General features: G+C 43.6%; 1 protein-coding gene across 2 annotated transcripts; it reads right to left on the bottom strand.

The window, feature by feature from the left end:
- Positions 1 to 3,486: 3,486 nt before the first annotated feature.
- erbin (erbb2 interacting protein) lies at positions 3,487 to 104,255 on the bottom strand. 2 transcript variants are annotated; one of them, XM_056290532.1, is made up of 26 exons: positions 103,613 to 104,255; positions 78,202 to 78,278; positions 48,482 to 48,676; positions 47,860 to 47,977; positions 43,092 to 43,170; positions 42,881 to 42,970; positions 34,818 to 34,874; positions 30,394 to 30,457; positions 29,821 to 29,895; positions 28,860 to 29,004; positions 27,348 to 27,420; positions 25,697 to 25,826; positions 25,469 to 25,584; positions 24,731 to 24,800; positions 23,218 to 23,317; positions 21,130 to 21,251; positions 19,900 to 20,073; positions 19,478 to 19,660; positions 19,253 to 19,370; positions 18,941 to 19,124; positions 14,622 to 16,158; positions 7,383 to 7,439; positions 5,807 to 5,971; positions 5,468 to 5,560; positions 4,659 to 4,733; positions 3,487 to 4,546 (listed from the first exon to the last, which is right to left on the bottom strand). In XM_056290532.1, exons 3-26 carry the CDS (start codon positions 48,665 to 48,667, stop codon positions 4,439 to 4,441), a joined length of 4,119 nt encoding a protein of 1,372 aa, XP_056146507.1. In that variant the 5' UTR covers positions 48,668 to 48,676; positions 78,202 to 78,278; positions 103,613 to 104,255; the 3' UTR covers positions 3,487 to 4,438. The 2 variants fall into 2 exon arrangements, with proteins under 2 accessions (XP_056146507.1, XP_056146506.1); XM_056290531.1 differs by lacking the exon at positions 78,202 to 78,278.
- Positions 104,256 to 106,535: the final 2,280 nt, after the last annotated feature.

Raw genomic sequence — 106,535 nt, 5'->3', positions numbered from 1 at the left:
CCACTGAAACGCTAGTTAATGATTTGCACATGAAACTGACCCTTGTTGTCGGTCGTTATGCCACTGTGTTGTTTGTAAGGGTGGGGACACCTGCCATGTGTTGTTTGTAAGGGTGGGGACACCTGCACCTGAAGAGTGACGAAACGTATCTGTCAATAAACGTTTTGTCCGGATTTGTTGATTCAACTTTGTGATTTTCTCACCTGGGTTATTGAGCACGCGCAAAGACGACTCGACGCCACTTCCGGTATGTTGGTATTTCTGAGCGACTGTTGGGACTCTTATTTCATTTATCAGTGACGGCAATGAGAGCGTGAAACTGCCGTCAATCGGCTCCACCACAAAGCCTGTCTGCCCTCTGTTTCCAATATCCCTGCACGTCGTCAGAGAGTATGGCGAGGGGCTCCCCGAAATGGTGAATAGATTTGATCTATTATTGCACACATTCGGACTGCAGCACCAGGGCGACTGGCTGGATACACCCTCACAAGGCATATTTTTGAACAAGAGCATCCTGAGACACAGGCGTGCAAATGCTTGGCTGGAACAAAAACCTTCCACCACACTGGCACTTTCTGGATAGGATTTGCCCACCGCTACTCAGTAAAAAACAAAACAACACAACAATTGGCCAGTAGATGGCGCCGTTATAAACCACTAAACATCTCTGTTTGTATTTGAAAGCCAGTTTATTTTGTCATTGTATTCTTCCAACGAATTCGGTTCTCTGCAGTTGGCCCATCCTGTTGTATAGGAGCAGTGGGCGGCTGAAGCGCCAAGAACTGTTTGGTCTAGTGCAGCGTTTCCCAACCCAGTCCTCAAGGACCCCCTATCCTGCAGATTTTCTTTGCAACCCTGAATAGGTATCAGTTTGTAGTTAGTCAACCAATCAGCAATGAATTGTCAGCTGTTGCACACCTTGCATAATTAAGTGCTGTGAGATGATTGGTTGAGTAAGTACAAGCAGGGCGAGCAATGCAGGGTTACAATGACAATCTGCAGGACAGGTGCTCCTTGAGGACTGGGTTAGGAAACGCTGGTCTAGAGTCAGATGCATCACACTGGTAATTATTGGGGTTGTTATCAGCAATCGGGAATCAGCAACACTTTATCGTTTCATTTCATGTAATACTTGCGTACATGAACTGAAACGAAATATCCCCCCCCCCCGGGCAACTCGAAGACAAAAACACATCTAAAAACTACAAGAACACATATATCAAACTACAAAAAAAAAATTCACTGTCCAAGAGAACGCCAGCCAGGATGACCGTCAGAACTGCCGGTCTGCCTGGGCTAGCAGTTAGCTTAGCCTGCCCCGCCTCCGCATCCTGTCAGACCGCCCCCGGTGTTTCCTCCTCGGGCGCAGCTGCAGGCAAGGCCGTGGTCCCCGTGGCCCAGCGGACGCGAAGGCGTGGACAAAGACTGCACGGACACCGCATGCAAACATGTCCTCCTATCACTGAATCTCAACTAAGACACACCCTGTTTGTTATCACTATTACTGCATATAGTAAATGAAATGTATTTTGATTCCGAGCAATTTACCTTTTAGTACTCATGACGTTTCCACCCCCCCCAGTAGAAGAGATGAAAAAAATGAATGATTCTTAAACAGCATTAGTTTATTCATTTGTCCACAGGTTACTTCAGAAACAAGGATAGTTATATACAAAATCTGGAATGTTGGATATATGCATATCGATCATCATCATCATCATCATCATTTCACTGTAGCCGTTTCCAGAGAAACCTTAGAAATACTAGCTATACATTAAAAGGGTTGACTCTGCATCGTAATTTATTGCTGGTTTGACAAACTCCGGTCACTAATGCCAATGATTAGTTCTCACCTTTTTTTTAAATTTTTTTAAGTATGTACATTTTGATTAGTAATGTCTAAAGTTCACAGGAAACTGCTAAATAAATAAGAATATGGGACTACAAAAAACCAAAAAACAAAAACAAAAACAAAACCCAGACAACTCCAATGAAGAAATGTGAAAACAGGTTTACACCCTGGATTGTCTACATTGTTATACTGTTTTTTTGTTTTTTTTTGTTTTCTTTATTTTTTTGCACAAATATGAAGAAGCTCACCATTGCCCAAGGAAAAATACCCCTAAAATCTAATAGTGAGACCAAACTTAGCTAATTACCACAGTCTTACCAATGGAAGAAGCTGGCTGTATTCACTAAAATGAACTACACATAGTGGGTGTGATAGAATGCATGAAGGATAAAATGTGTGAAGGGTGACACTTACTGAACGACGGCGGGGCACAAAAAAATACACACAATCGTATAGTGTACACCTAATCCAGTGATCACAAACAGACTGTTGGGATTTGTGTGTGCAAATAACGTAATGTGAATGTCATCATTTCCGTTTCTTCTGGAAACACGTCTCATGGAATATTTTGTTTTAGCACTGGATGACTATTATAGGGGTGATTTTCATGCAAACAACAGGTACATGTGAATTTGATCACACAACAGGACATAACTGCCTTCAAACAAAGATTCTCGATACACAATTAATTAACAGACTTATGAGTGACACGCTTTGCTGTTGCAGCTTTGACTGGATTAGTTTGATTATTCGTCTTCTTAAAGGAAAATCACACGTCGTGGTATTTATGATCCGCCACTACGGTCTCGAGAACAGAAACTCACGAGCTAGTGAACAACCTCGGGCAAAAGTGGTAAGAACGATCACTATTATACATCGCAAACAAAAACAGAACAGGACTATATACTTTCTACGCCGTTTCAGTACAAAAAGATCTTTTTTTTTTAATCAAAATATAAAAAACATGTAAAATCATCCGGGATTACTAAAAGTTTCTGTGTTTCTAAAAATGCCGTCTTGATGTTCTTCTGAATGAAAATAAAGGCTTCTGCTATTGCTCTCAAGCCGTCTTGCTGCGAACGTACTCCACAAGAAGTATCGTGTTGTGTCTGACTGGATATTGCTTGGGTCTCGAGATAAAGCCCCCCCCCCCCATTCAAACAGTTCAAGGTCTATGGCACTTGACTACTCCTTCCCCTTTGCTCTGTGTTCCCTCACACGTGCTCTATGTTGCAAATTAAACTGAGAACAAAACAAGACACTGCTCAGACATACTAGGTAAAAGCCTGTATAACGTCCATGTTTTTATATATATACAGAAAGGCAAGTTGGTCCTTCCCAGATCAAAATAAAATGTCAGATATTGAAACCCCTTATCAAGAGTTCTCTCCTGTCACCAGTGCCTTTAAGACTGAGCCCTTAAATATTAAATATGAACAGAAGAGGATAAAACTTGATTCAAACCTAATGCTTACGTCTTCTTCCGCATCTCCTGAAATCTATCCCAAAAATTTTCCAAACCTGCTTTGGTTAGCTAGCGTGATCTACTCTCGTCCTCGTCTGACAGAAGGTCTTGCAATGCTCAAGTCCGATTAAGGCCAAGCAGAAGCTCGTTGATCCCTAGAGGGTCCCTAGAGGGTCATCTCCCGCTCCGGATTCCGGTCTATGTGAAACGAGCACGTTCGGAGAGCATCCTTCCAGCATCCAGGACACCGTGACGCAGCCGTATTGTGAAGGCTTTCGTCAGCGGGTAAAACGGCGACGGGTGGTGGCGAGACGCAGAACAGGGGCAGATCGTTTGCCCGAGAGGGATGGATGGGGTTAGTGAGTGCAGTATTTTCTGCTCGCAGTAGGATGTTGGAACGTGTATAGAGTTATGGAGATGGATGATTCGCCCTCCCTCCAACCCCGCCTTACTCGGGCTCTTCGATCTTCAGGAAAACAGAAACTCTTTCAAAAAAAAAAACAAAAAAAACAAAAAACTCCACCTTGCTCTACATTCATCTTCACAAAAAAAGCACATAACGCTGTCCCCCGTATCACATCACACAACACACCAGCGAGTGGTTTCAACATCTTGTTAAATTAAGTCACAATTAAAAGAGATAGGCAAGTTTGATGACGAAAGAGTGGGAGCCCTGCCCCCTAGTGGTAAGCTACAGTTCGTTCTCCCCCCCCCCCCAAAAAAAAATGGAATGGGTGATGGGAAGCTTCAAACTGACTTTTATAAAACAAAACAAACAACAAACAAAACAAAAAAAGCTGTACAGAGAGCACAGTTGTTACTTGTTTCAGAGCAGGTCATGTCTTCAGGATCCTTTATATAAAATTACTCCATACCACAGTGACGGCCTCTTGACGACAACATACTTCCAGATTTTTGCCCATTTCTCTTCTAAATCCACTGCGCGCAGTGGTTTCCCCCCTTTACACGAAGGCTCTGAAGATCTCATAAATATTTCCCCATAGGTTTCTATAGACCAGTTTCTTCTTTGTATAAAAATATGAGTGAACATGGGTTTCCGTGTTTCCCTACTCATCTCTTCTGATGTCCAAGCGGAATTCGCACACACACAAAAAAAAAGACTATGCCAACATTTCTCTTACAATTATCAAATCCACAGTGCTGGGAAATGTCTTCAGGAGGGAAACCGCGTTCCCATGATCGATATTCACAAAGCTGTATCCGTTCGCCTGTAAAAAGCCACAATCTGTATTAGGATGCTGATTTGAAGAGCCTCGACAGAAACTAATCAACATTTGACTTCAAGTGTTACTATGGTATCCTTTAAAAGTAAGAGCATACCTGGATGATTTTATCTCCAGGCTGAAGAACCTTGAATGCAGGCCCCTCAGGTTGGACTCTGGTCACAAATATACCCTGAAATGACATGGGACGTTTTAAAAACATGAATCATACGCAGTTTTAAATCAATGGACAGCCATCCAGCCGTTCTGTCCATACATTATCCAAGCAGCTTATCCTAATTAGGGTCAGGGGATGCTGGAGCCTGTCCCAGCAGTCACTGGGCAGAAGGAGGCTCAATCAGTATCAATATCAATATCAATGTCCATCAAAACAATAAGAGTACAGCAGTTGATTCAATTTCTGTTTAACTCATAATAGCTAAATAACAAGATAACAACAAAAGATAACAAATAACAAAAGACCCCCCCCCCTCTTTTTCTCCCCAATTGTACCTGGCCAATCACCCCACTCTCTTAGCCATCCCGGTCGCTGCTCCACCCCTACTGCTGATCCGGGGAGGGCTGCAGACTACCACATGCCTCCTCCGATACATGTGGAGTCGCCAGCTGCTTCTTTTCACCTGACAGTGAGGAGTTTCACCAGGGGGACATAGTGTGTGGGAGGATCACGCTATTCCCCCCAGTCCCCCTCCCCCGAACAGGCGCCCTGAGCGACCAGGAGACATACCCACATCCGGCTTCCCACCCGCAGACACGACCAATTGTGTCTGTAGGGATGCCCAACCATGCGATCCCCCATGTTGGCAGGCAACAGAATAGACCGCCGTGCTACCCAGACGCCCAACAAAAGACATTTAGGGCTTAGTTTTAACTATAAGTGAACAGAGATCATTAACACTGATTTACATTGTCGTCTGGATGGAACGGATTTCCTCGGCCCCCCACTCCTCCTGATATACTGAAACCCAGCTCCGGATTCTTCTCCACCTTCACACGGATCTGAGACACAAACACACGTTTTGTTAGCCAAGTTTTCAGAGTCCGGCACTTACAAGAGACCAGCAGCCTCGGTATTTCACAAGGACAAGCTGCTTTGGATTACGTAGTTAAAGAAGGTTTCAGTTCAAGACCAACAAGATTGAGCACTTCATTATCTAGATGTCACTGTTTTGAAAAAAAATTAAAATAAAACTTAAGACAAAATAAAACAGACAGCTGCACACACATGCATAGAAAACCCTTCACCTCTTGCTGCATTGTATCATGTGGCATGCGTGGGGGCCCCTGGGACTGCTGGGAGACTTTCAACATAAGGTAATCTATGAGCTGCTCTCTGGAGGGGTGGCGGGCCATTGACTGGCTCATCTGAGGACGAACGTGAGGGCCCAACTGACCATTAATCGAAGGCACCTGGGTAAAAGAGACACAAACCCATTAATAGGTGAGGTTGTCCATGGTTGTTTGGTCTGGGTCATCAAGGCTCCCCTGTTCCCCAGCCCCTGATTAGTATTTGCATACCTGTGCCCCATTTACCCAAGTAACACTGATTACTCCATTTACCTGATTGCCCCTGCTGTACTCACTTGATCCCCAGTCCCTTATTTGGCTTGCGAGTCCTGTTCCTGCCCCGCCCTGCTCACCTGTTCCCCATCCCCTGATTAGTATTTGCACACCTGCGCCCCATTTACCTGAGTAACACTGATTGCCCCATTTACCTGATTGCCCCTGCTGTACTTACTTGATCCCCAGTCCCTTATTTGGCTTGCGATTCCTGTTCCTGCCCCGCCCTGCTCACCTTTCCCCATTCCCTAATTGGCAAGCCTGTTCCTGCCCTGCTCACCTGTTCCCCATTTCCCTGACTGGCTCTCCAGCATATTCCCCCGGGTTGCCCAGGCGCTTTGTCAGATCGTCACACACAGACACACAGACTGACTCTTGGTAGCCGGATGTGCCACGTCCTGTCTCGAGCCGTCCTTGCTGTCTGTAGCGTCTGTTCATGCTGTCTGTAAGTTCGTTTGTATTAATAAAATATTGTTCTGGCCCGGTCTGTCTCCACTGTCTGCATTTGAGTCCTCGACTCCTGCTCCCGGCGTGACACAAGGTAGGATAGCCAAGAAATGGTATAGGACCCTGAACTCCAACAAGCGGCCCGTGGGCCAGCCCGCAAGAGTCAAATGTCTGGCCCGTGCCGACAAATTGGCACTAACGCACCTGTCATAACATGTGAAATAAAGTGCATGCTGCTCTACTTTATCTATTTACTCCCCACCCTTTTTCTCCCCAATTGGAACTGACAAATCACCCTGCTCTCTGAGCCGTCCTGGTTGCTGCTCCACCCCCTCTGCCGATCCGGTGAGGGCCGCAGACTACCACATGCCTCCTCCGATACATGTGGAGTTGCCAGCCGCTTCTTTTCACCTGACAGTGAGGAGTTTCACCAGGGGGACGTAGCGTGTGGGAGGATCACGCTATCCCCCCCCCCCCCAGTTCTCCCTCCCTCTGAACAGGTGCCCCGACTGACCAGAGGAGGCGCTAGTGCAGTGACCAGGACACATGCCCACATCCAGCTTCCCACTCGCAGACAAAGCCAATTGTCTGTAGGGATGCCTGACCAAGCCGGAGGTAACACGGGGATTCGAACCGGCGAGCCCCGTTTTGGTAGGCAATGGAATAGACTGCCATGCCACTCGGATGCCCCACATTTTGCTTTTTAAATTCCTATGACTTAAACTTGAATATCCATGGCAGTTTAATAGAGTTTCCATAGCATTTTTTCATGATATAAATGTAGGATTTGGACTTTTACAGATGTTGTGCCTACTTTTCTGTGGGGGTCCATGGTGTAGCTCTGCTGCCCCTGGAGACCAAACACCTCATCCTGAAAAGTGAGAGAGTGACTGAGGATTAATAACGACAAACCTTAACCACATTACGCATATACAGTTAGGTCCATAAATATTTGGACAGTGACACAATTTTCATAATTTTGACCCTGTAATCTACCACACTGGATTTGACAAAAAATAATCAAGATGCAATTAAAGTGCAGACTTTCAGCTTTAATCTGAGGGTATTTACATCAAAATTGGAGGAAGGGTTTAGGAACTGCAACAACTTCCATACTTAGTCCCCTCATTTCAAGGGACCAAAAGTAATTGGACAATTGGCTCAAAAGCTGTTTCACGAGCAAGTGTGGGCAATTCCCTCGTTATTTCATCATTACTTAAGCAGGTTAAGGGTCAGGAATTGATTTCAGGTGTGGCATTTTCATTTGGAAGCTGTTCCTGCGAATCCACAACATGCGGTCAAAGGAGCACTCAATGCAAGTGAAACAGGCCATCCTTAGGCTCCGAAAACAGAAAAAATCCACCAGAGAGATAGCAGAAACATTAGGAGTGGCCAAATCAACAGTTTGGTACATTCTGAGAAAAAAAGGAATGCACTGGTGAGCTCTGCAACACAAAAAGGCCAGGACGTCCACGGAAGACAACAGCGGTTGATGATCGCAGGATCCTTTCCATGGTAAAGAAGAACCCTTTCACAACATCTAGTGAAGTGCGGAAGACTCTCCAAGAAGTAGGCGTATCATTATCCAAGTCTACCATAAAGAGAAGACTTCACGAGAGGAAATAGAGAGGGTTCGCTACAAGGTGCAAACCATTCATAAATCTCGAGAATAGAAAGGCCAGATTAGAGTTTGCCAAAACACATCTAAAAAAGCCAGCCCAGTTCTGGAAAGCCATTCTTTGGACAGATGAAACCAAGATCAACTTGTACCAGAATGATGGGAAGAGAAAAGTATGGAGAAGACGTGGAACGGCTCGTCATCCAAAGCACACCACATCATCTGTAAAACATGGTGGAGGCAGTGTGATGGCATGGGCATGCATGGCTTCCAATGGCACTGGGTCACTGGTGTTTATTGATGATATAACAGAAGATGGAAGCAGCCGCATGAATTCTGAGGTCTATAGGAACATTATGTCTGCCCACATTCAGCCAAATTCAGCAAAGTTGATTGGACGGTGCTTCACAGTACAGATGGACAATGACCCAAAACATACTGCCAAAGCAACCCAGGAGTTTTTCAAGACAAAGAAGTGGAATATTCTACAATGGCCGAGTCAATCACGTGATCTCAATCCGATCGAGCATGCATTTCACTTGCTTAAGACAAAACTTAAGGCAGAAAGACCTGCAAACAAACAACAACTCAAGACAGCTGCAGTCAAGGCCTGGCAGAGCATCACAAAGGAGGAAACCCAGCGTTTGGTTATGTCCATGGGCTCTAGACTTCAGGCAGTCATCGCCTGCAAAGGATTCTCAACTAAATATTAAGAATGAACTTTTTATTTATGATTATATTCATTTGTCCAATTACTTTTGGTCCCTTGAAATGAAGGGACTATGTATGAAAGTTGTTGCAGTTTCTAAACCCTTCCTCCAATTTTGATGTAAATACCCTCAAATAAAGCGTAAAGTCTGCACTTTAATTGCATCTTGATTATTTCATTTCAAATTCACTGTGGTAGATTACAGGGCCAAAATTATGATAATTGTGTCACTGTCCAAATATTTACGGACCTAACTGTAAGCATGTGTTTCACTGGAACTCAAGAGGTGACACCCTAAAACTCGCAATAAAGTGATCATTTCTAATGTTTTGGTTGTTTGCATTAGTCAGGTGGCAGTGGCGGCTGGTGCTCAAAATGTTGGGGGGGGGCGCAATTTACCTTAGGGCAGCACACCTGACAGCTGCTTTAATGTCCACACAGTCACAGAGTTATTAAGAAGGACAATGAAGCCTATAGATTCTATCAGTTTTCGTAGACGGTGGATGATTGATAGTCGAGACGAGGCGTGGTGGCAGGTGTGAACATGACTGACAGCCACGAGACTTGTCCAGTCACATTAGATCAAAAGCATTAAAACAATACCAATTCGCTGCAAATAAAAGTGGGAGTGTCTGGGGCGGCACAGAACTGCGTTCCCTGGAAAATTGAAGAAACCAATCAGACAGCAGCCTCAGGTCACCTGCTCGCCACAAGTTTGAGGGCTTACATAAGGTGTGGTTTGGCCGGCACCCCTCACCCAGGAAGTATATTTATTCAGACAGAAATCAACCAAATACCATTTGAACCAATATTTAACGGCTGCTGACAGGTGCCCACAGGCTGAAAACACTTTTATTTCACAATTATTTGCATTACACAACTAAATTATATTCAAAATGTTTAAGTAGATTTTCATCTCTTGATATTTGAAGAGGGCGGCGCCCCAGCGCCCTGTACTGGCCAGCCGCCACTGTCAGGTGCTGATTTAGAAGAGGAAACGTGATGATGAAGACAAACGACAGTGCGAACCTCAGATTAAAAGGTCCCGGGTTTCTTTCATCAGACTACCATTCAGACACCAAGCCCCACTTCCCTCTGAATGAAGAGCGCCCTGCTGGTGTGTTTCACATGGAAGTCAGGAGCGCGAGACAAGTTCTCATTTCCCAGCGTTCTCAGTCTCTCAAGACACACACCACTTACCTCTGACAAAACAGTTTGCACCTCCACACACACAGTGTAAGTCTATGAAGTGATTCTGAAGTGACCAGAAGTAGCAGTGAAGATGATGAATGAGCAAACTAACTATTCACAGCATCATTACAGGGGCACAAAATCACTACTGCCGAGATGTAATGAAATAACAGCCTAACTTAGACACCTACATCATCTTCTGATTAAACTGGTGTAGGGCCAAGGGACAGAGCACAGGGGTATAAATGAGTAAGATCTGCAGTATTTAAAAGGGGGCCATTTTGTACCATGTAACATCATGCCATGAAGCCATCTCTGATTCAAACATGGATGCGGATTAAGCAAAACAGTCTCCAGCCTTGAAAATTGATATTTCCTCACAAAAGTCTGGGACGTCCTAGCGTAACACTTTGTGAGCTGGATTTTGTTCATGAAATTTTATTATATGATAAAGTCTAGACTGGAAATCACTAGTCTTATGCTCCAGATCAGACTACACAATATTTTTTGTCTTCCGCCATGGCGCCATGTCAGATTACTGCTATAGATTCGTGTCCTGTCTTGGCCGCCAGACTGGCCACACTACAAGTATGATCCCAAGCCGTCGTCGTACGGTGCCGTCATCACGTCATCCGCTGTCATCACAACCGCACGTGAGTTCACAGGTAGTCAGGGAGGTGGGTCAAGAAGTGTCAATCATAGAAGAAATGCTATGCGCCAGACAGTGTTCTGTTATCCTATTGGTCAGCGTCAGGAACACGTCTTGGAGCGTCGGTCAGGGGTGTCAAACTAGATGGAAAATGCAAAAAGATTCTGACATGCTTGACTTGTCGAGTCGGGGTTGTGGGGCGTCCGACACTGGTCTCGGATTATGTCACACTACAAGAGCATTTGTCATATTCGGGCCCGACACTGAAAGCTGGTCGGCAGTGACGTAATCAGGTCAAAATCGGCCTGAATCTGTGTAGTTTGAGCCAGGCATTAGAAAGGAAGCCTTATAAATGACAACAGTAGTAGTAGGTTTACCCTGATATTTTAGTATTTTTTATTTATTTATTTTGGGAATTTTCCCCGTTTCTCACCAATTGTACTTGGCCAATTACCCCACTCTCCCGAGCTGTCCTGGTCGCTGCTCCGCCCCCCCGCCGATCCGGGGAGGGCTGCAGGCTACCACATGCCTCCCCCGATACATGTGGAGTCGCCAGCTGCTTCTTTTCACCTGACAGTGAGGAGTTTCGCCAGCGGGAGGTAGCGCGTGGGAGGATCACGCTATCCCCCCCCCAAACAGGTGCCCCGACCTACCAGAGGAGGCGCTAGTGCAGCGACCAGGACACATACCCACATCTGGCTTCCCCACCTGCAGACACGGCCAATTGTGTCTGTAGGGACGCCTGACCAAGCCAGAGGTAACACGGGGATTCGAACCACAGATCCTCGTGTGGGTAGGCAACGGAATTGACTGCTATGCCACCCTGACGCCTAATTTTGATTTTATCGATTCCATGCTGTTTGACGTGATCATGGACACACAAAAGTGACTAAATAAATATTACTTTGGTACAAAGACTCGGGGTGCCCCTTTTAAATTGGGTTTTTGGTGTGCTAAAAGCAGCTACAGGATTTTCCTCTCTGAGAAGATATCACATGCATCAGAAAGGTTTGGGGGTGTCAATGACTCAGATGCGGGCAGAGACACTACGCTTTCACTTGTCCAACAAGAACAAGCGAAAGACCTCTTCTGCACATCAGTGATCACTTCTCAGTTTCTAGGGATAGAAGGAAAAGTGGCATTTTCTTCTCTTAAAGGATGTGGCACTATAGCAGGAACCAGAAGCCCTGGCTTAGCAGGAAGTGCAGTAGCGAGCTACAAGTTACAGTACTCACACAGAAGCCCAGGGCTCCGTAGGGCCGTCCACCTCTGTTACTAAAGACCAGAGACCCTTGGCTGGCATGTATATCCCTAGAGCTGCTGTAGTAAGACCAGCTCAACGGTGCATAATTGGAATTATAGGACCGAGACAGCACACTCTGAACAGAGGAACAACATGGAATAGCCAACACCAACCGACACTTCAGTGGTTGCCCATCCAATACCAGATAAGTGATGACAAAACATATTTCACAACAAAGTTTACAGCATAAAGCACACATATGAAGTTAACAAATATCTAACGTATATTAAAGTGAGAAGGCTTTAGTAAATTTACTTGGCACTTCCACCACACAAAGGGAAAAAAGTATGGGCTATTATGTGTTGATGCTTCACAACCTTCAGTTTGGCATTTGATTTTTTTTTTATTTTGATATACTCAAGGCTCAGCGTTTTCAGTTTTTAATTTTTCAAACCCATCCAGACTGCCGAATTTCGCCACAAGAGGACACCGTTACATAACCTCACACGAACAGGAACAACTTTTGGATCTGTGGAAACATAAAATCCGGGTGAAGATCGGTTTAAACCGATCTGCTCCTTTTAAAAAAATCTGGGTATTTTTTGGTGAAAATCGGTAAAAACCGAAAACACTGAGCCTTGGATATACTTTATTGATCCCCGTAGGAAAATTACGCTCTGCATTTAACCCATCCTAGCTGTGTAGCTGGGAGCAGTGGGCAGCCGCAGTGCAGCGCCCGAGGCCCAACTGCAGTTCGTCTTTCCATTGCCTTGGTCAGGGGCACAGACAGAAGTATTAACCCTTACATGCATGTCTTTCTGATGGTGGGGGAAACCGGAGCACCCGGAGAAAACCCACTGCAGACACGGGGAGAACATGCAAACTCCACACAGACAACGACCTGGGATGAACCCCGAGGTTGGACAACCCCGGGGTTGGGACCCAGGACCTTCTTGCTGTGAGGTGACAGCGCTAACCACTGAGCCACTGTGCTACCCAAATGTGGAATATGTGGCATTCTTACTGGGTTAGTATTTCAGCAACCACCCTAGACTTGATCTCTTCTTAAGAATTTTTATTTGGTGAAACCCAATAAAATGTATTTGTCTATTGAGGGCTATGACTTGACTCAACTGTACCTAATCACATGTGGCATGCTCGTTGATGTCACTTTGTTCAACATGCTTCTTTCTTGATAAGTTATGGTACAGCGTCTCTTTCCATTACACAGTCGATGATGGCTAGTTGTACCCCTCAGTGAGGCTCAGTAAATCAATTAAGTTTAAAATCAAATTTGGATAAAACGGATGTCTTCGTTATACACCCTTCAAACCCTCCTCATGGATCACTAACACAACATATTGTCAATGGTTGTCCGTCTGTTTTGTTTATCTTATTTCACCTTCAGATTGTGTTTACTTATAAGGCTTTGCATGGCCTGGCCCCTAGTTGTCACCTTCAACTTTTGATACCTTCAGCAAGCGCACAGCCTGAAATCCTGAGCAACCCTAGGCTTTGGGATGATTTGCATGAGTAAGTACTGTATTGGGTTGTCCTTTAAATTCATTCATTATCCAAGCCGCTTATCCCAATTTGGGTTGCAGGATGCTGGAGCCTATCCCAGCAGTCATTGGGCGGCAGGCGGGGAGACACCCTGGACAGGCCGCCAGGGCATCACAGGGCCGACACATTCACAACTAGGGACAATTTAGTACGACTGATTCACCTGACCTACATGTCTTTGGACTGTGGGAGGAAACCAGAGCACCCAGAGGAAATCCACGCAGACACGGGGAGAACATGCAAACTCCACACAGAGGACGACCTGGGACAACCCCCAAGGTTGGACAACCCCTGGGGTTCGAACCCCGGACCTTCTTGCTGTGAGGCGACTGCACTAACCACTGCGCCACCGTGCTGGGCGTGGTGGTGTGTGCTTGTAATCCAAGTCACCAGGAGGCTGAGGCTGGCGGATAGTTTGAGCTCAGGGGCTCTGGGCTGCAGCGGACTGTGCCGATTGTGTGTCTGTACTAAGTTCGGTATCGATATGGTGCTCCGGGGGGAGTGCGGGACCTCCAGGTCATCTACGGAGGGGTGAAGCGGCCCAGGCCGGCAACGGAGCAGGTCCTTTAAATTACCTCTGTAAATTAAGTTTTATTACAAGGCCTTTTATAATCTTATTTATTTATTTTATTCTTGATGTCTTGATCTCAGGTCTCATTCAACATGTCTGTATCTATGGCTAGGATTTATTATTTGAATATTATTATTCAAATAGTAAGTCTTTATGGCTAGGACTTATTATTTGAATGAATGGATGAGTTTCATAGTTTTTTTTTATTTTTTTGGTTGAAAATTTTAAACACCTTTATTAAAGTGAAAATTAATCAAGTTTCTAATAATAAAGTAAGAAGGTAAGGTTGAAGTAGAAGGCCCATGTTAAAAGCAGATCTTTAGCACAAGTTTTTAACTCAATCAAAACAAAAACTGTGACTCTTGTGAACCTGTAGACAGAAAATTAGCAGTGAATAATTGGCAAGATTTGATAAGCCAATGATACACAGAGAGGATACCTTGGACATAATTTGAATATTAACCTGGCAATTGATATGTGAATATTTTACTTCAGTATTATTTATTTACCTTTTCCATTTTCTTAGCTTCAATGTGACGCATCACCTGGTCTCTCCAGTCAGCTGGCACCTTTCCTGCTCCAATTCCCCCTGGTCCTGCTCCAGGCCCTTCAAGGAGGGAGTGCTCAGACTTGACCCTATTACTGGGCCGCTTGCTGGGGCTGTTGTGCTGGTAGCTGAAGTCACTGACAGACATGGTCCTCTCTGGCAGTTCATGGGGCTGTGCCCTAGCACCGAGAGGCCGAGAAGATCCAGGTACATCTATACTGTATGTGCGAGCAGAGAGGGGCCGCTGCATGGCCTGGCTCATTGCCAGCGGTCCCCTGCCAAGAGTATGGATGTCCCTGTATGTCATGTACTCTCCTTCAAGCACCTGCATCCGCCTTGGGTCTCCCATAGAGGCTGTGGAGGAGCTACTGCTCTGCCTCTGCAGAGTGCTACTCCTTGGCTGGCTACCAGATGACTGTAGTCTTTCCTTAGTCCACATGTCACCAGGGGGCTTGGGGCCCATTGAAGTACCTCTTTGCTGGGGCTGCAAGGGGTAGGGTGGTGCTTGGTTACGATTGGAGTAGTTGGTGTTGGCTTGTGAGTGTTGAGGTGGAGGGAGGTAGCCTTGGTGGTCTGGGGGAATAGGTGTCCTCTGGGTCCAGAGGCCCTCTGTGGGCATGGAACTGCTTGTGTATTGAATATTGTATTGAGGAGGAGGGATACCCATGGCCATGCTGGAGGAAACTGGATACCTGCTGGAGCTGGTCAAAAGTTTAGAAGTGCTGGAGAGCAAATCTGAGGAGGAGGCAGAAGAGCTAGCATAGACCTGGAGAGTCTGGTCATTGAGCAGGGAGGCTGACTTGCTCCTGGCTATGCTCTGGCCCTGAGCTCCTGGTGCTGGAGCAGCCACAGCTATCCTGTTTACCGTTCCTGCATCACATGCATCACCCTCCCCATCAATGTAGTATAACTTCATGCCCCCAGTCTCAATGTTGGTGATGCTCTGGGACTTCACCACTTGAGGACGAGGGCACCTTTTTTCTGGGGATAGATCCTCTGTGCTACGAGAAAGAGACATATCACTGCTGACTGTCCCGCCTGACGAGGCCATATGCACTGCAGATGTCTCTACTCTTATTGGTGACACTGCTTGGCTTCTGTTCCCCAGGCTATTAAAGCAGTCACTGATCTGTTGGTTGCCATTTTCTAAATGGTCTATGTTGTCAACGCTGAAGCCTTTTTTGTTATTCAAGTCCTCCTTGACAGTGGAACCATTCTTATGTTTGTCCAAGTCGTCCAGTTGAACCATATTATCAGGTGGCAGCTTGGACACGTTCATATTGATCTGGTCCCAGTTGGTAAAGGCATCTCCCATGCCGTTATTAATACCTTTCTCAATGAATGCTAGCCTTGCCTCCATTGAGAGGTCATAGTCACCCATTTTCTCGGGCTGGGTTTGCTGGGTTTTTGGCAGAGCCTGCAAGGATATGTCCAAACCATTACCATTATGAAGCAGAGGAGTGGTCTCTTTGTGTTGGTTCATATTCTCATCTTCTTGCCTAAACCAGAAAAAAAATAGGGACATTAATTCATTTATTTGACAAAATTATAAATTTGTCACAAATGCAGTGAAACTAACACAGTTTGAAATGCGAACAAGGGGGAAGACCAAGGATTATACAAACCCCAATTCCAATGAAGTTGGGACGTTGTGTAAAATGTGAATAAAAACAGAATAAAATGATTTGCAAATCCTTTTCGACCTGTATTCAATTGAATACACTACAAAGACAAGATATTTAATGTTCAAACTGATAAACTTTATTGTTTTTTGCAAATATTCACTCATTTTGAATTTGATGCCTGCAACACATTCCAAAAAAGCTGGGACAGGGGCAACAAAAGACTGGGAAAGTTGAGGAATGCTCAAAAAACACCTGTTAGGAACATTCCACAGGTGAACAGGTTAATTGGAAACAGGTGAATGTCATGATTGGGTATAAAAGGAGCATCCCCGAAAGGCTCAGTCGTTCACAGGCAAGGATGGGGCGAGGTTCACCACTTTGTGAACAACTGCGTGAGCAAATAGTCCAGCAGTTTAAGAACAACGTTTCTCAACGTACAATTGCAAGGAATTTAGGGATTTCATCATCTCCAGTCCATAATATCATCAAAAGATTCAGAGAATCCGGAGAAATCTCTGCACGCAAGCGGCAAGGCCGAAAACCAACATTGAATGCCCTTGACCTTCGACCCCTCAGGCGGCACTGCATTAAAAACCGACATCATTCTGTTAAGGATATTACCACTTGGCTCAGCAACACTTGGGAAAACCATTGTCAGTTAACACAGTTCATCGCTACATCTACAAGTGCAAGTTAAAACTCTACCGTGCAAAGCGAAAGCCATATATCAACACCACCCAGAAACGCCGCCAGCTTCTCTGGGCCTGAGCTCATCTGAGATGGACTGACGCAAAGTGGAGAAGTGTGCTGTGGTTTGACGAGTCCACATTCAAATTGTTTTTGGAAATCATGGACGTCGTGTCCTCTGGGCTAAAGAGGGAGAGGACCATCCAGATTGTTATCAGCGCAAAGTTCAAAAGCCAGCATCTGTGATGGTATGGGGGTGTGTTAGTGCCCATGGCATCATGGGTAACTTGCACATCTGTGAAGGCACCATTAATGCTGAAAGGTACATACAGGTTTTGGAGCAACATGTGCTGCCATCCAAGCGACGTCTTTTTCAGGGACGTCCCTGCTTATTTCAGCAAGACGATGCCAAGCCCCATTCTGCACGTGTTACACCAGCGGGGCTTCGTAGTAAAAGAGTGCGGGTACTAGACTGGCCGGCCTGCAGTCCAGACCTGTCTCTCATTGAAAATATGTGGTGCATTATGAAGCACAAAATACGACAATGGAGACCCCGGACTGTTGAGCAACTGAAGTCGTACATCAAGCAAGAATGGGAAAGAATTCCACCTACAAAGCTTCAACAATTAGTTTCCTCAGTTCCCAAATGCTTATTGAGTGTTGTTAAAAGGAAAGGTGATGTAACACAGTGGTGAACATGCCCCTGTCCCAGCTGCTTTGGAACGTGTTGCAGTCATCAAATTCAAAATGAGTGACTATTTGTAAAAAAAAACAATAGTTGATCAGTTTAACAATAAGTATCTTGTCTTTGCAGTGTACTCAATTGAATATAGGTCAAAAAGGATTTGCAGATCATTGTATTCGGTTTTTATTAACATTTTACACACTGTCCCAACTTCATTGGAATTGGGGTTTGTATGTATGGTGACATATATGGTGCTTTTCCACAGCAAGGCTGAACAGCTCTGCATACAGAAGGAACCATTCCAACAGTATCATCATAAGCACAGGGTTTGGCATGGAATGGTTACAAACTGTGTTCATGTCTGTATTTTTGGCACCATTTGAAAACCGTGCTTAATATGGCCATATCGTGCCGGTGGGAGGGGTTAAGGATGTCTGTATTCAATGATTGGTTTTACATTCATATCGGAGTGACACCACATCTGATACAGTCAAAGATGTTTCCCTGAGAAAAAGAAACACCACTCTCTTATCGTTTGAAACAAGAAAAAGACACAGAGTGGTGTGTCTTTCTCTAGGGAATCGTCTTTGATAGAGCACCATTTTTACACCCTGCACTGATCCTACGCGTAAACTGCAACAAACAAGTGTTTGACTTTTTTGATCAAACACAAAATAAAGCTGTAAGAGTGCACTCAGTACTGTGGAGATCCCCGCCAGGCCTATCTCCCCTTCTCTGACGCTCAAACTCGGCGACAAACCAACCCTTTTTTCGCCTGCCGAGAGAAGGGAAACTATGGAGACACTGCCTGCATGCCTCCCGTTCTCCAGTGCTCGGACTTAGGTGAAAATCCAGCTGAAGAGTTAGCACTCAAATTTTTTTTTTTTGATTCTGATATACTTTAATGATCCCCATAAGCAAATTGTGCTCTGCATTTAACCCATCCTAGCTGTGTGGATAGGAGCAGTGGCCAGCCGCCGTGCAGCGCCCAGGGACCAGCTCCAGTTCGTCTTGCCATGCCTCGGTCAAGGGCACAGGCAGGAGTATTAACCCTAATATGTATGTCTTTCTGATGGTGGGGGAACCGGAGCACCCGGAGAAAACCCACCGCAAACACGGGGAGAATATGCAAATTCCACACAGAGGACGTGGGATGACCTAAAGGTTGGACAGCCCCGGGGTTCGAACCCAGGACCTTCTTGCAGTGAGGCGACTGCGCTAACCACTGCGCCGCCTTGCCTCAGCACATTAGTGGAGAAATGGTAATCGAGAATGGTACTCTACCTCCTCCTGGGAAGAAAGGGCATCTTTGACTCTCTCTCTGGGGTGCAAAGGGAGTTGTCCTGACTGCTATCTGTGGTCAGAGACACAGAGTCAGACATCCGTGATGGCGATGAGCAATTGCTGTTGTTCTGGTTGCTGTTGGCCACAGTGTCATCAAGCAATGAGTCAGCGTCTTTCCCATCATCTGTCAATCCAAAAATAAATGACTGTTAGTGGTCAGCCACTGTATTTAGACAGAAATGTGGGCCAGTTTGATGCTTCTTTTCTTGATGTCACGCATATAACAATACAAAAAGAAAAATTACACAGTACCTTTTTTGTCCTTACTAAGGGTCACTACTTTAGGTTGGTTGATAGAGATCTCAATAAGAGGTGGTCTCATTTCTGCTATTTTCATCTCTTCCTCCTCATCTGACAGCTCTTCGGAGTCCTGGACACACAGACGACAGTTTCAGTTGTCCATCGGTATTACATCTTTAAACCGCTGTTTCAGTTTAAGGACCAAAACCTTCAGTTATTTAGATATGCCCACGGTACCTCAAGTGTGTCTTCATGGTTGACCACAGAGGTCTCTGAGGATTTGAGTGGGACCTTCTGGGAGCTGTAAGACTCAGAGGTGTCTTTTAGATCATTTGTGGGGGAGTTCTGGACACATGTGTTGGTAGATAATTTGGGCTCCATCTCGGTTGCTTTGCCATTGGCACAGGAGGTCTCTATTACCTGTGCATTACAAAGGTCAGATCCCAAGATACATAACAGAGAAGCTCTTTTTCATTATATAACAACGCTTGGGTCATTATTTTAGGTAATTAGGTAATTCTAGATAATTAGGTTAGACGTAGGTAATTATCTGAAAGGAAACTGAAATGAGGTCGACACAAGCAGAAACGCAAGCGATGCATCTCAAGTCATCTGAAACGACCCCCCGACTGTTAAGACACAACAGAATCAGCGCCAACCTTGACTCCAACATCCTGCACGCCGATGTGATTCTGCTCAACAGGTCTCGCGTCTTTGCACGACTCGTCACTTGATTCATCCTCCTTTAGACGATGAGCCACTGACTGAGCTGTCTTCACCATGTTCTTCAACTCATCTGGATACGGTGTAGGGTAGCGCTTCAGGTTGCCCTCCTAGAGGGGCAAATACGTTTTAGTGATTGGCAGTGGGATAAGTAAGACATTTAAGTGGACAGCTTCAGTGGCAACATGCCCGTTGAGGATTTCCTCGGTGTTCTTTCCTGCCAGACCGGCACAGTGTACCAGGGGGGACATACAAAATTAACTGCAGTTGGAGAAGAAATGATTCATAGTCTGTTTATAATGACATACTGACTGCTTGCATTTCAATTACTACCACTGGCTTCTAGTCTGCTGTCTAGAATCATACACGCAGAGTAAGTTCAGAGACTGACCAGCAAAATAAAGCAAACCATCTCATGCCTCCTAGAGACACATGAACTTGCTACAGGTAATAGGACCAAGAGACTAAGACATTTTTTTTTTTAGACTTTTCCTCCTTTTTTCTCCCCAATTGTCAATTGTACCCCCTCCAATTACCCCACTCATTCGATCCATCCTGATTGCTGCTGCACCCCCTCTGCCGATCCAGGAGAGGGCTGCAAACTACCACCTGCCTCCTCCAACACGAGGAGTTGCCAGCCGCTTCTTTTCACCTGACAATGAGGAGATTCATCAGGGGGATGTAGCACGTGGGAGGATCACGCTATGCCCCCCACTCCCCCCCGAACAGGCGCCCTGACCGACCGGAGGAGGCTCTAGTGCAGCAACCAGGATACATAACCACATCTGGCTTCCCACCCGCAGACATGGCCAATTGTGTCTGTAGGGACGCCCGACCAAGCCGGAGGTAACACGGGGATTCGAACCGGCGATCGTCGACTAAGAGACATCGAACAACATCCATTTAAAGATCTCTTGTTTCATGTGTTTAAGATATCAAAAAAGGGAGAAAAGCATACATGGCGACATACAAGGAGGCGAATGTGTTCTGACAACAATCACAGATGGATAGCACTGACATTTCCAAATCTGGAGCCACTTTAATTGAACATAATTCGCATTACCGGGTTTTTAATTGTTATCTATAATGTTCAGAGGAGAAAAACCTTGCTTCAATTTTCCTTTGCAAATGAACTTTCTGCTCATTTGCCAGCGTACGACACTAACCCGTGGTGGCGTCTCTCTCTCGTCCTTGTCCTCGTCGCACTCGAACGCCACCTGGGCTCGCTGCTTGCGCTGCTCCTCCCAGAGAGAGGGGTTGAAGCTCTCAGAGTCCGAGTTGGGAATGTCTGAAGAGAGACAGAAATAATGATGTGTGGAAAATAGTTAATATTTCAACATATTAAACACACTGATATTGCAATTTACGAAAAGAAGAAACAAATTCTCATGACCGCCTGCAGAAAATTTGGTGCTGTTATTCTAAGCTGCTCTGGACCCTGTTCATAACCTCAGATACTCTTAATACTCTTGGGCAATGGGACAAAAAAATACAATTTAGGCCATGTTCAAAATACTTCCAAGATCAGCTGTTGGAACTTCTGGTATCAGGTACAACTCTTAACACTCTTAGACCTTCCCAAAACTAACCAGAAATTTCCCGATACTGACTCTGACATCACTTTGGGGGGTAAAGTAAGAACAACAACAAACACTTCTACTGATACTTTTTTTTCTTCTCTTTTTTGGACCCCCCCCCCCCCTTATACTTGGCCAATTACTCCGCTCTTCCGAGCCGTCCCGGTTGCTGCTCCACCCCCTCTGCCGATCCGGGGAGGGCTGCAGACTACCACATGCCTCCTCCTCCCATACACTTGTAGTCACCGGCCGCTTCTTTTCACCTGATGGTGAGGAGTTTCACCAGGGGGACGTAGCGCGTGGGAGGATCACGCTATTCTCCCCCAGTTCTCCCTCCCCCCCGAACCAGGACACATATACCCGGCTTTCCACCCGCAGACACGGCCAATTGTGTCTGTAGGGACACGCGACCAAGCCGGAGGTAACACGGGGATTCGAACCGGCGATCCCTGTGTTGGCAACATAGTAGAACGCCACGCCACCCGGGCGCCCTAGGGTTGCTTTTCAGATTTTCCTGAAACCTTTTGAGGCAGTGCATTACCAGGCTTTCAGCTACATTTCAGATGTTTTAACAACCTACGAACCTGAGCACGACCTCACATAGTCGGGCGTGAGACCTCTGCTTGCTCCAGAGTCGGGGCCACAAACAAAAGGACATTCTTCCATGAGGAAAGGTCATTTGGACCTGCGTGGCAAACTGATGTTGTGGGAAACCAAAACAAACTAACGGGTGAATACAAAGAAACAAAGAGCAGTGTTTCTTCTGTAGATTGCTTCTCAGATAACACGGTCCTTGATACAGTGTACTTTCAGTGTGTGCCCCAGATTACCTTGCAGCAAACACATTTTCAACTTGAGATAAACTCTCGGGCCCAGACAACTAGCCTTTGTGGAAGTGGCTGTGTGCTGTGTTGCTGTTCAAGAGTTTTGAACCGAACCTATATATCTATCCCTCCGTTATCCGAACCGCTTATCCTGCTCTCAGGGTCGCGAGGGATACTGGAGCCTATCCCAGCAGTCATTGGGTGGCAGGTGGGGAGACACCCTGGACAGGCTGCCAGGCCATCACTGGGCCGACACACACACACACACACACACACCCACACACATTCACACCTAGGGACAATTTAGTATGGCCGAGTCACCTGACCTACATGTCTTTGGGCTGTGAGAGGAAACCAGAGCACACGGAGGAAACCCACACAGACACAGGGAGAACATACAAACTCCACACAGAGGACGACCCGGGATGAACCCCCATAGTTGGACTACCCCGGGGCTCGAACCAGGATCTTCTTGCTATGAGGCGATCACGCTAACCACTGCGCAACCGTGCCCACCCACTTATGTATCATGACCATGACAATTTGTGTGTGGGTTCACAGGTAGTAATCTTATAGTATTAAAGGCTTCTGTACATCTTCAGTACAGGACTGGATGATTACATACTTGCATGGTGTGGTTTTTCTGGATCTGGCATGCCGCCAATAGTTTCACCTGTATTATGTACACGAGTAGAGGTGAAACAACAATGCAAGCAAGCTTGATGCGCTACAGTGCTTGACAGTTTTGATTTAATCAAAAAGCACCAAAATGTGTTATCTGGCCCTGTGACCATGGATAATCAAGTACAGAGTCAGAAAGAGTCAATATGTCATATTAATGGTAAATACTTACACTCCTCTGTCCTGGTTTGCTGGGGGAACATGTAGTTGGTGAGCACAGTTTTGCCTGTGTCTGGATCTTCCTCTTTCTGGAGGGGGATAAGGGGCTTTGACTGTGGAAGACGAAAAAGATTTGAGTATGCCGTCAACAGCCACTACTCCTCTGGCAAGATACGAACCACGGAAGAGCTGTCATTGTGTCCTCCGTAATGTGCGCCGGCAAGGCAACAGTCCCGTTATTCACTGTCATAGTGCGCTTCAAATCATGTGTTTCAGTGACTCTAAATATGCCAACTGGATGAACTGCATATCATAAATGAAAACTAAAACTCCTGACTTGCTGGAAAGACATCCTGAGAGCTATTCCAATTCTACTGGTGTAGAAAATAATATTAAACTTTATTTATATCACACCTTTCTAAACAGCGCTACAAGGTGCCGCACACAACAGGATAAAATAATGCACATAGTCAAGATAAACAACAAAATACAATACAAATATAGGACGTAATGCCAGATCCGCTCCACAGAACAAGGTTCAACACGGTCAGGATAAAGTCACAAGAGCATCATTAAAACCAAGAGAACCACAACACAATAAAACAAGGATTATCATACAACAAAATAAGGTGATGAAAGAAAAATATAAAATATAAAGAATAAAAAATGTAAAATTATGCAAGTATATATATAAATTATATATATATACACATAATATAAATAAATAAAAATACATAAATAAATAAATTATATAAATTATGTGAATCACATGAATTCCTGTATTGTTAAAGCAGCACTAAACAACTTTTTTTGCTTTAATTTATCCTTACAAAGTAAATGTTGATTGCACAGTGTAATGGCTATAGAATAATGACAACATTGGCTCTGGAGCGCAGACCTTTACTGCTTTGATCTTACTTTTATTTTTGCCTTGTCTGGTTTTATTTCTTTGTAAAGCACTTGTAACATTGTTTTAGAAAAGTGCTATATAAATAACAACAACAATAATAATAATAATAATAATAATTAATACTAGTATTTAATAATAATAGTATTTAATAGTATAATAATAATAGTTTTTTTGTTATTACATGCTCATGGTCACTGATTAGAAAAAAAATTGTATGCAAATGCCTTTGTGTCAGCACTAGGTTAAAAACGTATGTTGGACTGTTTTGTTGTTAATGTTTCTAATTATATTTGGCTATTCATTATCATGTTCTGACTTCTGCACTGTATTTCCTTATACCTCTTTCAATGCTGTTCAAATAATTCTGCGTGGCCATATATTTTATTACTTATGTTTTTAGAAAGTTGGTATTCTCACTTATGCATGATTTTTTTTTTTCATAATTTATTATCATTGGGGGAAAACGGATTCCAAGTAGGTTTGAAACCGGGCCATAGCGACATACTCTCAAGGCAGTGGCAATAACCGCTCGTCTAGCTCTGATCGCAAATGAGATTGTACCAATTCTGGACTCAAGTCAAAATCAAATGACAGGCGGTTACGTTTGATCCCTCACCTGATTCTCAGACAGCCACATTGCAGTCATCTGGTTCAGTTTAGTAAAACTGTAGGGTAGATTCCTCAATCTGTAGTGGGACACAAACAAATTAGGTCATAAACTAGTTTTTCTAAATGAGGGCAACAAGGACGCAGTACTATCTTACTTCGAGGAAACCTCTTCTACCAAAATGCCTGCCTCAATCGCTGTACATCAAACTTAAATCAGTACTACATGTTGGCTCGTACTAAGAAAACTAATTCTAGTGACAGTGAGGAGTTTCACCAGGGGGATGTAGTGCGTGGGAGGATCACGCCATTCCCCCCAGTTTCCCCTCCCTCCCTGAACAGTTGCCCTGACCGACCACAGGAGGCGCTAGTGCAGCGACCAGGACACATACCCACATCTGGCTTCCCGCCCGCAGACACGGACAATTGAGTCTGCAGTCAGAGGTAACACGGGGATTCGAACCGGCGATCCCTGTGTTGGGAGGTAACGAAACAGACCGCTACGCTACCCGGACAACCCCATAAAAAAGTAATTTAATCCCATAATGGCTAGCACAACAAATGCACACAAGTCAGCCTACTTTGTGTGCTCTAAGGATCCCAGCATCTCGCCGTACTCCAGATTCATTTGCTTATGTGATGCAAACGAACCCTTAGTACAACCTGTGAGTTTATGCGATATGGCGTGAGCCATGATGAGTGTGTGAAATGAATCTTCCAAAGAGTTAAGTTCGAGGCTGAGACTCACTTGTTGTCACTGAGGTTGATAACCTTGAGTCTCTGCATGTCGCCCATCTCCTCCGGCAAAGACTCCAGCTTGTTGGAGTGCAGAAACAGCACAGTAGCACTCTTCCAGTTGCCCATCTGGGAAAGGAAGAAACCAGACGCCGAAGGCCACAGGCCAATCGGGATAGTCACAATACAGCTGGACTAAGTAAGAGGTACATCACAACATAACACACATACAAATATTCACCTCTGGGGGGAGCTGTGAAAGGAAATTGTGGTCCGCAGCAAAGGTACGCATGCTGGCACACTGGCCAATGGAAGAAGGTAGGGCCTCAATCTCATTGAAACTGCAGTCCAGTTCATCCAACGAAGTCAGTCTAACAGGAAGAGGTGGAAGAGGAGCAGCAGGGAGGAGTATGGTCAAGACAGAAATGTATTATCTACACTTGAAATATCTAAAGATTTTCTTTTATTACGAAGTCTGGTTGATTTTTAATAACATGAAGTACCCGATTGTTATTTGGCAGGAAGGCTATCATCTCACTGAGGCCTAAACTCTGTCTGACCAACGGTGATCTTTGTTACCATAAAATGTAAGCAGTTACAACAACCTGGGGAGCATCTTAAAATCTTTATGGGACAGACTTCACAGACAAGTGATGGCATGCTTTAAATCAAACACATGCCGAGACAGAGGTGCCGTGCAGCCGGGGTTTTCTGCTGAATGAACAACGCACATAAACTGCAGGGATTTACACGAACGCGAAGACCGTTTGACCTGGCGGACCGCTCTAGCGTTATTATATAATCCAGTTCCTTATTCTGAGTAGCCCAAGAATTAACAGAGGATGTGATTCCCCCGGAAATAACCAGGAAAAAAAAGGACACAACTGGCCAAAAAACAGAAAGACAGGACACAAAAAAAACCAAAAAATACAAATAAAAAGGATTATTCATGTAATCAGTATGCATAAGGTACATTCAGTTCATGGGATTATGCTAAACCATAGGGTTTCCACATAATCTGTGCCAAAGTACAGTCGGGCACACATCCTGACATAGGGGATAACTGACGGTGTTTGGAAACAGTGGACAATGAACAGTTACTTATAAACCTACAGCACTGACTATCAATTAAACACTGTTTTAAACTGGTCTGGGGAGCAGTGACAAGAACTTGAGCACATAAAAACCAAACTGAATATATGTGTGTGTGTGTTTGTGTGTGTGTATATATAGTGTATATCTATCTATCTATCTATCTATCAATCTATCTATCTATCTGTATATATATATATACACACACACACACACACACACACATATATATACACACACGTGTGTGTGTGTGTGTGTGTGTGTATATAAGGGATAAGAATAGATCAAGGGTCAGCATGGTGTCCTTTCTCTCTGGTAACAGCCTCAACAGATGTTTATGTACTGGGTTCACCCGTCTGAAAGACTTTATGCTATCTTAAGAACATGGCGAATTTAACTTGTCAATACTGTATTAAGAAGTCGTATCAATCAGAATTACTACTGACCCACAGACAATAAAGTACAATTGTTTGACCATGTCAACATGGTTTCCAGATAAATCACCTCACAACATCTCTGCATTTACTCTTATTGGCATAAAACTCCCATTCAATTTGTTGGTTTTTTTTGTTTTGCAAAATGGGACAACATAAGAAGGCAATTTAAAACAATGGACAGAACATTTTTTTCAGTATTTTAGTGGTATTTTCATTGGAACTTTTGATCTATTCTGAATGACTGGAAAGAACAAAAAAAGCTTTAAAACCATCTGAGAATGATGCCAAATCAAAAACAGCCCATTAATCCACCGAGCTGCGAGCTCATTCTGCTGATTTTAAAGCCCCTGCTGCAACACTCACCCTCCAATGGAGTCTGGCAAGTACATCAGCTGGTTCTCATCCACCTTCAGGGCAGTCAGCTTCTTAAGAGAACCTGTGACAGAGACAAGGACAGGTGGAGGAGGAGGGAGGGAGGGAAGGCAAAACAAAGAGAGAGAGAATTACAGAAAAGCACAATACAGCTCAATGTAGTTATTCACTCTGACTTGTTGTAGAAGAGGTATATCGATTACAGTAGCTCATCGGATGCAGTCATACCACTATCAATATCATACCTCATGCACAAACCATCAGCACACACTTAATCCTGCTCTCCTCTGCATCTGGACTCGTCTGATGTCAAATCCTACTTTTATTTTATCTACGCAGCTTCAGAACGCAAAATTAAGGTAATATCCAAATAGGATTATGGTAAATCAGTGGTTGCATCACGTAATCTGCGTCAACGTACACAGGATATGTATGCTAAAACACATCCTGACATAAAAAATAGTTTTTTTATTGAAAAATTCATATCAACTGATTGCAAGTCACCTGACTCCACGATGACAAAAAAAGAAAGAGAAAAACGGATATCAGAATGACAATAGCCCTATTAGGTGGTTTTCAGACCATGTTTAAGATAAGTGGCTAAAAAAGGAGTTGTTCAAGTTATTCAACAGCAGTTACCCGCTTTCACAGCATAAAATAAAAAAGAGACAGTGATGAATTAATTTGACTGTAATAGTAGTTGATCTTTTATAACACCCTGTAATTTCATTTAAATGGGGTTTACCCTCTAACCCCCCCCCATCAGTGCTGGTCAATCGCCGACAGATGACGGCTGTCAACATGTAACTGAAATGGCACTTGAATGGACTGTGTTGTTAATTGTTGGTGCTTTTTTTTGTTTTGTGCACTCTGTTTTTAGTGGTATTGTTTTTAGGGAATTTTTGGATGTGCATTTTTATCTTCTCTGTTGCACTGCTGTGGGCTGGGAGAAACGGCATTTCATTTTCATTTATGTGCACAGGTACATAACGAAATGACAATAAACTAAATATTGAATCCTGAATCCAACTTTTTCTTTGCACTTTCTTTGAAATTTGTGAGATTCTAATCTGTGCAAAGATGAAGAGGCAGAAGTACACACATTATCTTCCCCCCAACAGGCTCCCAGTACGGACCATGAGCCCACTGACAAAATGAAAATGATAAGTCCCAAATAGCTTAGAAGAAAAAAAAGAAAGATGATTGAGTCAATCCTAAAGAGGACCCTATGGTCAGGTTTGTAGTTTGTACCTTGCAACCCACTCAAAGTAAAACACTGTCCACACCATGTGCACACCATGGGATGTTGATGCTTGGTCATAAACTGAGTGAGCCAATTATCATACAATGAGTTTCTGTTACTTCTAATGGACCGTGAAGCTTCAGAACAAACAGAAACAATATCTTAGGTGTTTATTTGGTGGACATGTTCAGGGATGTAAAGACAGCACTACCAGGCTGTTTGGGGTCTGCATGTGTGTGTGTATGTGTTTCAGTCTTTACCAATTGAGCCAGGTAGTTGTGTGAGTGCATTGTTGGAGAGCAGAAGATCCTGTAGACTCTCACACCCGGAGATCTGCTCATCGATCATCTCCAGGTTGTTCTTGGACATGTCTAAATATGTCAGCTGTTTCAGCATCCCCAGCATCTGCACAGACGGACAGACACACAGCTTTCAGTCAAACAAGGTTTTCAACGACATGTTGGTGGTAGAAATGTCTCATGGTTGGTGAATCCGTACCTATGAAAGTACCCTTGAGCAAGACACTTAAAAGGGGGGTGTTATGGAAAACAATCTTAGGCTAGTTTTGGGGTGGATTTCGCTGTAAGTGAGGAGCGTCTTTTCTGTTTCACCATCTTATTAGGTTACCATTGAGCACCATGTGAACAACCCATTGACCCTCTGAACAATGTCACACCAGGAACAACCCATCCACATCCTGGATGAAAACAAATGCCTCAGATGTGTATCAAAGATCTACAATAATCATACTTCTTCTTCTTTCAGCTTGGTCCCTGTTTTTCAGGGGTCGCCAAAGCAGATTGTACAGTTTTCATCGGTACCCACTAACTCTATGGACAGAGGCACAGGTGAAGCCCCTGTCCCGTAGGGTTAGTGGTTGTGTCAGGTAGGGCATCCGGCGTGAAATTTTTCCAAATCATTATGCAGGTTGACAAGACCATACCGGGTACAATAGTCGTACAAATGTGTCAAAAAGTAGAAACCTGCTCAAGAGGTGGCACACAATCAATTCTCAAGGGATCCTTCTCAGACCAGTATCTCGTAGCAGAACTGAGATGAGTTCGCGAGATTTAGGCTAGTCTCGCCAAGCATGATTTGGATTAGGATTTACTGAAAGTTGTAGGCAAAAGAAGTTTCGACGTGGTGTTGAGGAATCAACGTCAGTGATATTTTAGCCTCTTTTTTTTTAACAAAAATATTGGTAGTGAGTGGAAATCATACCCCGGGTAAAAATGTCAGTCTGTTGCCGTCCATCCACAGCTCCTTGATTCCAGTCAGCTGCTCCAGCACCTCAGGCTAGACAGGTAGACAGAAAGATAAAGCAAAGGATGTTATTTTTCATTTGGATTTTCCCCTTTTCTTCCCAATTGTACTTGGCCAATTACCCAACTCTTCTGACCTATCCCGGTCGCTGCTCCACCCCACTGCCGATCCGGGGGGAGGGGGGCCTGCAGACTACCACATGCCTCCTCTGATACACGTGGAGTCGCCAGCCGCTTCTTTTGACAGTAAGGAGTTTCACCAGGGGGCCGTAGCGTGTGGGAGGATCACGCTATTCCCCCCAATTCCCTCTCCCCCCCAAACAGGCACCCTGACCGACCAGAGGAGGCGCTAGTGCAGCGACCAGGACACATACCCAGGACACATTTATATACATGTATATAAATATACAGATACACAGAATTATTAGATAGGAAAGGGGACATTACAAGTCTGGATGAGGTCAAATCCACAGGTAGAGGGACAAATATAGACTCAGATAGACACAACAAGGACGGACTGATGGACACTCACCACCTCAGTGAACTCATTACTCCCCAGGTCCAATCTCTCCAGCTGTGTGAGTTTGTGCATGCTTCTGAAGGTGAGACGGACAAAGAGCAACACATTATGGTCAAGAAGTGGAAAAAAACAACACAAACATGACTTGAGATCACGAGGGACAAGAAGACAAACAAGCATTATGGGCTGTCTACCACATGCCTGATTACAATGAGAGGAAAGTAAAAACCATTATTACTCTTACAGGACAGATACATATTTTGACATCATCAGTATGAAGCACCTATGTAATCATCAGTATGAAGCAACTATGACGTCATCAGTATGAAGCACCTACATCATCAGTATGAAGGACCTTATCAATACCCATGGTCCACGAATTTCATTTACATTTAGGTAATTTCCAATACATTACTTATTTGGGACAGGTAAAAGCAGGACATTTTTGATTGGAAATGATCAAATTAAGAAAAAGAAGAGAAACCCTGTGATGGTCTTCCAACCTCTTTAAATAAAGCATTGAACCATTAAGTGTTTTAATGAAAAGTTCATTTTGGCTTGACTGGGAAGCTCCAATGTATGATTCAGTGTAATGCATGAGAAATTAAATTACCACAAATAAGTACGTATGCTTTGTGTACTCTAAGTATTGTGAGTATGTATTCTGTTTGTGGTATTCATGGTCAGGATCTCAAGCCATGGTGAGGAGTGTGTCCATTTTGGGAACCTCAGAATTGCATCTCTGCTCTTCGCAGATGATGTGGTCTTGTTTGCTTCATCAGAACGCGACCTCCTGTGCGCACTGGGGTGGTTTGCAGCTGAGTGTGAAATGGCCAGGATGAGAGTCAGCACCTTCAAATCTGAGGCCATGGTTCTCTATCGGAAAATGTTGGCTTGGTCCCTCTGCGTTGGGGATGAGTTGTTGCCTCAAGTGGAGGAGTTCAAGTATCTCAGGGTCTTGTTCACAAGTGAGGGTAGGATGGAGCGGGAGATTGACAGACGGATTGGTGCAGCATCAGCAGTAATGTGGATATTTTACCGGACCGTTGTGGTGAAGAGGGAGCTGAGCCAGAAGGCAAAGATCTCAATTTACCAGTCAATCTTCGTTCCAACCCTCACCTATGGTCATGAGCTTTGGGTAGTGACCGAAAGGGTGAGATCGCGGATACAAGCGGCTGAAATGAGTTTCCTCCATAGGGTGTCTGGGCTCAACCTTAGAGATAGGGTGAGGAGCTCGGAGTACAGCCGCTGCTCCTTTGCGTTGAAAGGAGCCAGTTGAAGGTGGTTCAGGCATCTGATTAGGATGCCTCCTGGGCACCTTCCTTCATAGGTTTTCCGGGCACGTCCAACTGGGAGGAGACCCCGGGATGCCATTCACACCTGCTATCCTCAGGTACGTTAGTAACCACATGCAAGAACAGTACATGCAACATGCAGTTTGCAAATGCACACAGCGAACACTGCATCCTGAATCAGATTACATGTGTGAAACTACGTCAGGAGATGTCAGCCAAAATCTCTCACTTGTAAATGAAATCTGATTGAGGTGCATTTGTGGGAAAGTAGTTGCGCCATCACTGCACACTCTATCTTACTGAAAACTGACCGGCTGTTGGATGGGCTGGCAACAAGGTGCAACATTTACTTGTTTCTGAGTGGTGAGGAGAGTGAAAGGGCAATAAACAGTAACCAGAACAGCAAAAGGGCTCTAGACAGCACCTGTATGCCCATGCAGTCAAACATCCATCCATCCATCCATTATCCAATCTGCTTATCCCTGCCGGGGTCACGGGATGCTGGAGCCTATGCCAGCAGTCACTGGGCGGTAGGCGGGGAGACACCCTGGACAGGCCGCCAGCCCATCACAGCCCCCCCCCCCCCCCACACACACACACACAGGGACAATTTAGTACGGCCAATTCACCTGACCGACATGTGTTTGGACTGTGGGAGGAAACCAGAGCCCCCGGAGGAAACCCACACAAACACGGGGAGAACATGCAAACACCTAAGAGAGGACGACCTCAAGGTTGGACTACCCCGGGGGTTCAAACCCAGGACCTTCTTGCTGTGCGGCGACCGTGCTAACCACTGCGCCACTGCAGTCAAACATGCTGCAACTCACTGTTAAATTTGACATCTAGTCTAATTCACCAGAGGACTCACCCAGTGAGCAGGTCTCTGGTCTGACACTCACAGTGCAAACACAATCGCAGCAAAGATAAACCTCATAAATCCCCTTCCCCCAGATAGTAAGACAAGGCCGCAGAGTAACATTACCTCTAATCGATTAACACCTGCCAAATGTGTGTTTGCTGACAACAGAGCACCGCCCTACTTACTTGCTTGCTCTGCCTATGGCACACATACAATGACATCAAATCAGACCACCGACACAATGCAGACAGCAAGGATGGATATAGGGGCACAGTATAAATGCAAATTGGTCAATATCTGGATAGCCTATTCAGATATCGATTCATTTATTTATTTATTCATTCATTCCCTGTTTTTTTTCCCCCAGTTGTGTCCGGCCAATTACCCCACTCTTCCGAGCCGTCCCGGTCGCTGCTCCACCACCTCTGCTGATCCGGGGAGGGCTGCAGACTACCACATGCCTCCTCCGATCCATGTGCAGTCACCAGCTGCTTCTTTTCACCTGACAGTGAGGAGTTTCGCCAGGGGGACGTAGCGCGTGGGAGGATCACGCTATCCCCCCCCCCAATTTCCCCCTACCCTCTGAGCAGGCGCTAGTGTAGCGACCAGGACACGCACCCACATCCGGCTTCCCACCCACAGACATGATCAACTGTTTCTGTAGGGACGCCCGACCAAGCCGGAGGTAACACGCGGAATTCGAACCGGAGATCCCGATGCTGGTAGGCAACAGAATAGACCGCCACACTACCGGGACGCCCCCCCCCATAGATTGCGTTTCGATACCAGATGTGACTTTTGCCTTTGATTTCACACCGAGTAGCTGCCAAGTTTGACACAATCTTTTTTGAAGGTTCACAAAGAACGCATGCTCAGAGAAGAGCCGCAGCAGCCCAAAGGGGGCAACATGTGCACTGCTGGCTAATTAGGGAGCGAGAGCGTGCCAGAGAAATAACTTTGTCCAAGAAAAGAAAAAGAAAAAAAACCCCCACAACATCTCTTACTGCAGTCATGAGGAACTGCAAAGCTAGCTTTAAAAGAAACAATACTTTTTTTTTTTTTTTTACAGCTTTAATTAACCCCCGTGGGGCAATTCTTTTTCTGCATTTAACCCACCCTAGCTGTGAAGCTAGGAGCAGTGGGCAGCCGCTAGTGCAGCGCCCGCGGACCAACTCCAGTTCGTCTTGCCATGCCTTGCTCAGGGGGCACAGACAGGAGTGCTAACCCTAACATGCATGTTTCTTTTTGATGGTGGAGGAAACCAGAGCACCTGGAGAAACCCACTGCAGACACGCGGAGAACATGCAAACTCCACACAGAGAACGACCTGGGATGACCCCCCCCCCCCCCCCAAGGCTGGACAACCCCGAGGTTCAAACCCAGGACCTTCTTGCTGTGAGGTGACAGCGCTAACCACTGGGCCGCCGTGCCCCTAATGCTGTGTGTTCAGTGTGTGGTCACGCCCGTTTGGGTGTGTATATGTTTTTAGATTGAGCCGTTTGTGTGTGCAGCGCCTGTAAGACTTTGCACCACGACTCACAAAATGTTTATTTACACATCTGGAATGTTTATGCATCCCTGGCTATCGGTCCTTCCCTTTGTCAGTGTTCCAGACCTTAACCGCTCTGGCCTCCGTCACGTAAACATTACTACACAGGATCTGATGCATTACAGTAACACAACACTGCACTCTGACACACCGTCGAGCCAGCGCAGCAGTCAGTCAACATCGGTAAAAAAAAAAAGCGAGGGTAAGAAAACAAATGAAACACAGTTAGAGAGGGGGCAGAGATAAGTCAGATATATAATTTTGAGAAATATGAAAACAAGGAAAACAGTGATGAGGAGAAAATATCCAAGCAAATTTTTCCATCCTCAGGAGCTGTGTGAGCTCCAAGAGGCTCTGCAGCTTTCAGAAAACGTTGAAGTAGCGATCACGAACGTCTGACTGAAAGGATTATAAAACCTGTCGCGGCAAGCAGTCCAATAAAGGGGCCCTTATGTAACACTGTGGAATTTAATGCGATGGTTCGAGGTGTGAGGCCAGGAGCCACGGTAGAGAGAGGCACGACAGGAGATGTTGCAATGAGGCCGAGTCGGTGGAGGTAGAAGGTGGAAATAGAGACAGATGGATGAAAAAGGAGCACCCGTCTCATTTTTTTGACTCCAGCATGACACTTAAGCCTAGCCACGTGTTTGTGTAGACGGTAAGCTCTGTGATGTGGATCTGACTGAAGGGATGCGGATCTGACTGAAGGGATGCGTGTGAAATGACTTACTTTGGCAACATCTTCAGCTGGTTCTCCCTCAGCTCCAGGATCTGTAGTTTAGTCAGTCTGCCAAGGAAAAAGAGGGAAAGGTCTTTGACACAAGTTATCGAGAACTACTCCCGCTCCTAAAATGTGAGACGCTGAGAGCAATAGAACGTATTAATTCCTGATTCATTTCCAGACTAATAAATATGCTCTTGTCTTTGTTTTTACCACAATTTGTTTAATTAATAATACTCTATGTGTACTTATGTCTATGCCTTTACTGCATATCTCACTGTAATTGGGAATTTTCAAAATATATTTTCACTGACACATCTGTACTCAGTCAAATTACATTAGGGATGTCATCAAACATTGATACATCAAATATCAATCATCCCATTGTTATAACGAGAAAATCTAGAGGCACGGAAATATTAAAATTACAGTAAAAATGTTTGATGACCTGTCCTATTTAATTACTTTTGTAATGCAATACATTTGGCGACCACAAGGAGGTGACATGACACTGTGACATCACCCCGCACACTTCGCCTACATCCGTGGCTTTGGCTTATAGCAAATGACCTGTTTTGCTGACATAAAACAAAATAAACAGCGTACTTGAGGGGCATGTGTGGCAAAATGTCACCTCAATACTCAATTTTATAAAAAAAAATTATCACATGAGATTTTATTAACATTCTTATTAGAACTGGATATTATTATCATTATTTTAGGTGATTTTAACCCGTTTATGAGATGATGATGATAATAATAATAATAAAAATAACTTTATTTATATAGCATTTAAGATGGTCTCTATTCTTTTAAATTTGCCAATATATAGATAAACATTGGGATTTTTTTCTGATTATTGATACTGAAAAAGAGGAATTGATGACAAGCCTAAATTACATAATATTAACAAATTTTCAAGCTTCAATCTAAATAGTTAACAAGAATATGAGGAATAAATTTAGCAACTCAGGTTCAAAGTGTAAATGAACAACTAACACCCTGACATAGACAGAGAATCTTGAGCAGAATAGAAATCAAAATCTTTGAAATCTTTTAATGTACAATTAGAGTATTATCACTGGATCACTCTAAAAATCAAACTCTCTGGAATTTGCATGGCATAATAGCACAAGTGGCTTGAACAAGTATAATTTATATAATTCATACAATAATTTGTGGTTGTGGCTCATTTGCCTTTACAGAGAAAGCCTTTAAAAATGCAGATAAAAAAAAAAAATCCCCTGCATGTTAACTTAAAAAGCACTTTGTCGACACATGTCCAAGTTGAACCCGGACGTGCCAGCCAGCTCGGCACTGTTTTGAAGGTAAATCGAACGTTTAAAAAGCATTGCACAGTTCATTACTGAACATCAACTACCAGTCGTCGACTCCCATTCCTACTGATATTCGCACAGCCAAGCTCATTTGCACAGGAACTGGAGTCAACCTCAGTTGTCAGTTCCTGGTTGGAGCAGGACTCATTAGTACCAGTTCTAGCCCCCGGTAATAACAGGACTGAGTGTAAACTTGTCTGGATTAAGCAACAACCATAGTTGGCTCTAATATTAACAAGGCTTTGGTAATACACCTGAGGAACTGCACTAATCGCACACCAACTGTTAGGCTCACAACGAACCACTAATATCAGAGCAATACATGCTAAATACCTGCTCAAGCACCAATCAAAACAAAAACAACAAAAAAACAAAATGAGATCACCTCTCCTGCTCGCCTGGAACAGCCTGCTAAGCAGGTCAAAACCACATCGGACGAACAAATTTTAATGTGAAAACTGACCATTGTGGCATGTCTCAACCTGCTCAACAGGTAAGACACCACATATACGAACAATCTGTTCTAACCGTTCAACCACATCAGCTTTACTATTTTTTACTGAGCAGATCTGTCCCTCCCTTAACGAAGGTGACGTCACTGGAGCAATATTTATTGACTTACGTAAGGCATTCGGCACTGCAGATCAGACATGGGCCACATTCGGCCCCCGTCCTCACTCAGTATGGCCCGTGGGTAAATTTTGAAATATCAATAAATTGTTGGTTTCACAGGCGTTGGAAGCAAACGGGCCATTTCACCACATTTGAACTGAATTCCTATTGTAATTATACTGTCCACTGATAGAGGGCGCGCCCTCAAAACACAACAGGCCTGTAGCCAAGCAACTCTTTGCACATGGTCTCATCTTAAGTCCCGGAAGGCCTCTTCTGCAATGACACACAACGAGGACGGACATGAGCGGCAAAAAAAGAAAACTTGACCTAGAGAGCCGCGTTTTCCAGGCAAGATGGGAAACAGAATATCTTTTTATGGAATTCAAAGGTAAACCTTTGTGTTTAGTGTGCCTGGAAACAAGATCAGCCATGAGGGATTTCAACTTGAGTCGCCACTACAATACCACACACAAAAACAAATATGGCATGTACACCGGAGGTGCCAGAGCCGCTATCATCACTGACCTCAAAGGAAAAATACACCGAGAGCAGAGCCTTTTTACCAAAGCCATGTCTACACAGGAGTCCTCTTTCAAGGTGTCCTATGCTGTTCCCCTTGAGCTTGCGCTCGCTAAAGCAAATAAGTCCTTGTCAGATGGTGAAACAGTGAAGCTATGTGCAGTAGTGATGGCTAAAGCTTTTGGAGATGATAACATGGCTAAGAACTTTGAAACGGTCTCACTGGCTCGTCGCACAATGACGTGAAGAATATTGTACATTCAAAATCGTGTGGCGGTAACGCTAAAATATTCACGCATGACCGCAAGTACTTCTCCTCAGCGTTCGATGAGAGTACAGATGTGATGAATGTCAGCTAGCTTCTCATTTACACAAGAGCCATAGACAGTTCATTTTAAGTGCTCAAGGAGTTATTGAAATTGGTGTCTTTGGATGACACTACAAAAGGCAAGGATGTTTTCAACGCCGTTAAGTGTTGTAAGTGAGCATGGGGGGGACAAGCTTTCAGCTGTTGTTACCGATGGCGCACCAGCAATGCGAGGATGACGCACTGGATTCGCTGGGCTCCTCCAACAGAGCGGCATTGCCTGTCCAATATTACACTGCATCATACATCAGGTGGGTAACGTTATTGCTAGCTAACTATTAATATATATGGTAATGAATTTGGGTTTTCTTTGTGAGAATATTTATTATAGTCTAAATCCTATTTCATTTTGATCTTACAGGAGGCCCTCTGTGCCAAGACAATGAACTTCAGCCAGGTCATGGATTTTGTCGCCAAGGTTACCAATCTCATTCGAGGGGGGGCACAAGTCTCTCAATCATAGGAAGTTTGTAGCCTTTTTGGATGAAGTGGTTGCCGCTTATGGGGATTTACAGATGCACACTGAGATCAGCTGGCTGAACCACGGGAAGTGCTTGAAGAGGTTTTCTGCGCTGCGCACTGAAATCCCGGTGTTCTTGGAGGACAGCATTCGATGTGATACAAGTACTTACTGCATTGGCCTTCCTTGCGGATATTACCTCGCATCTTAATCCCCTTAATATGCAGGTGCAGGGAAGAGGCCAAACTCTGTCGGATCTCTACGCACACATGAACACATTTAAGCGTAAATCAGCTCTGTTCAAAGAAGGCTTTTCATCCGACCATCTAAATTTGGAGCACTTTCCCGCCTGTGATGAGATGCGCAAAGATGTCCCCGGATGTGAGAAAACATTTCTCAAGTACACAGGAGACATAGCAAAACTGCGGCAACAGTTCAAAGAACACTTTCAAGATTTCCACACCATGCATCCACGAATTGCGTTATTCACCGACCCTTTCTCTGCTGCTGTCAGTGAGCAACCCCCAGAGTTGCAGCTTGAACTACAGTCAGACCCCTTCTTTCGAGAAAAGTGCAATGAGAGAGGAATTTCATTTTGGAGACTACTACCCAAGTTCCGCTTTCCACTCCGCAGGGATTTTGCACTCTCAGTGGCCGGCATGTTTGGGAGCTTTTACATCTGTGAGAGCAGCTTCTCAAAAATGAAGCACATCAAGTCAAAAGAGCGAAACAGGCTGACAGATGAAACTGTTCCAGCTCATGCAGATTGGATGCACAAACATCAACATTGAGTCTATTGTATGCCAGCAGGAGAGGCCACAAGTATCTCATGAAGACAGAACTTTATACTGATCCACCTGTGGCTGAGTTTCAGTGGGTTTCAGTGGCTTCATCAGTGTATGAATGTGTGTATGAATGGGTGAATGTGAGGTATACATTGTAAAAAAGTGCTTTGAGTGGTCGGTAGACTAGAAGAGCGCTACATAAAATGCAGTCCATTTATCATTTTGCCATTTTGAGCTAAATGCATGTTTATTTGCAACATGTCATGGAATGGGGAGGTCAGCGTAGAAATGCACGACAAACATAAATATTAGTTGTTGACGTAGTGTGAATGTTAACTTTTGTATCATTATTGAATGATGATTTTTGAGACCCCATTGCACTGAAATAATGGTATATAACTCAGGAATGTGGATGTTTTGTTTCTGTGTTAAGTTCATTAAATAGAAATATTGGTATAATAAACTTTGATTACCGGTATATACTTTATTCTTTTCATTAAATAAGTAGCTATAATTGGTTAATTGGGTGATGGGGTTACAGTATCCCACTGGTGGAAGTGCACAGTCACAATCTGGCCCCCTGGTAGTGAGGATAATTTTTTTGTGGCCCTCTCTATCATCAGAGTTGCCCAACCCTGCTGTAGATCATTAAATATTAATCTGTAAATTTAAACTCTCTTCCATTTTCTCCCTCTGTTTTTTAAATGTTATCTTCCTATTTATTGAACAGACTTCAGGTAGTTAAAATTGGTCAAGTAACTTCTTCCCCCCTCTATCTGTGATATTGGGGTAGCTTGGGGTTGTATTCTTGGTCCATTACTCTTTCTCCTTTACATTAATGACTTGCCTACTGTTTGTGAATATTCCACTTGTCTTTTATATGCAGATGATACTGTTATTTTCTGACCAGAATACTGATGTGATAAGCACTAAACCCTTTTCTGATTTTAATTCCATATACAACTGGTTCCAGGAGCATCACGACTATAAATTTTAAAAACAAAACAAAACAAAACAAAAAAACAAAACTGGATTACCATTCCAATAGGAAATCCATGTCTATATCTTATCCTATAGTTCTGGCCAACAAGAACCTCTCTATATATTACAGACTAAAATGCCTAGGCGTTTACCTTGACACCCACCTCACATTTGAAGAGCATATCCAAAGACTAATAAGAGTTGAAAAAGAGAATATATGTTTACAGTCATATCGGGCCGTATCTTACACTTTCTGTTTCTAATAATACCTTCAAAAGGACTTACCGTCTTTCAGTTTGGTCTCTCATGACCTCAGAACTTACAGAGCCAATAGCTAGACTCTACAACAGAGCTCACAGAATTCATCTTGAACTTTCTCCTTGGGCACATCCTTGTGTAGTACTTTCGCGATCTAAATCATTTAATTTTCACAACTATACGGTACTTAGCGGTATTCATTTGTACTGTCAACTTTATTATCGCCTTCTCCCTTCTTCAATTTCTGCTATTTTGCCAATGCATAACTCTACAATACTTGGAAGAATAACTAGAGCTATCACAAATAACCCCATACCCGCTTTTGATAACATTATACTTTAAGATAATTTATCTTATTTCATATAAGAAATCCCCCCTCCTTTTTACAATTTCAACATTTACACAAATATTTTCTTCTTCTAAATGAAAATCGTAACCACTAACGTCTCAATCGTTCCCTCTGAATTATGTGCAACTTGTTTGTATACATGTATAATTTGTTTACTCCTGTAATTTTTTGCTCAATGCTGTATTCTTTTATTGACAATCCACTTTTAATAGGTACGTTTAATCCCATATATATATATATATATACACACACACACACACACACATATATACATACTATATATGTATATACGTATATATACACACACATACACACACACACACATATATATATATATACAGAGAGAGAGAGAGAGAGAGAGAGAGAGAGAGAGAGAGAGAGAGAGAGAGAGAGAGAGAGAGAGAGAGAGAGCAAGAGAGAGAGAACATTCTTTGTATAACTTGTTAACTATTATTAGCTGCCTTTACTGTATATATATTTATTGCTTTTGTCCTCAATGTGGGATAGTAGGAAACCTGCTGGACACCAGTTTTTAAACTGAGTCAGGCCCACAGCTGGTAATGGTTCTAACAATCCTTTGTTGTTTTTTTTTCCTGCTAAAAATAAAATAAAATAAAATGAAAATGAATCATAGTCTAACCTTTCAGCTACACCCAACCTGAGTAGAGCGGTGTGAGTGGAAGCTGGCAGAGCTTTTTGTTTGCTGCACCAAGACCTTACGTGCCTAAGCGTCACGCGCACAAGTTGTCATTTTGATTTAGTGGGTATGTACACAGAGAATCAATTGAATGTCATCACTGTTAAACTTGTAATATACTGAGGAAAAACTGAACTTGGCAAATGAACTCTCATCCCACCTGTAAGCCATCTCCAAACCAAACTATCTAAAAAGGCTAAGGGGTGGGGGGTGTCTCTGATCACGGTCTTTGCATTTATCTCTGTCACAGCAAATCTATTTAAAAGCTAGAGCTGTTTCGTAAATCCAGAAGTATAAATATGTTCTATCTGAAAATGTTTCAGTGAATTCTAAACTTAATAATTTATATACTACATAGCATATCTCTATGTAAAAAGGCTGCAGGGCTGCGTGGAAGGAGAAAAAAATATAGACTGCTCATGCATTGTTTGTATTTCGGGCAGTGCTGCAACCGGACCAGAACTGACCACATGAAGTGAGGGGCTGAGTCAAAGTTACAGCTAGTCTAATCTAATTGGGCTCTTCACACGTTATTCAAACACAGAGTCTCCTCATCTCTGACCTTTGCCCCAGGGCAGTAAAACACACTTTTTTGTGAAGAGAAAATATGTCATTGGGCACCTTTCAGCTGCCAGTCTGAGTCATAGCGTGCCATGATGATTTACTTAGCTGTCAAAATCCACATACTGATTTAAGACATTCTTACAAGAAGTCTCACGGAACAAGTGAAATAACTCGCAGTAAATACAAAAGAAACTGACAGCAACAAGCTCACAAACTCAGTCTGGGGCAATTAATTTAAACGGTTGTATCAATCATACCGTATCATAGAGAACTAAGTAAAATGAAAAACAAGTAAGCAATACATATAAGACTTAAATTCCAAAGAACAAGAAGAACATCATATCTTGGCTCACATTTTGTGCATCCTCTGAACCGTATGTCACATTAAAGACAAATTAAGTTAAAAAATACTGCACAAAATAATTACTTTAAATGCCTGGATGGCTTGCAGTGTACAGCAACATAGTGTTCAAATAACAGGAAATCATCAAAATTCATTTTTATAGGGTGTCCGGGTGCTGTAGCAGTCTGTTCCGTTGCCTTCCAACACGGGGATCGGCAGTTCGAATCCCCGTGTTACCTTCGGCTTGATCGGGCGTCCCTACAGACACAATTGGCTGTGTCTGCAGGTGGGAAGCCAGATATGGGTATGTGTCCTGGTCGCTTCACTAGCGCCTCCTCTGGTTGGTTAGGGTGCCTGTTTGGGGGGGGGGGGGCTGCGGGGAATAGTGTGATCCTCCCACGTGCTACGTCCCCCTGGCGAAACGCCTTACTGTCAGTGAAAAGAAGTGGCAGGCGACTCCACATACACCGCCGGAGGCATGTGGTAGTCTGCAGACCTTGCCGGATCGGCAGAGGTGGTGAAGCAGCGACCAGGACGGATCGGAAGAGTGGGGTAATTGGCCGGATTGGGAGTAAAACGGGGAAAAATCAATAAAAAAAAGGGAAAGAAAAAGTGTTGTGTTCACCCTGGGTTATTATTATTGGTAGGGAGGATCAGAGAGCTAAGATTCCTTCACTCCATAAAGAAAAAGGCCTACAGGTTTATCGCTAACATATCAATTTCGTTTTGATATACACCCTACAAATATCTTGATCACTGAAGATTACCAACAAATCACCACAAGAAAACAGACTGACCTGCCAAAGCTTGCTGGTAAAAATTCAAGGAAGGCGTCATTAAGGTAGAGTTGGGTCAGACTCAGAAGCTGGGTAAAGCCCTCAGGGAGCCTGGTAACACACACAATCAGAAATCAGCGGTAATCACCATATAAACCCCACAAAGAACAGTACACGTTTTATTACCACAGAGATAAAAAGCTAATTTGATATTTGGGTGGGATATACTTACTTAGATATGGGGTTCACACTGGCCTCTACAATAGCTAGGACTTTGCAATTCTTGATGTTTTCTGGAAACTCCTGAATACCTAAAAATCAAAAGAGGAAAAAAGAAAAGTAACTGATTTGGCAGGACTCTACAAAATTCATTAGAAAGCAGGTGTATGGAAAACATATAGCCAAACAACTTAAATTTTCAAACATATGTATAATATATGAATTTCGTGAGTAAAACATGAACATGAGCTCGCAGATTGGTCTGGGTCCCAGGCTAATTATTACTGGACCATTAGCCTGGTCTCTCCTCTAGCAGCTAACAGAGAGCTTTTCCACAGTAGTTAAGGGGGTTGTTGTGTAGATTGTTTTAGATGGGAAAAAGAAATGCTTTTCAGTGGCAGATACTTGAACAAATGTTTTTGTGGTAAATTCATATTTCACCTAATTCTTTAAATGACATGAACCCATTTTCATTGTACAAATCCATTAATGTATTAATACACTTTCTTGCCCATTCTTTAAACCCCAGTCACGTTTACAAGGAGAGAATTTTATAGTGCATCAGATTGGCGAAAAGCTACAAAAAACTAGGAAATCTCCAAAATAACTCTGTACCTCATGCCAGACAGTTAAGGTATTCTTAACAGGATTAGAAGTGGTCCTTTTTTAAACTTCTTAAAGGAACTAAAATATAAATTAGTATCCAATGATAAACCTTTTGTGCACTATGTTTCAACCGGCAACAAGGGTAAACATGGTTCTTTAGAAAACCAAAACATTGTGGCCCTTATTTGGGCAGCCCGACACTATATACCCACATTCAAAAGGCAAGAAGTTATTATGTAAGCCTTGGTTTTCTGTTGCTCCAAATAAAGTTTAAGAATAGAGTTCTGATCTTGGGGAAAAAAAAAAAAAAAAACAATGCTGGAGAGGCAAGTGGAATTGACTGGAATAAACAAGAGAAATTCGGGCACAATGCTCATCTTCATGATACTTACTCTACCAATATGGGATATAGGGACAGAGGTCCATCTGTTGATGGATTCTGTAACATTAGCCACCAAGGGATCATAGTTTGTGGCGCCTAAAGTAGTTAATTTTGGTGTAATATGAATACCAAGATATGCAAAACTATGTGTTGCATTCACAAATTGATGCGGCAAAACTGTGTTTAATCTTTTTTGCTTGTGAAGAAAGAGGATGGAAGATTTAGCCATGACAACTCCATCCATCCATCCATTATCTTAACCACTTATCCTGCTCTCAGGGTCACGGGGATGCTGTCCAAAGTTATTCAATAAATTAGACAGGGCATTGATAGATTCTGTAAGGTCTGTCAAATATAAGAATTATGTGATCAGCGTATAAAGCCACATGAACAGTGTTGAATATCCAAATATCTCTAGTTGAGGGGTGGGTCCTTACTGCCATAGCAAAGCTTTCAATGGCCAAAAGGAAGAGTGAAACGCTCAATGGACAGCCTTGTCTAGTGGCCCTATGTAATTTAAAAGGCTGTGAGATTATCAGTGGCAAGAGCTGCATTGGGTTTGGTGTATAGTAACTTAATCCATTGACAGAATTATTTCCCAAATCCAAGTCTTTTAAGCACTTAAAATAAATAGGGCCACTCAACTGTCAAACGCCTTCTCTGCATCAAGCAAGAGTAAGACAGTGTCAAGAGAACCTTCAAACCTGGGCAATATATTGAGTACTCTCCTTATATTGTGAAAGCCCAGTGGGTTCTTCACAAAGCCATTCTGGTCCTCACGTATTAGGTGTGAGAGTACTCTATCTGATAATCTCCTGGCTAAAACTTTAGTTTTAATTTTAGAGTCAGAATTTGGGAGAGAAATTTGTCTATGGCTTTCAAATAACTATCATAAAATTCATAACCAAAAATTACTCCCATCAAAAAAAAAAAAACAAAGTTCAGAGGGGCAGTACTTACTATCTCTCTCGTGTTAAGTAAGGAAAGCCCTCTGAATGTTAAACACAGGTGGACAGTGAGAAAGCCAGCAAGCCAGTGAATTAGTAAAGCAGGAAGGCTGTGTGTGAACTGTCTGGGCTCCGAGTGCATTAGAGCGTCTCTGCACATTCCTTCTATAAACAACTACAGAGAAGAGTGCTTGAGGTGACACATTAATAGACTGAGAAAAAAAAATGTGAACATTGGTGATAGTCTGCGAGTCCTCACAACCATCTACAGTGGGTGAGGCGAACGGAGGGGGGAGGCGGCCAAATCTGAAGGCTTATTTCCATCCACCTTGTTTTGTGTCCACAACACTTAGCGCATAGTGCTTTATGAAGGACGGTATGCTATGTTGAATGTAAATACAACAGAGAAAGATCAGGTTCGTGAAAACACCACTATAGCACTTGTTTGATTTAGTCTTCCCTGACATTTGTATTAAGATATATACTATGAATATCATTAATCTAAAGAAAGGTTTACTGAACACACAGGCTCATTTCCGTACCACACCGCTTCGCATTAATAAAGGTCTGCCTCTGTTTATCTATCTCATAGTTTTAGACGGATGGATATGGGAAGTGCTAATCCTTCATAGGAAGCTACTTAAACTCCCCATTGTGCCACTGAAAAGATGCAAAGCTCTCAGAAATGCTGAGAACATGCAACAGCATACCTTCCAATTTAAACTAGGAACAACCTTGTTGCCCATGTGACAAAAAGTCTAAGAAAAGGTTGGTAAAGGAAACTCAGAAGCATTCAGTTATTCCATTTGTACTGCTCTCTTCAGAAGAGCTTGTTCTGTTCTGCTTTGTTTTGTCCCTGCTCCGGGTAGAACAGGGACAAAAGCAATTTTACAACAAAGACGCACAATCCTAGTTTGAACTTTGTTCTAAAGAGTTCCTAGAACAAAGCACTATATCAAATTCAGTTAAATTAAAAGTCATGCAGGCTAATGTTAAGCACGTATTTCCCTCTCTGATTGCAAAGCCTAAGAGAACAACCTGGGTATTGAACACTTCATCTTTACACAAGAATTACATGGATTACATTGTTGAAAACCTTTGAGAACAGCTTTTCCATTTGTTTCAGTGAGAGAATGACCTCAAAAAACGTCTTGACGCATGCTCAACAATCCAGGTCAGGAAATCCCAGAAAGGTGAATCATTTCATCTGGACACCATGTTTCATGTGAGAAACGTTTCATCGCTCATCTCCCTGACTTCGTCAGTCTCAGCTGACCGGAGGTATCCCCGACCTTATAAACAGCACAGTTTGCACAATGACCGAAATCGGCAGAGTTGCGTCACAGCCGAGACCAGCTATCGGTTTGATATGCAAATTGCCGTGACCATTTATTAGAGTTAAACGACCATGTGTACTATTCACAGAGGATTGGGGAATAGTTGCAATCACAGCATTGTAAGATGGCGACAGATGGAAACACACTAGGCCAGAAATTGGTCCACCCCAAGGATCGGGTCCCCCGGCACAAACAGAACAATATAGTCAAGGCTCAGTGTTTTCAGTTTTGACCGATTTTCACTGAAATATACCCAGACTTTTAAACCGATTTTCACCCGGATTTTATGTTTCCACGGATCCAAAGATTGTTCCTGTTCGTGTGAGGTTATGCAAGTGTCCTATTGTGGTGGAATTTGGCATGCTGGATGGGTTTGAAAAATAAAAACCGAAAACGCTGAGCCTTGAATATAGTGTACACTGTTAAGTGCCGGGAGGACTGCCATGAATTGCACGCTGGGGAAACCAAACAGACTCTGGCCAAAAGGGTGGCACAACACAGAAGAGCTACCTCGTCAGGTCAGGACTCCACAGTCTACACCCATCTACAGGCCAGTGGTCACTCGTTAAAGGCTGAGGATGTGCACATCCTTGAAAGGGAGGAACGCTGGTTTGAACAAGGAGTCAAAGAGGCCATCTACCTGCAGTCAGGTGAGACTGAAGAGGTCACTCAGATGAGTGAAAAAACGTTACTCTCAACAAACGTTGTGTCCAGATGAATTGATTGACCTTTCTGGGATTTCCTTACCTGGATTATTGAGCATGCATAAAGACATGTGATTGCAACTATTCCCCAATCCTCTGTGAATAGTACACAAGGCCATTGTAACTCAGTCATGGCAATTTGCATATCAGACTGATCGCTGGTTTTGGTTGTGACACAACTGTGCCAGTTTCAGTCGTAATGCAACTGTGCTGTCTGTAAGGTTGGGGATACCTGCAGTCAGCTGAGACTGACCAAGTCACTTAGCTGAGCGATGAAATGTTTCTTCAACTAAATGCTGGTCCATATGAACTGACTCAACTTTCCAGAACCTCAAAAAAAAACATCCTTTGGTTATTGCATTGTATTGTTACCGCTACACTTCGCTGTAGGCAGCATACTGCAGGCCTTGACTTGTTTTCATTTATCCTTTATAAAAGGGCCATCCTTATGATGTGTAGTGTCATGTAAAATATGTTGCGGTATTTTGAAGGTTTTGTTTTTGCTTTTAACAGATTGATTATACAACAGTTTCACATTCACTACAAAGGCATTGAACATGGTCTTATCTTGAGCTTTGTTAAGTAAATATCAGATTGTTATGATAGTATAAGAACCACAAGGCTAATTAAAAGACTTAACATCATAATGTACTACATTAGCAGCTGTGATTAGTTTTCAACCACAGAATGTGTTGTAATGAACTTGTCTTTCTTCTTCATTCGACCATTTAGAGCATTTATTCAAACCTGATTTGACTCTTTAAACAACAGTTAAGAATTAAACCCAAGTGGTCCCTCTTCTTACTGTTCTTGCTGACATCAAGCTCCCTGAGATTGATGAGGTTTGCAATCGCTGCTGGCAACACGGTTAGGTCATTATCTGGCATGCTCAGCCTGTGGAGCAACTGGCAGTTAAACAGTTGCTGGGGGAGAGAGATAGCAAAATGGAGAAAGAGAAAGCAGCAGAGAACACACATTTATTCAACATCATCGCCGCATCAGTCTTGTACATACTTGAAGAATAACTCAGTCTAGAAAATAATTGGGCTGGCCACGTTGTTAGTAACACAAATTCAGATGACTACAATGGAATTTAGCATGGATTCCCCCGCTGAAGGTCGGACAAAGTTACACTACAGAAGTAAGCAACCAGAGCCTCATTCTCATGGACTCTATCTGATTATGTTCCTTGGAAGTCCTTAGAATTCCTTTAAATGATTCACTTTGTGTATACTCAAGAGTTTAATTAAGCCAATCCCATCTCTCCACAACAGATAAGTAACAAATATACAAGGTGGAAACCAATGACATCAAGTTGTCCTATAAACAATGCCAATCTATGGACAACTGTTTTTTTTTTCTACATATATTCACCAGGGTGCAGGAGAGGCCAGTAGATAATAATTAACGACTTCTTTGTGTCTTACTTTAGGTAATTCCTCAATCTGGTTAGCATCGAGGTAGAGTTCCTGCAGGGTCTTCTCAAAGCTGAAGATCTCTTTAGGAACCGTCTCCAGGCTGCAGTGGGAGTAGTCCAGCGAGGTCACGGTCTCCTCCTCACCCCGCAAGCAGCGGCACGGCACGAGACGAACAAACAAGTTCCGCTTGGACATCCTGAGGCGCTAAAGGAGGGAAAACAGACGAGACAAGGTCGATGAGGAGGGTGGATATGGAACTTTAGGGGTGCATTCAAGAAGCCTCAGCGTTTCTTGTTTTTTTTTTTTAATTCTGATTTTACCATTCAACCAGATGCTTCCATTGTTTTGTTTTGTTATGTTTTTTTGCGCAAAACCTAATTTTAAGTTCCCACTGGAACTGGGGAACACTATGTGGGCCAGCTAAAGACAAAAACCTTAACAGTATGAGGATATCAATGACATTTTTTTCAATGCATTGGCACATTTCTGATTAGATCTGTTTCAAATAGGTATAGCTTACCTCGTGCATTTTACACTCACCCCTATTATTTTGTTTAAAGTACTGCAGTAACAATAAGCCCTAAATACATATTAGTTATTCATTAAAATGTGCTGACGCTGTAGTATTATTCATTAGATGGATGCACCTAACCAAAACAACATTTCATGGAAATAGATAAATACAAATTGGCCCGTGGCAAGATATTACACAATACACTTGCTACAACATGGAAAAGTAAATACTGCGTTTGTAGTAACACATGTCAAGAGAATAACACTTTTCAGAGAAGTCTGATACTAAAATTACATATTCTTCTCATCCTAACCCCTTCTTTTTTAAATTTTGCTAGATTTCTGCTATACTGAGCCTGGGTTATAAAAAGAAAAAAAAGGCACAGATTTAGGTATCCAACTAAAACATTAACTGACATGTCCTTTGTGTCAGAGATGGGCTCAAGTCACACGTGCAAGTCACAAGTAAGTCTCAAGTGTTAACCTTCAAGTCTCAAGCAAGTCCAAAGTCATTTTTTTTCTTGGGTCAAGTCAAGTCACAGGTTATGTCAAGTCAAGTCAAGTCCTGAGTGAAGGCAAGTCAAGTCCCAAGTCATTTTTTCTTGTGTCAAGTCAAGTCAAGTCACAGGTTATATCAAGTCAAGTCCTGAGTTAAGGCAAGCCAAGTCCCAAGTCAACTTTGTGTTAAGGCTGAATGAATAAGCACACTGAAATTGTTTGATTCATCTTAACATGTTGTGCTTGACTGTTACCCTTACTTAACTAACACTAGCCTAAAAAAATTTCATTTTCGGGAATAACAGCACAGAAACCTACTCTACCTCTTTTGTGGCTGTAAGGAGTGGACATAAAACAGTGAGTGGATGGGCAAAGGGTTTGTGAACTGGTTCTGTTTATCTTTCAACATACTTCTGGCTCCTTTTCAAATGGGGCACAGAGACTATGCGGGTGTGCTGGTATGGGTGTGATAGCGCTGAACTTAGACACAGGTCAGCATAGTACAGTGTGCACTATGGAATGTGCTCTGCTCAACAGAGGCTGTGTGCTTTGGAGAACGAAGATAATGTGACTTTTTTACTTTCGTCGTCTTAAGCTGTCGACTGCCACTGCAGAAACTTACAGAATGCTTTCACACTGGGGATCCATGCCCAGATCCGAGTACACTTGACCCTTAAGTACAGTACGTTCCAGTAGTGTGAACACTGCATGCCGTACCCGGCCAGGCAAGGATCAATGAACTGTGCCCATGTCCACTTGAAAAGGCTGTCTCGAGTACAGTTCAAGTGTACTCGGGTACGGTTCGCATCAGGTGTGAAAAACAACTGTACCAAAACACGGAAGTGGACTGCTATGCTACAAAGGCATTTCGCAACGCCGCCTGTCTTTTCTGAAATCTGCATATGCACACAGCAGGCGCCGAGCTCATGTGTGTAGATATGCAAGTTTACTAGGGTATGGAACAACATTACTTATGTGAAAGCTGACCGGTGGGATGGGAGCAATCGTACTCACCCATGGTACGAAGCAATCGTACCTAATGTGAAAATGTCCTAAGTCCTGTACTCTTTCTGTCTGTCCCGACTTTATGACTGAGGGTAAAGTTGTGGTAGCCCTGACCTACTGTGTAAGTGCAGATTTCTGCCTGCATGAGTAATACGAAGGTCAGAAGTGTTACCTATTCTGCACTCATTTCAAATGATTACAATTAACATATCTGTTATGCTTATGTTTAGCCACAATAATCAACACCTCAGAGAGCATTACAAGACAAATCAAATAGTTCTCATTAACAGCAAGGAAAAACTATTTAACTTGAGTATATCAAACATAAAACATAAAGAATACATTCACATACCACATGGGCAAAACTGTGCAAGTATTGAGAGACAGAGAGACAGAGATCACATCTTAACACTCATCAACCATGAAGTCTTGCTTGATTGCCAAATATAATGATTTCTTTTAAGAATTCAACAAGCTAATTATAAATAGATATAAACAATAGATAAATAAATAAAAAGCAATAAATATATAATATATAAATAAATACATATATAATTATAAATATAAATACATATATAAAGCTAACATAAAAACAATGCTTGTATTTATATTAACAATATAACAGCAAAGAAAATAGAAAAAAAACATTTGCCAATATTACATTAGAAAAGAAATTGATACGGTTTAACCTATAGTTTGAGAAAGATACACAGTATATTTGGTCAGAGTATATTAAAGAGCAGCCAAGGAAAAGTCCTGAATATTTCCTTGCACTGGCTAACTTGTACAAAGTGGCAGCATCCATGTGACGGTGTTACTCTACATTGTTTGCTGAGTGACTTAAATGTGCTGATAATTACTTAGTTCCTGCTTACATCATTCAGCAATGGAAACGACATCAAATCAAAGCGGGCAACACACCCCAAAAAAAAAAAAGGAGTGGTGGATACACTGCAGGTTTGCACATATCTGTCATTTTTAAAAGCAAGTCCAAGTTCCAAGTAATTTCAGGGGCAGAGCGTAACACAACAACAAAAACAATACATCAACTAATGTCAGAAATGTGAGGAGTGTGTGGGCTTAAAGGCTGATCAGCCTAACACAACCTTTAGTGTCAAAGCAGCAGGAAGCGCAGGTATCAGTACTGTGTGTGACCAGTTTCACAAGCAGAGGGGATGACTGTCAGGCTTAGCAATTTAGAGGGCGTCCGGGTAGCGTGGCGGTCTATTCCGTTGCCTACCAACACGGGGATCACCGGTTCGAATCCCTGTATTATCTCCGGCTTGGTCGGGCGTCCCTACAGACACAATTGGCCGTGTCTGCTGGCGGGAAGCAGGATGTGGGTATGTGTCCTGGTCGCTGCACCAGCGCCTCCTCTGGTCGGTCGGGGCGCCTGTTCAGGGGGGAGGGGGAACCGGGGGGAATAGCGTGATCCTCCCACGTGCTACGTACCCCTGGCGAAACTCCTCGCTGTCAGGTGAAAAGAAGCAGCTGGCGACTCCACATGTATCGGAGGAGGCATGTGGTAGTCCGCAGCCCTCCCTGGGTCGGCAGAGGGGGTGGAGCATCGACCGGGACGGCTCGGAAGAGTACGGTAATTGGCCGGGTACGATTGGGGAGAAAAAAAAAAGGGGGGGGGGGCTAAGACATAATATGGATGATGCACACTGCACAGTGAGAAGATGCCAGAAGGTGCTGGGGACTATGTGATGAGAATGAATAGTTATTGTTCTTCAACATCCCCTAGAGTCCGACGTGAAGTATGCAGGCAAGAGGAGACAAGCCCCGAGGAAAGAAGATAAGTAGATGTCAAATCAAAAGTTAGGGAGAGCAGAGAGTTTTGTACAGATTGAAATAATGATGGGAAGTTCAAAAACACTACAGAATAAAAACGAGAAAGGACATGATTATATTTAAGATGGGCTGGAAAACCTTAATGGTAAGTTTTCAACTGGCTGGAGCAGAACGATGTAGCCATCAGGTGTGCGTCACACTACTGAAGTTTGTGCAGCCCGTGGCCTGTGGTGTAGTACATATGCTTACCCAGTGGCCTACGTGTTATCTGTACGATGACTACACTTACTAAGCTGCAGTCATCAGGAGCTTTTGCCTTTTAAGCTGAGAGACACATGGGTGCAAGACATGCAAGAAGTGATTTCCAGACATGTTAAGCTCTGGGCAAATATTTCCTTTTTTGGCCTACTTATGTAGGCCAAGCGTTTGCAGGAATCATGTGCTAGTAAGCCCCGGGTTTGACAACAGTGAACTAGCTAAGGGTAATGGTACTCGTGGATTATGACTGGTTTGTGTTAGCACAAAATATCCCAAATGTGTGCATGTTTGCCACGGATTCAATCTTGGCCGGGAACTGCTGTTAGCCGCTCCCTCTGTGATGAAGTGAATGCAATGGCCTAGTTGGCGAGTCAGTCAGAATCACCCTCCTCCACCACCACCCACCTATTCTCCTTCCAAGTCAGAGCGAGGAAACAACTTCCCTCTATCAATCCCCTCTCTGTAGCTTGAGTGCTTCCTGGGTCAGTGGTGTTGCTATAGAGACTATGTTTTGTTTTTTTAGAGACTATGGTAAGGGGTTACCGTCCCCTTTGCAACCCCTAGTCTGACACAAAATACAAAGTTCTGCTCCTCAAGTTCACAGCCCCAAAAGCTAATTTTGCAATCTTATGTTGAGAAATCTTTTGCAGATATGCAGTTATTGAAACAAACTCAAAACTAAGCCAGGCTGGTTCAGCATATGAGCAGTCACACTGCATGGTGGGAAATTGCTCTTGTGGCATTCCAGCTACACAGAAATGTGGTCACGAGTGACTTTATCATATACATATATATATCCCCTTTATTGTAGCCACATAGAAAATGGTGGAAAGCTGTTTTTCTTTGCTATTCTGAACCCCTGGTATGCATTGTGGGTCAGGCGCTGCAGTGGAAGTGTTATCTCTGAGCTGTGCAGAACAACAAGAGGAGGGGGAGCAGCCACCTTGAAAAGCACATATCTATTTCCAAGAGTTAAAGGATAAGTTCACTTTTTTTGAACCCAGAACTCATCAAAACATTATTGGGCATAATTCAGATTTGTATAGAAAAACTTCATTAATCTCTTCAGTGTTGAACAAGACAAGGTCGAAACCTGGTTTAGGGCTGGCTCATGTTTGCTCGGTGGTTGAAATTGTGGCCAACTGGTTCCAGGAACAGTCGTTGGTAGCTGCAATTTTCTGTAGTAGTCCCAGTACTATTTGTTGTTAAAGTGTACTGAAGTAGCACATCACATGACATGGTTAAACTACGTTCGAGTAAAGAAAAAAAAAAAAAAAAAAAAAAAAACAGGTTATAAATGCAGTTTGCAAGAACAATACTTTCCTCTCATAGCTTGGTATGTTTGATTTGAAAGAGAACTTAATTTAATTGTAAGTATACTTATTCTAATTATGTTAACTCCATCTTCTCTTTCACCTGTTTTTATCTTTCTACCCCCCCCCCTTTTTCTCCCCAATTGTATCCAGCCAATTACCCCACTCTTCCGAGCCGTCCCGGTCGCTGCTCCACCCTCTCTGCCAATCCGGGGAGGGCTGCAGACTACCACATGCCTCCTCCGACACATGTGGAGCCGCCAGCTGCTTCTTTTCACCTGACAGTGAGGAGCTTACTGGGGGGGGGGGGGACGTAGCGCGTGGGAGGATCAAGCTATTCCCGCCAGTTCCCCCTCCCTCCTGAACGGGTGCCACGACTGACCAAAGGAGGCGCTAGTGCAGCGACCAGGATACATACCCGCATCCGGCTTCCCACCCACAGACACGGCCAATTGTGTCTGTAGGGATGCCCGACAAAGCCGGAGGTAACATGGGGATTCAAACCGGCGATCCCCCTGTTGGTAGGCAACAAAATAGACTGCTATGCTACCCGGACGCCCACCCATCTTTCTATTTTCTATCTCTAATTTAAGACTCTGTATGAGTGATTGTTATTTGGGATGCTTTAACTGTGTGCTTTCCCTCATGCCTCTTGGTGCATGGACAGATGTTTTTTTGCCTGTTCAACTCCATGCTGAACTATTACAGTACATAACCATATGTGGAGCAATATATTCAGTTCGTTAGCGTGTGATATCCATCTGCCGAGCAATCGTGTCACTTCAGTGATGTCACCGGTCACCTGATTCAGCGGCCCAATCGTGTCAAACACGATCACTCAGTCAGCCGCCCAGTCAGTTTAAACACAACCACTCAGCGACTATCGCAGGTGTCGAGCTCGCCCACCGGCCGGTCCAACCAAAGACCTGCCGCTTTTCTGTATCCTCTCACTTGGGTTCAACTCAGCCCATTCTTTTAACACTAGAACGACCGGGATTTCACTCCTACCTAAAACGACCATGTGCGGTCACATTCCATCCATCCACTGTCTCAACCGCTTATCTTGCTCTCGGGGTCGCGGGGATGCTGGAGCCTATTCCAGCAGTCCGGTTTTTAAACTCTATATTCTGCCAAGATAAATACCCAAATGAGATATTAACGCATAACATTTTAACAACTATGATACTATTTTCAAATAATTTAAACTGCAGAGAGACATGGTCGAACTTGAATAGCAAAATTGAAAAAGTGAAAATATTAACTGAAAAACATATTGCTAATCTAACAAACGTAACAAGGCTTATAAAACATGAAATGTAAAAAAAGAACTGAAAATACACATTTACCATACAAAATATGTAGCATTCATATTTTTGAAATATGAATGCTACATATTTTTGCAGGGACTATAGTCAAGTTTTAAGTACATATCACATGTCTAGGTGAAAAGCTGAGGGCATCTCTGCTCAGGGGTGCACTGAAGAAGAAAAAAAGTGTCCCTGGTGGTTTGTATTTCAACTGCACTACTCACTGACATCAAATTCAACAGCATTAGCAGAACAGGAGACCTGCTGCTCCTCCATAATGCAGGAAGGATACTGGGTTAGAGAGACAACTCATGTACTGACCAAGGCCTCAGTTGCACTTGTAATTTCAATGAGACTTTGGACAGCCCATCACGCCAGACAGCATTAGCTGATAAGTCGGGATGCTCAAAAGTGGCATTGAGCGAGCATCCCGATCCAATCAACGAGGCCACTCACGAGGTAGACAAGCTCGCATTGTGTTTGGGACTCTAAGTAGTCGAGATGCAATCAGGCCCCTGAAAATGCACACAGCTGAAACACATCATTAAACCACCCTTTTTTTTGTTTTTTGCCCCTAGCCCAGCCAAAATTGGCATTTCCCTCTGGAGGAAGGAGTGCAGGGCAGTCGACACATTGCGGACAATGATCCCAACTGATGCCTTGCTCAAGCCAAACAAATGGGCAATAACAGGGTCTTATTACAAACTACCACAGTGTGACAGGACATCCATAGTCGGGCACAGGCACGAGGGTGGGGAGACTAGTGAAAGGGGTGAGGCTGCTCTCAAATGCAATCACAGGTCTGCCTTTGGAAGACAAATGACACGCACCAAGTCTGTATAAGGACTTCACAATTCTGGATTAAATGGAAATCAGGATTCTTTTGTCTGAGAATGGAGAGCTCAATTCTTATTTATGATTCTTAGGCTGATTTTGCAAAAAAAAAAAAACCCAATATAGAACAATAGATCTATTGCACTTTTTGCATAACAATAAAAGCAATTCAGATATAAAATATGAAAAAAAATGGTTACACACGTCTCGGGACATTACTGCCAACACAGCGTTTTGATTAGGGAGAGGTTTCATAGACATTCTCTTTGAAACCACGTGGTCAGACAAAGATGGGTGAACCCTTGCATGGCAACCTCACTAACCACTACTCAACTTTAACCCTAAACCACTGTAGCCGTAGTTGCCTGCGGAGTGTGGCTGGCAATGAATAAGTTAGGGAATCAAACCGATGTCCATGAAATGCACGCAACAACGCGTATTAATTGCATGTGAAAATTGACTTTCTTTCTGCAAGGCCCATTTACGAGGTGTGTTATTTATACATCTAGCTACCATTACCTTTTTTCTGGATTTTCACCCCTTTTTCTACTTGGCCAACTACCCCACTCCTCCGAGCCGTCGCGGTCACTGCTCCACCCCCTCTGCCGATCCGGGGAGGGCTACAGACTACTATGTGCCTCCTCCCATACATGTGGAGTCACCAGCCGCTTCTTTTCACCTGACAGTGAGGAGTTTCGCCAGGGGGACGGAGCGCGTGGGAGGATCACGCTATTCCCCCCACTGAACAGGTGCCCCGACCGACCAGAGGCAGCGCTAGTGCAGTGACAAGGACAAATACCCACATCCGGCTTCCCACCTGTAGACGGCCAATTGTGTCTGTAGGGAAACCTGACCTAGCTGGAGGTAACACGGGGATTCGAACCGGCAATCCCCGTGTTGGTAGGCAACGGAATAGACCGTCTAGCCACCCGGATGCCCCTTCCATTACCTTTTTTCATGCTTGCACTTTTCTACAGTGGGGACTTGATGACCACATGAGAAAATGGTCTATGGTGAAAAAGACTATATAACAGGAAGAATGTTGTAAGTGAATTACAGCTAAGATGGGTAGAAAGAACCCTTTTGTCAGAATCAATGGCAGAGGCATTAGGCTGAGAGGAACCTGCTGTTCCAGTTTCTCTCCCCTACAGGTTTTGGCTCTCAGCAGTACTGTTGACTCTCAGTCCTCTTATGTGACTATAGAAAACAAAACAATGCTTTTCCTTTCTTTTCTTCAGAAATGAGGGTTAGTAATCCGATCTGGTCGACAGGTACAATGTTCCTTTTACAGCGTATTCTCAATGCTTTTCCCTGAGCAGACTGGAAAACCCACAATGAGAATTTCGACACTTCCATGCAAAGAACAGATTACATAATGTCTCTTTAAATTTACAGTGGATGTGTTTCTGTAAGACGTTGAAGTTTACCCGTTAGAAAATGTCTTACCCACAACATCCCCTTACACTGCAGTAAAGTGACCTTAAACTGCAGTACAGTGGCCTTATACTGCAGTAGAGTGACAGCCTCAAACATACGTCTACATATGAGAAAATACTGAATGTTTCATTTTACTGATTGACAATTAATTTTTCTGAATTACAAAGGGAACATTAATTTATATTTTATTTATATTTAATTATTATATTTTAAAAATAGTTTAAAAATATTTACTGTATATTTTTATATTTAGTTATAATTTATATTATTATTCATATATTTTTTAAAAGCAGCTTTAGGTGTAACTTTAAAACGTGAACCACACAGTATTTGACACCCTGACCCAAAAATAATAAATCACTGACACTGTAGGTAGGAGGCACAACGATACAATGTCCAAAAAATATGCTTTCGAGAGTTCAACCTCTTAAAACAAATGTCACTAAGTATGGGCTAACATGTACCACAATTTGCTTTGCAGATATTTTATGTTGTATTTCACTGAGTGCAAAGGTAACAGGATGACAACAGCACAAATGGATCTGATGGATTGTCGGATCGCCATTATATTTTGTTTAATTCTTTATTTAAAAAAAAACTATCTTACTAGGTCAGAAGAAACATTTTGGATTAAAATAGATTTATTGTCTCAATCACTTTCTGAATACATACAAACGCACCCACGCACAGCACAGTACAGTACAGTACAGAGAATTTCAACTATTCTGTAATAAGACTGAACCCAGTGTGTCTTCACTTCAATTCCCTTTGAGATGACTGAGCATAATTACCCTAATGAATAATTCCCATGTTACTTCTTAAGACATGCATGCCTCTCACACAGCTTAATGTGAGTCTTATTTTCACTTCATTCAGTCTCGCCCTCGAAGCTCTGTTTCCATTAAGATGTAATGGAGCCCCCTGAGAATGACACTGAAATGAGATAAGACAATCACCCTGAGACCCAGAATGCAGCAACCTCTGCAATATACGTCAAGGTCGTTATCGCATGGCCGTATATTGACCTCAAGCAAGAGGCAGTGTTCCACCTGAAATTCCTTCTTAATTTTGTGAGGTACATAAAGTTGAAAGAAAAGAGACTTTTAGTAAAGTGGTTTCTATGATAATGATGTTGCTAACAAAATAAAATTATACAGCCTATTGTGATGTTTTCCGCCCCACTGTCAAAAGCCGAAGTAGCTAACTGCTTCTTCACCTACAGTCATTAAAATTTTCAAAATCCTATCTGGTGGCTTGCTCAGTTAATTTCAATATAAAGACAAAAGTAGCAAGAATGAAAGCAGTCAGACGTGGGCCGTGCAAGGACTAGTCAGTTGTGGATTAATGAATAAGATTAACGTTGCTTAAGACAATAACAAGACTCACTGCTCACTAGGTGGAATGCCTGGAATGTGTTTTTATGCATGAGCTCATTATCTCCTCAGTTCTGTTCCTCCAGCCCACACAGTTCATATGGGCAGATTCCACACACAAATCAGTTGTTGGACTTTAAGCAGTTGTGTTAGACACTAAGCAAAGGTAGCAATAAAAATCAGTAAGCTACAAGCGGTACCGCAGAGTGTTAGAATAGTAAGGTCAGCTGATCTGGATGAAACGTTTAAGAAACTTTATCTTTAAGACATCAACACAGCTGATTTGAAGAGCCACTGCACAGGCAAACTTTTGACTTCATGTGCTCCAGAAAAGTCAAACAAAAGCTAACGGAACAGACACTAAGTTTATTTTTGTGTTTCGCCCAATCAAGAGATTGGTTTGAAAAACTTGAACTAGACCCATGTTATTAGTGATATTAAATTTATGGAGTTTATATAACGAATAAAACATTTAAGAAAGTTAGACATATTTTGTGCGTCAATGCAAACTACATTATAGAATCTTGATGCATGAAAGATTGATTTTGAATTGGATTTTGTCCACCAACCCTTCTTCTTCTCTCAGCTTGATACCCCATTTCTCAAAGGTCACTACAATAGATTTTTGCCCTCCATAGCTTTCTGTCTGAAGCATCCCTCTCCTGCAGTCCAACCCTCCTCACGTCCTTCTCTATCTGGTCTCTCCATCTTTTTCTTGGTCTTCCTCTTTTTCTTTTGCCAGGTATTTCCATGTGCAATACCTTCTTTCCCATAGAATCTATGCCTCCTCTCTGTACATGTCCAAACCATCTCAATCTTGTCTCTCTCAATTTCTCATCCGTTCCTCTGATCTTGAACACAGCTCTCACTTCTTCGTTTCTCTTCTGATCTTTTCTAGTCACTCCCAAGGACCAACGCAGCATGTTCATCTCTGCTACCTGTAATGTAGATTCTAGCCTCTCTGTTGTTGTCACTGCTTCACATGCACAGAGCATGGCAGGCCTGACCATTGATTTGTATACCTTGCCCTTGACCCTCAAGGGCCTACTTTTGTCACGAAGTACTTCAGATACCTTTCTCCATGGATTTCGCCCAGATTGTGTCCTTTTCTTGACTTCCTTCTCACCACCACCTTCTGTCTGTATTGTCGATCCCAGGTACATGAATTCATTAACTTCTGGGACAATCCTCTCCTCCTAAAGTCAACCCTGAACTTTCTACTTGCTTATCTATACACACGTACTCAGTCTTTGCTCTGCTGATCTTTAGTCCTCTGATCTCTAGTGCTTCTCTCCAATCTTCCAATATCTCTCTCCAACCTTCCCTTGTCCTTATTTGCTAGCATGACGTTATCAGCAAACATGCTCCATGGTGGCTCTTTTTTAAGATGTTCTGTGAGGCTGTTCATCAATACCACAAACAGGATATGGCTCAACGCCGACCGATCCTTGATGCAGTCCTACCTTTACCTCAAACTCACTTGTTGTTCCCACTGCACATCGAACTATAGTCTTACAGTCCCTGTACATGTATGTAATTTTCTGCCACTCCCTTCGCTCCCAGTCAATACCACAACTCCTCTCTCAGTACTCTGTCATATGCCTTCTCCAAATCGATAAATATGCAGCGCAATTATTTTTCGTCCTTCAAAGTATTTTTCAGCTAAGGTCCTGAATACAAATATCACATCTGTGGTACTTCTTCCAGGCACGAATCCAAATTGTTCCTTCTTTATAGTCACTTCCTCCCTAAGTCTCACTTCAATCACTCTCTCCCATAATTTAATTTTATGTCCTATCAATTTTATCCCTCTGTAGTTGTTGCAACTTTGAGCATCACCTTTATTCTTATAAATTGGTATCAATAAGCTCTTTCTCCATTCATCTGGCATTTTCCCAGTCTGTATTATGTTGTTGAAGAGTCTAGTCAGGAACTCTATGCCAGTATTACTTAAATATTTCCAGACTTCTGCTAGTATATCGTCCGGTCTCACGGCTTTTCCATTTTTCATGCGTTGCAACGCTTTCATCACCTCATCCCTTGTAATCTCTCCCACGTCCTTTGTTCCTTGGTGGTTCATCTGTCCTTCTTTCTGTTATTCTCTTCATTGATCTGGTGCCTGAAATAATCCATCCATCTCTGTAAAATAGCCCCATCTTTTAATAATACTCTTCCATCAGCGTCCTTGATCGGTTTGATCAGTTTTAGTTTTTCAACATTTTCAACATGCTTAGTCCATCTCTCTGTTTGGCTATAATATCCATCCATCCATTAGCCAAGCTACTTATCCCAATTGGGGTCGCAGGAAGCTGGAGCCTATCCCAGCATTCACTGGGCGGCAGGCGGGGAGACACCCTGGACAGGCCGCCAGTCAATCACAGGGCCAACACATCCACACCTAGGGACAATTTTAGTGTGGCCGATTCACCTGACCTACATGTCTTTGGACGGTGGGGGGAAACCGGAGCACCCAGAGGAAAACCATGCAAACATAGGGAGAACATGCTCTAATCTTTCATAAAAGTCCTCGTATGCTCTTGCCCTTGCTATCGCTACTGCTCCCTTACGTTTCTCTCTTAGCTTTCTTGTATTTATTCTTGTTTTGCTCATTTTCATTTTTTCCAGGTTCATTTTGGCCAGCTTCATCTTCTTTATACAGTGATGCACTTCTTCCTTCCACCAACAACTTCCGTGTCCCTTCTTTTTACCCCCTTGAGATTCTCCTAGCACTTGCCTGCCTGCTTCATGTAGTCCTTCTGCTGTTCTATCTCAATCTTGTGGCAATCTACAACAACAGCTCTCTTACCTTCATCCTCAAGCTTTCTCTACAAGGTTTCTCTTTCAGCTTCCGCCATTGAATCTTCCGTGCTGCTGGTCTTTGTACTGAGTTTGTTAATTGTCTTTATTTGGCAGCTCAGTGGTCTATGTTGTTTTTTTACACACTCGCTTGGTATTACTTTGTAATTCACAACTTCCCTCAAGTGGCATTTTCTGCCTAAAATATAGTCTATCTGTTTAGTTCTGCCTCCACTCATGTATGCTGCGGTCTGAACTTCCCTCTTTTTGAAGTATGTATTAACAATAGCCATATTCATAGCCGCGTCCCTCTTTACTTCTATGACTTTCTGTTGTAGCTCTCTGTCTAGGATTATTCCCACACCATTCCTTTTACCGTCTTTCCCATGGTAGTATATCTTATAATCTCCTATAATCCCTCTTGCCTTGCCTCCTTTCCACTTTGTCTCCTGAACACATATTGATTATTCTGTTCATCGTGTCTGCTATTTCTCTCCCTCTGCTTGTCATTGTCCAACATTAAGTGCAGCCATTCCAAAGTCTTTCCCCTTCAGTTGTCTCTTCTCTCTCTTCCCCCAACCCATGATCTCTGCTAATTCATTGGCAGATTTCTATGACAGATGGATGCTGAATAAGGCAACGTTTAGCATGATGCACTGGAAAACATATTGCTGACGAAAAATAATTGTTTCACAGATAAACGAGAAAACAAAAATGAAAATTTGCCACAGGGCTACGCTATTCTGACAGTGCCCAGTCAGAATGCCTTTGCTTGTGGGGCAATGACAGAAATACTGACCCAAAAATATTTTGATATAGGCCATACTATATTTATTTCTATCCCATATATTTTCTAAATTTCCCTGTCACTGCAGCACCTTGATGCTAAAAGTCAGCTGCCAGTTCCACTTTTCTTTTTCTTTTAAATGATAAGTTATTTAATGCAGGGTACACACGACAATTTCAGCCTCAATCTATGTGTCCCAGATGAATTTTTGAGATCTGCAACAAAAACCCCAGATCGGAGTCAAATGAACCCTCAAGCCCATCACCAAAGCTGTTATAGTATGAGTGAGATGCATCCTGATCCAGTCTGTGACTCGTCTCAGGCGCCCCAACATGTTAAAAAAAAAAAACAGCAGAAAGTCTTGTTGGTGTGAGCGTATCTGGGAATGGCAATGGGCACTAGTCAAGCCAAGTCAATTTTATTTGTATAGCCTAATATCGCAAATAACAAATTTGCCTCAGGGGGCTTTACAGCAACACAACATCTTGTGTCAAGTGCCAGGAGGATTGCCGTCACTTGTACATTGGGGAAACTAAACAGATGCTGGCCAAGACAATGGCACAACACAGGGGAGCTAACACGTCAGTCTAGAACTCCACAGTCATCTACAGGCCACTGGCCACTCTTTCAAGGATGAGAGTGTGCACGTCCTTGATAGGGAGGAACGCCGGTTTGAACGGGAATTCAAAGAGGCTGTCAATGTGAACAAGAACACTACAGAACAAGGAAACCATGGCACAAGGTGAGAACTTCAAAACGCAGACACTCCTAGTTGTTTGTGTCTCCTCGACCACTCGCTCTGCCAAATCTGTAGTTGTTTCCTCTTTGCCCGTTTATCGGCACAAATGAGTGCAAAAACAACTTGAATAGCAAGCTGCTCTTCAGTATCAGGCTCCATCTAGGCAAAGTAATTCCTAAAATATAAATACATAAATAAATAAAAAGGCCCAAAAAAAACATAATCACCCTTGTGTGTTTTAGTAAGACGTTGGCGTTACAGAAGCAGATCGTTCACCTCCAAGTGCAAGATATTTTAATTTGTGACTCTCACCTACAACTGACTGTGTAATGTAAATATGATTCAAGGTTCAATAATTGCCATATCAACTTTACAGCTGATTTGGAATTTTTTTCCTGTGTGCTCAAAGATAACAACAGTAACCCCACAATACAGGCAAGGAGTGTCCACAAAAATATACTGCTACGTTTATAATTCAGTTGATGGAACCATAGGTCCCATGTCCTTAAAGTGACGAATAAAAGTGCTTAAGGAGACTATACTTGCACAACCAGGGACGCATTTAGGATGTGACTGCTGCAGGGTAAGAACTATTCCGGAAGCGAGATGTTCTGATCTTGATAATGCGGAGTCTTTTACCCGAAGGGAAATGACTGAATAGGGGGTTGACCAATTGTAAGGGGTCCTTTAAAACTCTTAAAACCTTTCGAATGTCATATAACTCAGAGATGGTCGGGAGTTCATGGCCAATTATTCTTGAAGCCATGCGCACACTCTGTCCAACATTTTTTTTCCCCTCGTGAGCTATAAAATTGTCATACCATACAGTTATTGAGAAACTGAGCAGACATTCTACTACAGCTCTGTAGCACTGTAACAGTGCAACCCTTGACACTCCACGTTTCCTAAGCTGCCTTACAAAGAATTGTCTTTGGTGAGCTTCCTTCTGGATGGTGGTGAAGTTGTCTTACAATTTCAGGGAGGAGATGGTAGTCCCAAGGGAGCCGAAATGGTTGTTAATGGCCAGCGGTAGTGCCTCTCCCTTGAATTATTGATTATTATTGAATTCAATCTTGTTTTATGACAGAATGGCGTGAAGGGTGTGCAGTACAGCAATTCTGGAATTTTCAAAGTTGTGTAGTGTGCATGTGGCATAACTTGCCAAAGTGGCTGGTAGACTGGTGAATTTAACAGCCACAAACAATATTAACGGTGGCTGGTTTTAATTTCTAAACCCAATGACCTCTCCACCTGCATTCATTTTAATGTGGGCCAAAATAAACTGCTTTAGAAATAATGACAAACCCCCCCCCCTTTTTCTCCCAAATTGTACACGTCAAATTACCCGACTTCCGAGCTGTCCCGGTCGCACATGCCTCCTCTGATACATGTGGAGTCGCCAGCCGCTTTTCGCCTGACAGTGAGGAGTTTCGCCAGGGGGACGTAGCGCGTGGGAGGATCACGCTACCCCCCCCCCTCCCCCGAACAGGCGCTCCAACTGACCAGAGGAGGCACTAGAAGAGTGACCAGAACACACCAACATCCAGCTTCCCACCCTCAGACACGGCCAATTGTGTCTGTAGGGACGCCCGACCAAGCCGGATTTGAACTGGCGATCCGTGTTGGTAGGCAATGACAAACCACTGCCACACCACCCGGATAACCTGATTTGTTGTGATTTTAATGACTCTGAGATGTACATGTGTTCCCTTTAATTACACGCAACAGTATTATTTGATAGTTTTGTTGACTAAATATTTCTTTATATTTTGAAATATATTGTAGTGGGTCTTAATTTTGCAATAAAAACAAAAACTGAAAAACAATCCTGCAAACAGCAGTGCAAGCTCACAACATCAGTTTCCCTTTTCCTCTCCACCACTGTCTCCCTACCTACTTTGTTTCATCACCGCATATCAATTACTGATACATTTTTTTAAGGATGTAACCCTTTTTTTCAAATGCAAATTGTATTTCTTTCCTGTTGACATTTCTGTAGCAATAACCTTTCAATGTATTAGTGTTCCCTAGTTACTGCTTTACATACTATTTTTCATTGGTGCGGTTGGGTCTGCCATTCTTGCTGAGTGTTCCAATGGAACGGCAGGAGAAATACGTCTAGTCTGTCACAAAAACTAAGAAAAAGAAGAAGAAACTTGCATGTCTCATGCAGAAACGAAAGCGACAGTTGCTAAAATAAATGCTAAACATTATCCAGCCTTTAATGAGGTTTAACACTTCGGTAGGCAACTTTGAAGAAGTGCTCAATTCTCACAGAACACCCCCCTCTGCTTCCCCTTCTTCCCTCCCGTAACTTCTCCTTCCAAACCAGCTTCATGCGTGTGCCTGAGTTTGCCCATCATAATTGGTAATGTTCATATTGTCGTAGAGCATCTACAAATGAAGATTTTTTTTTTCAGCAAATCTCTTAGTTATACCAACGTTGTTGTTGTAAAGCAACATGCTTTACTTACAGGTTACGCATAAAGATCGCTATTTCCGAAGTACTGCCGGCACCTTGTGTGACAACCTTTATTCAAGATCTATATAGTCAGAAACATCATTTCCCCAGCCCACACCAGTGCAACACCAAGACAAAACACATCCAAAAACTGCAAGAACTACAAGAACACATATATCCAACACATATATCTAAACTAAACAACAAAAAACAATTGTCCAGGAGAACGAATGCCAGCCAGGAAGACTGTCGGGACTGCCGGTCTGCATGGGCTAGCAGTTAGCTTAGCCTGCCCCGCTTCTGCGTCCTGTCAGACCGCCCTTAGGGTTTCCTCTTCGGGCACAGCTCCGGTCAGGGCTGTGGTCCGTGGATCCACAGGATGCAGCAGACCAGGCTCCCTCAGCTGACCCAACGCCAGCTCTCCCAGCCAGACACCTTCGACACACCTCCGCACACTCCACACGACAACACTAAAACACAATCAAGGCTAGGCGAGGCCGCTGCCAGACCGCCCTCAGTGTTATCCGAACTGCCGGTCTGCATGGGCTAGCGGTTAGCTTAGCCTGCCCCACTTCCACGTCCTGTCAGAACGCCTCGGTATTACTTGTTTGGGCACAGTTCCAGGCAGGGCCGTGGTCCCTGGGCCCGCAGGGTGCAGTTGAACAAGCTCTCCCAACCGATCCAGCGCCAGCTCTCCCAGCCATCAAACGAAGACAAACTCGGACGCAGATGTGGACAAAGACACTGCATGGACGATACTGGGTGAGCCCGCCACAAACATGAATTGGTGCTTTCATCTTCACACCGGTACTGGGTGACACCGCTGAAAACGTTGTTAATCTATCCATGTAAACGATGCTTTTGTTCAACGAATCTCTTAGTTACAACTATACTGTTTTACTTAAAATACTGTTTTACTTAAAAGTGAAGTATCTATAAAGATCACCGTTTCCAAAGCACCGCCAAATTATGTGACGACCTCTGTCCAAGATCTGTATTAATGCCTTTAAGACAGTAAAATGTACTGCAGTTGTTAATTTATCCATGTAAAAAAACATTTTTTTCAGCAAATCTCTTAGTTACCCCAACATTGATGTTGTGGAGCACTTTTGCACTTAGGTGTATTTAGTATTTTAAGCATTTATTAAGATGAACACTATTTAGTCTATTCACCTCTGCGAGGTTCATATGATGACAACAAAACTGACAAAAAGCATGGCAGAAAAGAATTTTTCCAACAATCGTCATACGTGATAGTAATCATAAAAATAAGCAACTACAAGTGCCTTTATCTTCTTACTCTTGTTATTCTCATGGAACATTTGCCCTCTACCACCAGACTTGACTGTTTGAGTACCTACTTGTGTTACGCAGAACCTGTTTTGTGTTAAAACAGACCTAAAGGTAATTGAGCATAAGCGAGTCTTGTCCCAGGAGAAACTGTTTGTTGTTTGTTTAAATGTACTTGAGTGTAATGGAGCCTTCTCTTGAGAAAGCTGTGTGATCATTTACATAGCTACTTGGCTGAGGTGCGGAAAACTTTTAAAAGGGTTAAGACTCATAAAGGTGCTGGCCCAGACGGCATCCTTTCCTGTCTGCACACTGCTTTAGTACACCTTGAAAAGAAACATACCTACGTCAGAATGTTGTTTATTGATTACACTGGACAACGAAGGTTTTGCTTCTTGAACACCTTTGGGTCTAGTTTATGGATTTTGGGCTGCTGATCCTGAAAATCGCCTTAAAATGTCCCTATCACATACCGTTTTGTTGATATAACCTATTTTTTTGTGATTTCGCGTCATATTTTAAATCCACTAGTGCCAACAAAGCAAGCTGTTTTGGTCAGTCCAAGCATGCCGGGCCATGATGCTGGCAGACAAGCTATAAAAGCTGCTCACATTTACAGATGCTGTTTGGACACATGTTGATGCACATGTTCTTCAGGCAATAGCATAGTGAGTATACTTAACAAGAGGATTTATTGTCTTCAGAAAGATTTAATACAGCAGAAATGTCTCGTCAATGTTGCAACGGCTGCAATACATCCTGTTTCATCTGTGGTGAGGATACGCTTAAGGCTCAAAGACGCACCATAACTGCACTTATTAAGAAAGCCTATGAGCTGTACTGCTGATGTAAAATTGGTGACCAAGAGAAACCCTGGGCTCCTCACATTTGCTGTGCAACATGTGCAGTCAACCTGAGAGCTTGGCTCAGAGGTACTTGGAAGTCAATGCCATTTGCAGTACCAATGACGTGGCGAGAACAGAAAGATCACGTGGCGGACTGTTACTTCTGTCTGACCAATGTATCTGGCCTCTCTACTAAAAATAAGAAATCTATTGAATACCCCAATCTGCCTTCAGCCATGAGACCAGTGCCACATGATGACCGCCAGTACCAAAACCACCAGAGACATGGAGCCTAGATGAGGCAGATGAAGATGCCATGACGAATGAACCAGATGTGGAAAACAATGCTGAACCAGATGTTGAACACGTTATGCCTGGTTATCCTCATCTGATAACACAACCAGAATTAAATTACCTAGTCTGGGACTTAGATTTGTCAAAAACTAAGGCAGAACTACTCGGTTCAAGATTGCTAGGAGGGGGTTTGCTATCACCAGGTACAAAAACTTCTTTATGCAGGTTGACAACCTGTTTCTGCACTGCCATTGATGGACTGTCCATGGCTTTGGGTTGTGTGCACGACCCACAACAATGGCATCTTTTTATAGATTCATCAAAGTTAAGCCTGAAAGCTGTCCTGTTACACAATGGCAATATCCACCCTTCAGTACCCACTGGCTATGCAGTACACATGAAAGAAACCTACAATAGCATGGAACTGTTGTTGAAACACATACAGTACAACAATTACGACTGGAACATCTGTGGTGATCTAGAAGTATTGGTACTACTACTAGGAATGCAGCTCGGATATACAAAGTATTGTTGTTTCCTTTGCGAATGGGATAGCCGTGCTCAAGAGTCACATCATATTAAAAAGAACTGGCTGCCCCATAAGCATTTCCTTCCAGGGCAGAACAGTGTGGCGCATAAACCACTTGTCGACCCAACAAAGATATTTCTGCCTCTTCTTCATATAAAACTCGGATTGATGAAACATTTTTTGAAAGCAATGAACAAAGAAGGTGATGGATTTCACTATTTGAGACAGATGTTTCCAAGAATAAGTGATGCCAAGATTAAGGAAGGCATTTTTGTTGGTCCACAAGTCATCTGTCATTGATGACCAGGGAGTTAGAAGACCTGCTAGTGGGTTCAGTGAAAATAGCATGGACGGTATTTAAGGATGTTGTTGAGAATTTTCTTGGCAACTACAGAGCACCAAACTACACTGAGCTGCTTGACAACATGCTTAAAGCACACAAACCCATGAAGTGCAACGTGTCATTGAAAATTCATTTTCTACATTCACACTTGGTCTTCCCTGCTGATCTTGTTGCCGTTAGTGACAAACATGGTGAAAGGTTTCACCAAGACATTGCGACCATGGAAAAGAGGCATCAGGGCAACTGGAATCCATCAATGCTGGCCGACTATTGTTGGACACTGACATGAGAGGCACCAGATGCTGAGTACAAACGAAAATCAGCTGCAAAACATTTTAAGCTCAGCTGAACTAACACCAATGTGTCAGCATGATTATGTGATTAAACGTGTTAAATTCAACAGAAGTTATTGTAATTACAGCTCTGCTTTTTTTTTTTTTAAATTTATTTCTGATTTTTCCCTTTTTTCTCCCAATTTAGTGGCCAATTGATCCCTATTTTAATTCAAACACCCACCCTCGTATTGCATGCGTTCGCCAACTGCATCTCTCCGGCCGGCAGTCTCGAAGGAAAGCGCCTCCCCACTTTCGTGACAAGGCGAATCCAAGCCGAACCACTGTTTTTCCGACACACACAGAGACGCATTCACATGACGAACACAAGCCGACTCCGCCCCCCTCCCGAAGACAGCGTTGCCAATGATTGCTGCTTCATCGAGTCCGGCAGCTCTGCTTTTAATACAAATGTACCATCCAGACTGGTGTTGAAACTCAGAGCTCTTGGTCTGGCCAACTGTATTTGTAATTGGCTATTTGATTCCCTGACAGGCAGAGCCCAGACTGTGAGAATAAGTAAAACATACTCATCCACATTAGTTCTTAGGACCGGCGCACCTCAGGGCTGCCGTCTCAGTCCCCTATTGTACAGTCTGTTTACACACGACTGTGTTACCAAACATGATAACAACAGCATCATTAAGTTTGAGGATGACACCACAGTGAATGGGGTAATAGGTGACCGTGATGGGAGGGTCTATAGGAGGGAAGTGGAAGATTTAACCATATGGTGCCATGATAACTACCTCTCTCTAAATATCAGTAAGACAAAAGAAATCACTGTTGACTTCAGAAAGATCAGAGGAAATCACATTCCTATTTCCATCAATGGTTCATCTGTTGAAAATGTGGAGCATTTTAGATTTCTTGGTGTACACATCACAGACACCCTCACATGTCTCTCAACACCGATTGCATCTTCAAGAAAGTACAACAGAGACTGTATTTTATGAGGCATCTCAAAAGATTTGGTATGAGCAACAAAACTTATTAACTTTATCGCAGTACCATCGAGAGTGTCTTGACAGGCTGTATCAGTGTGGTTTGGCAACCTGACTGCTCAGGACTGGAGACTGTTGCAAGGGACTGTAAAGACCGAAGCAAAAATCATTGACGTGTAACTACCACAACTTCATAATATTTACACCACTTGCTGCAAAAAACAAAGCCCACAACATAATTAAGGGCACCAGCCACCCTACTCATGTTCTGCTCTCACTCTTTGCATCTAAAGAATGCTACCGGAGCATCAAATCACACACCACCCATCTCAGTAATAGTTTCTTTCCACAGTCGGTCAGGTTGCTGAACAGCTGATACACCCATATGCACCTTACATTGTTATGTTATTGCGTACTGTATGTTGTGTTTATAATGCATGAATTCACTGTGTACACAGTCTATGTTTTTGTTTTGTTTTTTTGGGTGGGGGGGGTGGTGGTGTGTCCTTGCATTCTTTTTCCTTGTGTCCCTTGTGTTACGGGAGAGAGAGCCAGAGCAAAATAAATGTTGAACTTGGAGTTGCACAGACTGTAAATTTGCACATGTACTTGAGCATGACCAAGTCTTTTCTAGGGAGAAACAGTTTGCCACTTGTTCTGTGACTGTTTGTAAGTTTGAGTAGCAAACTTTGTGTTACACAGACCCAGAATCTACAGGAAATTAAGGAACAATTTATTCTAATCTACAAATGCTGTTCCAGTGAGTATTTACTGGTTAAAATAGTTGCACTTGTGGACTGAGAGTGGTGTTTCATTGTATAACCATTTCTGGCTATTTTATTCCTCTATGTTTTTATCTTTTAATTTCTTTATTAAGATTTCATTATATCTTGTGTTTTTAGCGGCTCTTTTTTAAAGTTGATCTTACTCTGTCTTTCATACCTAATGTTCTTTATACCTTACATAAAGCACTTGAATTTGCCTTTGTGTATGAAATGTGCTACGCATAAAAAACGTGCCTTGTCTTATCACGTCGGGTGTCATATGAACTGCAACCACAGCTTTCTAATCTACCTTTGTATCGCTGTAAAAGCCATTTCCTATTGGTGAAGACTGAGACGACGACTCTGCTGAGATGAGCATAAATAAGGTGCACAGTATGATGAGATTCGTTCACTTCGGCTATCGTCAGACCCTCTCAATTACCTTCTAATTTAAAAAAATTGTAGAGTACAAAAGCTGTTACGTTGAGCCTTCTCTGCAAGAGAGTTTCCTGACAAACGTGTACTCTCTACTACTAGGCTGATCTAATACGGTAACAGTACATTTCGGCTGTCTGTGTGAAGGATTTCCTTCTAGCTGTGGAAAATAATCAAATCTGAAAGCGTAAGAGAGTTGATGCTTGAACCAAATTTTCCTATTATGCTGTAGAGACGCCAAAAAACAGGTGAATGCCAGGCAATTCCACAGTCTAGTATACCATATATTCCAAAAAGAATCCAACAAATAAATAAAAAAAAACAAAAAATATTAAAGAGCTCATACTGACTAGTGGTGGGTGCCCTTGAATTATGCAATATAGTATGTTAGTTTAAGGAATGCACCGATACCAATATCGGATATCGGGCTGATACCAGGCTAAAATGGAGGATCGGTATCAGAGATTTTATCTGAGACCGATATATGATATCAAAAGCCATGAGTCACATGTCATAAATAAAAACAAAATTACTGAATTTTTGTTACACAGAAGCCTGCATTTCTTTACAGTGAGAAAAACTGATTCAATCTCATTGACCCCAAACTAATAGTCGAAGTCTGCACTGATTCAGCAAAAGTTAAGGACCGGTTCTTGGTATCGGCCAGTACTTAAAAGATTCCTACTTGGAATCAATATCAGTGCAAAGGTGATATCAGTGCATCCCCACTTAGTTTGTGTGTAACGCCCAAAAATTTATGAAGTAGTCTTACTTGGCAATACGCATGCCTCCTCCGATACATGTGGAGTCGCCAGCTGCTTCTTTTCACCTGAAAGTGAGGAGTTTCACCAGGGGGACGTAACGCGTGGGATGATCACTCTATTCCCCCCAGTTGCCCCTCCCCTCCAAACAGGCTCCCCGACCGACCAGAGGAGGCACTAGTGCAGCGACCAGGACACATACCCACATCCGGCTTCCCACCCGCAGACACGGCCAATTGTGTCTGTAGGGATGCCCAACCAAGCCGGGGGTAACACGGGGGATTCGAACCGCAATGGAATAGACCGCCATGCTACCCGGACACCCTCCCTCATTGTCTCTTGGCCTCCTTTCTTTCTACTAATTTTTTTGCTCTTGCTATCAAAGCAAAAAGCAAAATGCCTACCCAATCCCACTGAGAAGGCGGTTGACATACAGAGCCACTGCTGACTGAACAAGTTAAGTCTTCTTTTGGGCCCCATCAGTGATTTCTGCAAACCCAAGACAAATCAAATTGTCCATGTCCTGCAGAGGAAACACCAGGAGCCCTTGGACTGATCAATTTAAACTCTTGTTTTATATTCTTAATCATTCGCTTGGAGGTCTCTGGTGTGACAAAACAATAATAGTGAGTTGAGAAATATGAATAAAAATCTCTTCACTGTAATCCAAATGTTAAATGAGTTGAGCTGGTTGCTTAGTCACCGAGATCGAGTTCAGATTCCTTGGTTTTCTATGTAACAGATGCTTGTTTTGACACGCAGAAGCCTTCAATCCTAAGCTTCGGCTCCAGGCTCAAGCGTTGGGGCTTTTTTTTAATCAACACTGAATCACACTTCCTCAAATCAGACTTCCACAATACCTCTGCACACGTTTACCAGGTGTCTGTAACTAGAGGAGCTGCCACTTTCAGAATTAGTTTTTGATAAAAAAAAAAAAAAAAAAAAAGGTTACTGTTAATCAGCTCAGTTGGAAGTAATAATGGCACATCCACTGCATGGCAGAAACCTCAAAGGTTTTATCGAGAAAGTTGAAGCATACACCGTGTTCAGTCTATGATGTTCTGTTCTCCTACCAGTCTAGCAATTTTATTAAGTGTCCATCCATCCATCCATTATCCAAACCGCTCATCCTACTCAGGGTCACATTTATTAAATGTCATAAACACAAAATACAGCCTACCTGTAAGCTGGGACTCTGGTGCGATTAACCTCTTGGTATGGGAAACGTTAAGAGGAAGACATTGGAAGACGAATCAGGGAAGAAAAGAGTGATTCCAGAAACAAAAGCTTGAACAACCGGCAAACTCTCACCAACTCCATCCATCCATCCATTATCCGAACCGCTTATCCTGCTCTCAGGCTCGCAGGGATGCTGGAGCCTACCCCAGCAGTAATTGGGCAGCAGGCATGGAGACACCCTAGACAGGCCGCCAGGCCATCACACAGGGCCGATACACACACACACACACACACACACACACACATTCATACCTAGGGGCAATTTAGTACAGCTGATTCACCTGACCTGCGTGTCTTCGGACTGTGGGAGGAAACCGGAGCCGCCGGAGGAAACCCACGCAGACATGGGGAAAACATGTAAAACTCCACACAGAGGACGACCCGGGAAGACCCCCGGAAGTTGGACTACCCCGGGGCTCGAACCCAGGACCGTCTTGCTGTGAGGTGAACGCGCTAACCATTGTGCCACCATGCCACCCCTCACCAACTCCAAGCAGCCAAATACAGAAACCTGTCCAAGATGTGAATCCAACAGTGAGGACAATAATTCTACACAAGGCAACAGAAACTTGTCAATATAATGGACCTCAGTGATGTCACAAACCAGCCACTACATGTATTACATCCGAGTTTCAGGTGAATTAGGTCTGACTTGACCCCGCCAGGGCTTAAATACGGTGTTACCCTGCATTAAAGGGAAATGTTTTGCTGTTTTTTTAATCATCAATACTTTGGTCCCCAGTGTCCCTTCGGGGATGAATAAAGTATTCTGATTCTGATTCTGATTAAAGGATGACACCGTTTCTTGTCTGCTCATTCTGTGTCACCGGGAAGCACGGTGGAAAGGTCGAAAATCTACTCACTGACGAAGTCAAACAGCTGGCATTTCAGACTAATGAAACATACAAGCCGCTTGTTTCCCTTCCTGATTCTCAGTCACGCCCCCGGTGGGAGGTCACAACGCACAGCAGACAAGAGACCTACTTCAACCGGGGAGATTTGCATAAACGCCCACTCACCTACAGGCGCCATACCAAAATACAAAAAGCAGATGTGGCCAGCTGAGCAGTGAGGGGAGCGCATGTGAGAGACGGCGTACTTCCTGGCTGCCGTGCAGCCACACTTGTATAAACCACAGCATATAGTAAGAAAGAGGAGGTATGTGACATGGGGACACTTGCGGCATCCACTATGAATTCTGGTTAGTGTAGGAATGGTTTAATCTAGTCAGAACCTGACTGTCAACAGGAAAATGGCCTTACCTTGGCCAGTTTTGGGTGTTTGTTTTTTTTGCTTCTCTAAATTCAGGTGAAATTCAAGTTTGACGTCACCAATACCGACAGCAAAACCTCCCTTACACTGCAGCCCACAACTGACATTTGGAGTTGAGTAAACTTTGACTTTAACAAAGCGAATCTAGAAACAACTACGCACAGCCCGCTCAGACAAACAGATCAGGGCTACACAACGTGGTTTCAGAAATGACAACTACTTCACAACACGTTTAAACAGCAAAAACACTGATTCATCACAGATGAAAGGCTAGAGAACGTTCTTCTGCTTTTTATAATTTAGTTTTTTTCCCCCCTCCTTTTACTCCCCAATTGTACTTGGCCAGTTACCCCACTCCTAGTCGCTGCTGTCTCGGTCGCTGCTCCACCCCCCTCTGTCGATCCAGAAGGGCTGCAGACTATGCCTCCTCCGAGTCATGTGGAGTCGCCAGTCGCTTCTTTCACTTGACAGTGAGGAGTTTCGACAGGGGGACTTAGCGCGTGGGAGGATGACGCTATTTCCTACAGCCCCCCCCCCCGCCCCGAACAGGTGCCCCATCCGACCAGAGGAGGCGCTAGTGCAGCGACCAAGACACATACCCACATTACTTTCCACCCGCAGACACGGCCAATTGTGTCTGTAGGGACGCCTGACCAAGCCGGACACAACACGGAGATTCGAACCAGCGATCCCCGTGGTGGTAGGCAACAGAATAGACCGCCACACTACCCGGATGCCCCTACATGAAATGAAGTTTAACTTTTACCTCTTTGTCAATATCCATTTCACAAAGACACACTTCTATCAGGCAGGTCATGACAACAACTAAAGGGAAATAACCACAATATTGTGTACACACACACACACACACACACACACACACACACACACACACACACACAAATATCGAACCAGGGCAATCTGACAGTAAATGGGCTACTGGAACAAAGCATTCATGGAATAGGGCTGAAAACAACATGGAGCTACTAGGATGCTACTACATGAGCTGGATGACATACAGGACAGGACATATGAAACCTATGTGGGAAGTATGGATGTCCAACAGACCTACATCCACACTCAATGAGAAACAACCAGTTACACAACATTCACACATAGCCAAGAGAAAGCTGTTCTCACAACTGGAAATTGATGGACGACAAAGAACAACAAACTTGTGCCGCAATAATGAGTAAATAACTGCATCCATCAAGGGACGGCACACTACACCGGCACCTACTCCAGTACCACTCCACGGCTTAGCTGCTGACTTGACAGCCATGACCATAGATAAGCTAACGACTCTCACACCCCCCACTCAAGACTGCAAATAAAAAATATCACGAAAGAGGACAAAACGTTCTGCAATCCATCGTCTAATCCAACAAGCGGTCTATTCCATTGCCTAACAACACAGGGATCGCTGGTTCGAATCCCCGTGTTACCTCCGGCTTGGCCGGGAGTCCCTACAGACACAATTGGCCGTGTCTGTGGTGGGAAGCTGAACATGGGTATGTTTCCTGGTCATTGCACTAGCGCCTCCTCTGCTTGGTTGGGATGCCTGTTCGGGGTGGGGGGACTGGTGGGAATAGCGTGATCCTCCCACGTGCTACGTACCCCTGATGAAACTCCTCACTGTCAGGTGAAAAGAAGCGGCTGGTGACTCCACATGTATGGGAGGAGGCATGTGGTAGTCTGCAGCCCTCCCCGGATCGGCAGAAGGAGTGGAGCAGCGACCGGGATGGCTCCGGAGGCGAGGCAACTGACAAGCAGTAGCTTTAAAGACAAAGTTAGCACTTGTTTTAAAAGCCTGTCTCCACCTACTCCCATTTTGAAAATGGCCAAAAAAGGGGCGTAGCTGAAGAGGTAGATGATGGTGGTGTGTGTGTGTGGGGGGGGGGAGGGGGGTTGAAGGTGGCAGTACTATAAAAGAACACTTCGCCCCAGCTTTGGCTTACACCGACGTGTCTCCTTTCAACTGGGCTCATATTTCCTTGGTCTAACACAATAGATGCCTTGTGAGTCACTACGTCACACGAGCCCTGGCTGCTCTGATGCCCCCTATCAAGCTGGCATTTCAGACCTCCCCTGGATGTCCGAGGAAGAAGAGATTTTCTCTCTCGAAGCGGTTGTGTGTCGTCTCTCGTTTCTACTGAATTTATCATAAAGGTAATTAATTCTAACATCCGAGCCCCTTACAAACAAGTTTTCCACACAATTTTTTTTAAAACGGTTTACAACCCCTTTAAAGCTACAGTTGGTAACTTTTTTTGTGTTTTATTTGGTAAAAATGCCATAATACCCTTTCAGCTATCAGTAATATAAGTGATCTGAGAATAAATCTGGATCTCAGTGTTATCCCCCGCCTCTGTATTCAGGAATCTGAAAACGCCACCGCTCCCGTAAGCTTTGACCAATCAGGGCCTCTCTCTGGCCTCTCCGCCCTGATAGGTTGAGGGGCTGCCCCTACTTCTTGTCAATCACGTTGCTGTCTGAGTTTCCTGAGCGTTCATGAGAAACCCATAACAACGGCGGACAACGAAGCTCAGGCAGCGCTGGAATCGACTCCTAGCAAATTCTCAATTCCTCCGTTGCCAACAACTGCATATTCAAGCAGTTTTTTTGCAAACAGCTGTATAATTTCTCAAAAAATGGCAGATATTTTGCCATGTATACATGTTTTTCAACAAACTGCCACTTATCATAGGTTGATAAGAAAATGCCAAACTAATATAATTTTGATAGCAAGATGATTGTTATTATCAATAATAATTATGAATTATATTATCGGTAATTATAAAAATATAATTTTTATAAAAATGTATAATTCTATAAAATTCAATTTATTTAATTGTTTTTATAAAATGTATAATTTTATAAAATTATAAAAAATGATCGATTATAATTATTATCAGTGATAATTATAATTCTTATAATTATCAATAAAGTATCTCAAAATCAAAAGAAATTATTTTGTAGCTCATATCAGTGTCAATATTGTCTTTCTATATTCGTCTGCTTAAAATAGTGACAGATCAATTACCACTTAGGCCCATCAGTTTTTATCCAAACCACAAACAGTAAAAACTTCTCAAAAACAATTTTCTTGTATAAACATATTCCTATACCAATACTGTCGCTGCTGTATAATCCTAATCCATAATCGCCGCATATTGTAATTCTTACAATTATAGACACATAAAAGAGCTATGATAATACCAAAGGAGAAATTTAGCGATGGGGAACATTACGTTTAACTCTGACAAGATGCAACTGGTCCCACCCAGATCTCTTAAAGGCAAGTAACATGATACAGCAGCCAAACAAGCTCTGTATGCGTCATTAAAATCGGCATCCGATTTCGTTTTAAAAAGGTAAGAATACTGGCACACCTTAAACCTTGTTAGGCCAACTTTCACAAGACTACCCTACATGACTACTACACACATAACTGCAGGATACCATTTGCTTACAGTTACGGCTCATTATCAACGGACAAAAATATTATTTTTTAACAAACAAAAGGTTGTACAAAAAAGGATACACAGGCTTTGAATTAGACATACCTTGTCATTTATGACTTAAGCCCCTGGGTCCCAGTGTGTGGCCGGTGCAAAATCCGAGAGCAACAATTTTTTTTCGTCTGAAGAAAAGAGAAAGACCAGGATATGTGAAGGTAGTCAAGTGTCTTCATAATAACATGAGTGGAATTTCTGATAAGATTCCAAGGAGGAATATCTAAATCTTATTCACAGGGCCCTTCAATGGTCCAAACTTCCTAATGCGATTGCTTAACCTGAGGTATAAGCCATTTTTTCCTATTTTTGGTTTGCCTTGTCTCCTTGTGTAATGCTTGTATAACCTCAACCCTGTAATGCACAATCGTGTTTTAAACATTTGTTTTTTTCTATCAGAATATGTATTCTGCAGTGATGCCACATGAATATATAAATAGTTATATAAACATAAGGACAAAAAAAGGCGAAAATTGAGTCTCACAGCACTTTATTCAAATCACACGGTAAATAATAATGAACAAGACTTGCTGCTTTTGAAAAGCTGTTCTCCCATGTCTTGGCAATTAGGGGGGGGGAAATTCTAGCCAACACACATCAAAAACTATTCACACTTTTTCCAAAGAGTCCATCCATTTTTATCCAAAAAGTTACTGTGCCATGCCTGAAAGCAATTCCTGTCTGCAGTGAGACAGAGGCCAATATCACACTCACTACACTTCCAGGAGGTACGCTGTGCTGCCTGATCTGCCTAGAGGCCGTAGGAGTGACTGTAAGTGTGTCTGTCTCCAAGGTGACTGTGAGTGACGGGGATAGGGTTGACATCACTTCCATGGCAAGAAGCCAAATAAAAAGTGTAAAAGTGGAATAACAATATGGAATACTCAAAGTGCCTTTACAACTCTATCCAAACGCGCAAAGGAGAATCTACACTATTTATTACATCTCATCATCAGCCGCTTCTCCGGGGTCGGGTCGCGGTGGCAGCAAGCTAAGTAGGGCACTCCAGACGTCCCTCTCCCCAACAACGCCCTCCTCCAGCTCCTCCTGGGAGATCCCACGGGGTTCCCAGGCTAGATTGGACATGTAGTCCTTCCAGCGAGTTCTGGGTCTACCCCAGGGTCTCCTCCCAGTTGGACGTGCCCGGTAAACCTCCAAAGGAAGGCGCCCAGGGGGCATCCTTATCAGATGCCCGAACCACCTCAACTGGCTCCTTTCAACGCGATGGAGCAGTGGCTCCTTCTCCGAGCTCCCTCCGGATGTCCGAGCTCCTCACCCTATCTCTAAGCCTGAGCCCAGACACCCTACGGAGGAAACTCATTTCAGTCACTTGTATCCGCGACCTCACACTTTGGGTCACTACCCAAAGCTCATGACCATAGGTGAGGGTTGGAATGAAGACTGACTGGTAAATTGAGAGCTTTGCCTTCTGGCTCAGCTCCCTCTTGACCACAACGGTCCGGTACAACGTCCACATTACTGCTGATGCTGCTCCAATCCGCCTGTCAATCTCCCACTCCATCCTACCCTCACTCCTGAACAAGACCCTGAGATACCTGAACTCCTTCACTTGGGGCAACAACACATCAATACTCAAATCAATACTCAAATGTATTTATTACATTTACACTACTATACTTATTATTTCAGGAGCCGCACTAATAGTATAGAGCTATTGACACGAGGATGGGGTCAATCTCATGTTATTCCACTGCGCAATACGTTTGAGATCAGTGCTATCGAGAGATTCAATCCAAGGCATCCGATTGATCGATGGACTCAACCCAAGGCAACAGCAACAACTGTTTTCGACACAGAAAAATTGATAAATAATCACAGAAGACATTCAGTGTTGGACTTATCATTATGGATTTATTTTACAAAGTCTCCAAAAAGACACTGTAGTTTTGTTTTTTGTATCAGAATATTAATCCATTATCCGAACCGCTTATGCTGCTCTCAGGGTTGCAGGGATGCTGGAGCCTATTCCACCAGTCATTGGGCAGCAGGTGGGGAGACACCCTGGACAGGCCGCCAGGCCATCACACAGGGCCGATCTATCAGAATATGGCTGGGTTAAAAGCTTCTGAAAGTGATACGATCACACGGGAGCCCATTTTGGAACGGCACAGCGCCATGCGTCTGGGAGCAGAAAAAATGTTTTGCCTGGGCCCGGTCCACTGAGCTGACTGATTCTTTCGGTCTGGCATGCTGGCATGAAACAGCAGTTTCTCGGTTGAAAAAGCAATTATCCAATGAGGGCCATGGGGGGCCAAATGATTAGCCAATCAGTGCCACAGGCAATAACTGGTGTTTATTGAATTGTTACTAGTAAAACAAAAAAGTGACTAGACACAATGACATCAGTAAGTAGTGCGTATTCTAATAGAGGTAGTATCTAGTTCTTAGCAACTGGTGGCTTTACAATAGCAACTACTGACAGTCAGAACAGTGACTAGTGTTAAAATAATAAGTACCAAGTCTAATTTTTTGTGATTAGTGTCTTAAAATGAATAACTGATACGATGGCCTGACATGCATCATCAGCTGGACCATTGCAAGTAATGACGGCATAATAAAGATTTTAGCTAAACATATAATCCGACATCTATATGAGAGTAAATCACCTACACTTAACAATTATCACGACTCGGTTTTGTTCAACGTGAGTGGTGCCCTGAACTGGTTTAGAAGTAGACTACCTTTCTCCAAAAGCCTTAACTGTGTAATACTATAATCACAAGGTTTGCTAACGATAGTAACCATTTCAAGTAATAGTGAAAAGTCAGAATGGTCTTGTTTATGCTTCTACCTTCAACCCAACAGACACATTTACATATTTGGGAATAAAAATTGTCCCTGAGGTGAATAAGATTGCTCAGTCAAATTATGAGCCCATCCTGGATGCTAGTATTGCTTCGATAGAGCGTTGGACATCCTTACCTATTTCAATGATCGGCAGGATATACTTCCCAAATTTCTTTATTTGTTCCAGAATATCCCCCTACCCCCTCCTTCATCCTTGTTCACGAAAATCAAGAAACTGTTTACCAACTTTATTTGGCAAAATAAACGTCCTAGATTACGTTTATCTTTACTTTATCTACCATATGATCGAGGAGGCCTGAAATGTCCAAATATTCAATGGTATTACTGGGCAGCACAATTAAGGTCGATTATGTTTTACTTCTCATCTGGAAGTCCCCCAGCTTGGATTGATCTGGAAGCCTGCTCTGTTAAACCGGGCTTACCATTGCACCTGTATTTGTATTCAGCAGACCGTAAATATCTGAAGAAAAATACAGACAACCCTATAATATTGAATATGATGGATGTTTGGTTCGATGCTTGTAAGTATTTGAATATAAATATGTCCCAGTCACGCTTCAGTCCTATTTGGGGTAATGCCAATTTCAAACCAGGGCAAAATGATAGGGGATTTAAATTATGGGCTGAAAAGGGGTTAAGGAAAGTGCAAGACATGTACAGGGAGGAGGATGAAGTATTCATGTCCTTTGAGGAAATATCTACCAAGTATGACATTCCAAGGAATAATTTTTTCAAATATCTTCAGCTAAGGAGTTTTATATCCTGTCAAAGCCATTCATTAGACATTCCTACCATTTCTATATTAGAAGTTGCAGTCACAAAACACTGTTATGATAAAGGTTTAATTTCAACTATGTATGACTTATTTGTATCTGGATCTGATGAATCATCAGAGACAAAACTGAGATTATGGGAGGGAGATATAGAGGAGGAAATGTCTTTAGAAGAATGGAGTGAGGCATGTAAAGAGGCCCAGAGACAGACAGTTAGCAGCAACCTAAAGCTTCTACAGTATAAATGGCTGATGCGTACATATATAACTCCTGTTAAATTGCACAAGTTTAATGACAATATTCCTGATACCTGTATTAAGTGTAGTGAGGCAAGGGGGACGCTGTTTCACTGTATATGGGAATGTGTGGAAGTGAAAACCTTCTGGCAAGATGTTGTTGATATGATTGATCAAATTTTGTCAAAGAAATTACCACTGAGTCCAAAGCTTTTTATTCTTGGTTTATATCCTACCATCCATCATTTACATAGCAATGAGTTCAGATTTATAGATATGTGTATATTACAAGCAAAAAGTGTAATTGCTCTTAATTGGAAAAGTGTTGATGGACCAAGAATTGGTATGTGGGTTAAAGAAATGGCTTCAAACATGTCAATGGAAAAGATAATGTATATTGTTAGACGTAAACAAAGTGTTTTTGATAAAATCTGGGGATTGTTTCTGTACTTCTTAAGACGTAATACTAATGTTGGTAACTTGCTTCAGCAAGAACAAGCTCTGGGGGAGTAGAACAACTCTATCTGATTGTTTATATGCGTAAAAGCAACTGAAAAAAAACCCACACCCTCTAATCAGTCTGTGAAAGAAATTATTGTTATTATTTTATTATTTTTATTAATTTAATTTTTATCTTTATTATCTTCTTTAACCCTGCTTTGAATTGTATTACTTGTTATAGGGACGGGGTTATGGGGGGGGTAGGGTGAAAATGTTTGCTGTACTGTGCTATTACTTGTTTTGATGTAATTTGCAAACAAAATTCAATAAATATATTGCTTAAAAAAAATAGTGAAAAGTCAAGATTACGCCAGTATGGTCCTTAAACTATGAAGTGCTGGGGGGAAGCGCTGAAAGCAATAAACACTGCCCAGTTCAGGTTTGGTGGCTTGTCAGGTACCCTTAAATGTCCAGAATGTAATAGTAGGGGATCTTCAGGTAGGAGAGCCATTTTCAAGGTTTTAAATAACCATTTCAAATACAAGGGTCAACTGTACCTCAACTCTCCAAGATCGATAATCAAAGTTCTTGTCGATTGTTGTTGACTGCATTAATTTGGATAATTTATACAAAGGATCCTAACGACCCACATGCCATGATGAAACTTTACATCAGCTCTGCTGAGAGGCTATGTTCAAGTCCAATTTGGGACTCAACTATAAACAAACACAGTATTAACATTAGTCTATGCCCATGTGTGGGTAGTGTGGCAGTCTATTCTGTTGCCTAACAACACAAGATCGCCGGTTCGAATCCCTGCGTTACCTCCAGCTTGGTCAGGTATCCCTACGGACACAATTGGCCGCGTCTGCGGGCGGGAAGCCGGATGTGGGTGTGTCCTGGTCGCTGTACTAACTGGTCGGTCAGGGCGCCTGTTCAGGGGGGAGGGGGAACTGGGGAGGAATAGTGTGATCCTCCCATGCGCTACGTCCCCATGGCGAAACCCCTCCCTGTCAGAAAAGAAGCAGCTGGCGACTCCACATGTATCGGAGGAGGCATGTGGTAGTCTGCAGCCCTCCCCAGATTGGCAGAGGGGGTGGAGCAGTGACCGGGACGGCTCGGAAAATAGGGTAACTGGCCAAGTACAATTGGGGAGAAAAGGGACCCCCCCCCAAAAAAAAGTTTATGCACAGTCTACTACTACCACTACTACTACTACTACTACTACTACTTCCGGCTGCTCCCGTTAGTCTATGCACAGTCATGTAGGGAGAAGGCATGGATGATCACACTTCAAATCTGTGACCTCCTTGTATAGAACATGCTTGTTGGATAGTCTCTCTCCTTGAGAAATGGGCATTCAGTTGGAGGGAGGATTTGGCTTTATGGACATAGCTGATGACCAGCAGCGAGACAGAAAGATGTTCCTCTAAGTGGGTCACAGGAGCAGGAAATCATTAGGGACAAAGAATACAGAGATGTATGTTACAACTGATACACGAGCCATTTAATGTAATGCAAATTGACATTTCGCCTGCAATAATTGAACTGACTAAAAAAAGTTTTCAGAGACACGGGGCATCCAGGTGGCGTAGCGTTCTATTCCGTTGCCTACCAACATGGAGATCTCTGGTTCGAATCCCCGTGTTACCTCCGGCTTGGTCGGGCGTCCTGACAGACATAATTGGCCGTGTCTGCGGGTGGGAAGCCGGATGTGGGTAGTGTCCTGGCCGCTGCACTAGCGCCTCCTCTGGTCGGTCAAAGCGCCTGTTTGTTGGGGAGGGGGGCGGGTAGCGTGATCCTTCCACATGCTACTTCCCCCTGGCGAAACACCTCAGTGTCAGGTGAAAAGAAGTGGCTGGCGACTCCACATGTATCGGAGGAGGCATGTGGTAGTCTGTAGCCCTCCCGGATCGGCAGAGGGGGTGGAGCAGTGATGGGATGGCTCGGAAGAGTGCGGTAATTGGCCAAGTACAATTGGGGAGAAAAAAAAAGGGGGGGGGTTTCAGAGATACAAACAAAATGGCCATAGTTTTGGCTGGACCGCAACAGCAGGGCCAGCCCTACACATGCGGGTGTCCGTGAGTGAGGGAGTGAGTGAGTGAGTGAGTGAGCTAGCAAGCGAGTGAGTGAATGTGTAAGTGAGTTTCACCACTGGTCGGACGGCCGAGTGGGAGTTTCTTCAGTGGCTGCGTGAACAGTTTCCTATAATGTCATCAACTGTTCATGGAACCGATGTCAAAACAGCTGCTTTTTAAACGTAGTTGTGCAAAAAGTCGTTTAATAAATGCAGTCCCAGTCCAGCCTTAAACTAGGTTTTAACCTAGTCTCGTTTAAATCCTATTTTACTTTTAATTCACTGACGCATGGCATTCACTAACACATTCAATTAGAAGGATACAACAACATATTGGGTTGGAATAAAGTAGTGGACCAAGGACCAGCAGGTCACGGCCAGATTCAGAGGACACCCAAGTTGTGGCTTGTCTAAACTACTGATGGCCTGTGATTAGAGCATTAAACTGTTTGGCCTGACAAATGCACCAAGACTAACATATCAACATAAGCAACACTACTGGCCAGTTAATACAAACACCCTCTCTGTCACCGCATAATAATTCCACAATACTGAACCGGCATCTTTCCAGGTCAGGCAAAACCTCTGAACAAAATGGATCAAGCCGTCTACTCTATTTTGCATATTGATTTTTTTTTAGGATGAGAAAAAAAAAATCACAAATCAATGGGAAAAAAACAGGTCAAGATGTAGGAAAACACTGCCATTCAGACGATATAGTTTGATCAGTCTACACAACCACATGTTCAGGTCTGGGTCCCTCGGTTCATTCAAAGTTCATTCAATTAGGAAGTGGATCCTCAGAATTTCTCCAAATTTGATATCTATCTATCTATCTATCTATCTATCTATCTATCTATCTATCTATCTATCTATCTATCTATCTATCTATCTACATGAATATATATGTATATGTATACATACACACACACATTGCAGTATATATGTATATATATATGTATGTATATATAAGTATATATGTATATACTGCAACGCATTAAAACTTTTCCCCTTGCATCCGTGTTGATATATATATATATATATATATATATATATATATATATAAAATCCAGTGAGTCAAGTAAATTCTTTATGAGACAGTACAAGCCTGTTTCATGCCGTAAGCAATCATCAGCTGTCAATAAAGTCACACGGGAAAGAACATACCATTTACTGCCTCGTCATGCACATCATGTGCACAACGTCCATGGGGAAGGGGGAGGTGCCTACATTAAAAGACGTGATCCCTAACCATCCAGTAGGAGGGGGGTTTGCATACAAAGTTAATGGTATTTGTCTATTGGCATTATCTATTTATAATTACAAAATAGATGTTTATATCTGTGTCTGCAACTGCTGGCCAATTCATTCCTGTTATTCAATGTGGACATTTCTGGTTTGCAAATGATAAAATTTCTTTGAGTCAGACATAGATTAGACATTTTACCGCTGGTTGAATATTGAATACCACCTGGAAAATCCTCTCAAAACACAAAGCATATTGGCTCCCTCCTCAATCACTCTTTCCGTTTCCCATGTGTGTTATGTGTGAAGTATCACTTCTTTTCAGTTGAACAGAAAAATACGGGCTAAACTCACCCCAACTTTCCATCCAACTTTGGTATCGGCCCAACTAAAAATCCATGAAATATGTTCCGGCCCTCAAAGGAATCGATCTCTTCTTTGTAGCCCACTGTATAAAGCTGGCCCGATGCAGTAGTAAAGTACTGAAAATGAAAGGTTTTGAATTGCTCATTTCCCTTCACTCATATGCCCCTGACACAAAAGAAGAAAAAGTGTTTCACAACCCTCAGCGAGCTACTGCTGCAGCTTCCCACCTCGTACAAGTTGAGGCAGCGTGGAGACGTTTTAAATCAGCAGAAACTGGGACAGACTCAGCACCGATGCCGTTCTGTTGTCTTGCGTAATCTGGATAACTTAGTTGACCTGCACAGACCTGGGGAACGGAGAGAAGAATTCCTCAGTCACAATGAGTCAGCTTATGTTATTCTCCATGTCTTCAGCTGACCAGGGGCTCGAACCTCCTGATTTAGTTGACGACAAAGACATAATAGAATTTTCCCAAGTGTTGCATGACTACACTTTAGAAATGAACTTTTTTTTTCTTTGCCACATCAGTACGTCATCTCACCCTTACAAATATATTAAATTCTCCTTATTCTGCATGTTTCTTTTGATTTTTTTCCTTCTTCCTTTTTTTTTGTATCCCCCCCCCCACTTTTTCTCCCCTGTTGTACTTGGCCAATTACCCTACTCTTTCGAGCCATCCCAAGGGGCTGTAGCAGAGGGCTGCAGACTACCACATGCCTCCTCCAACACGTGGAGTCGCCAGCCGCTTCTTTTCACCTGACAGTGAGGAGTTTCACCAGGGGGACGTAGCATCACGCTATTGCCTCCAATTCCCCCTCCCCCCTGAACAGGCGCCCCGACCGACCAGAGGAGGTGCTAGGGCACACATCCACGTCCGGCTTCCCACCCACAGACATGGTCAATTGCATCCGTAGGGACACTCGACCAAGCCAGAGGTAACACTAGGATTCGAACCGGCTATCCCCGTGTTGGTAGGCAACGGAATAGACCGCCATGCTACCCGGACACCCCTTATTCTGCATGTTCCAACATCCTCATGGCACGCTGGCCAAGTTAAATATTGGTATTTACACCCTCTACACCTTAAATCATGTGTCTCTTGAGCAGTTCAAGTATGTTGGAGGAATACATCAAATGATCTACAGCAGTGGTTTTCAAACTATGAGGTCGCAGGGGGCCAGGAGGGTTGCGGCATGCTTGGAGACAGAATTTTATATATATATATATATATCCCACCCGATAATTTGAGTTGGGTCAATGCAATTACTTAACTATATTCCAAAATATCAGCAGTGTAATGTTTAAAGTCAACATGCCTTGTCTGTTTCTCTTGGTCATTTGTAATCCACCAGTGAAGACTGAAAAGAAGAATATTGCACTGATGAATCAAATATAGAGGATTGCTAATTATCTCGCTTTTTGACAGATAATGAGGATTTACTGCTTATCGCATGGCATAGATATTGTGGGAGGTCCCGGGCCAAAGTGTAACTCCACAGGTGAGTCACAGCATGACAAATTCTGGGATCTCCTGAGCTACAGTATACAGTCAACCTGGTGTCCCAGGTTGACCTTGCTGATACAGGGAAAAAACAAGTATTACAACATTTTTTCACTTAAAGCTAGGGGAACTCATATTACTGGAATAAACACTATTCAAAAAAAAAGTGAAATCACAAGGTAGAACAGGAGTAAATAATAAAGGTTAAGCTATTATATTACTACTACTTTTGGCTGCTCCTGTTAGGGGTCGCCACAGCGGATCATCCGTTTCCATCTCTTCCTGTCCTCCGCATCTCATTCCCCCCAGCCCCGGCCGACCAGAGGAGGCGCTAGTGCAGCGACCAGGACACATACCCACATCCAGCTTAACACCTGCAGATACAGGCCAATTGCGTCTGTAGGGACGCCCAACCAAGCTGGAGGTAACACGGGGATTCGAACCAGCGATCTCCTTGTTGGTAGGCAACATAATAGACCGCTACGCTACCCGGACTACCTTATTCAAATTAGTTTTAAAGGAAAGTGGACATGTGTGTAGCGTCTCTTTTTAAAAGAGGCACACCTTTACGACTACATACAGCAAGTGTGTTACTACATGTCTTGTTTTGCAGAAGTGTTTTTACATTAGATACGATTGCTTCGTACAATTGCCCCCACTCTGCCAGTCAGCCTCCACATTTGTAACGTTGTTCCGTACCCGAGTACACTTGCGTATCCACACACGAGATCGACGTTTGCTGCGTTGCGTGCATACGCGGATTTCCGAAGAGACAGGCGGCGTTGAGAAAAGCCTTTGTAGCATCGCAGTCACCAAGTTACTCCACCCAATTAGAATTAACAAGGCCTAATGAATAAGGGATTGAACATTTGTAAATATAAAGCTATTTTAATGTCAGACAAAATGAGTCCTACAACAATATATGAGCAACCTTGCAGTGAAAGAGCTTGAAATTAGACTTATAACAAACAGAAGCAGCCAATGCACATAAAAATCTATTTGGAAACATACATACCTACATACAACTTTTCAGCTCGAGGACACAATGTGCTTTGCAAGTCCTACCTTTCTCCTCCACATCTGAGCAAGTTCACACCCGAAAACGCTTGAAATGCATCACAAGGAGCCTTCTACCTTGAATAAGATTCTGACTGGGGGCGATGGAAACTGGCGTCTATAAAGGTCAACACAAAGATCTTTCCACAGGACCAGAAAGACCCACGTAAGTCTGCGTAAATGTTTAAGCAGACGGACGACAACGCTTAACAATTTGGGGAAATATGTGAGGGACCTGTTCACAAACTGCTACTATTTCATATCTGCTACAGAGTAGATGCTGGGGCCCTTGACTTTCAGATAACTCACTAGCTAAAATGGAATAATGCTACTTTAAATTTTGGAATATTCCAGCATTAAATGCTCACTGCTGGCAAAAATTGGCACAATGGCTACGTCTGGCCCATTTTTGAAAAGGCCTTGTTTGATGCAGATCGAGGTTTGCTGCTCTTACTTTTCAAATGGCTTAAAATGTTATTATTCTTTCAAATTCGTATATTCAATTGAAATTCAAATTTCGACTCAAAATGGCACGGTGGCGCAGTGGTTAGTGCTGTCGCCTAACAGCAAGAAGGTTTTGGGTTCGAATTCCGGAGTTGTCCAACCTTGGGGGGGTCATCCCAGGTCGTTTTCTGTGTGGAGTTTGCATGTTCTCCCCGTGTCTGCAGTGGGTTTTCTCCGGTTTCCACCACCATCAGAAAACACATGCATGTTAGGGTTAATACACCTGTCTGTGCCCTTGACTGAGGCATTGCAAGACGAGGTGGAGTTGGTCCCCGGGTGTTGCACGGTGGCTGCCCACTGCTCCTAGCTACACAGCTAGGATGGGTTAAATGCAGTGCATAATGTCCCTACAGGGATCAATAAATTATCTCAGAAAAAAAAATCACTGTGCTGTGATTGCTAACCTTTCCTTGCTAGCTAGCTAAAAATTCAGCTCACCTCTGGCTGCAAACACATACCTCAGCCACAACAAATGATATATTGCAAAATTACATCCGAAACATCATTAAAAGCCATATTTAGGCTCAAGTGGATGTTTGGGTCATGTACACAGAGTCCCACAGGAAGCCTTTTTACATATACTATATCCTGTTTCCTATTTATAGTTTTAAAGATTATAAAGAGGCATAATGAGCTGCGTTATTGTCTGCTTGCCATTCTCTACCATCATGTAGCACAGTCTCGCTTGGCAGCCAGACTTTAGACCACTGGCATAAAGTCTGAGCCACACTGTTTCTTTAACAAGTGCAAGAGCAGCCTGCTTTGACCAGAAAAGATCTTTTCACTGACATTTTAAAATGACTAACCACAGACAGCTGCCTTGACATGATGTTTAGGAGCAGTCAGTTCTGAAATGGTACAGTCAGAGAAACAGACCCGCATGCAACTAGTCTTCACATACAATGGCTCAGTTGTCTCGAGGTGAAGAATTGGCACAAGCTTCACAAATTTTCACAAATCCAGTGATTAATTTTGTCACAAATGCTCATTGTTTTAATGCTGCAAGAAGTTCTTCTATTTGTTTCTGTTCTGGTTTCATTGCAAGAAGTTTGTTTCCCAGCAGACTGGAAAAAAGCCCCACATGCAGCTGTGTCATCTGGAAGTGCGGAGACACTTTTGTGATTGACAGTGCAGATAGTTGTTGAGACTGGCACCCCCCGAAAATTGGAGGGACATTTTGGACTTCTGCATTTGCCTTTAAAAATGTTTACAGAGCGGTATTTATGAAAGCGACATATCAGCAATATTTTTTTCCCCTTATTGTGCCCACCTGCATCCTTAAATAACCTAGGTGTGCACTATTTACCTCATTGGACACGTACTGAATGTTTCAGTATTTTGTTGCATTTAATTAATTTTTTTTTAAATTAGTGCCATTCTAGCTGGTGACGCGAAAGATTTAACATCAAAAATAAGTGTTGTGATATCGTCAAGGACAGCAAATTAGAGTCCATAGATGGTTGGAAAGCAGGAGGGCATTGACACATAACTGCTAGCCCATGCAGACCAGCCGTTCCGATAACAACTGAGTAGGAACAAGTCGCTAGATCTAGACTGAATACGACGAACTGATGACATCATGTACCTTCAGTTGTTATTGCCAGCTGATTTTGTAGCAACACCAAAAATAAAACAGAAATCCATTGGACGGTCTTAAAGGCGGACAGATAAAAGAAGCAGCCAATATATCTTTTCTGTGGCGCATAGGGTGATTATGCAGAGAATCATGTAGTAAACGTGATTATCAATCACATTAGCAATATCCCTGTGTACTCAATAATCAAAACAGTGGCACAAATTGATAACTTCTAATAATGAAATCTCTTGTTTGCATGAAAACATACTCAACAATTTTTTTAAAGAAGTGTACGGTTGTGTGCTGCTGGGGCCTTGCAGCAGCTTCATCATTTCAAGTTTCCATTACCTCAGTGTTAAAATCACAGAGGACATAACATGGACACGGCATATGGCCGTTATGGTGAAAAAAACAAGGCAGCGTCTTTATCACCTAAAGCAACTGAAGTTCAGTGTCTCACCACGGATCCAGAAAACCTTTTACTCTGGTGCCACTGACAGCATCCTGGCAGGGCGCATTGTATGGGAACTGGTATGGGAACTGTACCTCAAGACCAAAAAGCGCTGCAGAGAGTGGTAGAGTCGGCTGAGAGTAACACCGGGACCACCTCCTTACAGGACTTCTACACCATGCAGTGCAGGACCAGGGCTAAAAGGATTATTACGCATCCCCACCATCCAAATAATGGACTGTTTCAGCCGCTGAGGTCAGTCAGACGCCTCTGCAGCCACAAGCCCAACACTGAGACTCAAGGAGTTTCTTGCCCCAGGCAATAAGGGTACTTAGTAACACTATATAACAACAACATAGATGACTTACACTGTGTATACATACCAAAAACTGCAAGCACTGACACTTAGCCACTGTCACTTCCCTGCACACAAACTTTAGCTTATTGTATTTTATTTGCACTCTTTTGTGTGTGTGTGTGTGTGTGTGTGTGTGTGTGTGTGTATACATATTCAATGTGATAATCAGCCTCGATCGCATACAGCAGGGATTGATCGACATGGCATTAATTAAATAATTGATTTGAACAGAACGCATTATTTGCAGAACAATGCAAGGCTGTGGTCTCGCAAATATATCTGGCTCAGATTTCTTGAGATAGTGTAATATTTTTTCTGTTATCTCAGGATAAAATATAACTATTTTCTCCTGGTCAGCACTGTAACTTACTATCTCACCAGGCTCATGAGTGCAGGCCTGGAGTCATATGTCAGGGCATAAATAACTTGGTTGATAACTTAATTTTCAGTTGTGTGCCTGCTCTTGTCTTTTTCAGATTGTGATGATAACCTGATCTGTGTTTGTGTGCGCACATGCGACTTGGTGGGGTTGAAGTTAGTCAGGGTTCCCACTCGTTTCAAGAAGTTATTTAGCACGGCTTTTCAAGGACATTTTCCATGACCTTTGCTTGGATGTACATGACACCCCTTGCCCACAGAAGGTCATATCATTCAGTGTTTTTTTTGGGGGGGGGGGTTCCCCGTTTTTTCCCCATTGTACTTGGCTATTACCCTATTTTCTGAGCTGTTCCGGTCGCTGCTCCACCCCCTCTGCCGATCCGGGAAGGGCTGCAGTCTACCACATGCTTTCTCCGATACATGTGGAGTCGCCAGCCGCTTCTTTTCCCCTGACAGTGAGGAGTTTCGCCGGCGGGAACGTAGCGCGTGGGAGGATCACGCTATTGCCCCAGTCCCCCCCCCCCCCAAAACAGACGCCCGTACAACCAAAGGAGGCGCTAGTGCAGCGACCAGGACACATATCCACATCCAGCTTCCCACCCGCAGACATGGCCAATTGTGTCTGTAGGGACGCCTGACCAAGCTGGAGATAACATGGGGATTCGAACCGCCGATCCCCGTGTTGATAGGCAACGAAATACACCGCCATGCCAGCCGGATGCCCCCATTCAGTGTTAACTATCAGTGGAAGCCTCACTACAACCCCTAAGGATGGATGGACAGACAAACTTTCTTACACACAAACAGACAAACCAGTCCTCAAACAATTACCATTTCATCACTGACCTTTATGGAAATAACTCCATTTGTAACATTACATTCTCACTGAGTCGGGAAGGAAGAATTTGAATTTGGGGTATGTTCATGAGGGTGCAACGCTTTGACATTTACTGCCGCAGTATATCAAAATATCTATCTGGGGGGCATTTTGAACAACGGTCTCTAAACAGACTGTGTAACTTTTAGCTGGTCAAAAAAAATGACACCCCCCACCCAAACTTCAAGCACTGACATGCAATCTCCATAGTTACAAATATTGCTAAAATTATATCTCAGCTATAATTATGCCAAAGATATACAATTTCAGTGGGTAAAAACATGATTTCATAACTTAATTTCAGTTTTTCATGACTTCAATATTATTTCCAAAAACTCTGACACTATAAGACTCTACTATAAGACACAATTCTGCAGGTGCCACTAACTGAGTAAAAGTGAATTATACCGACTCCCGGGCCAAGTTCCTGAGCATGCGCAGTGTCTTTTGTACATAGATGAGAAACTTACTGCTGTGGCCGTCTGTGAGTGCATTCAGAGAAAACTGCCACGCCCACATCGTTCGTAATGATAAGTTGTGTTGGCCAAAACAAGGATGCAGGTCTGTGACCTGATCAAACTGGTTTGTGGAATACAATGGCGTTCAATGACTTGCATGATGTTTCCGCCTCTGACATTAGCCATAACGCGGCTACCGGTGTGTAGGAGAAAATCACTGTAGGTTTCAATCTTCTCAAAAAAAAACTCCAATCTCCTCAAAAAAATATATAACTACACTAGGCTTATCCTTTAAAGAAAAACGTGACACATGGATCAACTAACTCCTCAGATACTGTTCCAATAAACTGACCGTAGCTATTCTGTTGTCTTGAAAAAACAAAGATGGTAATCCCAAGATAACAGAAAAATTTAGCCATCACGATAAAAGTTTGCCAGACCAAAATAACTAAAATATAATGTATCGCAAGAAAACAGGCAAATATATTTGGTAAACAGTCTTTGTCATCTATTGTAAGTATTAATGTTTTGTTTTTTTTTGCCTTAATAGCACCAGTGATACTAGAAAAAAAAACCCTAGAAATGTGCTTGTGAAGAACACAACTTGTGAAACTGATTGCCCACTACGGGTCATCTCTCATCTCATCATCAGCCACTTCTCCGGCGTCAGATTGCGGTGGCAGCAAGCTAAGTAGGGCACTCAAGATGTCCCTTTCCCAAGTAACCCCCTCCAGCTCCTCCTGGAGGATCCCAAGGTGTTCCCAGGCCAGAAAGGACATGTAGTCCTTCCAGCGAGTTCTGGGTCCCGGGGTCTCCTCCCAGTTGGAAGTGCCCAGAAAACCTCCAAAGGAAGGTGCCCAGCAGGCACCCTAATCAGATGCCCAAACCACCTCAACTGGCTCCTTTCTACGCGAAGGAGCAGCGGCTCCTTCTCCAAGCTCCCTCCGGATGTCCGAGGTCCTCACCCTATCGCTAAGGCTGAGCCCAGACACCCTACGGCGGAAACTTGTTTTAGCTGCTTGTATACACGATGTCACCCTTTCGGTCACTACCCAAAGCTCATGACCATAGGTGAGGGTTGGAACGAAGATTGACTGGTAAATTGAGAGCTTTGCCTTCCATCTCAGGGATGGGTTGTTGCCTCAAGTGAAGGAGTGCAAGTATTCCACTAGGGCTGTCAATGAATATTCCAAATTCGAATGTATAACCGAATTGTTAAAAAAAAAACATACATTCCAGTGTGAAAATTAATATTCATTTGTGGAAGAGAAAAAAAGCAGCACTACCGCGGCTCGCGAGGGCCTTGGCCGCTGCACTGAACACGCTGCATGACGGACAGGAGTCACACAACGTCACTTTCGTTGGTTGAAATTTAGGTCAAGCTGAAACGAGGGAATAATTCAGCAACAACCGTGTGGTAAAGATAGCAGAGAGTTCACTACCCAACTCAGCCGCAGAGAGGGTGATTTTCATTCCTAACAATCTAAAAAGCCCCGTTTGGAAAAAAATTGGATTTTGGTCAGAAAACCTCAAGATAAAGCCATACTGAAAGCTATGTAGCGACTTGTCTCTGTGGCGCAATTGGTTAGCGCGTTCGGCTGTTAACTGAAGATTTGTTGGTTGGAGCCCACCCAGGGACAGCGAGTTACCTTTCTACAATAAGCAGCACAGTGGCCCAGTTGTTAGCACTGTTGCCTCACAGCAAGAAGGTCGTCCTCTGTGTGGAGTCTGCATGTTCTCCCCGTGTCTACATGGGTTTTCCTCCGGGTGCTCCGCTTTCCTCCCACAGTCCAAAGACATGTAGGTCAGGTGAATCGGCCGTACTAAATTGTCCCTCGGTGTGAATGTGTGTGTGTGTGTGTTGGCCCTGTGACAGTCTGGCGGCCTATCCAAGGTTTCTCCCCGCCTGTCGCCCAATGACTGCTGGCATAGGTTCCAGCATCCCAGCGACCCTGAGAGCAGGAAAAGCCATTTGGATAATGGATAGATGAAAGCTATGTAAGCTACAGTTAGCTTACCACTCCACCACTAGTAACCAAGGGCACATCTTGAAAATATGCACAAAAACATATTTGAATTGGGGGTTTTTTTTTTATAAGGAATAATTGAATGTCATTTTTGGCCAACTTTGCCAGCCCTACTGCCCACAGTAGAAGTTCACAGTTGTTCTGCTAGGCTTATAAAAAACTTTTTTTGCATTCAGTTGTTAAGGTGAATAAACAATTCTCATAATGAATCTTGGGACTTTCCAGTTAGTCTTTTCAGCCAAAGCATTCCTTATAGGCCTAACTGAGCTTGTCGAATTAATGTCCTGGGGATTCTACCTAGTTTGTCCTTGGTGTTTTTGTTTTGGTGTAAAAGTCTGTCATTTATTTTCTCAGCATTTAGAACTGTACTTCAATTATAGGGATCTTTAAAGGATGGAACAGTGGCATTGTGCCACTCTGTTCCTCCATGTGTGCAACTGTAAAAATTGCCCCCACAGGGTGTCTGTGTAACGTGGCCGTCTATTCCGTTGCCTACCACCATGGGGATCGCCAGATCGAATCTCCGTGTTACTTCCGGCTTGGTCGAATGTCTCTACAGACACAATTGGCCGTGTCTGCGGGTGGGAAGGCGGGTGTGGGTATGTGTCCTGGTCGTTGCACTCTGGTTGGTTGGGGCACCTGTTAAGGGGAGAGGGGGAACTGGAGGGAATAGCGTGATCCCCCCATGTGCTACATCCTCCTAGTGAAACTCCTCACTGTCAGGTGGAAAGAAGCGGCTGGCAACTCCACATGTATCGGAGGAGGCATGTGGTAGTCTGCAGCCTTCCCTGGATCAGTAGAGGGGGTGAAGCAGCGAGTGGGACAGCTCAGAAGACTGGGGTAATTGGCCGGATACAATTGGGGGGGGGGTCCACAAAAAAAAATCTCCCACAATGTAGTGAGTCTGCAATAACACATTAATTTCCCTCCTCAACTGAGTCATTACATTTGCATGATTCAATTAAATAAATGCAATGATTCCTGACTGAAATATTCATGTGGAATGTGGAAAGCAGAAGACCACTTCTACTTCACACAGCTAGCAGAGTGTGGCTATGGCTATGGCTCTGGCAAAAACAAAAACAAAAAAACCCCGCAGAAGCTCCATTCTCAACATGGTATCAAATCACTCTTCACCACAGTAAGTTCATCCGTCTCTACGACGGAGGAGGGAACACGATCATCCAAGGAAGTTGAACATCGGCAAAAAGGATTCACAGCCTTGGGCTGAAGCTGTAGAGGTGAAACATCCAGACAGCTTCCATGTCGAGGAGGACTTACTACACGATGAGTATTAACTAGTACGCAAACGTTTTTATATGAACAAATGTCCGTTTTGTTACTATCACTGACTATGGTAAAACAATAATGACTTAGCATACTCTCAAGTCCCGAAAGCCTTTGCATTTTTGCTTTGAAAAATGGTGTCAACATGACAATTACCACAAACAAATCTATAGCTGCGCATCTCAACTATCACATTTTACTTCAGTCAGAAGTGGTTGGTCCCCTAGAGAAGATAGGCAGAACTTCCTCTCTTGTGGATCAGCCAGAGAAGAGCTCTGCTTGGTCCATCAATATAGTATATTAACACAAGATGGTAATGGACATTTACAGTGCCTTGCAAAAGTATTCAACCCCCTTGACAGTCATCACTCATTTCTGGATTATAAGAGATATTCACCCATATGTTCCTGAACAATATTATTTTAGTGAACCAATAACCTCTAACAGCATGTTCCCAAATCCAAAATAAGTTATGCTTCGCTGACTTTTTGTAAATAAATGAACACCTAAAATATAGTGCTTGGATAAGTATTCAACCCCCAAATATCAATACTTTGTAGAGTACACTTTTGCTGCAATAACAGCCATGATTCTCTTGGGGTTAAGTATGTACAAGCTTTGCACATTCTTGGCTCTGTCTCTGGACTGTGGTTTTCAGTCTGTACCACATATTTTCAATGGGGCTGAGGTCCGGACTTTGACTTGGCCACTCCAAAACGTTCACCTTTTTGTTGCTGAGCCATGCCATTGTTGCTTTAGCCTTGTGCTTAGGATCATTGTCCTGCTGGAAGGTGAACCTTCTCCCAAGCTTCAGTTTTATGACAAACTCCAACAGGTTTCTTCCAATATTTCCCTGTATTTAGCTTCATCCATTCTTCCCTCAATTTGAACAAGGTTCCCAGTGACTGCAGGTGAAAAGCAACCCCATAGCATTATGCTGCTGCCGCCATGCTTCACTGTAGGGAGGGTGTTTTTGGGGCATGAGTAGCGTTAGGTTTGTGCCACACATGATGCTTTCAGTTTTGGCCAAAAAGCTCAACTTTCATCTCATCTGACCACATCCTAACTGGGTCTCTCTCACGCTTGGTAGCAAACTCCAAAGCGTGCTTTTATATGCATCATTTTGACCAACAGCTTCTTTCTTGCCACCCTCCCACACAGGCCAGATTTATGGAGAGCCCGTGATACAGTTGACTCATGCACATTTACTGCAGTTTCAGCCACTGACCTCTGGAGCTCCTTCAAAGTGATTGCAGGATCATCTGTGGCTTTCCTCACCAGCCCACGTCTTGCTCGGACACTTGGCTCTGAGGGACAGCCTGTCCTACAAAGCGTCTGGGTGGTGTGATACAGCTTCCACTTTCTCACAGTGGATCCAATAGTGTTCCGTGGGACAGTATCCAAACACTTGAATATTGTTAAGTATCCCTTTTCCGCCTTCTGCATTTTAATCACTTTGTCCCTTAATTCAGTATTCTGCTGCTTTGTCTTCATTTTCTGATGGAGTTCACGCCCGGCTAATGGACTTTACTCAGAGTGTTTTATACCCATAAACGAGACCGTTACTTTTTTTTTTTAAATTTTGCCCCATTTTCTCCCCAATTGTATCTGGCCAATTGCCCCACCCTTTTTTAGCCCTCCTGGTCGCTGCTCCACCCCCTCTCTGCCGATCCGGGGGGTGCCCCGACCGACCAGAGGAGGTGCTAGTGCAGCGACCAGAACAAATACCCACATCCGTCTTCCCACCCGCAGACACGGCCAATTGTGTCTGCAGGGACGCCTGACCAAGCCGGAGGTAGCACGGGGATTCGATCCGACGATCCCCTGTTGGTAGGCAACGGAATAGACCGCTACGCTACCCGAACGCCCACGAGACCGCTACTTTAATATCTTACAAGTGCACACTAATTATGTCCAATTGTGTTAATGAGTTTGTTTTATGAATAATTTGTCATTTGTGTAAATTTGGAGCTTTCAGAGCCCAGGGGGTTGATTACTTATGCAAGCACTATATTTTCGTTTTTAATTTATTCATAAAAAGTCAGCGAAACATAACTTATTTTGTCTTTGGGAACATGCTGTTAGAGCTTATGGGTTCACAAAAATAATATTGTTAAGGAACAGACGTGTGAATATCTTTTATAATCCATAAATTAATGGATGTGTGAGTATCTTTTATAATCCAGAATAAGTGATGACTGTCAAGGTGGTTGAATACTTTTGCAAGGCACTGTATTTAGCTACTGAGCAGTGATTGGTCCGCCAGAGAGGATAAGGCAGAACTTCCTCTCTGGTGGCCTAACCAGAGAGAAGCATCAAAGATGTCAGGTAGTGAAAGATAATAATCTAATTGACACTGGAAATCTTCAAGAATGCCACTTTAAAGATATCCAATGGAATTTTCCTTGTTAACAACTTGGTTTTGTTTACATTCGAACCTTATCATCAAAACACATTGTAGACTAGGATGTATCTTCGATGCCCAACAAACATACTGAATGCATTTCTGACCTCATGAAATATGCAAAGCCTTTTTGTACTGTTTAGAAAGCTGCAATGTTCGGCGTCCGGGTTGTGTGGCGGTCTAGTCCGTTGCCTACCAACACAGGGATCTCCGGTTCGAATCCCTACATTACCTCCGGCTTGGTCGGGCGTCCCTAAAGACACAATTGACCGTGTCTGTGGGTGGGAAGCTGGATGTGAGTATATGTCCCTGTTGCTGCACTAACGCCTTCTCTCGTCGGTTGTGGCACCTGTTCGGGGGCTGGGGGGAGTAATTGCGTGATCCTCCCACATGCTACATTCCCCTGGCAAAACTCCTCACTGTCAGGTGGAAAGAAGCGACTGGCGACTCCACATGTATCGGAGGAGGCATGTCTGCAGCCCTCCCCGGATCGGCAGAGGGGGAGGAGCAGCTACCGGGACGGCTCGGAAGAGTGGGGAAATTGGCCGGATACAATTGGGGAGAAAAAAGGGTGTGTGTGTGCGTGGGGGGGGGGGATTGGCCCCTTTCTATGCGAATGAGCCTCATTGCAGAAAAGTCCAATTCACAACCACCAATGCTAATAGCCACAGGCAGTTAGAGTGAAAATCATTGGCGTATTCAGAGAGCTGGTGGTAACTAACGCCCAGACTTTCCAGTGATCATGGCAGCAGTGATTGTAGCCAGGCGAAGGCATCATCATGCCAGGCGTGCTCGTGAGTGGATATTTTGAATGAGAATATGACTTTCTGATTTAACTGAGACCGAAATCATTCACAGATACAGGTTGCCAGTCCAAACAATTCTTACTATACTTAATGACATCAAGGATGACATTGAAACTGCCTCCTGTGTTCTTGGCACAAAGCCACTATTTATACTTAGCCACGTAGATAACTGCACTCAGCTGCAAAACATTATGGGCATGTTTTGGCTGTAATATCATTAGCGCAATATATTTTGTGAATCGGACCTTGAGACGGGGCAGATAGCGGTTGCAAATGATGCGCAATTCATGGTGCTATCAGTGGCCATGATCCATTCTTTGTGAATTCTGGTAAAAAAAAGACATCCGTAGATAGAAACAAATGAAAGAGAAGGCAGAGTTAACATAACTAGAATAGGTGTACTTAACAATCAAATCAGGTTCTCTTTTAAATCAAACATCCTAAGAGATGAGTGGAAAGTACTGTTCTTGCAACTGCATTTATAGCCTTTTTTTTCCTCGAATGCAGCTTAACCATTTCATGTGATAAGCTACTTCATTACACTTTAACAACAAATAGTACTGGGACCACTACAGAGAATTGCTGATGAACATTGAATATCCAGGAATTCCCATTATAGACACTACCACTGACTATCCCTGTGCATTAAATTGGCCACAATTTTGAATATTCACCATACAAGGTCCAGCCATATCAGCGGCACGGTGGCACAGTGGCTAGCACTGTTGCCTCACAGCAATAAGGTCCTAGGTTCAAACCCCAGGGTTGTCCGACCTTGGGGGGTCATCCCAGGTCCTTTCTGTGTGGAGTTTGCATGTTCACCCCGTGTCTTTCTCCGGGTGCTCCGGTTTCCCCCACCATCCAAAAGACATGCATGTTAGGGTTAATACTCCTGCCTGTGCCCCTGACTGAGGCATGGCAAGACGAACTGGAATTGGTCCCCGGGCGCTGCACGGCAGCTGCCCACTGCTCCTAGCTACACAGCTAGGATAGGTTAAATGCAGAGGACAAATTTCCCCACCGGGATCAATAAAGTAATAACATAAAAATAAATAAAAAATAATATACTAGGTTTTGACCTAGTCTTGTTTAAATGGACTACAGCTACTCTTTGATCACATGGCTGAGTAATATGCTGTGTGTCATACCCAACCGCCCACACCATGCTGAGTAAGATGCAGCACCTTTTATGGCTCGGTTACATTAATAAAGTGGGTTTAGTAGTGAGCAGAGTACTTACTTACCATCAATAGTTCTTGATGTGCAGTTCCAGCCAGCTACACTCTAGCAGGCTATACACTACGGCTAACCGCAGCTGTGCATAAGTGTATTTTTTTAAATCCCACCTTTAAAGAAATTATTGTAAAAGGGATACTCTGTAACTGCACAGAGCTAATCAGAATCAATACAAGTGGGCTCAAATCAAATCTAAGTGACATCACTGCCTTAATATTGCAATGTAGCCTGAGATAATTTTTTCATAAATGTTGCTGGTGAAGAAATTGGGCCCATTTCTTTCTGGAGAAAGAGCACAATCGCCACAGGGTGATATCACTTTCCCTCCTTATATCTCAACCCGTGCTCATGCATCCTTAGTGCACGTGCTACAAGAACATGTGATGCACAAAAACTCCACTGGATACCTTTAACAGGTAACAGGAGTTGTCTATATCGCATTCCCGTTGAGAGAGAGAAAAAAAGTGAAGGGGGCAGACATGCAGACAATGCAAGAGACAGCAAGGGAATTTTTTTGAATCCTTTTCAAAGAAAGCAAATAAATTTTACTGAGTGAGTCACTGATCCCTGCTTTTATCATTTAGTGGTTTTAATGCCTTAAAACGCATGAAATGGCCCTTTAGTGTTATTGAAAATCGATCCCCCCCCGGCCCCAGTGCACCACTGTGGTACATTTCTAGGGAGACTGCATTATTTTGTATTTAATACATTATGTGCTCAAACAGACCAGTAATGCATAGTGAAAGATAAATTGATTTTCTAGACCATAATGGAAACAATACCTCCATGCCAGGACTCTAAATGCATGGCTCTTGGGGGTCATTCCGGCCTAAACATTTCCTTTTTGGTCTCGGGAATGGGCCAAAGTGGAAAAGAGACTGCATGGAGAGTGTCACATTGACAATCGTTCGGGTTCAGAAAATACCCTAAACTCTGGGGACAGAAAGTGGGTTATGCATAGCAGATTTCTACAGTATTTCGAATCCCTGGTCTGATAAAAAAAAAAAAACTAATCCACTTCATCTGGGCCGAAACCGCTGGTTGCAAGTTGCGAGTTTTTGCCCTGAGCCACTTAGTCTACTTTATTGCCTTTTGGTTAACTAGAATTAACAGGTGTGCTTAAGTTGGCCATCGGGAAACCATTAACATCATCTCCTCTGATTTAAAACGACGCCTGTCAGAAGGGGCGGTGGACGCCGACCGAGTATTCGAATCAACTGGCCAACTTGGGCCGCTTAACGATGTCTGCGGTGTGTTCCGAGTCTACCCTGTCGTCTCATGTGCCATAAACTCGCAACTGGGTACCTGTGTTTCGAGGAGGGGGGGGGGGGTTATATTCCAGCCCCTGCGAGGTTTTGCTTAAAAGGCTGCCAAGTATGGGTCAGACCATTGCTGTCTAGCCGCATATGTGCCCATTCTTCGCGTAAAACCCCGCCGCTTTTATTATCCCGTTGACTCCGCAGCGTTGTAATTACCTGCACAAACTGGTTAAAGGCCGCCAGCAATGGCCCGCATGTATTGAAACGAGCTTAGTGCTGGAAAAGCGGAAATCCTAGAAGAAGAAGAAGAAGAAGGAGAAGAAGAAGAAGAAATGAAACAGCGGGGAACGTGTCTTCCTCTGCAGACGAATTACGTTGCTGGTTCGTATTCCCCAACACGTGAGAGCGCGTCTGCATGAAAATTCGGCGTCGTCGGTCTGCAGCCAAGCGACTCCATCGACACGACGGCGCATCGACCGCGGAGCCGAATTCCCGAGGTTCAAATCCGGCGATAAACCCCCACTTTTATCCCGAGTCTTAGCGGGATTAAATTACGTTTGCGTTAAGTGAGTACGGTAATCTTCTTAGTTGAACGGGGGGGGGGGGGATATGAAAATGCCGAGATGACTCGGGAGCGCTAATCTGGGCAGGCTCGGAAGGTTGAAGGCGCTCCGCAACAATAGCCGGAGGAGCCGCAACACCCGTGGGGATGCCGAGGCGAGACGTTCCTGGGGGTCACCGTCCAAATATCGTCAATTGTACCCTAAAAATCAGCCGTTGCATCTTAGCTGATTCGGAATACCCCCCCCCCCCACACACACACACACACCACCCCAGGCGTGTTTAGTTTCACATCACCAAGACGTTTAAAGGAGCATTTCGGACGATATCTGAGCTTAACGAGTTAACGCGTTACGGCTCGGCCAGTTGAAAAGCCCGATGCTAGTTTTTCTTCTACTTCTTCTTCTTCTTCCCTGCTTAACGTTGACAGTTTGGGACGCCATCGTCGCCAATCGCAACCGAAAAGTCCAGCTAAAACATTTCGGTCTCGTCCACATTGCGCACTTCCAGGGCAGCCGTGTGCGCCAACTCGTGTGTAAAATGGGCACACCGTTTGAGGGCAGAGGGGGGGGGGTGGTTGGGACGCCGACGAAGAGAGTCAAGTTCGGGAAGCGTCGCACGATAACGCTCTCGAACCCGTTACCACGTTAGCCCCCCCATGCTAGCGGCGGCGTTAGCATTGTGCCGTTCTGGGTACCCCCCCCCCCCACACACACACAGAGAGATAGACAAACACTGCCAACAAAAACGACTTACTGGAGTCGATGTCGCGCTGGCGTCTCGTTTACAGATGTCCGCAAAATGCCTCCGACGTCGACGTCCGGAAAATACCTCGAGTGTCGGACATCGGCTAGCTCTCCCGACCAGCTCCGTGGGGGTTTCCTTTGCGTTAGCCGCTGTTAGCTACAGCCGCCTCCAACTGCGCCCACAAAGCTAGCCCAGTTTGCGCATTCTCCTCGGTCGAGCCACCATTCGTCTTCCCAACTTGTTTACCGTCCACGGCCGTAACCTCTTTTGTTGTTGTTGTTGTCGTCGTTGTCGTTTCTCCTCCGGCAGTAACCCGGGCTAACCGGACGACGGCAGGGGTTGAAGCGAAAACGCGAACGCCTCCTCGGTGAGAGCGCCGACGGCGAGCGCTAAAGAGGATACAAAATGTCCACAACGCTCAGCGAGGAAACACAAGAGGCAGAGACGCGCGCGACGTCCGCGAGGGCGAACCCTTTCCCCCCCGAAGTGCGCCGCACCCAGATGTTTTCGCACATTGTTTTTCCCCCCCGTTTCGCTCGAACGCCAGAAAGAAACGAGGAAGAAAGAGAGAGAGGGAGAGGGGGGAGAAGGAAAAAAAAACAAAACAAACGAAGCTTGAAGGTCGAGACGAAAACCGCATCCACAAAAAAAATCACCCCCCCCCCAGTAGGATCCCCGAAATGAAACCGAGGGGATTGTTCGTAGGGATCGACAGAGCTGCGCGTACGTGTGGGCTGTCCGAGCGGCGGCGGGGGCCACTGCGCAGGTGCAGCGGCCGCTTGTCGCTCCGGCAGGCGGAGAGATCAGACGCCGGACTTTCCCCCCGAAACGCGTCGTCGCTTCTCCTTTGCGCCCCAGTTTCATACGCGTGTCAGGCGCGGAATACGCCGAATAAGTCGTGTGAGTCGACCTCCGCTGCTTGTTTGGTTTGTCGGCTGGCTGGCTGGTGGATAAAGGATTAGAGAGCAGGTGATTCCCCACATGGGGAATTCTGGGGCACCTCGGGAATTTGAAGACAGCAGCCCCTCTGGATGGCGAACAACTCGACCGAGAGTTGTTGTTATTGTTTTTTTGTGTTGTTATGATTGTTTCATTAATTGCACTATTGACGAGTAGGCTACAGCCAATACTATGACAAGAAAATACGTGGGTAAAACGATTCCCCACCCCCCGAATAGATACAAAAAGTCGTCATCGTTGCTCTTTTTTGTTACCTTTTATGACATTTCCAGACAGCGTCAGTTTTTTTTTTGCTGTCTTGCTGCGCCCCCTGGTGGAGGCACATTTCCCCACAGGTTTTTTTTTGAATACGCAAGCAAGATGTAGTAAACCTAAACGTGTGCGAAGTGTAGCTCTGCCAGTTATGATCAAATAACGTCATTTGAGACACTTAAGCTGAGTCTTAATTGCATATCTCTTTACTTGTATCTCTGAGAAGTCAATTTATTTCTGTTGAATTGTTTGTAATCACTAACTAGACTTGAATTATATTTTAGAAATATTCTAAACTGTCATCAAGCTGAGGTTCACAACGACGTAATAGTTTGAAAAACTGTACGACTTTAAATCTGTACTTCATAATGGAATATCTGCAATAAACTTTTCATTAGTTAATTGGTATAATGTTTTGCATGGTACATCTATAATCCATAATCAGAAAAAAAATTGGGACCGTATGTTAAATTAAAATTAAAACAGAGAACAGTGATTTGAGAATTATCGTTGACCTGTATTCCTGTGTTGCATTGAAAACAATACAACAGCACATTATTTGCTGTTTTACCTCGTGAATTTTATTGTTTTTTTCCCCCCAAATAAACACTTGTTTCAATTTTAATTATTGCAACAGATTATTTTTTTTAAAGCTGAGACAGCAAAGCATTTACCACTTTGTAATATTGCCATTCCCTTTCATAACATTTAGAAAACGTTTAGGGACTGAAGACACCAAGCGAGTCTGGTGTTTCTGGAGTAATTTTGTGTCATTCTTCCTGCAAACAAGTAAGTACAGTACAGGGTCTTCATTGTCACATTTTGAGTTTCAAAACAGGCCACACTGGGAACAAGCCAGGCCTGCAGGCAGGCCAGTCCAGCACCCTCTTCTTGTGCAGCCATGTCTTTGTAATGTGTGCAGAATGTGGTTTTGCATTCTTTCGTTGAAATGTGCACAGGGCGTCCCTGGAATAGATGTCATTTTTAAGGCAGCATGCATTTCTCCAAAAACTTTATGTACTTTTTGGCATCAATGATGCCATCACAGAAGTACAAATTATCTTTACCAAGGGCACTGACACAACCCCACACCATGACAGACCCTGGCTTTTGGATTTGTTGCTGGTAACAATCTGGATGGTCCTTTTCTTGTTTGGTCCAGAGCACAAAGTGTCAATTTCTTCCAAAAAAGACCTTAAATACTGATTCGTCTGGCCACAATACACATTTCTACTGTGTGATGGTCCATCCCAGATGCATCCGAGCCCAGAAAAGTTAACATAAGACTTCTTTTTAACGTAAAGTAAAGTTTTAACTGGCATTTGTGCAGGTAACTACGTATTGCCGTGCTTGGCAAAGGTTTGCCGAAGTGACCCTGAGCCCATGCAGTTATATCGCTTGTAGATGAATGATGGTTCTTGATGTAGTGCTGTCTGAGGGATCGGAGAGCACGGTTATTCAGCTTAGGCTTGCACCCTTGCCCTTACACACTGAAATTCCTCCAGATCCCTTGAATCTTTTATGTTATGCACCTTAGAGGGTGAAATACACAAATCCCTCCCCGTCTTTCTTTGAGGAGCATGGCGACCCTCGGCCCATCTCTGTTGCTGACCAGGCCTTTACTGGATGCTGCTTTTGCACCAGATTAGGATTACAGTCACCTGTTGGACATCACCTGATTCAAATCACACCATGATTTAATTATTTGACCTCATTACTA

The sequence above is a fragment of the Lampris incognitus genome, chromosome 12, assembly GCF_029633865.1.
Source record: "Lampris incognitus isolate fLamInc1 chromosome 12, fLamInc1.hap2, whole genome shotgun sequence".
Classification (NCBI taxonomy): Eukaryota; Metazoa; Chordata; class Actinopteri; order Lampriformes; family Lampridae; genus Lampris; species Lampris incognitus.
Note: the sequence above shows the minus strand (reverse complement) of the source record. Positions and strands in the feature narration are given on the sequence as shown.

Excerpts from the sequence above, each read along its gene's own strand:
- erbin (XM_056290532.1), bottom strand. The coding sequence starts at position 48,667 with ATGTCCAAGCGGAACTTGTTTGTTCGTCTCGTGCCGTGCCGCTGCTTG. Across the intron at positions 47,978-48,481 it reads AGATTGAGGAATTACCTAAA|CAACTGTTTAACTGCCAGTT; the intron begins GTAAGACACAAA and ends TCTCTCCCCCAG. Across the intron at positions 23,318-24,730 it reads TGTGGCTGTCTGAGAATCAG|TCAAAGCCCCTTATCCCCCT; the intron begins GTGAGGGATCAA and ends CGTCTTCCACAG.